The 142,496-nt window shown below is 41.6% G+C and overlaps 6 protein-coding genes across 12 annotated transcripts in view; 4 read left to right on the top strand and 2 right to left on the bottom strand.

Moving 5' to 3' along the window:
* PRDM13 (PR/SET domain 13) overlaps positions 1–3,187 on the bottom strand; it is a 7,636-nt gene extending 4,449 nt beyond the window's left edge. The window contains exons 1-3 of the mRNA XM_061369731.1: positions 2,610–3,187; positions 806–937; positions 587–707 (exon numbers count right to left, since the gene is read on the bottom strand). Of these exons, the coding sequence (XP_061225715.1) occupies positions 587–707; positions 806–937; positions 2,610–2,750 (394 nt within the window). The 5' untranslated portion in view covers positions 2,751–3,187. The remainder of the gene's footprint in view (positions 1–586; positions 708–805; positions 938–2,609) is intronic.
* A 17,036-nt stretch (positions 3,188–20,223) lies between these two features.
* CCNC (cyclin C) lies at positions 20,224–37,215 on the top strand. The gene is made up of 12 exons (XM_061369887.1): positions 20,224–20,372; positions 21,038–21,144; positions 24,678–24,762; positions 25,005–25,074; positions 26,546–26,597; positions 28,199–28,254; positions 29,503–29,538; positions 31,022–31,113; positions 31,838–31,905; positions 32,040–32,119; positions 34,711–34,829; positions 35,490–37,215. Exons 1-12 carry the CDS (start codon positions 20,341–20,343, stop codon positions 35,542–35,544), a joined length of 852 nt encoding a protein of 283 aa, XP_061225871.1. The 5' UTR covers positions 20,224–20,340; the 3' UTR covers positions 35,545–37,215.
* Positions 37,216–39,837: 2,622 nt separating this feature from the next.
* Positions 39,838–43,368, bottom strand: TSTD3 (thiosulfate sulfurtransferase like domain containing 3). Its single transcript, XM_061369859.1, is given in 5 exon segments — positions 39,838–41,246; positions 42,524–42,683; positions 42,944–43,114; positions 43,213–43,249; positions 43,252–43,368. Coding segments are annotated over 5 exon segments (534 nt in total). The 5' UTR covers positions 43,354–43,368; the 3' UTR covers positions 39,838–41,182.
* A 4,578-nt stretch (positions 43,369–47,946) lies between these two features.
* Positions 47,947–98,163, top strand: USP45 (ubiquitin specific peptidase 45). Of its 4 annotated transcripts, none has more exons than XM_061369863.1 (18): positions 47,947–48,060; positions 57,070–57,179; positions 59,296–59,465; positions 60,581–60,684; positions 61,188–61,288; positions 69,038–69,183; positions 70,451–70,546; positions 72,599–72,729; positions 82,469–82,556; positions 85,921–86,002; positions 86,865–86,956; positions 89,025–89,081; positions 90,742–90,885; positions 92,505–93,174; positions 94,861–94,958; positions 95,335–95,421; positions 95,882–96,035; positions 97,015–98,163. In XM_061369863.1, exons 2-18 carry the CDS (start codon positions 57,080–57,082, stop codon positions 97,146–97,148), a joined length of 2,454 nt encoding a protein of 817 aa, XP_061225847.1. In that variant the 5' UTR covers positions 47,947–48,060; positions 57,070–57,079; the 3' UTR covers positions 97,149–98,163. The 4 variants fall into 4 exon arrangements, with proteins under 4 accessions (XP_061225847.1, XP_061225850.1, XP_061225848.1 ...); XM_061369864.1 differs by lacking the exon at positions 47,947–48,060 and adding an exon at positions 48,284–48,302; XM_061369866.1 differs by lacking the exons at positions 86,865–86,956; positions 92,505–93,174; positions 94,861–94,958; ... (1 more) ...; positions 95,882–96,035; positions 97,015–98,163.
* Positions 98,164–104,208: 6,045 nt separating this feature from the next.
* On the top strand, positions 104,209–131,780 carry PNISR (PNN interacting serine and arginine rich protein). Of its 3 annotated transcripts, XM_061369861.1 has the most exons (12): positions 104,209–104,338; positions 116,032–116,150; positions 117,369–117,554; positions 120,327–120,550; positions 122,210–122,396; positions 122,658–122,848; positions 123,435–123,572; positions 124,572–124,671; positions 125,383–125,436; positions 126,715–126,885; positions 130,096–131,191; positions 131,437–131,780. In XM_061369861.1, the coding sequence occupies exons 2-12, from the start codon at positions 116,063–116,065 to the stop codon at positions 131,465–131,467; spliced, it is 2,466 nt and encodes an 821-aa protein (XP_061225845.1). In that variant the 5' UTR covers positions 104,209–104,338; positions 116,032–116,062; the 3' UTR covers positions 131,468–131,780. The 3 variants fall into 3 exon arrangements, with proteins under 3 accessions (XP_061225845.1, XP_061225846.1, XP_061225844.1); XM_061369862.1 differs by lacking the exon at positions 104,209–104,338 and having other exon boundaries at positions 114,946–116,150; positions 130,099–131,191; XM_061369860.1 differs by lacking the exon at positions 104,209–104,338 and having other exon boundaries at positions 114,946–116,150.
* Positions 131,781–136,290: 4,510 nt separating this feature from the next.
* Positions 136,291–142,496, top strand: part of COQ3 (coenzyme Q3, methyltransferase) — a 6,896-nt gene continuing 690 nt past the window's right edge. Inside the window, exons 1-6 of one of the 2 annotated variants that reach the window (XM_061369868.1) lie at positions 136,291–136,373; positions 137,476–137,599; positions 137,950–138,102; positions 138,250–138,349; positions 139,861–140,103; positions 141,261–141,420. In XM_061369868.1, the coding sequence (XP_061225852.1) occupies positions 136,307–136,373; positions 137,476–137,599; positions 137,950–138,102; positions 138,250–138,349; positions 139,861–140,103; positions 141,261–141,420 (847 nt within the window). In that variant the 5' untranslated portion in view covers positions 136,291–136,306. The remainder of the gene's footprint in view (positions 136,374–137,475; positions 137,600–137,949; positions 138,103–138,249; positions 138,350–139,860; positions 140,104–141,260; positions 141,421–142,496) is intronic. The other variant, XM_061369869.1, reaches the window with a different exon arrangement.

The following is a 142,496-nucleotide window of genomic DNA, read 5'->3' as shown; positions in this document are numbered from 1 at the left end:
ATCAGCTCACAGCCCGGTGTCTTCCCCTTCCCGGTATCTTCGGATTTCCCTATCTGAACCCGATTTGACGCCGACTTAATTTTTTACCTCATACATCCTAATTTACAGGGATCGTCCAATACCCGTTTGGATTTGACTATATGAACCTACCGACAAGATAACCTGAAAATAGGCTCTGAAGCTCTGACCGAGGAACATGGGAGATGCAAGAGGTATTTTTAAAGACCGTGAAGCCAAATTGCTGTCTCGCACCATAACACTAGCCTTGTTTCACAGAAATCCCATTTGCCTATCAAAAGATCATTAAATTGTACCGAAGTCGGAACGACTCGAGGCACGGGGCCCTTTCCATACGCTACTGAGTTAATAGATCACCCTTCAAACATAAGCAGATGGAGTCTCAGTTTAAAGGATGGCAGGTTAAAAGTCACTGCAGCTGTGCTGGCATTAATGTTTTCTAAGGGAGCAATTTGAAGGACCCACTATTGCCTACCGCAGTTTGAGTTCCCGCCAAAGGTGATAATTAAGAGGGTCTGGTTTGATTAATTTAATTTGTTTGCTCTGAAACGAATGGCCGCATCTGTACCTTTCTCGTCGTGCGTTGGGGTGGCCGTGACAGGGATGTCAAACCACTGTGCTAGTGGGTTGGAGTACCAAACGGTGAGTTCCTCTCCCGGCTGGACATCTCGCAGCGCCCGGTAGAAAATCTGGGAAGGGGAAAAAGCAAACTTCTTCAGGAGTCTTGTGAGGGGAGGCAGGTGACGGAGAGCAGTACCAGGCCGGCCCGGAGCCGCGAGTGGGGTACCTGTCCTCCTGGCAGATCCGCAACAGCCTCCAGTGTCTGCTCTTGGGAGTTTCGGGCAGCTCGGATTAACCCTATCCACTCCAGAGCTGAGCTCCCGGCTTCATCCACTAATTCCCCTCTCACCATCCGCACCTGGAAGACAGGCGGCACCGCTGTCACTTCCACGCGAGACGAAACAGAAAACAAGCAAACAGCTTACCCGTCCCCCTGCCTCCTTGCCTGCCCGCTCTGCCGTGCCCTGCGAGCCTGCTCTCCTACACCAGGCAGGTGCCTGGGCATCGCAGCTCGGAAGCAGCGGCCAGAGCATCTCGTTTTGCCGGCCTCACATCCTCAGCCTCCTTTGGGCAGGAACTTTCCCGCATCGCAGGTGCATTGGGAATGCTGCGGACGGCTTAGGAGGGAGTGGGTGGGGGGTGCTGCTCTGCAGGAGTCAGGATAGAAGATCCCCGTCCCCAGCACTGCGAAGGGAAATGGGATTTTACCCTCAGATCCCACTGGTCCAAATGCACCTCGTTCAGTCGCAGCTGCTACAATTAGCTTAGCGCTGTATTAAATGACCAGGTAAGATGTTATTTTTTTTTTTTTTTTTGTAAGGGTTTATGCAGTCTCTGAGTCGGTGCAACACAATCGCGACACACACGACTTGTCGGAAGATGTGGAGGGGGAAAGGGGAGAAGGATTCTGCTTAGCTACAAAGTCTCTGTAGCCCCATACTTCATAATCTGCTTGCCCATACAAAGAGAAAATGAAGTGCCAGTTCCCTGAATGACCATGCAATAAAAGTCACCGGAACAAAGCGGTCTAAAGCGAGAAACCAAGGGAGCCAGATGAGAAATAAATTTGAGTGGGCTGGCAGAGCGTTTAAAAACAATTAAAGGCCATTAAAAATCCGAGCGGAACGCGTGAGCCGCGGCTCTCCGGGGTGTCGAGGAAGGGCTACCACCCGCAGTACCCTGAGGAGCCCGATGGACGGGGCGAGCACCCTTCACAGCCTCGTCTGAGTCCCGCCACTGCTCGGACACGCGCTGACCCCGGTGTTGGCAGCCGGGAGGCAATCACCCCCTCCCGCTCCGGCTGTGCGAGTGGTTTGTGGGTTCGAGGCTTTTCGAGAAGGCCGAGTGGCTCCGGGCTGCCCCGGACCCCACCACCAGCACACCCTGCCCTGGAGGACCCCCGGCCCGCTGCCCCGCTCTCCCCTGCGGCCCCAGTCAAAGGGCTCGCGGCTGGGGAGAGGGATGGAGGGACGCGGGGCACAAACCCGAGCCAGAAATGAATCCGTGTATCTGCTGCTCCCTCGAGCAAAACCCGGGGGCTGAGAAAGCCGCATTTCCCCGTCTCACCGGGGCTGGAGATCACGAAGTCAACCCTGTCGGGAAGGGGTAATGCCCGAGTGAACGGAGACCAGCGGGACGGGGGCCGAGAGGAGGGACCAGCACCCTCGGGCACCAGGCACAGGGCTGCGGCGACGTTTTCAGCACGTCTGTGTTCAAGGCGGGAGCGCGTCCGCTCCTCCAGGAGAGCCGCTTGGTCCGCTGGCCTCGTCGCGGAGGCGAGCCGGGCTAGCTGACCCCCGGCGCTGGCGTTGGGGGGAGAGGGCATGGGCGGGTTCTCCTGGCAATGCCACAAGGAGACATCTCGGGACGCTCTGGACATGCTTCCCTTTCCTTTCCTGTCTTGCTCTAAGAAGGGAAGATTGAAGGCGGGGAGGGGAGAGCTAGAAGAGCAGCCTTTTCTCCTAAGCCGGCTTCCCCCGAAAGAAGGAAAAGCAAGGTCCAGCGGTGCAGCAGAGACCGTCGGAAAATACCTTTTTTTTGGGTCCTGGCTCCCTGCGGTCTGACAGGTACTTGCCCAGTTTGAAGGAGCCCGGCACAGGGCCCAGCCGCAGCCCCGCAGGGATGCAGCTCTCGGCGCTGACGCTGCCGGCCGGGGCCCTGCTGCTTTGCATCGCTGCCTCCGGGTGCCAGCGCTCGGGAACCCCAAGTACTTAAGGGGGCCGGAGTGACAGGGGCAGGCGGGGAGGACGAGCCGCGGCGTATCCCCGCCCGCAGAGTGACGCGGCGGTGTTGTGGGCGCCGGCTTTTCAACGGGAGCAGGAGGGGTACCCCTTGGCAGGGGGATGCTCCAGGGCGCGGAGTTTGGTGAGAGAGTTTGGCTCCTCGAGCAGCTGCGGAGTCCCATCCGAGAGGGTCACATGGAGCCTTTCCCTAACCCTCCTGCATAATCAGGCGGAGTGAATGGCTGGCAAACAATGGGCCAGGCGACCTTCCCATTCCTAAAAATCCAATTTGTCAAGGGCAAAGAAAAGGCGCTGGTGAATCAAAGGTCTGGAGGGACCATTAATCCTCAGCATGGGGTATTGTCCCCGAGACAGTTACGATATTTTAAGTGACAAATCCACTGTATAATTTCTCCATAAATTTTACTTCCTTTTATTGTTCCTCGACAAACCAGTTTTGGAAAATAAGTGACTATTTTAAGTCTACTTGGCTGAGCCTTTTGAGGTTTAATATACTTCAAAGATTTTTAATTCTCTTCCCTTGGCTTTATTGTAAAGGAGATTAAACAAAGAGATGGGGAATGTTTTGAGGACTTGTTAACTTCTATTGATTCCCGGCGTGTGCCATACAGAAATTGGGCAGGTACTTGATGGGAAAACACCAGAAAATACCTACACTTTCTCTTTTTTAAAAAGAACGACCATATTACCAATTCAGTGGGTTGGTTGCAGGCCAGTAATCTGTTCAGTACAGCTTTGATCCTTAAGGAGGATGAATAGCTCAAAATATGAGCCGTCGTAGCCCCTGTAAAACACAACCCGTTGCACCTGTGAGCGCTGGGAAGCTGTGGTTGTAGTTCCAACGATGAAGAAATAGGGACAAGAGCAAATAGAGACATACAGGCAAGGGGAAACGAAGGGGCACGACCAGCTGATAACACAGACGTCTAGCAAGCAGCGTGTGGCTGCATTCCTAGTTTAATACACCCACAGGTTCCTCTCCCACAAGCAAAATCGCTTGCATCGAGGCTGCTTTCAGAGGAGGAACCTGCAAAAAGTGGCTGTAAATAAAGCCAGAAGGACGCGGTTCGAACAGAGTGTGTCTCTGTCCCTCCTCCTCGCATAAATATTTTAATTAAGATACAACGAGGTGCTAGAATTAAGTCATCTTGTAACTCAAGCTGGAAAAATCTCCCAAGATTTTTCCAGGAGGAGAAGAGGAAAGGTCTGCGGCATTTTTCTCAGGCACATGCAACAGCCCAGCTGTGCCTGTCAGACCAAAGTGTACAGTAACAAATTCAGTGTTCCATTTTCGCTTTTCTAGCTGGGTCTAGTCCCCACTAGCAGGTTTTCTCCTCTCCGTACCTCGTAACTCTCAAAAAAGGAAGATTTTTGAACCTTTCTCTTGCGGAGAAGTTGCACATGCAGATTTTATTCACTGCTTCCCCCCCTCCCCCCTGGCCCCCCCGCCGCCCCCGGCGTTTTCCTAACAGTCAGACCTAATACATTTCAAAAGAACCCCCCAAAGGCTACGCTTAGAGGCGCATCTGCCGATAGGTGCCAGGTATCCGAGGGGCTCTTCTGAAGTAATCCCGCTTTCTGCAAGATGAACCTTGGCACATCACTTCCGACATGATCCTTACTGTGTGCTTTACCCTGGATCCGCTTGCCGCCGTCACGCGTGGCACCCACCGTGAGAGCACGGGCCACGGGGATGCGCACGGGCGACGAAAGCTATTTTGAACGGGCACGCCTTACGTGTTGGCGGATGCAAAGATGCACTTCCCTCTCATTGCGCAGGGAGAGCGATGGAGTCTCAGCCCGGCAAGTTACCGCCGCTGCTGTCGTGACATGTGCCCACACCGAGCGCTGTTCGCTCCGGCCCCGCAAGGCATCGGCCTCTGGTGCCCTGAAATGTCAGCGTCAATGCTGGGACCAGCGGGGAGAGGAGGGCTGACCGCTTCCCCCGTCCCGCCCGCAGCGCTGGGCTCCTCCGGCCGGGCGACAGGTTGGGGCGTTCTCTCCGCCTGCCCCGGGGGATGCTGGCCGGCACTGGGCTGTGAATCTGGTTTTTATTAATGATACGTATTGGCAAGCACAGGAGATAAATGTCTCGCCTGCCCCCCCGTAGCATCAATGATCATCGATCGCATCTCTCCGGGGTGCAATGGCAGGGACAGTCCCGGGACAGCGGAGGCCGGGGGCGGGGGGGTAGTGGGGGGGTGGAATTGTGTCTTTTTCACTTCGGCAGGGACGGGAGAGGGGAAAGAGGGGATGCGGGGAACTGAAGATGACCCCTTTGATCAGTGGCCTGAATGGGGAAAAATGGATAAACAAGAAGTTGAGGGCAATAAATTTAAGCCATGAACATGTCCCTGTAACCTCTGGCCTGGCCACTTGAGGATGAGACCGGGATGAAATTCCGGGAACCGCAGAGGTAGAGAGAGAGAGAGGGCTTTTAAGGCGACTAAGGTACCCTACTGCTCCGCCTAGGGAGCAGCTCCCTCCCAGGCCTTAATGAGTCAAAAAGCGTGAACGACACGCGAACAATTTTATCAATAGGACCATGTAAAAGCCGACTGTGAGGAAAGTTATTTATTAATATAGCCGATTGTGGCTGGTTCCCATCCACTCAGAAAAGAAAAGCCCTTGCTCTGGAAGCATTCACACCAGTTCTCCAATTTTTATTCTGTCCTGTGGCTCAAAGTTGAAGTTCCCCAAGTGAAATAAATTGTCCACAAAAGAGGAAAGGAACCACATTTTCTTTTATTTTTCCTTCCCTAAAAAGGAAGGGTGAAACCGATCTAATGTGCCCACTGGAGCAAGATGCAGCATGAAAGGCCGGGTGTTAAAAGTAAAAGCAGCCTTTGGAGCAAATGGGATGGAAAATTAAATGAAATTAAATAGCTTGAACGACCGTATTGTCCCTTATTAAAAAGACACATTAATTACATGGTTTCAGCTTTATTCAAAGACAATGTTTAGACTCAATCAAAACATTCCACTATCGCTCTTTATAGACTTAAACCGGGCTACTAGAGGCACCATTAAAGCGAGATCACTTTTGCCCAGAGATGCTATGAAAGTTATTTTCCTCAGCGGCCCTTATTTATGCCCACCGCTGAACTGCCGGTGCCCCTGACTAACACTTTGGCACACTGTTCTCCCTGATTTAACAGGTTGCCCCGTAATGAGGCATGAATGTTAAGAAACAACAGTCATCCAAAGAAGCACAGTTGCAGAGAGCAATGTCCCACCAGGGAGCTCCATTCAAACCATCAAGCCGCTCCGGCACAGAGAAGGTTCAACACCACATTCAGACCAGCATGAATGCCTGTATACAGGGCCCGACTCATTATGCCGCCGAGCACCGCAGCGGAGGCTCCAACAAAATGCTGCAAGTTCATTCAGCAGGCCGGGCTCTGCTGGGCGGCCCCGCCGTCGGCTCCCGGAGAGACCTCGTTCCCAAATGGCTTGGCCCCGACGGGGCGGCCCGGCCCCGGGCTGCGAGACTGAGCAGGGCAGGGCGGGGAGCCGGCCCCGGGGCTCTACCGCCATGGCCCCGCTACAAAGGGGTGGGAATGCAAGGGACTGGGCGGAGGGCAGGGGCCGTCTTGTGAGACCCTGAAATTCGGAAATCACCTTTAAACTGAAGAGACCAATGAGGTCTGAACGTCTTTTTTTTTTTTTCCTTTCTTTAAAAAGAAAAAAAATCTCCTCTCCTTTTTCCTTGCCTTCCCTCTTTCCCTGCCTTCCCCTCTCACTCGCAATTGCTGTACACCTCTTCCTCCACTTCGCTCACCTTCTCTCTTTCAGCCACTCTCCATCCAACCTCCTTCCCTTTTCTACCCTTTCTTCCTTTCTGTCCCTTCCCACAGTAACAATTCCTCCCCTGCACTCAGCAGCAGCAGCGGCGGCACAGGCAGCGGCAGGAGCAGCAGGGGCAACAGCCGCCTCCCGCCGCGGCGCTGCCGGTGCCGGTGCCCGGTACTGCGGTCGGGCGGGGCCGATCGGCGGCTGCTGCCCGGGCCGAGCCGGGTCGGGCCGGCGGCCCCCAACCAGCTGTGCGGTGCAGACGAGATGCGGGTGGGATATTAAAGCAGCTTTTGAATAGTAATTCAGGTTCTATGGGAACCCGGACAGATGACAGGAGCCCGATTTGGTAGTCGTATTGTTAATCGCGAGCGTCACCCCAGATCGGATTCAAACACGTTCTGTGCTCGTTAAAAATTCCAGTGTAGGGGCTGAGATTTTTTTCTCTCTTTCTCTCTTTTAGCCCAGCTTCAATTGGAGGTGAAACTTGCCGCATAAAGTATTCAAAGTCTGTCTAAAGTTGCCTTTTAACCGGATTCTCCCCCTCCCGCAGCCCCCAGCGTATCTCTTGGTTCTTTCGGTTGACATGGTGCAAATAAAAGTCAGTAAACTTGTTGCTGAATTGCAATGTTTCGGTGTACCTTATAAATTCATACCTTTTCTCCCTCGACCGCCTCAGAATGAGCCCCTGCCTCAATTCGATTTTCCTTGCTGTTGGGCACATTTAGGAGAGAGTCTATTTGTGAAGTTCATTTCTAGGCAAATGTATTCAAGAGCTGATTGGGATGAATAGGACCGTGTGTCAGCCGCCCCTAATTGGGATTAAAGCACTTCGGACCATATGCAGAGAGTGACAGAAATTCTCAGGTTTCATTGTGCTCAGACTTCCACCCGCCTGGACACTCCCCCTGGAAAGGGGGGATTTAGAAAGATTTCAAGGAGAAACTGAGGAAATAAAGGAGAGGCAGAAAATGACCGGGCTAATGTCCTTCGGCGGGGCTGCCAGCGTGGCATCTGCCGGGGGCAACGACGGGCACTGGTGGGACGCGGCGGGCCGGCGGGGTTGGGGCTACGGGCAGCCAGGAGCGACCCGGCGCAGGCTTTCACTTCAAGGGGATGAAAGGGAAAGGAAGGGCAAGGAAAAGAAGGGAAGGGAAGGGAAGGGAAGGGAAGGGAAGGGAGAGGAAGGGAAAGGAAAAGAAAAGAAGGGAAGGGAGAGGAAGGGAAAGGAAAAGAAGGAAAGGGAGAGGAAGGGAAGGAATACAAGCTTTCTCAGCCCCAAGGTAGTAAGCTTGTATTTTGGCTTAGAAACACTGGGGACTGCATGGGATGGGAATGAAAAAACCCACGAGGAAACCTCTCCCGGTGTTTCTAGCCTAAGGAACAAGATCCCACAGGAGAAGGGAGGCAGGAAGGAAGAGAAAGGGAGATGTGAGACACAGGCAGACACCGCTCCCTGCCCAGCCTAGTACTGGTACCGGGTAAATGCGGGGTTTGGAAATGTGGCCCTGCTGTGTCAGGAGCAGGGCGAGAGCTGCGCTCCGTAAGCCGGGAGTGCCTGATCTAGGGGAAGATGCCCACGGCTAGCGGGTTGGACTAAATGATCTTTAAAGGTCCCTTCCAACCCAAACCACCCCGAGCCTATGGGCGGTTTTGTAACCCAAAGCTGCTCAACGTGAGTACACATCCACCGCGCTGCCTGCCCATCTGTCCACCCGCATGCCCGCGGTGCACGAATGGCCGTGCCGGGTGGAGGTCTCTGTTCCTGAGGGCCCTGCACTTGTGGAGCCACAGGGAGAGGCGACATGCAGAGCCAAGGCCTGGCCTTCACGCTGTGACTAATCCGGGTGTGGGGTCGTCTGCATGTGGCTGCCCAAAACGCAGTGAGGAAAACATTATTTAGGTTAATGTTTTTTTAAGCTCTGTGGTCGCTTATCAAAACCACGACATTTAATCCCCTCAGCAAGACGGAGGAGAGCCGGCACCGCTACCAGGGTCTTTGTTTGCAGAGGCTACTTTGTCACAGAGAGGTGACCAAGACCTGGTGTCTCTCTTCTGCTCTCGTCCTCTATACGCTCCTCTGCAAAGTACCCGTGGCCCCGACGGGGCGGATGTGTGCCGGAGTCCCCGGCAAGCCCGTGTGACGCTGGGGTGATAGGAACACAGCTTTCCTCGACGACAGTGAGCTGGGTGTCCCCTTTGTACTGTCTGTGGGCAGATCTGTAGCGGTGGGAAAGGTCCTGCCCGCACCCCATTGTTAGCTAATAACGCTGTTCACTTCTGCGCGCACCTTCCCATGTGTCGTGGCTCTGCCTGGGTGGGGAGAGAAGATGGGTCTGACCTCAGCCCCGAGTCTCGGACACGCTGCTCCATTCCCAGCACTGAACAGGGCTCAGGATGTGACATGCGGAGTCCGGCTGGCCTGGAAAGAAGAAGCGTGACTCTTTGCAGCGTTATGTCAATGAACATCTGAAATCTGTTCCCCGGGGTGGGTTTGCCCCTGCAAGTGGAAGGTCTGGTTTAGAGGAGGCTGACAGGGCTAACCGAAGCCCCCCGCGTTTCCTCCCGCACCCCAAGGCAAAGAGCGGGCAGGAGTGGCTGCGGGAGGAGCGATGGTGCGGCACGGTGGTGCGTGGCGAGGTGCGGGGATCGGGGCACAGTCAGGGCCACCGCTGAGCCCGGGAGAAGTCTCTGACATCAGCCCCAGCTTTCCGGGATGGGGGAACGGGTTTGCAACCCCAGCCGGGGCGACCCGTATCTGTTCCTACCCCTCTCTACCCCCCCCCCCCCCCCCGATCCAAATCTCTGCCCCCGGGACAGCCCTAGGAGAAAAGCTCGGCCCCATCGGAGAGCCCCCGAAAGTGATGCCCGGGAGGTCCTGCCGTCTGGAGGTGGCTCCTCGGGTTAGAGGCAGAGCTGCAGTCTACAGCTACAGCATCCATAGGTTTCACCCGTGTATTCACAGGCGCCTAGGGAGCAGGAGGGATGAGGGCTTGCTTGTGTGTCTGTGCATATGCACCCGGAGATGTCTGTGTGTATACGCACGCACACAAATATATTTAGAAGTCGGTATGCTGGAGTCACTGTAATTCCTTTTTCCCGTGGGTTTCGTGACAGGAGCGCAGGGGCGAAGGCCCTTCCTCTCCTTTCTGGCTGCCTTTGAGAGACAGGACTTATGGAGAAGCATACAGAACCATAGGTTACCAAACATAGAGAGGACCGATGCGCTGGAAAGCATCTGTAAAGATCTGTACGGCTCTGAGGAACCGAGCTGTTCCTGTGCTCCAGACAGTACAAGGGTAAAGAAGCAGAAGGTACTGCCATCCCTTCTTGTTTTCCAGCATCACAAATATCCCTGGGAATCCAATTCATGAAGCTGTATTCTTTCTGAGTCGGGCTTTGTAAAGACAGTGGTTGTACCATTTAAATCACACGGTCCTTTCACCTCTAGGCAGGCAACTAGCAATGACTTTATTTCAGCCTGAGCTTTAACCGTTTGGGTGCTTTAAATACAGTGGGAGTCCCCTTATCCGAGCATTTCCACAGACTGTCTATATCCGTCCTGACAGCTTGATAGAGCCGAGCCCGACCCTGAATCTCTTCCAGGGATGAAATTGTGCAGCGACAGAGGAAGCCAAAGCACGCAGACAGAGCACACATACCTCAGATCACCCCCACTACCACATCGCTTCTCCTCTTCCTTCCTCCTCCTCAGAGCACCCCACCACCCTGCTCAGGTCTGCTATAGGCGAAAACTAATTCTTTATACACAGAGTAAATTTGTTGCGTTTTCCACAGGAGCTTACAGGGGAGCTCATCTCTTAAAATCCGCACTGTTTATTACAGGAGGGTTACAGCTGCAAAATGAGGCAAACAATTTCTGTAAATCCTCTCCCCGAGGGGCAGCGTTATAGTACAGCGATGTGGCTGGAGCTTATGGAAGGGTGCTTCCTGTCGAGGGGTGCTTCAGATGGAGGGAGGGGTGCTTCAGATGGCTCATAGGAGGAGGCCAAAGACCTCGGAAGAAGTAGGTGCCACCGATACTGGGATGGGAGTGAAGGCTGGGGCATGGCGGAAGAAAGGCAGGGACCCACTCCCTCTGCTTTGGGTTCAGGAGTCGGCAGGTGAAAAGGACTGAGATTTCCCCTGTTGGGATCCCACTGAATCCATCACTTGATGTGAAGGAGAGGCAGGGAAATAAATCATTGGCACGGAAGAGATAAAAGGATAAAAAACATGGTAGCTGCTGGAAGGAGCAGCCCACTGTTCCTGCAGTGGCACCAGAGAGTAGGGCAGAGCTTGCTGCCTGGCTGGTAATGCTGTAAGTGGAGAGAGAGAGATGGGCTTTGCCAGCAAATGGGAGAAAGGGCTGTAAGAGAGCTGACTTCCTAATGAGCGACTATAATGCTGTAAAGGGTTTCAGCATTTCATGCTTTTCAAGATACGACTATCAGCAAGAAGGGGAAAAAAAAAATTTAGCAAAAATGGAGCCATCAGAAATTGTTCGTTACACTCCGGTAAACATCCCCTCATGGTGAAATCGTTGGTGGGGGCAGCAGGCAGGGCAAGAAAACGCAGCTTCTTCTAGTATGTGCAGCTTTCTAATTAATGAACCTGACAAACTGAAAGGTCTTCTCTGGTTCCTGTGGTTTGGCTTGTTTTATTTCTTTTTTTTTTTTCCTTTTTTTCTATGCATATCAGAAACAAGAAAGTATTTAGGTATTTAAAGAATAGAAATGTTTAAATTTTTCTAAATTTAGTATTTAAAGAAAGGTTTAGATATGCAGAATAACGGAGGATAAACCCACGTTATCTAGGACTTCTCTAAAGTATGCCACGAAGTACAGCCCTTTTCCTTTTCTATTTCGGCATTGCATATTTTGATGCTGAAATATGCATAATTTTTGACAGCTTCGGAGTTACAAAACCAAAGGAACTTGTAGGTGTCATCTGTCGGAAATAATTTTTCGTTTACAGCCTGTAGATTTAACGTTGTTCTTTCTATTCTTTGTTTGTGCTATTAAAATAAAATCTAAATAAAATTATTCATCCTTTTTGTCCGATCGCCTGTGGACTGCTGCCCTCAGCTCCCACGGTGCCATCATCTTTCAGTCTAAATATTCAAATATACGTTTTACAAGAAGACAGATTAACCTCAAAGTTTCTGTCTCTGTGTCTCTCACACGTAAAAATAAGGGTACACCTGGGGCACACACATACAGAAGGGTTAGCTCTTCCAAAACTAGGAAGGAAAATCCTATTTATCTTTGAATTTTTCCAGCACGGCATGGTATTGGGCAGGGACGTCTTTTTAATAAACTGAGCTCCTTAATTTTTTTGTAGAACAAACCCTTCTTAAAATCGGATTTGAGTTAAGCTGAGCTCAAAATATCAGGGCCAAGCGAGCCCCTGTTTTTGAGTCACTGGTTTTAAAACTAAATTTTGATGCCTACAGTACAGGCATTTCTGCCTTGGGAAGGTGACTTACTACCGTTGTGTTTACACATAATGTGTTCCGAGGTCTTTGAAGAAAAAAATCGAGTGTGCACATTCAGCTACCGCTTAGGAGAGGTTTTCAACAGCCCCCGGGGCTTCAGGGCTCATCCCCAGGTACAGAAACTGCTCTCAGATGGTTGCGGGTTTGGACCCTCCACCACAAACATAACCCTTTACGGAGGAATATTTGATTCCCATTCACCCCTTATGAGCCTTTCAGACAGCTTTTTCTCTGGAATTTGAGACCCAGGCCAGTCCCCGAGATGCCCACATCCCTCTGTACTGGTCTGGTCCAAGATGCCAGCACCCTTTCTCCTCCCCATCCTGGTTTGCGGGCTGAGGGCTGCTGCACTGCCCGCCCCGTGGGAAGACCCCACAACTTTGGGCAGTTTTTAAGAAAGGGCAGCCCCGTCCTACAGCAGGGCGTCTCTTTTCCACCAGTGCTTTACCTTGGGGAGGGGGAAGAAGATTAAAAAAAAGAAAAAAGAAAAAAAAAGAAATAAAGAAATAAATAAAAAAAAACACACAAAAAAAAGAAAAATAAGTAAAAATAAAAAAAAAAAACAAAGAAAAAGGAGAAAGGAAAAATATAAAAAAGAAAATGAAAAATAGAATAAGAAATAAAGGGGGAGGGGAAAGAAATAAAGAAAAAAGTAAAAGAAAAAAAAAAGAACGAAAAGGAAAAAAACCCCAAACCTATTTGTTTTTTTTAATTCCGAGAGAGCAAAAGTACGCCTGTCCCCCGGGATGATTCCCCAGGAGGGGAAATACTCGGATATTCGTCACAGCGCACCTGAGGCTGTCACCCGGCCCCTTGTGCCCGTGGTAACAGCGAGCCTGGCTCTCCCAGTCCCTCAGTCCCGGCCAATACCCGCCTCCCGGCGCTCCGCCCGCAACCTGTCCGCGGGAGAAGCTGGCCCGCAGGCTTGCGCGGAGCGGCTGGGGACTGCTGTCAGGCACCCCGGTCCCGCTGCCCAACCGGCCCTGCCCAGGGGCTGGTTGTGTCGGAGGCGATTGAAACCCGGGGCGAGAAGACGGTAGTTTCTCAAACTCCCTTAGGGAGCTGGCAAAGCTGGGTAGAAAAGATGTGCATACAGATGTGCGTATGCATGAAACCTGTCCGGGGGAATATAGATACGGAAATACACAATAAGGCAGTGATTTATTTTCTCTCCTCGGTTATATAGTTTTTGCCTCGCTTAGCTAGTTTCGGACACAAACACCTCCTCAGCTTACGGGTTGGGGAGAAACAGTTTGCTGCCAGATAGAGCGAGGCAGCAAAACCTCCCGTCGGAAAAGCCTCTCAAGCGTGATCCGCCAAAGATGCAACTAATTAACCCGCTTCTCCGTTTTCCGCTCATTTTTTCTCCGGTAGTATCAGGGCTTGCGGAGAAGCGGGGTTTCTCCTCGGGCCAGGAGCATCAACCTCCCGGCTTGCTTCAAGGTTACCCGGTACCTTCGTGAAGCAGAGCAGAACCCCCGGCTCCCGAGGTTCCACGCTACCGAGTCAAACAAGAAAATACGTGTTCCTCATTTTATTTGAGCTAGGAAAAGCAGCACAACAGGTTTGCACACGCGGGCGGCTCGGGCTAGAAGCGGAAGAGCTCCTCTCCCGGGGGGCAAACGCAGATCTCTGAATGAAAACCTGGGGGGGGGGGATAGCAAGAAAGGAAGAAGCCCCGGGCAGGTGGGGAAAGCCCTCCTGCAAGCCTGGGGTGGTACCGAGACACCCCCGTGGTGCTGCGGGGGTCTGCAAGCCGGGTCCGTTTTACTGCAGCATTCTTTCCGTTGTTTCGGAAGGGCCAAGAGCTCAGTGCAAACCCCGACACCCTCGGGACAGACTCGCTTTCTCCAGAAGGCGTTTAGGGTGCGGAGGGGTTCCCCGAGGCACCCGGAGGTAAGGGGCAGGCAGCCCTGTGCTGGGAAGCAGCCTTGGTCAGCCTCCTAACTTCTCAGGACTCCTTTCACCGCCCACAACGGCTTAATGTTTGTTTAACTGAAGGTTTGAGGGAGGTAGACTCCCTGCGAGGTGCAGGCTACCTTAGAGACCTCCGATCTCCTCCTCCTTGTGCCCAGAGCAGCCACCCCGCCCTTTGCAGCACCAACACAGAGGAAGGAGAAGCCGGGACCCTGCTCAGCGCTGGGCTGTGGAGAGGGAAAGGGGGTAATCCCCAAATACCTTTTCGGGGGCCTGCATTTCATCCTGTGAACATGGTCTTTCCAGAAAGGAAAGCCCTCCCTCATGTGCCACTTGCCAAAGAAGCGCCACCCGATGTCTGAGCTGCAGGTTGGTCTACATGGCTTGAAGGATACTTTAATCCCCATCTCAGTCTGAGTATGCTGCTCAGGATCCAGCCTTACCCCGGGCCACCCCCTGAAAAGGCACGGAACCCCTGAGCCTTGGGGAAGGAGGATGCACCAACAACTGACCAGACAAGAAAATATAATAAAAAAATTAATACAACACAACACTGATTTGATACTATCCTGCATATGTTCCTGTTGTTTTACTGAGAGGAGGTGCGGTTAAATGCCAGAGTGCCTGCGACCCAGAAAGGAAACCCTCTGAGATAGCATCCTACTGTGTGGGAATGCTGGCGATTTTTAGAATTGTGCAGGTTGGTAGGAGGTGGCTGAGAGCATCTTTCTGGACCAGCTACCTTCACCAAGGAGTTCTCACAACAGAGCTGATGCTTTTAATAACACCTCATTCTCTTCTCATTTATCCTCATATCATAAACTCGACTCTCATTATTTGAAAGTCGTTCCCTTATCTAATGAAATTACCCTGAATATCTTCTACATAGAATATTAAATGGTTGCCTTTGCAAGAGTCTTTTGTTTGTGCATTGGGGGAGGGTGCTTCAAATAAAAAATTCTCCAGTATAAATCCTTTACCCCTGAAATTGTCACTCAAAAACAACAGGATCCTTATGTTCAGATATGTGCATGACTGAGCAGCTGAATTTTTATTTCATATGTACAAACATTATTTGTGGATACTCCCTACTGGTTTGACATGCAGTCACATCCAGAGTCACCACTCCTCCAATCCACCTCCCTCGTTGCAAAATATAGCCTAAAAGACCACCATTATTGGGAAAAATATCAGACAACTGTCACATTACCTAACATAGTGAAATCATAACAAAGGCTTCCATTAGAAGTGACATAACATAAGCTGGAAGGGGTTTTCAATTCCACTCAGATTTCTTTTCCCTGTTCCTTCCCTGAAACGTCTCACATTCTTGGCATGTTTTGTGAAAGCTTGATTAAAGTCAGGAAATCTGGTTTTGTACCACTCATTCATTTCCTGAGGGGATATTAAACAGAAGAGGGCAAACAGGAATGCCTATTGTCAGGTCTGTGAGAAGATATGTACTGTTTTCAGTTATTAGATGAATATGTAAACACGCAAAAAACCTGAGAGTATTAGCAGAGACTCATTTTTTGTGTGCAGCTAAGGGAAGGGGCTAAAGGAAATATTGTATTTGAAACAGTGGTGGAGGACTCATGAGGAGGAATACGCATCACCCTTCCATAATTTTAAATGCTATTTATGACATGCAGATTGGAAGAAGCATTTATTTTGTAAGAAAAAAAGAATCTATCAAACTATCCTGTGTAAGTTTATATGTAGCGATGCACTACTAGGTATATTCAATATGTTTGTGACAGGTTTTATCAGGGGGCGTAGTGGGGGAAGAGATCAGTGAGAGCTGACAGATAATTTCATCTCACAAATACAACAAAGTATAATTTTACCTGCAGGTTCTTGGCTGCGATTTTTTCATCCCATATCTGGATGTCCCTCAGAGCAGCAGCCAGGTCCAACGCTGAGCAGGAGACATCGGCACACACAGCAGCACTGCACATCTGCTTCGTGAAATCTTTGTTTGCCTGTTTTGACAAAAGCACACAGAGAGGACATGGTAAATAAAGCAATCCTCAGCACTGCTTCTGGAAAAGAAAGATGTAAAGCAATGTCAAAGGGAAAAAGCTCTGCCAGTCTGCCCCCCGCCATGCCCTTGCCCAGGAAACCACCTTCCAGCTGGGCCTTCAGGGAGATGGAGCCACAGCAGTACCCACATTCTCCAAGAAACATGGGAAAATGCACATGGTCCCACAGCTCCACACCATTCGCAGGAATTCTAACCTGGCAATGGGCATCCCCAGCATGCTGCAGTCAAGACGAGACTTTGCCCTTTTGCTCAAGGGATGCTGCTGGGCTGGAAGGACCCCTCAAAGCACTGGGATCCTCCTGGGTGCTGTGGCACAGGAAGGATCTCCAGGATGTCCCTTTGTAGGCTGAGCAGGGCAATGTATATCCCAGAGGCTTTTTCTTCTCTGTGTGTGTGTGGGGCAGGGAGTGTTTCTTCCTCCATAACTCTGGTACTAGTGTGATCTGCTGCAGTGCTGTGAAATTGGTTCATGCAACGCTAGGCCTGTCCTGTTGGGAAAAGAATAGTCTGGGAGCAGGGCTGGCAAGACCCTCTGATGCCAAGTCCTCCTATTCCAGTATCATTAGACAGCCCCTACGTTGCAAGGTGCAGGGCAAGCAGAGCTGTCCCTGTGCCCAGTGTGCAGTGGAGCAGTGGTATTTACCATAGTCCTGTCAAGTCTCCTGCTCGGTCCCTACTAGTTATTTCATGCCACAATGTAACACAGCATCTCAGAATTGTTTTGGTTGGAAAACACCTCTAAGATCATTGAGTCCAACCATTAACCCATCACTGCCAAGTCCACCACTAAACCATGTCACTAAGCTACACATCTACACATCTTTTAAATACCTCTAGGGATGGTGAGTCCAGAAGCCTCTTCCAAGGCTTGACAACCCTTTTGGTGAAGATATTTTTCCAAATATCCAGTCTAAACCTTCTGATGCAACCTGAAGCCACTTCCTCTTGTTCTATCACTTGCTACCTGGGAGAAGAGACCAATCCCACCTAACTACAACCTCCTTTCAGGTAGCTGTAGTCTCTCTTGAGCTTGTGTGAGAGCATGGACATTGAGCTTGTCTCAAACACCACTTACATTCCATAGTGAGAGTCAGAGACAGGAAACTGAGCTTATTTCAGGCATCATTTGTATTTGACCATGGGAGGCCTTGAGCTTAAAGAAGCAAATAACAAGGATGTTGGCTCTCCATACTGAGTAGATAGGACTGTTCAGATCCCTTTATTCAAAGCTGATGAGCCTCTACAGGAATGTGAAAAATGCTTAACCTAAAGGACAACTCAAGTGGAGGGAGTCAAATAGCTGACACCACCATATGAGGGACACTGTATGTGTTCACTAATCTACACCCATCATTATCATATTAACACCTCTCCATGCTTTGTATGCAAATGATGGATAACACCTCAAAGAACATGAACATAAAAGGGCAGGTCTCCGGTCAGAGGGAGAGCTCCCTCTGATGATATCGATGATACCCTGGGTGAAGAGGATCAATGAGACATCACTGGATCCATGGGTAGTAATACTTTTCTTCCCTCTCTTCTCCTCTTTCGTCTCTTTAAGTACGTAGAAAGTTCCTATGTTAAATTTTGCTGAATGAAGCCATTTCCCTGCTTATCGGTGATGTTGGGGTTGGCTGCCTTACAGGATATTTACTTCTGGCTCTGTGGACAGCCCCTTAGTTCAGACTGATGAAGCTGAGAGAGACATTTGAAGTGATGGATAGCAATGGAGGGAGTTTGCCCACTGTGAGGGGAACCTTTAGGAAGCAAGCAGGCTGCTTTTTGCACAATATGATGTTTTCAGATGGGTGAGGCATACTTAAATTCCAGAACAAATAGGTTTTGTCAGACCATGCAAAAAATAGTCCTCATATGCTTACAGGTCTTGATATCCATTAGCACCAAGTACAACCTTCCCAGCAGGATATACCAGGAGTTATTTCACCTTGCCAAGGTTATACCCTGTGTGAGTGCTTCTTGCTACCACCATGATTGCTGACAGGAATTCTGCTGACTTGTGTGGGTGCAGGAGTGGGTCTGAGGCCCAGCCTGAGTTCATGGTGGAATGGGAAGGCCACGAGGGTTCCAGCTTTCCATAGCTGCTGCCAGCTGTTGCCTGTCAATCTGTCTTCCTGTCTTGTGTCCAGGCAGCCTTCCTTTTCCTGCCCACATTCAGCCCTGAAAACTGGGCTTGCGGGAGGGATGTGCATACACTCATCTGGGTGAGACCACACATGTATGTCTCTGGGTGTGAAAGGAAATAACCCCCCCCAGTCTTGGTTATGCCACAGTATGGTCCTCGTTAGGGGTAAACAGCTCAGCCTGTTGATTTTGCAGTAGAAGGTGTGGAAATGGGAAAAATACCCAGTGGACTGACTTACTCAATCCACTAATTTCATATACGGTGCATGCAGAGGACAGGGGAGAGGAATGGATGAGTGTAACTTCTGGCTCCAGTACGCGTAGGTCAAGCTTGCCTTCAAGATCCCAAGAGTTTCACTTTTTTAATATTCTTGGTTAATTAGCAAATTAACGGTTAATTAATCCAATTTAACGGTTGGACGTGATGATCTTAAGGATCTTTTCCAACCTAGTTGATTCTCTGATTGATTCTAAACTAGGAAACTATTCTGGAAAGCTGAGGCAATAAAGTGCAAAACAGCGATTTAGAGAGAAGCTTTAATGCAAACACGCTTGGGTGAAATATTACATCTCATGAAACAAAGACGTCCCTTTTACTGCATCCATGCTGGCACACCACACACCAGCACCACGTGCCAGGGTTTCAAGGACACCTATAGCCATCCCTGTCCACCCCCTGGGGCTCACCTTACCCTTTCCATGGCCCAGGACCCCATCTCAGCTCCCCAAGGCTGTCAGACACTGCTACATGCTGCCAAACTGCATTAATGAGCCCTCTCCCCAAATACGGAGTGGTGTTTAGTCAGCATGTGATAGCAGTGTGGATACTTGGCCTCTAATCACATCAGTCCCAGCAACCTTGCTCAGGGTCCCTTGGTGGCTGAGCACTCCCAGCTCTGCCAAATACCAGGCAGACCTGCTGACCTGGGGGGTGATGGATAGTGTTCAGCAGGACTCCTTCAGACTTTTAAAACATATCCTTATTTACTGATCTTGCTGCAAAGCTGGGGTGTACTTCCCCTAGCAACAGTTCTGCATGAAGAAATGAAGGCACCATGCATCTCCTCCTCCTTCCATGCTCATCCTGCTGGGAGCACTGCATCCTGGCGGCAGCGCAGGTACCAGACCCACGGCTCCTTCCCTGACGCACTCTTCCTGGCAATACATGTATCTCAGATCCCATCAGAAGTTTACAGCTGTGTTCTGTGTGCTGCCACAAAGAAGAGCATGAAAAGAAAGTTGCAAAGGGTTCAGGCCTGGGTTCTTCCTGTTAGATGTTAAATAAAATTACCTCCAGAGACTATCTCCATAGAAAATTCCAGCATGGAGCAAGCTGAGCCCTGGAACCTTGGGGATGGGTAAGACCAATTTAAGTGAGGTAGATACAGTGGAAGACAAGTAAGCGGCCTTGTCTGCAGTCCCAATTGGGACCTTGGTGGGAGTGAACTGGTACTGAATTTAGACTGTAGTGGTTTTCCACTGGAAGAGGGCAGTTTGAGACTGGACATAAGAAAGCAGTTCTTCACTATGAGGGTGGTGAGACACTGGCACAGGTTGCCCAAAGAAGCTGTGGTTGCCCCATCCCTGGCAGTGGTCAAGGCCAGGTCAGACGAGGCTTTGAGCAACCTGGTGTAGTGGAAGGTGTCCCAGCCCGTGGCAGGGGGTTGGAACAGGATGGTCCCTAAACGGCTCGAGGCTGTATGCAGCGGGCATGGCGCGGGAAAGCCCTGGCAGGACGCGCGGCAGTCCGGTGTGTGCTCCGTTTGACAACCCCCCTGTACATTTTGACAACCCCCCTGTACATTTTGACAACCCCCTTGTACACAATAGGCCACATCAGTTTCACCGTGTGTGCGTGGTGCCCTCGCTCCCACTACCGCAGCAGGCGGCTGCGCTCCGGGGGCCCGACTGCCTCAGCGGGGCCTGCCGGGGCGGCGGAACCCGCGCGCAGGGGAACGGTTCCCTGTGCCGCGTGTTGCCGGCCGGCGGCGGCGGGCGCGGGGCGGTGGCGGCGGCCGCCTCCTTCCTGCTGCCGGCGTGGGGGCGGCGGCGCTGGCGCGGCGGGGCCGGGGCATCGCGGGCCCGGGCGCCTCCTCCCGCTCCTGAGCTCCGCTCCGCTCCCCATGGCCGGGAACTTCTGGCAGAGCTCGCACTAGTGGGTGCCGCGGCCGCGGGGGGCGGGCGGGGGGACCTGCGAGCCGCCGCCACGCTTTGTCCATTCATTGCTGGGCCGGGGGCGCGGGGCAGGACGCTGCCGGAGGCCCAGCAGGGGCGAGGGGCGCGGCGCGGCAGTGGGCCGCGGGTCCCGGCGGCGGCGGGGCCTGCTCGGTGCGGAGTCCTGCCGGGAGCCCGGGTGCAGTGGCCGCGGCTTCAAAGTGTCGGGGCTCTCCCGGGCTGTGCCCGGGTGTCGGGCGGCCGAAGCAGGCAGCCGCGGCCCCTGCGGTGGGGTGTATTTTCTCTCGGCGGCGGGACACCCAGCCCGGGCTGCGTTAAACCGCCTACGTGGTGAGCGCGTTGAGGTTTAAATGGGTTCCTGTGAAGTGCTAAGTATAACGTAAAGCTTGCTGGTGTCAGTGTTTAAGGTCTTTAATGCCAGTTTAGCTTGCTGTAGGTAAAGGCTAATAATTCTGGTCCTTTATAGACAGTGCTTTTTCTTGTCTCTTGAAAACCTGTAGAGAGAACGGTGGCGTGAGAGGCTTGTATGTGGTTTGGTTAAAGGTCACTAGCCCTTCAGACCTGAGCCTCAGTCTGTAGGCTGTTTATACAGTAACCGGTGTAATCTTGACAAAGAGTTGCTGACATTATTTTACCTCCCTTTAGTTTACAATGGATTTTGGATAAACAAGATCTATTGAAGGAACGCCAGAAAGACTTGAAATTTCTGACTGAAGAAGAATATTGGAAGCTACAGATATTTTTTACTAATGGTAAAACTGTTTTATTTTTATTTCTGCCATAAAATGCGTTGTCTGCCACATCTAAATGAAAGTTTGAATTGCCTAGAGAATGTTTGATTGTGATACTACATACGCTTTCACAACCTGTTTTGACAAAGAACTAGAATATCAATAACATTGGCATTTGTTTGTGGTATTAACACAATTCAGGAAAACCTACAGGCAAGCTAGCTGCACATACAATGTTTTAATGTGTCACAGGACAAATCACGTTTGTACATTTAGTACATTTTCTTATTTTCAGATGTTCTTAACCAAAAAGGAGAAGCAAGGAGAACCTGCTAAGCTAGCATAGGAAGGGCTTAATGTAAACAATAATACTCAGACCGGGCTTTTGGTGGGCCGTTAAGCTGTGGTGTTTTGTCCCATCTGCGCAGTCCTGTTGAAGAGCAAAGCTTTGAAACTTGTTGCTAGTGCTCAGTTACGTTCTTTGAAACCTGCACCACAGCCTGTGTCTTGCCTTGTGACTCATTCCCTAGCACCGAGTGGCTCTCACGTTGTCTATAAGTTTCCAAGAGCTGTTGGCAGGCAGCCTGTTCTCCCACAGTGTCTGGAGCTTGCCTATGAAGTTATCTAAGTCTTACTTGGTCCTGCAAAGTATTTAACCATATGAGCCATATGAGCATTTTGGATTATGCAGGCACTTAAACTCTTTTCTGTCCAATAGTTCAGCATTAAAAAAACCCCAAACAAACCACTCCCTAAACAAGGATATTGCAAAGGAGCAGTTTGTTTGCAGACAGCTGTTTAAATGTTTTTTCACAGCAGTCTTAAAGTAGAGAATGCTGTCTAGCTGGACTGGAGACAGAGAAGTGACTTTCCCAGTGCTGCTGAAAGATGTTATGTCAGTGCTGGAATGGTATCTCTGAAATATACTTGTCCCAGCTTCTCTCTTAGCATAGCTATTTTTGTAATAATTGTGTATGCTGCAGATCTGATTCCTGTGGATACATCTGTGTTACCACACAGCACCAGGAAATCAAGCTAGTAATGATTTACCTATTCGATCAGTTCCTGAAATGCCTTGAGTTTAAAACAAAGTGTCATAGCTTCATAATGCAAAAAGAGAAGATGGAGTACAGGTATTTCTAAAACTATATTTCTATGCTAATTTTCACTAGCATTAATTTGAATTACAAAATAGGCTTTTAAAAATGTTTCAGTATCGAGTAAGCAGAAGTTTATAAGGTAGACAAGTTGGTTTCAGTTTGTGGTTCTCAGGCTTCTTTTTCTTGGCACTCCTTGCCTCCCCTGAAGGTACAGTGTGCGACCTGCGGCAGCTGGAGAACAGCTCTGCCAGCATCTTCTTTGTGTATGTATGAACACAGCCTGCCATGGAGGAGAGTGGTGCTGGGCTTTCACCCCTTTGGTAGCAAAGTGAGCCACTGTCACAGGGAGGATGGACGTGTTGCTGTGCACTGGTGACACCTCAGCCAGAGCTTGCCTTCTTCATGCCCTTGATATTATCAACACCTGCCTCTGAATAGGACCCTGCTTTGGGTTCATAGAGCCTCCCCCTCTTCTCTCGTACTTTTTGCACTACCTAAGTAGGGATATAAGTCTTGGGCATGGGTTGTCACATTCAGAGTGTGTCTGCCCAAGACATGATTGTTCCCTAAACCAACCAAAAAATTGCATAGAGAGAGAGGCAGTTTCCTGCTGCCTTCTCTTTGGAAAACAAGTACAATAGATCACCAACTGATTGGGTGGCCATGCACAACTTTTCAGAATGTTAATACTCTAAAGAAGGAAAACTATCATGTAAAATAGTTCAAAACGGGAAACTGATGTTGATGTCTTTCTTTAGATCACCAAGTCTTAGTAGAGTTTTTAGTTGAAAAGCACATTAATTGATTTCCCTTTCTGGTTCAGAGCAGAAGCTGTAATGGTTGTGTTACAGGCTACTCAAGATACTCAGAATTTAAATAATTTTTATTACCCCCCCCACTGAAACCACTTATATTGTAAACAGAAGGGTATAAGTAATACAGTAGTTTCTTTTAAAATAATTTAAAAATTAATTACAAGTATTGGACTTTTTCCCAGCATATACAAGCTTCCATTTCATTAAGTCTCTCTAGGCTCTTGTCCATTTTTTTCCCTAAACCAGACTTGATTTTTCTCTGACAGCAGATGGCCTAACCGTTCCTGAAAATCCCATGGGAGTAAGAAACATATTTGGAGAATTCTGTTTATCTGCATATTTGATTTTTTCCTGATGCTCTAGTAGCAGGGCAGCTTTGTAGCCCCATGGTTTAATCAAAGGAAAAAATCCTTTCAAATCTCCCAAGGTATGCAGATAAATATTTTAATATTTGTAGAGACACTGCATACCAGGCTTAACCTCCTTTCTGGCAGTATTGCTTGTCCTACTGTCACTGGCAAGCTAGGCTCAATTTGGCATTCTTCTATTTAGGAAAGGAGTGATGTGACACGGACAGGGACTTAATGTTGCTTTGGGTAGTCGTAGTGGTGTCAAATGAATTACCTTTTCCTGTGGGGGAAGAAAAGTTGCCAGTCATCCATGCTGATCAGGGTGGTTTTCTCCTTCATCTCCTACCTTCCACCCTTTCTAGCCTACAATGCCCTTGATATTTGCATGTTTTAAAATGCTGTGATGCTCATTAGAAGTGAGAATAGGGTATAGCCTGAGTGTTCCCAAGGGATAGGGGATAAGAGCATAAGGAAAAGAAATCTGGACTTGGGTGCTTAAGTAGTGACTGAGAAACATAGCCAAGCCTTGCACAGAATAATGGCCACAAAAAAAGTATGGGAAAAATAACAAGTAATAACCTTATGTTTCACTGTGCCATTCTTTATATCCAACCACTGCACTTAATCTCAGCTTGACGCATCTGATTTGCTTGGCACCTTTCCTTTGCCTGGGAGGCCAAACAAGAGCTACCTGCACAGATGACACCAGGGTTGTTCCTCGGCCAACTGGCAGAGGACCACTGTGATGGAGCAGCTGACTGCTTCCTCTGGTCTCCCACCCCCTTCTCCCTGGACTAAATATGTCATTTTTTTAACACCTGCTGTCTCTGCCAAATTTAATGACCATGTTTGTGTTGGCAGCTTTAGTTGTTTGAAAAAAAGCCCAAAACAGAACCCAAAACATCATTTTGCACAGCACTGAAAAGCTATAGACTTAGATTTTAAGTGTTTGATTTTGTTTTGCTCTAAAATGGAATACTCAAGCGTTACCCCTCTGAGATTTGTGTTGTCATCTTCTTAAAGATCATACCCACTTTGTACACAATGAAGTTACTTTTCCCTTTTCAAAGGTGTCCACAAGCTTCAGGATGCAGTGCTGCTTCTTCAGCTGCAGGTCTGTAGGTTTACAGGAACGCGTTATTTCACCAGAACGGCGTATCTGAACTGGGGCAGAAGACTGCAGCTGCTCCTTAGCATCCCCAGAACTAGTCATATGTTGGATCCTGTGCTATTTGGTGTCAAGTTGTTGTAAAAACTCAACTCAAGCTTCTGTTCATTTTTTTTTTAAGTTATCCAGGCTTTAGGTGAACATCTTAAATTAAGACAACAAGTTATTGCCACTGCTACAGTCTACTTCAAGAGATTCTATGCCAGGTAGGACTGTTTACTATGATGGTACAAGAATAAAACATTTGCTAGGCACATTTTGGTAGACCTTTTAAAATGCAGTTCTGTATTAAAACCAGTGCCACTTTTGTTTTCTGGATGGTATAAACTTTTATGCTAATAAAGTTAACTTAAGCTTTGCTTTTTCAAAAGGAAGTGTGGTGCTCTTAATAGATTAATCGTTCTACGTGTATGAAACAACATATTATAATTTTGTTATAACATTTCAGATATTCCCTAAAAAGTATAGATCCAGTATTAATGGCTCCTACGTGTGTGTTTTTGGCATCCAAAGTAGAGGTATGAAGTATTACGATTTTTTAATGTAAATTATGTTATGTATGAGAGAGAGAAAACGTTTAGAACTTGTAAATTTTTTGTCATTCTTCATGCTTTGGGGTTTGAAACCTTATCTCTTTTTTTTGTATAGATTTCTATAGCATTTGAGAAAAGGAGATGGAGAAGGCCTTCAAACATGTTATTTAATATTTGATCTTTCAGTTTTGTTTGAACTACTAACCCTGAAGGACCTCTGAAAATTGGAAGGAGTATTTTAAATGGCTGTTTCACTGTGATACAGTGTTTACATATTTACATACTCAGATATCTCAAATTGTGAAGTGTCTCCTTTCTGGTGTGTTTTTCCTTATTTATGTTTACTCAGACTTTAAACCCTAATTTGAAATTTTTTCCTAATTACCCTTTTCCCTTTCATATATTTTCCCTACATATAGTCAGGGATTCTCAGAGTTTACCACACTTTCATTACTTGAATTAAAAGTATATTGTAGCTCATACGTCATCTTTGAGAAACTATTGTAAGGAACTGATCCATTAGTGTTGAGAAGGCTCCATGCCTCTACCATTAGAAGTCCACTTTGAATGTGGCCAAGAGTTAGCATCAGCTGGGCACTGCTCTTAATCCTCTGTAATGCAGGAAATTTTTCAGCTGTTTGAGAAGTGTCTACTTAATGGGAAAAAAGAATAAAAATCACAGTGGCCAATCTGTGATATGTCAATGCAAATGAATTTTACAGGAGGAACTCAAATACCTAGTGATGGTAGAAGCAGTCCTGCTAAACCAGTGTCTGCATATGGTGCTGTTGTCTGTGCAAATACTGTGATACCTTTCAGTGTTTGGAAGAGAAAGAGTATTGGAGAGAGTATTTTAAGCCTTTAAGAAGGTACAGACATAGAGTGTATACATATACATGTACCTTATATTTTAGAACAAACACTAGAAGTCTGTGCAGCCCTCCCTATGCTAAAGTTTCTGCAGCTTTAGCAGTAATGTTTCAGCTATACACTTCTCTGGAAGAACAGCATATACAAAAAATTTTCAGCTTGCTGACTGTCTCAGCAGAGGAGCTAAGTCTTTCTGGAAACATAGTAAGAAAGGTAGTTAAAGATAGGTTCCTAAAGGCAGTTTTTTCTCCCAGGTGGGGTAAGGAAAACCAGTATACTTTCTTGAAGCCCTCTTGTCTATTTTATATGTGGAGTGTTATCAACCTGAGCTTTTGTGGCTTTAGTTCCTTTCATAAATATTTACTATTCCTCACAACTCAAACAACAAAGTAACTAACTGACGAAAAAACCTCTTTACCTAAGAGTTTACCCTCTTCACCTTAAAAAGAAAGAAAAAGGGGTGTGTGGGGGGAAATACTGCATAATAGAAGCCCAGTTTAACAAGAAGCTATTGTTTTAATTTGATAACAGTGTGAGTATATAGTGTTTCAGGTGGTTCACATCATTTATCATTCTTTTTCTTCAGGAATTTGGTGTTGTTTCAAATACAAGGTTGATTTCTGCTGCTACTTCTGTATGTAAGTATCAGTGATTTACATTACACTGTGGTTAGGTACCTCTATAGGGAGATCTGACATTTTCTTTGTGGGTTTTTATGTTTGCTTGCTGTTAAAAGGTATCTTATGTCATGGTGGGGCTTGTGTGTTGACTTCCAGAAGCCAGTTAAAGCCATTTAGAAGAACTTCTGTTTCTAAATATAAATCAGACAGGTCCTTTCTGTATTAGTTTGATTCTGATTGGAACTTATGCCAAGCATAAATAAAGCCAAAGTAATAAACTATTGAGGTTTATAAACAGTCTCAAATAGTAAATTGAATTCTGAACTACTGAAAAGGTAGAATTGGAAACTTAGGGCTTTATTTGTCTGTTTTATTATGGCTTCATGGAAGTACCTGTTTTCAGAATTATTGGAAGGCTGTATACCTCCTTGGGTTTTTTAAATCCTTTTTCCCAGCACCCCCCATCATAAAGTTAGCCTTTGCACATGATATTTATAAAAGTACATTTTACAACCTATATATTTTTCACAAATAAATGCAATAAAATCACACTGTAGTTACTTAATTCTCTATCTTTCCCACTTGCCTTGTATTTCGTAGTTCCTGTAACTTGCATCTTATCCATCAAGGTCTTAAAAGCGATGGCTTCCTTAACTGAATATTATAATTTGACCCAGAAGGTCCAGCTGCTCTCAGTAGACAGTTCCTGGCTGTGCTCTTCAAAATGTAGGTCAGTGCCTTTGAAATCCCTCTTAGCCATTGAGGGGACAGGTGACTGGCTGTATCTGTAGCCTCCACATGTAGTAAGTATATCAGTCCATGGGGCTGGCCATATGACAGTTCCACCACCAGGGACTGAAACGCATCTTTAGTGCCAGCATAACCAAGACCAGTACTGGATTTAGCAGTAAGAGTTGCTGTTTTTTACATCAGTAGGAACTCAAAGCACAGATGTATGTGGCAGTTTTGATGAATCAATGAGAAAGACAGATTTTGGTAAATATGCAGTATCTGATTTTACTTGGACATCTGGTCCTGAGCTGTGCTGTTTCTAAAAATCCTAAGTGTCAGAATCCCATAGCAGATTTTCCCCCCAGTTATTCCTTCAGACCTAGAAGCTCTGCCTGCCCTGAAATACTCTGCATTTAATGGAAGTGGAGACCATGATGTCATTTGAAATCTTGCATGCTGGAGGATCAAGCCTGTGTAAAAAATCACCACGTGAAAATCTCATTTGGATTTAGTGTTGGAACTGAGCTACTGAAGGGATCACCAGATTCGGAGTTACATCAGTAGGTCAATAGTTCTGTGAATGATAACTCATGGAAAGTTATGTGTCCATAAGCTAGTTGTTGTTAGTTAACCAGAACATTTAATAATGCCCGAAGCGTGGCTGAGTACCTGTGCAAATCTAGGCTTCAGGTGTATTTCTCTTTCCCTTTGAGGATCTTGAATCTTATAACTTAACTTTTCTTCTTCAAATAAAAACCTTTTGTGTTGCAAGTGGTTGTGCTGCCAGATGGATGTGAAGGGCTATATACACATGAATTAACAGAAAGGAAAACAAATAAAAGTGTTAATTACATAATATTTAACATACTGATTTTTCTTTACTATAGTGAAAACTAGGTTTTCATACGCCTTTCCGAAGGAGTTTCCTTATAGGATGAACCATGTAAGTATTTTGTTCAAAATACAGATTGATCAAATAAATTAAAAGGCAAATAATTGCAGCAGGAAATCCTATCTTTTAAATTCCAAGAAAGAAATATTTTCGTACTCATATGTCAAGTTGCTCATAATGAGTTTCTGATAGACTTTTGCCAAAGTTGCCTTTAAAAGTAATAAATCTTATATAACCTTTCCTTAAATTGTTGACAGGAATGCTATAATACATATATATTACTGAAATAGTAATGTAGTATAATGATAAGAGAGATTTTTTGAGCTTTTTTTTGAATGTTCTTGTTTCCAAATACATTGCTGCAGGGAAAGTAAATAGCCCTTGCACCTGGGATGCTTCCAAGCTTGCACAAAGGAGCAGTTGGCTTATAGAAAACGGTTTTGGTTTTGCCTGTAAAATGCAATGGCGTTTGAAAAATAAGTTTATTTATGACTTACAGTTTAGGTTTATCAGTGGTTTTCAAGGCATTCTTGACCACAGTGTTAAGAATTTTTGTTATTTTTCTTGAAGCCAGTTTTGACCTGTCCTGGAGTATCGTGAAGGCTAAACCAGACCTAATTATGTTTATATCAACTGTGACAAATACTGCTTTTCTGTTGGTTGGCTTTTCACTCAGTCTAGAAAGCCAAATGATACATCAAGAATGTAAACTATCTTAAGTCTTAAGTAAAACTGCACTGTTACTTTAGGGATAAAGGCAAATGGAAATATATTTGTGAGTATCGCTTTCCTATAGCCAAATCAATCTTTTCTTTGGTAGGGCTAGTATGTCACTGTCTCTATGGAAAATAAGAGCTGATTTAATTACTACAATTGGACAGAACATTTAATGTGAAATTAAATCTGAAAATACTTTAAAAGGCCATTTGGCATGTTAGTGGTCTGGTGAAGAGGCTTTAATTCTACAAAAGGATTTTTCTATTGCTGTTAATTGTTAATACACTGGGAACAATTTGTTGCTGCCAAGTGTTGGAACAAATCAGACAAGTACTGCGAATTAGGTAGCTTCTCCTAGTAAAGTCGATCCAAAATGCTTAAATGCATTGTTATTACGACTGGAGTTAAGTTACAATGGTGGTAAGGAAGTTGCTAATGGTAATTTGATTTTTATTTGGTATTGTAGCTTCAGATGAAATGCATTTAGAACTGTTGGAAATGTGCTGAAATTCTGGATGGTGGTTAATTCTTTCTGCTGTCTGAAATGTGCTGCTGTTTAACTGTGATTTTACTTCTTTGCAGATACTAGAATGTGAATTCTATCTCTTAGAATTAATGGTAAGTGGTGGTTTTTTGTTGTTTTTTTTTTTTTTTTTACTGTTGCCTCAGTTTACTTTTTACTGATGAATATTTTGAATTCTGTGTTGCTATGAAATATGCATTACGCTGTCTCCCCCCTCCCCTGCAATTTTAGAATTATGCCCATGCAGGTCTAGCATTTACATTTCCAGCAGAATACCATAATTACTGTGCTGTCATCTAACCTGAGTGAGGGCATTCTCACTTCCTTATGTTAAAGCTAGACTTAACAGAAAGAGGGCATACTGCAGGAGCAGTGGGGCCAGGAGGATCACCTTTGGCTTTGCATCCCAGTGGTTAGGGCACTGTTGTGAAGGGTAAAATCAAAGTTCTGTTTCCAGAACTGTTTCTGTTTCTAAAAGAAAGGTAATTGTATATAAGTCCTGCTGCAGAGACAAGGATGTCAGCATCCTTATTTCCCCAGATGAATGGACTGTCAAGAGCATGAAGAATTGTATTCTTTCTGTGCCTTTTTCTTCTTGCCTGGAAGAACCTGGAGCTATGTTTTCTGCATTTTCTAGGGCAGCTGAAAGGATTCAGCCCAGGCTTCTTAGGGGGCTTAGATAAAGTGGTGCTCAGTTTCTGCCTATAGGCACCAAGCTTGCTCTACTAGAGTAGTTCTGCTCAAGTGCAAGTGCAGAGAAGAGGAGAGAGAAGCCAGGGAGGAGTCTAGCAAGAAAGGCAGCAACCAGAAAAGGGTGTGTTTTGAGAACAGGACACAGAGGAAGCTGTATCAAAAGTTTTTGTTTGTGCCTAGAGTTCTTATAACCCCTTTATAGATAACCTGTTTAGATTTAGTGCTAGATACCTCTGCTGAGTTTTGAATACATGAGTTTTATACAAATAACTGTGTTTACAAGAAGTTAGATTTTGGGAATTAACTTAGTTTTTCAGTATGCTATGTAATATATAGTATGTGTAATAACTGTCTCACTTCAGTGTTCAGCACATGTAACTTAATGTGGCTTTTCCCTATAGTATTCCTTCAGTATATAGTTGTCTGCTTTCTGCAAGAGGGTTACTCTTTCTTGTTTACATCAACCTGGACCTGAAAAGAAGGGATGTGAGAGCAGTGGATTTTTTTTTTTCTTTCTTTCTTTCCAAACCAGTGTCAGTTATTTTGGCATGCTTTCCATGTATGGTATTTAGTGACAGACTGTTTTCTGGCAGTGTTTTGTATTTCCAAGTGGGAATTACGGGTTTGTAAGCAAATGAGGTTTCAGTGTGCTGCAGATGTGGCTTTCTGTGTCTCTTAGGGGAAAGATGTTGACGGACTGGCAACCATGCTATGTAATGGTATTCTAGAGAGAGCTCTGCCCTCATTAGAGCAGGGTTAGGTGTCAGAATGCTACTTAAAAAAAAATAATCAGTAATTGACTCGTAAACCAGATGGTTTTAATATGAACTGACAACATGTTCTGCATTGTGACCTAAGTTTTCATCCCGTTGACATTTTTCCTAGGACTGCTGTTTGATAGTATATCATCCTTATAGACCTTTGCTCCAATATGTACAAGATATGGGCCAAGAAGACATGCTGCTACCTCTCGCATGGTAATGAAGACAGTGATTAACAATAGTGCTTCCTTGCAGCAAGAAAGCAAGTATTTAACAGTTATATTTCAAAGGTGGTTAAGCAAAAGCAGGCTTAGCCGTATTTGAATATGAAGGGTGCCCTAGTTGACCTGTGCAGGATATGTCCCTGACTTAGCTTATTCTGTCTTTAGCTCTGAAACGATTTTACATCACTGTGGTCTAATTTTTATTTTTAGACTAGATCTAATAGCACAGTTTTTTACGCTACAGAATGGTGACTATGAGTAGAGGTAATCTTTTTCTGTCAAAGTGGGCTTTCTGCTGTATCTTGTAATAGAAGGTAGAGGCAGTATATAGGGGTTTTCAGCTGTGTTAGCAGAACTCTTAATCTTGAACTATTTCTCAAGTACAGAAAGAAAGTACTACTTTTACTCTTGCTCTTATTTATTTGTGAAACATGGATAATTATTTTACGGTGTATGTCAGCACCCTCTGCAGAAAGACATTTATGGTACTATAATAGTGCTTCCGAATAGACTTCTGCTGTGAGTACAAGGAAAAAAGTGAAAGGCTTTAGATTTTTTACAGGGGAAGAGATCTCTTCCCTTGCTGTTTTGCCCTTCAGTCTCACAGCTTCTACCATCTGAGGAACTGGCAAAATATGTATAAACTGACAGCCATTTTTGAAATCATATAGTCTAAAGGTGAATAGGACAATACTTACAAGTTCTTTCTTGCACAGGAGGATAGTGAATGACACATATAGAACTGATCTTTGTCTGCTGTACCCTCCTTTCATGATAGCTCTAGGTAAGTAACAGAAGTAATGTCTCTTGCCATGTTTAAATGGGTGTATTCCATGTGCTGTTTATAAAACATAGAATGTTTCTAACTGTATAAAGAGTGGATCTTTATTCAGTATCTGTGTCACCTGATCTTTGCAGCTTGCCTACATGTGGCCTGTGTTGTCCAGCAGAAGGATGCAAGGCAATGGTTTGCTGAGCTGTCTGTTGATATGGAAAAGGTAATTCCTGCCACCTGTTGTGGACTGACCAGGAATGATAGTCACGGTTATAAAACTACTGTCTTACATGTCTGCGGCACTGATTTGAACTTCATTCAATGATCATATGTTAGGTGCTGTTGAAATTAGGCATATCTCTCAGGGAGAGAGACAATGTCAGATTATTTGGTTATCGGCCTGCTCTGAAAGTCAGGACAGAACTGTTGTAAGTGTTGCCAGTTTTCAGATGGAAATATAAACCCCATATCCTTTGCATATTTTTTTCCAGAAAATGAATTCCCTGTGTTTTTCATCATCCAAGATTGCCAGCATGAGTTTGACATTTAAATTCTAGTGCATGTGATTTTCTGATTCACCTTTCAGCATTGTGTCTGCATACTGTTCTGGTTTTCTCCCTATAACTGTGCGTAGAATAGCAGAGCGTAAAACATGCTTGATGCTTTCAGGATGACCAGGACCATGACGTCAGTCAATGTTAAATAGAGAAACACCAAAATTATTCAGTTGAGTTCTATTGAGTTTGCTATTGCAAAATCTGTGTCAAATAATCCCCTTCTTAAATTTATTTATATAAGTAGAAATAAATATAAATAAATTAAGTATTGTTCATCTTCACTAGTTCCTTTCAGTTTTTAGGTTGATTTATTTAATCTTTGTTTAGCTCCAGCAAGCAAGCTGGAGCTTGCTCAGCACTCATGCCTCATATCACGCTGTTTCACTCAGCATGTATTTTTCAGTCTTCCTTTTTTGAAACTGTCTGGAATTAAATAGGGCATTACGGCTGAAACACACGATTGCTCTCTGTGCCCTCAGTATTGCCCTTTAGCCCACTGATGGTATCCTGGTATTGTATTTTTATTCCAGGATTTGTCTTCAAATTAAAGCACAGTGTGGATGCTGAGCTGCATCAGGCACTCTGTGAATTATGCTGTCATGCATGTAAAAGCAGGGTGACAATAAATTGGCAGCAAAGGAGAACCAGCCTACATTTGACAGATAAGGTTACCATAAGCTTGGTACTGAACATGTTTGAATGTTTACATGTTATGGTTGCCAGTGATACAATCTAAGCATGATTTTTTCAACGTTAACACCATGGACCTTTTAGCTAACTGTGACTTTTGTTTCAAGGATATATAATTAAAGTCCATGTATTAAAAAGAAGATTTTTTGATGAGAAACTTAACATGAGCCAGCAGTGTGCACTTGCAGCTCAGAAAGCCAACCATATCCTGGGCTGCATCAAAAGGAGTGTGACCAGCAGGTTGAATGAGGTGATCCTGCCCCTGTACTCTGCTCTCATGAGACCTCACTTGGAGTATTGTGTACAGTTCTGGTGCCCTCAACATAAAAAGGACATGGAACTGTTGGAACAAGTCCAGAGGAGGGCCATGAGAATGATCAGGGGACTGGAGCACCTCCCATATGAAGATAGGATGAGAAAGTTGGGGCTGTTCAGCCTGGAGGAGAGAAGGCTGCGTGGAGACCTCATAGCAGCCTTCCAGTATCTGAAGGGGGCCTGTAGGGATGCTGGGGAGGGACTCTTCATTAGGGATTGTAGTGACAGGACAAGGGGTAACAGGTTCGGATTTAAACAGGGAAAGTTTAGATTGGATATAAGGAGGAAGTTCTTTACTGTAAGGGTGGTGAGGCACTGGAATGGGTTGCCAAGGGAAGTTGTGAATGCTCCATCCCCGGCGGTGTTCAAGGCCAGGTTGGACAGAGCCTTGGGTGACATGGTTTAGTGTGAGGTGTCCCTGCCCATGGCAGTGGGGTTGGAACTAAATATCTTAAGGTCCTTTCCAACCCTAACTATTCTATGATTCTATGAAAGGAATCAACTTTATTGAATTAGAGAATAATTCATCAAATTACGAACTGAACATTGTCCACCTTTTATATAGAATATTGCATTAGAAATTTAATAGGAAATAAAGGTAATTGAGGTTCAGTAGATAGAAAATGTCCAAACTGGTAGAGAATGCTTACAGTTCCAGAAATGGAATATGAAAATTCAACTATTCTTATTATATGTATATAAATGTGAAATAATAAAAATATTCTAAGAATAAGAAGGATTCAGACACTCCTGGACTCTTTATTTCTTGGAAGGACAGAATTAAGACCAGTGTCTTGTATTTTGGGGCTTTTTGTTTTTCCTGTGCTGTTCCTGTGATGTGTATAGAACATTTCTAGCCATCAATTATTGTACTAGTAATCCATTGTCATCTAGCTGCAGTCATGCTGCCAGGTGTCTCCATTTTCCCTGTAGCACAGTTGTAAGCTGTGGCAGTAGTTGCAAATAAATAAATAAAAAGCTGTTCAGCTTGCAGGGGAGAAGTGGTATATACAGTTGAATGGGAGGGGAAGTATTGTGTTCAGGCTTCCTTTCAAAATTAAATCAAAACCTAATTATAAAAATCGTTGATTGCGAGCCCAGATTAAATGAGACATCTCTGTTTATAATATGAAAATTGTGCTGCTTAATTTCAGTTCAGGGCATGTTTAATTAATTGCACACTTAAATTGACTATGGGAAAGATGAAATCATTATTGTGTCTGACCTTAGGATCTCTTTTCTTTCTAATCAGATTTTAGAAATAATCAGGGTTATTCTGAAGCTGTATGAGCAGTGGAAGAACTTTGATGAGAGGAAAGAGATGGCTACTATTCTTAGTAAAATGCCTAAACCAAAACCACCTCCAAACAGGTACTGTACTTCCTTAATACGCCTTTCACATGGAAAAACTGGAATATCCAGAATGAGTTGATATTTGAGGTATAGTGTTATGTTTTTATGGTGCAGACCTTTATATTACAAACTGCCATTCTAATTGTTCAGGAACTAGTGAGAAGCAGAATACATTGTTTTATGGAGGGCATTAATGTGATTAGAATATAATCAATACAGCTTAGAAATATAAAGAATGGCAGTGTGAGGCTCCATGCTGGGCAGGATCTGTTGGAACTAGGCCTGCTTGATGTCATATTTAATTACTGTGATTAAATATCACTGCTTAAATATCCATACATGCCAATTCCTGTGCACATGCTTACGTAATGTGAACTTTGACATGCTGACTTCAGAACTGGATTCAGCAGGCAGCTGCGTGGGGATTTATTGATGTTATTCTTCAAATAAATAGACTGAAGTTATTTATGCACGTGGAGAATAACCTTTGCGGTTTTAATGAAACAGAGCCGAATATCTTAACCTATTTGTGTATATGTTGGAAGTATTTTCCTTCAAAAGTTTTTTACTACTTTCAAATTACTGTATTTTTAATTATTTAAAAAAACAAAACAAACCAAAAATGTAATATGATGCTTCTTTTTGAAGACATGTTTTTGTTTTTTTTCTTCCAAACAGTGAAGGAGAACAGGGTCCAAATGGTAGCCAGAACTCTAGCTATAGCCAATCTTAAGACATTCCAAAGAATTTCTTTATGGACCACTTTGACTCAAGACACCCTGGGATCTTTCCTGTGTTCATGAAATGGACAGAAGGTTTTAGTAACATCTTTGACAAAGAACTTGAAGAATAAATAGCTTGTTTGTGTCAAGCATTTGGAAAGCTTTTTTCTCTAGAACTGCATCATTTTCTCTGACGCTGGAGCGGATGTACTAAGATTTTTCAGTGTAAGGAATCAAACATTAAACCAAGCTGCAAAAGGTTAACACCATCCACTCAAAACAAGTAGGTCATTATTTGGTTTGTTTGCTTTGAGGAAATTTAACTTGCCATGGAAGTGAACTATTTTTAAAGTGACAGTAACCTGAAGCCTAAGTGTAACTGTGTTAATGACTTGTGTTGTCTTCATTTTGTTTGTGACTGAAGGAAGATAGTGCCCTGTGTGTTAAATTTATTCATCACCCTGAGTTCTGTTGATTTTTTCAAACAATAAATGTAGGTTCAGTAACAAGTAACACAGCAATCCTTCAGAAACAAAGCCAGCAAAGAATATTGTTACAGTTTTAATGAAAGCTGCAGGAAAAATTCAGTTCCTTTTTTTTTTTTTATTAGAAGAAAGCTGTTTTACTCAGTAGATGTACTTGGAGGGTGTTTTTGCCATGAAGCCCAGCTGACCAGAGAAGTGCAATATGTATAGTGATTCTGCAGTTTTCTTAAACATTTCAAGTGTTACAAATTAAAAATCGCGACATACTATGACTTTTTTTCTGCAAGTAAGCGTTCTGTGTAGTACAATTGGAATAGTTCACAATCAAGTACTAATCTGGGTATGATTGCTATTTTTTATGGATTTTGTTTCGTACAAGAGACAAACACTGTTAGTCTGCCTTCACTGTTAGTGTGAATTTGTGTGGTTCATTAGAGTTTATTTAAGAGGTTCAAGCTTTTGGTGAGCTTCATACTGGCTAATTTTAATTGTGATGTTAGGAGCAACTTTTTAGAATAACTGAACTGGGATTCCTTGGTTAACTATGTGCTGGAGAAAATAAGATTCCTTCAAGCAGAAGGCCGTATCCTGTGTTCCTTACTCAGGCAGATACCCACCGAAGTCAGGAATTGGCCTAAATGAAATTTATTGATTTTTAGGTAACTTTGTTTCTAATTAAGTTCTGTACAACTTCATTTTGAGTAATAATACCAAAAATATTAAAACTGAATGATAAGAGTGCAGTCACGTGGTTCTCTTTTTTTTATTTATTTTTTCTTTTTCCCCTGAAACAACATATGTCAATGGTCTGAAATCCTGGAGGGAAATTCTTAAAATCTCTTGCTCTCTGGTGCACCTTGGTTCCACAAACCATCCCCTTAAAAAAACCTCAACAGTTTTTGTGAGTAACTGTCTTTGTAATTGGCTGGTCATTCAGCAAAATATAACTGAAGTGTGGTTGTATGTAGCTCCTTTGGCTACTAGCGTTCATTTCTATTCAGGTCATTTTTGTAAAACATGAGGCAAACAAGCCCAAACATCTTGGTCTTTGCTACTTTTGTTGTCATTTCATCCGTATCTTTTATAGACACTTGATTGATGAAGTGGAATTTGGCTATTTGCCTCTGTTTCTTGAAGTCTAAAATGTGCTATTTGTAATGTGGACTGGGGGAGTAGAAATAAATCAATGCAACTTGACCGCTGTGTGGAGTTTTTTTAACGGGAACTGTTCTTTAGGTAAACATCAGTCTTCTCAGTCTTCTCACAGTACCACATAATCTGCTGAGAGCAAATGTTTTGAAATCAGGGATTTCACACCATTAATTAATTAAGAATTGTGTCTGGAGTGACTAAAAGTTTTCTTGTGAGACAAGGGGGCACAAAATCACAAAATGGAATATATAAAAACCTTTAGAATCACTTTCAAGTAATACTAAGTTTGATGGCTTTGTAACAGTAGCAATGGAAAATTATTGAGGTGGATGATACATAGAAAAAAAAATAGTACAGCTAGAGAACATACTGAGAATTCTCACAAGATACATCGTTACAGTTGGCCTAGTTTTAAGAAGAACAGTCTAGAAGAACAGGACACAGGGATAAGGAGTATCTGGGAACCGCAGGTGTCCAGGATGGGCTACAGTTAAACTAACTGATAAGTAGGAGGATAGGAGGATTATTATGTCTCTGGTGATAACGAACCAATTAAACTGGTATGAGCATCTACTGCGCGTGCTTCAAAGGCTGCCAGAAGTGATGAAGATTGTTGGAAGAAGCAACCGACCCTCAGAGACCACCACCACAATTCTGTGCGCATGCGGAGAACTCTCTGGAAAATGACGTAATCCATAGGTAGCCTCATGAATATGTATGTATGCCCAGGGACTATATAAGGATGGCTTGTATAGCAATACGGGGACACACGTTAGGAGGAGCTGTCTCCCGGCGCCACAATAAAGAATACCTGCTTGTCAGCTTGAAAACTTTGTTGGCAAGTTTGTTCCTGGAGTTTTCTCTGAATCACTTGCTGCTCAGGAACCTTTGCGGACATAACTTCACGCCTTAATTAGCTGTGTGACCTAAACCTCAGAGCTAAAAGTTCAGCCACTTCATGATGGTAAATAGAAGTAATTTATCTACTGGGGAGGTTAGGATAGTTTTACTAGGTGTGATTCCAGTGTAAACAGTGAAAGGATATAAAGCGCAGTCAAAAGAACTACCAGTGATGATGGATAGTTATAAAAAGAAATACATAAATTGGAACAGGAAATGGGAGATGATGTGAATTCAGTAGCTTTGCTACCAACCAGACAGAAAAAAAAACTACCGTTACCATGCTTCATTCAAAGGAGAGAAATGTGTAAAAATGAGGTGTATCTTTAAAAAGAGAGGCAGCTGAAAATATTCAGAGATACATGGTTACAGGTGACAGTGGAGTCTCAAAGCAAACACAGGCCATCTATGCCAAAGACCTGAGGAAAAATCTAAATGGAAGCAAACTGAACTGGATCAGACAACTCAAAAACCATAGTTTGAAAAGCAAGTTAAATATATCTTTGTATCTTCCTTATGTGGATATATAGTAAGACACAAAGGATCACTGACTTCAACAAGATGCAAGTAATTTGAGAAACACGTTGCAAAAACCTACCAAGATTAATAAAAACTAAACCTACCAAGACTAATACAAATTATGAAAATAAGTGATACAAAGTGGCTTTCCTATTAAAAAATCCACAAGTCTTCAGCTCAGAAGGGATAGCTGAGGTCTACAAAAATCTTAAGTAGTGTGAAGACTGATGACAACTGTTCATCACTTGTGACAGAAGAAAGGGGAGCATGCCATGAAAACAGTATGTGACAAGCTGAGAAGCAACAAAGGGAAAGACTTTTCACAGCACCCTGTTACACCCAGTGCCACCTGCTGTGAATGCTAGGAGTTTGTATTGGTAATTTACAAATACCCAAATGTACCAGGACATGCAAAGCCTGAGGGAAGTATCAGAGCACTCAAAGTAGTAAATGAGAATAATCTGGGGATTGTATCACTGCACACTTACCCTGTTTTATGTTTTCCTCAGATACTTAGCACTGGTTGCTGCCAAACAGAAAATAATGGGCTATACAGATCTTGGTGTGACCCAATATAACTGTTGTTCATTCTTTGAGGTTATGTAGTTCTAAGTATTCCCAACGAATTTTAACATAAACTACAAAAAGCAGTATTGGCCACTTAGATTAAATTCTGACCACGTGTAGTTGATGAGATTGCCTTGCTTTGTTCATTTGCACACTGAAGTCAGGTGTCTCAATCAGTATAGCTAGGCATGCTTAATTACACATTTAGATAAACATTTTCAGTGTGACCTTAATGATCTAGAGCAAAACACATCATTAGTCCTGGAGAGTCCTAGCACAACACAGCCAACAGTGAGCTTTGGTTGTCCCTTTGACTATGTGCCCACAGTGCTGGTGGAACTGACAGTTCAAGTCATGGTAAACAGGCAAAATCATAGGATTTAGCTAAATCCAAAAAAACTGTTGGCATCTGTTACTCCTCCAGATGCAGTCTGAAAAAGACCTTTCCAGAGTAAGATAGTGCAGAGTAATTGACCACAAAGTAACACCCTTAATCATCCTGGCATTTTAATTTCATCTTACTCCTATTCATCAGTTAAACTAAAGCATTTATTTTGGAACTAGGTCTAAATTCTGGTTCTTGTTTGGGTTTTTTTTAATGGATTGAAAATAAAGTGTAGCAATATGACCACTAAAAAGACAGTAATACTTTGAAAAACATGCACTCATTATTACGACAGCTACATTACATGGTCTTTAATTATTACTGGAGAGAACAGAAATCCCTGTAAGATACGCTGTCCAGCAGCACAGCTAACACAGCTGGCTGGGCCAGCTAGTTGTCTGGAAACAAATTACTGCAGAGACTGCTGGATCTACTACAAATAAAATTCTATTAAGATTAGTTACTTTTTCTTCTCTGTTCTCTAAACTTGAGAAGGTTTATTTTTTAGGTCCTCTCCTCACCATACAGACTGCACTGTCAGAATGGAAGAGCCATAGGGTAAGTGTACCGTGCCTGCAATACTGGTTAGAGCAGGACCAGAAATTTTAATTCCTTCTTCCAGACATCCTGCAGAGTCCCGAATTTCTGTGCTAGGACTTCAATTTTCTACAGGGCAAAGCAGTTCACCTTTGCTAGTTCCCCTGAAATGCTAACAGCATTGAAAATAACAACCAAGCAAACAAAAAAAGCCTTACAACGATGACTATGCATATTTACAGGTGGGGATGGGATAGGTTGGTTTGTTTTTCAAAGTTTAAGACATGCAAATTAATGTACATAAAAGAAGAACAGGGGTTTAGTAACTTCCTTGGATTCCTTAAATTTTCCAGCCTAAAATTATTACCTCTCTTTAATAACTTCAAATACAGTCAAGTTCTCACTTGATACTGAGCTGCTGAGAGAAGTTGTTGACTGAACGCTACAGCATTTTGTGCTCAGAAACAGATCTGCATATAAAAATTAAACACACTTCTAAATAAGGAATCAACATTTTGAACAACAAATATTCTAGCATCAGGTCAGTTTCCGTTTGTGTTTTCTGATCAGTAGTGCTGTTTTGGCCTTACAGTTGTGTAAATACAAACCTAAACATTTGTACTCTACATGTACTCCTTGATAACAATTTTAGAACTCCAGCTACACATGAAGTATAATAAATCCATGCTTAGGGAAGTTACCCCAGTTCCATTAGAATATCTGCAGTTCAGCTACTCTAAACAAACCACCAAACAGAGTTATGTGGGGAAGGCTAAGCTTATTTATTCTATCATCATTAGTTTAAACAGCCATAAACTACATCATACAAAAATCTTAGTAAACATAATAGCTCTTTTCTTGACATACTTTTACCAAAAAACATAGCTCAAAGTAAAGGTTGAACAAATTCAATGTTCTTTATTCATGTCACAGTCTTTAAATATAATTTAAACTAAGCAACTAACGTGCATGGCTATTTGAAGTTGAGTGTCCATTTACACAAGAAAAGAAGAGTGGGCTGTATTCTGGGAGTGGAATACATGTAGCTTGAATGCCAAAACCTACAAACCATCCTGAAGCCTTGATGAAGTAAGGGAGTTATCTTCATTTTGTCTCTGGAGGTTCATGTTTTATCCAGTCCTCAAAGCCACCTGCATATTGCTGAACTCTGACAATATACAAAAGATACAATGTTAAGAAGGAATCTTCTTGAGAAAAGTATTTAAGAGGACATGGAAAAAAAAATCCAACCCCAAACCAAAACTAATCAGAGAAAAAAACAAAACAAAGCCAAACCTTGCAGAAATTCTCTGCAATCAAGTACACCTGCACCTAGCTCCAATGAGACACATCAACATTCCTTATACTCTAATGCTGCCTGCTGCCATGCAGTGTGCTCTCTAACACTTTTTTTCCCAATTGGCACAATGCTAGACATCAAACATCAAGCAAGCAGCAGCAGACGGGTCAACGGAACAGCTTGCCGCTTCATTTTTTAAAAAGAACAGGCTCAATGCAGTGGGAGATTTGCACGCTGCTATGCTGAATACTTCAGATGTCATCAAACAAACCCAGCACACTGATCTTTAGTTCCTTGCAAACCTACATGCTCTACAGATCCAATGGAAGTCTGCACAAAACCAATTCTTTCAATTAGGCAGCATGAAAAACAGGTAATGGAGGATGTCTGCACTTATTAAAACAACGAACAACGTATCTACAAAATAAGAACACGATTACGTATTTTTTACTAGCATTAGCAAGGATATTCCAGTTCATAGACTGCAGCACAGTGAAAACATGAGCAAACAAACAGTTTTCTAAATTTTATCTGCAGTCTTCAGCGAGCCACCTTCTGGCACGGGCTTAACAGTTCTGCCAACCAAACATTGTTTTTGCTTTCACTCCCTGTCAATCTCATTCTCTTTTTAGCCATTGCCTTCATGGCATTACTCCTGGCAAACAATCCCATGCTTTACTGAAAATGAACATGTACTCTTTGTCAACAGTGAACCATACAAGTAAAACTGCAATTTACCACACCGTGTGGTTTCATAAATTAGGATCATACTTCTACCAAAGCGAGCAATTCTCCACCTTTCCAATCATCCTGCATCTCAGGGCTAGTGCTTATGAAGCTGTGTAATGGATCACCATCTTAGTGAGAGAGTCGTCACTGGCAGCATGGTCTTGCAGGAGACTGCACCACCCATGGCACATGCCAAGGGTTTTTTTTCGCAAGGTGACACACTTCACTTTCCTGGAATGCCCAATGGTGTCTTTCAAGCAGAAGCAAGAGGCAGTGTCTAACTCAAACACTAGTAGTTCTGTTTATACTCCACATTTAAGGTTTTACCCTTGCCCACAGGAAGCTGAGCGGGCAAGGGTAAACATTCCGCTTCATGGGGGAAGGCCGCATTAATGTCATCCTTACAGAAGCCATACCTGCTGAAACCCAGAGACATGGCAAACCCAAGTGCTTGTTTACTTCTGGTTCCTGCCAAACAGGAGAAAACCACAGGGTCCGACTTGGATGGCATCTTTTGATTGTACCGCTCCTTGAACTCCGTTGGGTCCATTTGTAGAGCTTCCACTAATTCACCCACTGGGAAACATAGGAAAGAAAAGCTTCCTTTATTCTCCATCCACAGGCAAGCTTACACTGTAAGGTTCTAATTCCTCTGGAGGAAAAGTTTAGCATCACAACATACTAGCAACTGTCTAGCATAGCTCCCCTTTGCTCAGTCACCACCACCTTGATCAACAAGCAAAGGGGAACACCCAACATCCCCATAGCAATGTTAATAACTTATACAGTATGTTGACAACACCCAATGTCTCCGTGTAGCAGTGCTAGTAACTCACGCGGTATGTTGATAGACGCCGGGATTTTCCCAGATCTATCGATCTCCCATCTCTCCCGCACGTCTATGTGGAGAACGCTGGTCTTCTTCAAGTCCTTGAGCTGTTGGTAAGACAGGCTCGGCGCTCCTCCGGCGCACAGCCTGCGGCTGGTGGCACCCGCCGCTCCGGGACCTGCTGGAGAAGCGCAGCCCGTCAGACCACCGCAGGCGCCCGCTCCCCCGGCCTCTCGAGGAAGGAAGCCCATCGCCCCGTGTGTTTAACATCTTTACAAGGGGCTCCCCAGCCGGCCGCCTCCGGAGAGGCCCAGCCGCCGCTCCGCTCCCCGCCTCACCGGGCGCTGCCGCCGGCCACCAGCCGCCGCTTGCCACCCGCAAGCCCCACGCTGCCCCCCACCAGCCCCTCAGCCCCATCTGCCCGCCTCCCAAAATGGCGCCCGCCCGGCCGCCCCGCCGGCGGCGAGGAGACGACTCCCCAGGCGGCACCGCCTTCCCCTCAGAGGCGGGGACTCGGAGACTTTCTTCCGACGCTGGGACATTTTGGGGCTGAAAACAACTCGTTTGGCGTTTGCGGTTTTTTTCTGTTTTGTTTTTTTCCCCCCTTTCTTCCTTTTTTCCTTCCTCCTTCTTCTTCTTGTGAGTCTCTCAGATTTATGACAATTTATGACTTGCAGTTGATAAAATATTTCCACGCTTGCATCTGATAACTTTACACCTTGGCATACAATCGCCAGTCGTGCTGGGCTGCATCCAAAGCAGCGTGGCCAGCAGGTCAAAGGAGGTGATCCTGCCCCGAAGAGGGCAGATCTGCTCTGGTGGTTCCCCACCTAGAGTACTGCATGCAGCTCTAAAGTCCTCACTACAGGAAAGACATGGACCTGTTGGTCCACAGAAGGGTCACAGAAATGGTGAGAGGAATGGAGCACCTCACCTATGAGGAATAGTTTAGAGAGCTGGGCTTGTTTAGCCTGGAAGAGACTGCATCTTTCAGTACTTAAAGAGGCCTGTGAAAGAAGATGGGGAGAGACTTTTGCAGGGCCAGTTGAGATAGGATGAGGGTGTGGAAGACAACTTCCTTTTGCAAGTAGAAGAGGAGCCGACAAGGAGAGGTGCCATGCTTGACCTTGTGCTTACCAACAGGGAAGGGCTAGAGAGGATCTGGTTTGAGACCATCTTAAGAACCTAAACGTGCACAAGTCCATGGGACCTTATGAAATCCACCCGCGGGTCCTGAAGGAGCTGGCAAATGAAGTTGCTAAGCCACTGGCCATCATATTTGAAAACTCGTGGCAGTCAGGTAAAGTTCCCGACAACTGGAAAAGGGAAATATAACACCCATTTTCAAGAAGGGGAAAATGGATGACCCAGGGAATTACAGACCAGTCAGTCTCACCTCTGTGCCTGGCAAAATCTTGGAGCAGATTCTCCTGGAAGGCAGGCTAAGGCACATGAAAAACAACAAGGTGCTTGGTGACAGCCAGCATGGCTTCACTCAGGGGAAATCCTGCCTGACCAATTTGGTGGCCTTCTATGATGGGGCTACAGAACTGATGCACAGGGGTAGAGCAGTTGATGTCATCTACCTGGACTTGTGTAAAGCGTTCAACACTGTCCCACACGACATCCTTGTCTCTAAATTGGAGAGACATCAATTTGATGAGTGGACCACTCGGTGGATAAAGAACTGGCTGGATGGCCGCACACAGAGAGTTGTGGTCAATGGCTCAGTGTCCAGCTGGAGACCAGTAACAAGTGGTGTCCCTCAGGGATCGGTGTTGGGACCGGTCTTGTTTAACATCTTTGTCGCTGACATGGACAGTGGGATTGAGTGCGCCCTCAGCAAGTTTGCCGATGACACCAAGCTGTGTGGTTCTGTTGATACGCTGGAGGGAAGGAATGCCATCCAGAGGGACCTTGAGACGCTTGTGAGCTGGGCTGATGCCAACCTCATGAAGTTTAACCATGACAAGTGCAAGGTCCTACACCTGGGTTGGAGCAATCCCAGACACAGCTACAGGCTGGGCGGAGAAGAGATTCAGAGCAGCCCTGTGGAGAAGGACTTGGGGGTGCTGGTCGATGAGAAAATGAACATGAGCCAGCAGTGTGTGCTTGCAGCCCAGAAAGCCAACCGTATCCTGAGCTGCATCAAAAGGAGTGTGACCAGCAGGTGGAAGGAGGTGATCCTGCCCCTCTACTCTGCTCTCATGAGACCTCACTTGGAGTATTGTGTGCAGTTCTGGTGTCCTCAACATAAAAAGGACATGGAACTGTTGGAACAAGTCCAGAGGAGGGCCACGAGGATGATCAGGGGACTGGAGCACCTCCCATATGAAGATAGGCTGAGAAAGTTGGAGCTGTTCAGCCTGGAGAAGGCTGCGTGGAGACCTCATAGCAGCCTTCCAGTATCTGAAGGGGGCCTGTAAGGATGCTGGGGATGGACTCCTCATTAGGGACTGTAGTGATAGGACAAGGGGTAATGGGTTAAAACTTAAACAGGGGAAGTTTAGATTGGATATAGAAGTTCTTTACTGTAAGGGTGGTGAGGCACTGGAATGGGTTGCCCAGGGAAGCTGTGAATGCTCCCTCCCTGAGGGTGTTTAAGGCCAGGTTGGACAGAGCCTTGGGTGACATGGTTTACTGTGACGTGTCCCTGCCCATGGTGGGGGGTGGTGGAATGAGATGATCTTAAGGTCCTTTCCAACCCTAACTATTCTGTGATTCTGTATTGGTTTAATCTAAAAGAGGGGATATTCAGGCTGGATGTGTGGAAGAAATTCTTTACAGTGAGGGTGGTAAAACACTGGTACAGGTTGCCCAGAGGTGGTGGATGCACCATTCCTGGAGACACTCAAGGCCAGACTAGATGTGGTTCTGGGCAGTTTGGTCTAGTTGAAGATGTCCCTGCTCATTGCTTGGGAGTTGGACTAGATGATCTTTGAATTTCCCTTTCTACCCAAAGCATTCTAGGAGTCTATGATTACGTGTGGCCAGCAGGGCATCCCCCTGGTTCAGGGAAGGCCTGGATTTCACCAGAGCTATGAAAAGCTGATCTTTGCCTGGGCAGGGTGACTTCCACAACCAAGTCAGGCTGCTGAGAAGCCTTGAAGTCCCAAAGGCTTGGCGACTGAACAGGGACAAGGAATTTTGATGCCAAACTCACTCAAAGTAATCAAAAAAACCCCTCAGAGTTACACCTGGGGAGAAGAGGTGATACCAGCACTTGCCTGCACCACTGTCACACTTGCCAGTGCCCCTTGCAGACACAGGGGCTGTGGCCCAAGGGTAGTAAGTTCACCCCTAGTTTCAATATGCCTTTGCATTGAAAGCTCTTAGTCGTTCAGCCCCAAGGACTGATGGCCAAGACATTTTTAAAGTTTAAATGAGGGTCCCTCTGTTCAGCATTTATTTATATCAGTACTCTGTATTTACTACATATCCTTGTAGATACATTATACACCAGCTGTATATATATAAGGGCAGACACGCTGGATATTTTCTTTATAAAATATGAATTTTGAGGAGAATATTGTTGAATCTGTACTAATGAGAGTTTTCCTTCTCAAAACGAGAACAAAATATTTCTCAGTACTGTAAAGTGTGACAAATTGAACTTGGCACATATAACTGGTTCACTAGCTGCCCTTCTGCCAGCCTCTCCATATGGCTGCCTTGACAGGCATTTGCAAATTGTCTCTTTGAGGCAGTATATCTATATATGAGTTGAAGATTTATGCATTTTCCATTTTTAACAAGGTATGGATAGCATACATTACCTCTACAAATTTTCAAGTATAACTTACTGTGTATTTTATGTAGTAAACAACAACCACCTTCTTTCTCTTTAACCTTTTAATCTAGTTATTGTTCTTGCAGTACAATAATTCTCTAATCTCTCCCATCTGGAGAAGGAAGGACCCACTTATTGATCCAATTTGTTTCAGATTATTGTCCCACATTCTTTCTCTTTCATATACGGATTCCATGAACTCAAGTGTGGGGCTCCTTGTTACATGGTCTGCAGTGTGCTTGCAGATCTTTGTGCTCGGCTGTCACCACTGTTATTGAAGTGCCTGAAGAATTCCTCCTACCTAAATCAAACCCCGCTTAATCTGTCAGCCACTTTCAACAGTACACTTCTTGACATCCTGTTTTTGCTTGGTTCAATGACTTCTACATGTTTCCCTTCCCATTCTTTCATCTTATTTATCAGCAGACACACTAGAGGTTCTCCATCCTTGATTTTTGAGGGGTGCCACTGCAACTTCACCCTTTCCCCATTTCTTCCCTATTTCTTATCACTGGTTAATCTTATTCCAATAAAACTACTATTTTTTTAGTCCTTAATTCAGATTTGATTTCTTCCAAATAGCCCTCCTTGCTGTCTAGCCAACATGCTGAGTTTAATCTGAATACCAGTTTCTTCTAGCTTCTCCCTTGTGCACTGGACACCTTTTACTCTGCCTGCCCCTCAGCTAGGATTTGCACCTTTGATTCCAATCACCCTCCTGTCCCTCCCACAGTGGCTGTCTTGAAAACCTACTGTCACTCCCACAGTGGCTGTCTTGAAAACCTACGCAGAGCCTAGACCCTTCTGTATAACCTCTGGATGACTATCCACACCCTTGCAAACATGCAAACCTGTTAGCTTGCTCCCCACATACACAAATGCAGTGCAGCGTGTCCAGATCTTTCAGCAAGATCTCACCAAATTCCAGTGCTAAGGTAACCCCTCTACACCCCTTCCCTTCTTTCCATTGATCTTCTAAGGTGCCCCGCAGCCAGACCTGCCGCGACCTGTTGCCTCTCGGTGGGCTCAGATACGCTCCGACCCGACCGGCAGCTCCACTTCCCCACCGCCCTTCCTACCCGGGAGACCCATTCTGCTCTCAAACCGGCACCACTCCCCGAGCCAGGCCACCCTCTCCGCGACAGCTCCGGGGCCCGCGGGGAGCCGGGAGCTGGGGCCCGGGCAACAGCTCGGGCTGGGGAGGGGAGAGGCGCGGCAAGGCCGGGGGCGGGCCGCGCCGGGCGGAGCGGAGCGGCGCGGCCCTGGCTGCGGCCCAGCTTCCTCCGTCGCTTCCTGCCGCCGCGCTCGCCTGCCTGCAGCCCGCCCGCCACTGCGTGAGTGCGGGGCCCTTGGGGCGGGGAAGGGGAAGGGCGCGGGCGCCAGCCCAGCTCGGGGGAAGCCGTGTCCGCCGCGGGCTCCTCCTTGCGGAGCCGGGGTCGCGGAGCCTCGGCGCTAACCCGCGGCTGCTGCGGTTTGGAGAGCCGGGCCGCGGCGGGCCGGGCCGCTCCGCGCCGCCTCACCATGGCGGTGGCCAGGCTGACGGCCTGCGGATCTGAGTCCCGAGGGCGCCGCGCAGGTGCAGCCGGACGGGGCGCGGCAAGGGGAGAGGATGGGGCACGACGCTGGTGCCTGGCTGCGGGAGGGCGGGCAGGGTCATTGCCTCGCCGTGGTCCCGGGCCGGGCAGGTCACCCTTCCCGGTACCGAGCAGCGCGTCTCTCTGCGTGTTCCGGTCTGATGGCCAACTACGGCTCGCGTGGGCTCGTTTTAGGTAGCTGGCTGCGGGCTGCTGGTGCTGACCGTTCGCTGTCGGTCTGAACTAGGCTAAACCCTACTGTGACATGAAAATAGCAGCACCGGGCTGGCTCCGTGACCTGCAATAAGCATCTCGGCCTGTTCAGTTAGAGTTGGTAGCATCGGGCTTAAACATATGCTCTGTTCACTTTGCATTAGGAAAGTTAGAAAGTGAATGCAATTAAAAAATGGTCTTGTGGTTCCGTGTTATGAGGCTGGCGTGATCATTTCTGCCCTGCTCTGACAGCGTGGCATATGCCAGCCTGGTGATGCCACTGCCCAGCCTGCTGCCACTGCTGCGTGGAGCTCTCCACACCAAGTGTTTTCGCAGGCATTGCGTGTGGCCACAGAGCCCATGCTCCACTACCTGAAGTCTGGTTATCAGCAAATGCGGACTGGTACGTGCCTGGTGGTTAAATGACAGTGTGGTGACAGTCCTCTTGATCAACCAGAGAGATGGTATTTTAGATCTATAACTGCAACTCTGTATGTTGTATTTGTGTTAATGTTTTGATTCTATGGATTTTGAGTTTAGGACTTCATTCTGCTGTTTGCTGTTCATGTCCCTTACTTTAGAACTCCATTGTGCTGTAGAATGTTGCATCTCACATAGGTAAACAGGATATGCACAACAGCATATTGAACGCAGATGCAGAAGAATAAAGTAAGATACCAAGAATGCAGAAGCAGATGGTAATAAATCCAGGTGTAGCACTGTGTTCTTATTGCGTATTGTCTTTAGCTACAAGTGTTTCCCAATTCCATTAAATAATCCTCTTACACAAGCACGTAAAGCAGAGTTGTGTTCAGAGGATTCTTTCTGCTCTCATTTTCTTTTCTCGTTAGCTTTTTAAGTGGAAGTATAGTAGTGGCAGATTGGTAGCAGAATATGCCTTTGTGAAACTGCACTGCAGTTTACTACGGTTGTAAATGTTCTGTCAGATTTCTTCATGAAATACTGAAGAACTGGTGCTCTGTAGTTTTGTTTCTGCGAGATTCACAGAAATGCAGCTGGCATCTTACGGGTTCTGCTGTGAGCATCAATCGTGGATCAAGGACAAGTTGTTCCACTTTACACATGTCATCAAAGGAAACTGGGGCAGTTTGTGTGGAGGAAGAAATTGCAATGAAATTTTTTGCTCTCAGTGACAAGACTTTGACTTTCAAAGAGCCCAAACCAGTTTTCCATAGTCCTTTACCATTTTATGTTTTACTTCCATTGCTCAGCTCACTCCCACAACACCCTTCCAGAGTAAATGGGAAGTTAGGTGGAGCTGTTGTCTTCCTTCATCTGCTCTGACTCAGCCTTTTAGGCATGGGTACAAAGTGAGTCTCAGTTTAACGTATTGTTTTGTGTGGGCTTCAGCCTGCTATCTCACACTTTGTGTTGCATCCCCAGTTCCACTGGTTTTTTTTTCAGGCTTCACAGAATTAGCATTTCTCTGAAGTTCATCCTTTGCTGATGTTGCCCTTCATGTTCTCTTAGTGACATCTCAGATCACTTTTTTCTCTAGTTTTTGTCCACATAGTTATCCTGCCAAGATTTCAGTGGTACTTTCCAGCTGTTTCAGTTGTTATGCCCTCCAATTTTCTGTGGTGATGGCACTGTTACATTGGTGTTCATGTCATGTGAGTGCATGGTCTGTCAGCTTGGTTAGTACTTGGATGGGAGACTGCCTGGGAATGCTGGGTGCTGTAGGCTTTATACTGGGCATGACATGCTGGGGTATGGAATACCCCTTTGGCTAGTTTGGGTCAGGTGTTCTGTCTGTGCTTCCTCCCGGCTTCTTGTGCCCCTCCTCACTGGCAGAGCATGAGAGACTGAAAAGTCCATGATCAGGGTAAGCATTACTTGGCGACAAAAACATCTGTGTGTTATCAGCATTGTCCTCAGACTAAAGCTGAAAACACAGCACTGCACCAGCTATTAAAAATGAGAAAAATGACCGTTACAGCTGTAACACAGAGTGTCATCTGCCTACCTTTCCACATAACAAAGTTTTCACTTGTGGGCTAATATCCTTAGTTAAAAGCTATGGCTCTTTTTATGGAACTTTAACAGTGTTCAGCTTTTTAAAGTGTGAATTTGTGGAAAATCCATGTTAGACCACAAATGCATCTATCAAATGTTTTTCACCTCTTGGTATGTTCATATTTATTTATTTTTTAATACATTTAAGGTGGGATAGAGAACATAACAGAAGTTTCAGTTTGCTTTATGAGGTTGGGTATTGACAGATATCCCTGAAATTTTTCTGTCAGACTTGTGCTGTAAGATGCTAGCAAAAATACGTCATCAAAATACGAATCCTTTTACCCACTCAATCCTTCAGTTAGTCATAAACCCAGCTACAGGGTTTCTCCATCCTTGTTTCTGGACACATCTGGTTTCTATTCATCTTTAGAAGTAGTTTTCTATGGCCAGTGGGTTTTAGGAGGAAATGTGAAGGGGATTGTTCAGGATGCAAACATGGATGTCATCAGACCATGTTTAGCATGGTCAGCTGGATAAAAAAGATTAATAAAAGTGAGAAATGCTGCAGGATTTTTACTGTCACTTAGAAAGTTGTATCTAGTGGTCTGATGGCTATATCTCATTCCTTGTGCAAAAAGCGCATCAGTGTCTCACCCTTTTAGGACTGTAATATAATGTCAGGGTTAGCGTTTGAGCTCCAGTGACGGTGTAGGATGTGTGATGTGCCTTTGGGGTAGGAAATCTTGGAGAAGACACTTCCAGAATCTCAGATGACATTTTCCAGGGGAAGGAGTGTTGCTGCCACTACCAGTCAGCGGTTCTGGTCCTTTTACTGCTCCAGCAGGCAACGGGGGCTTGTTTGCCGCAAAGGTTTTGGTGGCTGTCAGAGCGCTGAGCCTCCTGGTCCACTGATGGGTGACACTGCCCAGTTGCTAACGGTGATGGACACGGTTCTTGCTCTGATTGGGTGACATTTGATCTAGCAGCAAGCAAGCCAAAATGCCACAGGTAACGCTTGGAACAGATGTCCAAAATAGATCAACTTGCAGCTTACATCAAAACATGTAGCAGTTCTGCTGAGAATCTGTCATTACTGACCTGTACAAGGCTCTTCTTCCTATAGTCTGACAGTTATGTGGAAGTTCATAAAGGCCCTTCACAGATGCACTACGGAGCATCTTGGCATTTGGATTTAAACTGCATATCTGTGCTGTTCCTCAGCCCCTTTGGCCAGGATGCTGTTGACAAATGGACAGTTCTGTTGAGTTAAGTGAAATGGCTGATTTTTCACTCCATGTCTTTCAATATGATGCAGTTGCTTTTCTTTTTTTTTTTTTTTTTTTTTTTTTGCATTAGCAACCTAAAATGGTATAATTTTAACATGAAAGTTTCACTACAAGTGGTGAGGCAGCTGGAATTTCAGGTGTTTCAGATGAGTTGAGGGACTGAGGTAAATGTCTTTGTCCCAGCTTCTTTGAATTTGGGTGCTTACTGATGAAATAATTAACAACACTGGTTCCACAGTTAGCTGGCAGTCCTCCTGTAAAATCTTAGCCCTGTCCAAAATAGTACCTGGAGACTATCTGTAGACAAACTTTGCTGTATTTCATAGGGTAAGTTGCTTAGATGAGTTGGTGGTTGTTGCACCATTTTTATCTTGTTTGTATTCTAGTAATGAAATGGTAATCCTCCTAGTTAATCAAGGATCAGGAAAAATGTTGTGATAGGTATTAAACACATAATAAGAATAAAAATGTGGCACTGGCCTGAAATAGCTGGCACCACCATAAGGGGAGAGAACATGATCTTGGCAGATGGAACCAGTGATATGGTAGCAGTCAGCATGGCAGGTTATTTCTTTAACATACTGATGATCTGATTCAAGTTTCTTCTATATATCATAGTGAAGGTACAACACTGGAAAACTCAACTAAGGTGGCACATTTGAAAATTTATCAAGGGAGCTGTAGACATTGTAGGAGGAGGGGCTCACGCTCTAAGTCAGGAGTGCAAGGTGGTAAAATGGGAATAGGTTTTGGGGAGTCTAGACAGTGAAGATGTAGTTTGCTTGTACATCTGTCCTCAAACAGGAAAGTGAATTGTAGTTCACACTAACTTTATGTCCTTTACTGGTCCTAGCTCGACTGAGTTGCAGCAAAAATAAAGTTGTAAAAAAATAACAAGTACTTATTTTAGGAACTGCATCCAGCTCTTTTTAGTTTCTGAATATATATTTTATGAAGACGGTGCATTTCTAAATATAAACATATTAACATTGTTAAATATAGCCTATTTTAGGTATAGTTAACATTTAAAACAGTCTAGGCATACCTTAGATTTAACTTACTGAATTTAGCATGTTTTTTTTTGGCATTTTGTCAGATTCGAAGCTTTTTAAATTCTGTAGGCATATCATTCTGTTTCTTTTGAAGTGGTATGTTCTTTCTACAAAGGTGGAAATGAGCAGTTGTAGTGAGGAGCTTTTGATCTTAATCAGCTATTTGTAGGCAGACTGGCATTAGGAGTCTTTTAAGAAGTAAAAAGCAAAGGGAGAACTTCAGGTGACGATGATTACCCTTCAAACTGAGCTGAAAGAATCTGAATGAGTTTGGCAAGAACTTGTTCTTAGTTTTGTATGAAGTGATTGTTTAAAAGGAAGAGATCTAGCTCTATTTTTAACTTTTCCCCATGAAACTGCATAATTTCTAGTTAAGATTTTTACTGTGTGCAAAAAAAGATCAGGATGGAGCTAACATACCCTCTAAACTCAGCTTTTTCTACCCCCAAAATCAGGGTTTTCCTGTTTGTTAGATTCATTAGTCAAGTGTCATTTGCACTAGGACTTATTTTTTTGTATACAAAATAAAAACATTCCTATATTTGTTTTTCCAACACAAAAAGAAACTTCCAGGCAAGGAAGTAATGGAGACTTCTTTTCTTACAGGGGAAGAGGGAGAGTTGGTCTCCTAGGACACTCCACAGTTGACAGCTGTAGCCACGAATTCATCATTGAATATATTAAAAAAATAGGAGAATGGGTTGGAAAGAGGCAAATCATGGGGTTATTCCCACAGTTTTGAATCTTCAGTGTATCAAGTTAATTTTGTGTAAATAGTTAATTTTTCCTCTGCCTGCCTATCGTGAATGGCTTGTACCTATGTCAACAGAAACCTACAGAATTTTTCTCTTGCTTTTTTCTTAGCTGTATTTTATGCTTTATTTGGTTTATGCTTGTTCAAGGGTTTAATGCCAATAAAATCTTTTATTTCCCGTAAACGGAAATATTTCTGAGAAGTAGTTTCTGTAGCACCTTAGGTTTCTTCCTTATTTATTTCAATTAAGTGTTATGATCAAATTCCTAGTGTAAACGTCTTGATTTTGAAACGTTGATCATGTTTTTAATTGTTAAATGAGATTTTTTTCTTTGTAATGTTTTCCATCCCAAAATACATTGGAAAAGGGCAGATAGCACTGCATATGTACTGTGCTGCTTGCATTGTAGATGTATGCTGAGCAGCTAGTTGCTCTTACCCTTCCATCCCACTTACATGGTTTTCAGAATTGGGCACAGACCCTGGCTGGCTAGGCCCTTGACATGCTGTGGCTTTTCCAAGTGCCCACAGGTCAGTAAACATTGTCTGATGGATGCCTGTCTATATGTGTGTTCAGGAAAACTGATTTATCTAATGGTCCATGTTATCATTTGTTGTGCCTGCTCTTGCTGAAAGAAGGCTGAAGGTTGCTCGGTGGGTTCCCAAACCTGCAGTGTGAGTGCTGGCTTATGGCAGTGTTCATTTCTAATTCCATGTTCATTATATTGGGCTAGAAATGCCACATTTTCAGTTGTTGTGGGTACCTGCTGACACTGTCCTTTCCATGTGTCCTAAAGGACCCTGTAAAGTGAGTTTAGTGGTGGGTTGTGTGTGCCCAGATCCAGATTGTATCACCTGGTCTATGTGCCACAGGATTTCACAGGTGGAAAAACTTGCTTGTATTTCAGCTAATTTAGTCCATAATCATTCTTTCATTAAGTTATCTGAGCTCTCAATGTGACTTCCGTTGGGTGAAGTCTGTGGTTTGGACAGTCTTATGTAATCTGTCCAAAGAGATAAAAATTGTTATGCTGAAATTAACTTGTAGATCCTTTATGTCAGTGTTGAGTAAGCTAAATACAACTGCGTTCCTTTAGGGAAGACATTTTTGCTGCCTTTGCTATTGACTCTACATAATTTAGTGTAAAATCATGGCTTTTCTGACAGCAGATGTGTATCTGCCTTAGTGTTTAGTGAATGTCTCCATGACAGGTGGTGATGGGTGCTTTCACATAAAGCTTGTATATCTGTGATAAGGTGTCAATACAGAAACACACAGTTGAAGTTTTTTGGGTCAGAAGCACTTTTTTGTGTTCTAAGAAGGCTGTTGATGTACATTAGACATGCTAACATTTGTTGAATATAAATAGTCAAGAGCTGGAATATTGAAATTTTCTTTACTATATGGACATGAATTGCAAACCTACAAAAAGAGCAAAGCTGAATTCAGTGTCATTGTTTACTTGCATGTCTAAATGATGGAAGTTTTATACCCTTAAGTACAGGAAATCCTGAAATCTGTAATTTAAGAGGACTATGCTATTTAATATAGTATAAACTGACTGCTATGTAAATGTAGCATTTGGCAAAAAAAATTGAGTGCGTTTTGAAAGGTTGAGGAGACATGAAGCCATTAAGAAAAGAGTAAAGGTTTATTTCATACTCTACAGAAATTTGACTTGTCCAGAATAAATCTCTGTTAGTGCAAAAAACCTCTAGCACTAACAGTATGTGTGACAGATGCAGAGATGTCTGTCCAGATCTCTAGGAACCTGGAACAGGAGCATTGAGGTATGATTGCCTGCTTTGCTTCAGTGAAGGCTGTTCAAATACCAGCAATGATGGTGCTCTAATATACATATTGACAACTGTTCTGCCGATTGGCTTAATGGATAAGAAAGGAGAGGGAACACTGAGTTCAATATACAGGTCAATTCCCCTGTCTCTCAAAGCTTCAGTAGTACAAAGGTCTAAATGCATATACAGAGATTTAAAACCTTAGATTGACAAACTTTCTAAACTTTGGCAATCATCTGCTTGATCTGTAGCAAGAACATATCGTTTGCTATTCTGAAATGTAGAGCTGGGGTTGTTCAGCCTGGAGAAGAGAAGGCTCTGGGGAGAGTTCATAGCAGCATTCCAGTACCTGAACGAGGCCTGTGAGAAAGCTGGAGAGGGATTTTTTACAAGGGTATGTACTGATAGAACAAGGGGGGAATGGCTTTAAACTGAAAGAGGGTACATTTAGATTGGACATGAGGAAGAAGTTCTTTACTGTGAGAGTGGTGAGACAGTGGCACAGGGTGCCCAGAGAAACTGTGGTTGCCTCATTTCTGGCAGTGTTCTAAGTTGGATGGGGCTTGGAGCAACCTGGTCTAGTGGAAGATGTCCCTGCCAATGGCAGGGGGGTTGGAGCTGGAAGAGCTTTACGGTCCCTTCCAGCCCAAACCGTTTTGTGGTTCTATGATTCATTCTATGATTTTATGAATTTAGAGGTTTCCAATATGTAAATTTATTAGCAGAGATGAAAATGCTTGGTAGTGGTGGCTCAGGTGACATTAATCTGTTTAGGGTATATAAAAAGACATAGGGTTTTTTTTCATAACAGAATGGTCCACAGGTTTGCAATGTATGCATATTTGGCTATCTTTGATCCATATGCTTTGTATATGAAAACATACATTTGTTTATGAATCATATTAAAAGCCTGTAAGCTAAGCCTCAGGAGCTGTTTCTGTGCCACACAGCTACATTCCTTTGGTAAATTCATATTTGGATTTTGATTAAGTGAACAGTGTGCTGAAATCTCTGAAGGCTGTTTTTTAAAATTTGATGGCAAATACTTATCCTTTAATTCTGTTTCTCGTAGGACTCCTTAATTAATGACCCTCATTTCCTTTGAGAGACTTCAATTATATGTATTCTCTGCTATTAAATGGGGGGGGGGTGTCGGTCAGCTTGCACTCCAGTCTGTCCTCACTCATGGGATAGGCCACTTTCATGAGATTTGGAAGACTTTTGTATTATATTAAATTGTTTGAAATTGCTCAAAAGGTTTTAGGTAATGTGGAAGGATAAATGGTGACTGAAGCCTTTCCAAAGAGAGGTACGATAAGGAAGAGAAGCTTTTCTTTTGATGAAGTTTTTCTGGTAGGGTATGGTTGGAGCTCTGTAGCATGGTACAGTAACAAACATGAAGAAGATCTCAACATCTCAAGTATTTAATGCCATTGCCTGGAGGTGTGTCCCCTGTAGCTAAAGACACAATTTATAATGTCATGTAGTGTAACTAACTGATCTTCCAGCATTCCTAAGAATTCATTCCTGGCACGTTCATACTCCTTGTTACACAACAGCGAACATTAGTCAAAGCCTAAAACTGTGTTCATAAGGTTTGAATGTGTGATTTGATTTCATGCCTTTAAACTCACTACATTTGATGAAGTGTTCAGACAGTGAAACAACCTCTGTTTCTATTTCCTAGTAAGTAACAGATGCGGGTAAAAGATCCATCAAGAGCCAACCCTGAGAAACCAAAGAGAAGCAAAAGGCCTAACAGGCCACAGGATGAAGACTCTTCAGATGATATTTCAGGTAAATACACTATGTGATGTTTGGTCTTGAAGGCTTGAGGGCTACTAACTTACGTGTTGACTGATGAAACCCAGAAATCAGTGGTACCATGAGACACTTCTTTTTTGAATTTGTAACAGAAATATCCCCAGTCAAGTATTTATGACATGATCTGTTGTTACACAGCATGACTGCCCTGAAGGGGCAACTCTGGAAAATTGGTTGATCTCTGATGACAACCTCTTCAAAGCAGGAGAATGGTCCTTTCCTGTGTAGGGAAGGTCAAGCACATGTGGCAGGAGGCTGGTTGGCTGAATGGAAAGCTTCTAGCTGAGCTCAGCGGCAAAAAGGAGGGGCAGAGAAGGTGAAATCAGGTTTGGGCTGCCCTTGCAGGGGCCCCAGGTGTGCAGGGATGGGATTAGTTAAGCCAGCCTCTGTTAGAGTTGAATCTGATGAGGGTGAAGAGTAAGGTGGGCTTGTATGGATACTGTGACAGTAAAATGAAGGCTAAGGCAAGTGCAAACATGCTGCTTCAAGGGGCAGGGGACATAGGGACAGGGGGCATAGGCAAAGGCTGAAGAATAAAATCCTGCCTTTGTCTTCACATGTGAGCTCTGCACTCAGTGCTGCCTGGTCCCTGAGTCTAGTGGCAGACTCTGGGATTTAAGCATTTCCCAGATTACAAGAAGATTGAGATCTGTTAAGTGAACTGGTCCATGGGAGCAGATGGGATGCATCTGATGGTGCTAAGGGAGATGGGTGGTGTCACTGTGAGTCTACTCTGTCATCTTCATAACAACAAATTGAGAAGAGCAGGTGATAACACTGGAGGGTAGGTCTGCCATTCAGAGCAATCTAGACGGGCAGGAGAAATGAGTGGCAGAAACTTCTTGGAGTTCAACAGAGGCAAGTGGAGAGTTTGGCACTGGGGCCAAAATAACCACATGCAATTACAGGGTGTGAATCAGTGGCTTGAAAGTAGCTTTCCAGAAAAGGGCCTGGGGTTCCCAGTGCACGTGCTGAATAAAAGCAAGCAGTGTATTTTGTGCCTGCTATATGCTGGACTAAATTAACTGGAATGCAGGGTGAGGTACGTGACTCTGTCTTCCCATCACTTGCGAGACTTCATCTGAAGTACTGTGTCCAGCTGTGGGCTCTCTGTTACAAGAAAGATACTGACTTGTCACAGTGAGTCCAGCAGTGGTTCACCCCCTGCATGTGGTTAAGGAGACTGAGTGTGTGAAGAGAGGCTGAAGGAAATGGCTTTGTTGAGCCAAAGGTGTGAAAGTATAGTATCCTTCTTAGACTGCCTAATGGGCAGTTATAGAAAAGGCACATCTGGACTCTTCCAGAAGGTCCACAATGAAAGCACTAAATGTAACAGACAGAAGTTAGGGCGAGGAAAATTTGGGTAGGTATGAGAAAATTTATTTTCTTTTCACCCTGAGGATGTTCAGACAGAAAACTGGTTTTCTAGTGAGTTGGTGAAACCTCTGTCCTTGAAGATGCTAAACTCACAGCTGAACAAAACCATCAGCAACCAGATCTAAAATTGTATTTGGTCTTGCTTTAAATGAGGGTTTAAACAAGATGGCCTTCAGAGGTTCCATCAAACCTGTGTTATTGTGTAATATGTTACAGTGGAATTTGTGCAAAAATATGACAGAGAAGGATGGTGGTTTATATGAATGTTCAGAATGGACAGTTGTAGTAGGGATGCACAGGTATTTGAAAATCTTTCTTTATAGATTGAAAAGGAGGTCAGCTGCCTGTGTTGTTACATGCAAAAATAGATTTATGCAGTATTTTACTGCTCACAAAAATAAAGCCAACAAAAAAAAAGGGAAATGAATTTTGTACAGAAGTAATCCTTGTACTTTTGTACAAAGTAGTTTATCTCTTTTTAAGAAGTAGCTTTTATTGACTTAAAAAAGATTTTCATTATCGAAAGACTGAAATAGATTCTTTATAAAATTCAGTATATGGGGAGCAGCTGGATGATTTTTCCCCTTTTAGTTCTTTGCTATTTTTTTCCAAATGCTAAATCCATTGAAGATTCTGCTCTTCTAGTGTACACGTGGTCCCCTTCATAGCTATTATTTTTAGGATGAAAGCAAGTATGTGTTGTTTTCTCTAGGCTTAACCTGCCAGCACGTGAGCCAAGCAGTAGATGTGCATCATGTTAAGAGGGCGGTAGCTCAGAGCGTCTGGTCGATATGTGCAGAATGTTTAAAGGAGAGACGGATGAGTGATGGTGAGCCCGTGGCACCTTCAGACATATGGCTGTGTCTCAAATGTGGCTCTCAGGTAAGCGTATGCTGTAAATTTGTGGAGGTGGATCGGCCCTTATTTCCTAAAGGATATGACTGGTGTGGATCCTTGTCTCTTGGGCATCTCATTACCTTCAGTGAAACAGTGTGACATAAATGCTTTCTTCAGCTTCTTCAGTGGAGTGGAATGTAGCCTTAGGTTGATCTTGTCTTGTTTGCAGCAGTGTTTTTGTTTACCTTTGGATCCCACAAATACAAATGAATGAAAAACCATGTAAATATGTATATCGCTGAATCAACTTACATTGTGGACACTCAGTTGCTAGACTTGACTGCAACTAGGGAGAAAGGACTGTGCTGAAGTGACAGTTCTGCTTTTTGAGGGAGCTAGCCATTAGACTGGATCAGTTATAGTGTCAAATCGTGGCCTCAAGAGTTTATAATGGCAGATCCTGACCCCAAAGGCTTGCACAGGTTTCTGCCTTCTGAGTGAAGTAAAAATACAGAAAAAAATCAATTTACAAGAAGTATCATGCTTTGTTTAGCTAACAGTTGCCTGAATGAAGCATTTCACAATTTTCTTAAACTTTCAGTAGGTCTTGCCATAGTAAGGACAGAAGCCAGCTCCCGGTATTATCTGAACAGATTTAATTTTGCAAAGAACTGTTCTATATGCAGGCTTCAGAAGATAGCTAATTGGATCTGAGGAGAACCCATATATTTTGTCTCTGAAAACTCGTAGTTAAGGAGGGCTTTGAAAAGGAATTAACTCTATGCATTTTCATGTTTATGCTGTTAGTACTCTCCAAAAATCATGCCTTATTCAGAGACCAGTCCTGACTCTGATAAATCCCATTGTGTAGATAATTGAAAAATTGCAAATGTTTTCTTTTGGAGGTGCTGTATATAAATGGTGTGTTGTGAGTAGCTTTTTAGTGCAAACAAAACAAAGTTAATTGATATCTTTATAATACTGGATTATAAAGAATGTTAAACCCTTTCAATCTGTGGGAATGCTGAATGAGTATTTAGGGCAGTACAGTTTTCTGCTTCATTTTGAAAAGCAAAGTTTTGGTAGTTTATTTAGTAATAATACAGTCTTTTCCTACTTCCCTTTTTTAATCCTTACTGTGCTGATGTTTCCATTTTTAGGGATGTAGTAAGAACTCTGAAGGCCAGCATTCTCTGAAACACTTCCAAACAGCACGCACAGAACCTCATTGCATTGTTATCAACCTCAGCACATGGATCATATGGTAAGAATGAGTACACAGATGTTCGTATATGCTTATATATCAGGACTAAAAAGCATAAGTTAAAGCAGCGTCTTCTCATGATAAAGAATGATTCTGACAGATAAAATGAATATAGAGAAAAGGCATGCTTTCTGGGGAGAAAATTAGTGTCCTTAGGACTTTCAGATGGGGCACAACTCAATACTAAGATAGAAGTTTGTGTCCATTATGTTCTGTAGTGAGTTGGCTAGTTATAGCAGTTTGTCCTTCCTGCTTGTTCCTATATGCTTATTTGCAAGACTATAAACTCAGATTATTTAAATCTGTAAGTGCCACACTGAATTGGGACTGATCTGTAGAAGAGCCTATAGGAGATGAGAGAATTCAGTTTGACTCCTCTTTTTAGTATGAAAAATTGAAACCTAGAGCTTAAGTAATTTATGTGAAGTTGTTTGTGAGGTTTGTTAGAGGTGGGAGGTGTATCCAGTTATCCTAAATTTCAGTTTGTTTCTTCTCTGATTTAGGTGTTACGAATGTGATGAAGAGCTGTCAACACATTGCAACAAAAAGGTTTTGGCTCAGATAGTTGACTTTCTTCAAAAACATGGTTCCAGGGCTGAACCAAGTAAGTTTACATGGATAGTTTTATGTGGAGAGATCTGTAAGTTACTGCCTCTAAAAATCAGTATTTCAGATTTTTAGTCATGTTAAACTTAGAACTGAAAAATTGCGTATGGTGCGAGTATAATGCAGTTGGTAGCTGCACAATTACTTGCGCAAGTAATGCCTGTCAAAACATGCCATTTTTTTTCCTGCAATGTGGCTACATTTAAAAAATACTTTGGGACACTGTAGGACAGTTTTTCCAAGTTTTGTCTTTAATGAAGAAAGTTTATTGTAAAGAAGTTATCTTAAATAAGATGCCATATAAATTAGTGCACAAAAACTATATAGAAGCATAAAATAATTGTATTTTCCTAGTGTGTGTGTGTCACATCTTAAAATTTTTCTTATTTAAATCTGTTTTCCACAGTTAATTAAATTTGTTTAAGTGGATTTTCTCGTACTTTACTGATGGATGTAATGCTTTGTGTTCACTTATGTTACTGGGCTTTAATTGCTAAAACAAGCAATTGCCAAGGGAGATAAATTTGTCAACTGAAAGAGTAGTCAGGCATTGGAACAGGCTTCCCAGGGAAGTGGTGAAATTACTGTCCTTGGAAGTGTTCAAAAACCATGTAGCCCTCAGTGACATGGTTTAGTGGTAGACTTGGCAGTCCTGGGGTAATGCTTGGATCTGATGATCTGAAAGGTCCTTTCCAATCTAGTTGAGTCTATGATTCTGTGACATTCTGCACATGGCAGAGTATGGCTGTGCTGAGCAGTCTGAGTCCCGTTCTTGAGAGCTCTAGGAACATTGGCCCAAATGATTTGTTGGGTTTTAAGTGGCAAGGAAAAGGGGAAAAAGCTGTTTACCTGGCTTGGTCTGTTGCTCTGGGCCAGGCTCCTTGCTGGAAGAGGCTGGGAGACAGCTGTGTATTGATAAATATGGTATGTGTGGGTTGGGAATTCCCAGCCAGAGTTGGCATTCTGGTTTCACTTTGATAAATATAACAGCAATGCATTTGCTGTTTTGTCAAATACTTGGGCTGACACAGTTGGTACTTCCTCTAAATAAATGTAACTTAAGTAAGATTTTTTTTCCTTTTCTTTAAATTACACTGCATTTACAGATTTTTTAAAAATTAAATCTGAAATTGAAATGTAATTCATGTCATTGTCCAAAACACAAAGAACACAAAGTATAACAGTGAAAATTAACTTTTCTATTCATAATCTATCATTTGGCTTTTTTTTAGTGTAGCATTTTAATTCATGTTACAATGATATTTGCAGTGTAACTGCCGCCCTTTAAATTATCAGATGACTTAGATTTTTAAATTTATTTTGTACATTTGGCCATTCAGAACATAAGCTAATTTTAAATAAATGTAAAATAACTTGTGAGTAATGTAAGACTGGTGGTGAATAGTTCATATTTCTCACTTAAAGATCAGTCTTGTGCTTTGTTCCACTGCTTTTCCATTTCTTCCGAAGAAAGCAGCCCAAGTAAAGACACTTAATTTTCGTATAAGAATGTGACACTGTAGCAACAATTCATCTTCTGTCTGATTTTCTTGCTGTTGTAACAACTGGTTGGCATGGTGCGTCATTAAAATTCAAATAGCACACTGTAGAAATTTCTGCAGAAATGCAGGATGAACATGGATCTAAGTAACGGGTGAGGACTGCTAGGGTTTTTTTGCTTCTCGAAAGTGCATGAGTCATTGAAAGATAAAATAATCAGCTTAAACATGTAAGGGAGGGTTATATAGATTTCCTAATTAATGCATCTTGGAAAATAAACAAAAGCAAAATGCTTGTCATTTGGTACTAATTTGGTGGAATAGTGTGGCAGCAGGATCCCTGCTTTTCACTCGGCCTCTCATAAAGATTCAACTTCACTTCAGCTGTAAAAATGTGCAAATTACATTACTACTACATGACTGACTTTTGTAATTACATTAAGCGATTGAGATAAATCCCAGTGCTGGGTTCCCAAAAGAATGCTTGCAGCTGTGTGATTTTCGCATCTGATCCTATGGTTTGTTGTACCCAGCAATGCCTGCTTCTTTTTTTTTTTTGTTTTCCTTTTTCTTGGCTTTGTTTTAGAGGAGTCTGTTTGGTTAAGAGGTCATGTTGGGCACAAGATGGAAGAATAAAGCAAGATTGCTTTCTAGGGTGTACCACCCAGAAATCTGTTTTGTGGAAAAGGTTAGCAGGCCATGATGATTTTCACAGAAAGGCAGGTGCAGTATTGTCCATGTGGCACACTTGTGAGCTTCTCATGGACATAATGCACATGTAGTACATAGAAACCATGCTGAGACATTGCTGTCTGCATGCCTGCTCTTTTGCTGGAGAAAATAAATTGGTTTTCAGTCTTAAAAGTTAATATTACGCATATTTTCCTTTACAAAGGCCAAATTAGACATCGGTGGAGACATGAGATTGCACACTCTGTTTTTTTTATAGAGTGGTTAATTAAATTGGTTTCTGTGGCAATAGAATAAGAAGGAAGAATATTTATCCTCAAATTTTGTAGTTAAATTTATTGTTGGGAAGGTCAAGCAGAGGAATGAGATTTTGCCCGTAAGTTCAGCTGCTCAGATTTGCCAGTAGGTGAAAGTCAGAAACTTGATCTCTGTTTTAATGGTTATAACTGGTGTAAAACAAAGATTAAAACATATATAATTTCACAGTACAAGTAATAGGTGTTAACTTGTAAGGAAAGACAAAAAGTATGATGAATAACTTTTCAGATTTCTATTAATCTGTGGATATTAGCATTTGACAAAGAATCACACTGACAAAAATGGTGATTTGAAACTTGAAGTCATGTTAGTCTGTTCTATCTACTTAAAAGAAAATTATCTAGCAAAGTAAAGTATTTTGATTCTCCAAAGATGAAATACGCTTCAGCAAAAAGGCATTTCTATTGCTGGTCATAAGTTTTCTTTCAAGTTTACTTCCATGTTAGGGGATGCTGTTAACGATGCACATTGCAAAGAAATGAAAACCTAATTAATTGCCAAAAAAATTTTTAAACGTTCTGTCATTTTTGTCCACAGAGTCTTCCCTTTCCTGTGCACATAGTTACTTACTTGTGAGGTGTAGCACAAGTCATGTGAGTGCAGGGATCAAAACTGGTACTTGAGTAGGTTGCTCTTTCACACTCTTCCAGTTTTAACATTCCAGCAGAATCAGGGAAATAGAATTGCAATTTTGAATCTTTAATTTGGCAGGATTGTAACATTGCCAGGAAGGTTGGGCTTTTCAAATGTAAAGCTAGTGACCATTTCAGAAGAGAACCGTGCTGTTTTGCTAACAGTTAGATCCTGTTATTGTACAGTGTTGAAAAAAAATCAATTTTTTAAATGAAAACGGAGTGCCAGATAATTTAGTAGCATTTTATAATACAGCATGATGAGAACTTGGTAAAAGAAAGGCAGTTTATTAACCTTGCTTTTACTGTGAAGACCTTCAGCTGATGTACCACAGTTGTATTCAGGAGAAAAGGCTTGACCTTGGAATAAAAGTGCATAAACCTGGAACTCTCATTTTTCATTAAAAGTTGCATTGAAAAGATGAGCAAAACTGCTTACTCCCCTGGCTGAAAGAAACATTGTATATCATTTGTCTTTTTGCTTGCATACCATCTGCACTCCCAAGCACAACTCAGTTTCAGCAAGAGCGGTACAGAAGCCCATGTGCCTGCAAACATTTGAAATACTGGCAAAACAAATTGATACGGAACCTGTGATAAGTTTTCTGAACCTCTTTTGCAAGTGGATGTGTGAGCACTATGTGCTTTTGTGCACCTGGACTTGCTTTGCTTCATGGACTGAATCATTGTCTATGTTAACGTTGGGCTTAGGAATCTCAGTCGCATATCCATGAGGCTGGTGCTGTGCAGCTGTGGGACAAAATGTTCCCTGCATTCAGAAAGCTTGCTAGACAATATGGCAGGTGAGCAGGAAAAAAAGGCTGAAGAAGAGTAGCAAGAAAAGGCAAGAGCTGTAGCAGAGGAGCAGTCTCTGCTGTCCTCTTTCCTGCGGGTCTGGTGGGAAGTGAGTTTGCTAGCATGGGGGAGAGCAGGTTGATGTCAGGAAGTTTTGCCAAGCATGAAGGCTGTGCCTATGCACAAATGCGGCTGTGTGAGAGCCAGAGTTAGTGCTGGAGGTAGGCATCAATGGCCAGATTGTATGGGGCTTTGGGCAGTCTGGTCTAGTGGAAGGTATCCCTGCCCATGGTAGGGGGTTTGGAACTAGATGATCTTTAAGGTGCCTTCCAACCCAAATCATTCTAGGACTCTGTAATTCTGTGGTGGGACTGTACGCAGTCACTAACCTGGTGCCTAGGAAGAGGTGATCAGTAGGGTGTGATAAGTAGAATGGAGAGCTAGGCAATGAGTCTTGGCAGAGTGTTCCAGCAGGGCATCTCAGTAGCTGGGTACCTTTTGTCTAGGGAAAAGGAGGTTTTGGTGATCTAGGCACAACTTGGGTGAGAATTTTCCCAATGTGACTGGATTAAAAAGGCCACCTCTACAACAAAACTGCAGAAGTAGTCTGACAGAGAGGTGCAGTCTGAATGTGTGAGCTCCAAAACAGTCACAGTTACATGTGCTGTCCCCACTGCAGAGATGGACAGAGGGGTTGAAGGTCACCATGTCAACTCTAAAAGATGTAATAGTGAGCTGCAGACAGAAATCAGTCTATGAATTTAATTACTCTGTGCCTTTCACCCACCTTGCTCTCATTAATGTTAACAAAGTCTTTTATAATAGGTATTGCACACGGATGGTTTGGAGTACTTCATTTCTCCTGTTTGGCTAGGAGCTGAAGGCCCTTGTGGGCAGCAGCAGACGACAGCCATTTTGATGGAATCCTTCTGCTGGGCTCCTTGTGTCTATACTGGCTTAAAAGTGATTTTTCATATCCAGAAGCATGCCTGTTAAAACATTACAGGGTAGCGAGATTGAGTCGGCAAGAGTCCATGAAACAGTTCAGTGCAAATTCACTTTAAAAAATTACATCTTAGCCTTTTGATTAATAGCATGCTTGTAGCCTTGGGTTAATCTTGCAGAAGGACCCTCCAGCCCCAATCTGTAGAAGTATTTAGCTATCATAGTCATTACCAGCATCTTCTATTAAGACTGACCAACTCTTCACATGTCAACTAAACATTCAGCTTCAGGCCTGTCTGTCATGTATCACTGAGCTGGGGACACTGAGCAGAGTTAAAAACTGCTGTCCTTCCTCTGTCTTTGTATATGTCCTTAAAAATATCTGCACGGAATAGAGAAGCAGCAGCTAATGTTTGTGTAGTGGCAAAGCAACATTTTTCTGGCAAGACTGTTTCACAGATAAAAAAACCCATTAAAATGTCACATGGATCGTGTTTGTAAAATCCTTAAAAAATCAAGAGACAGTAATTAAAACTTTCTACAGGAAAGGAGTTTTATAGACTTCAGTAACAACATCTTAATTTACTGTTAGATTTCTTAATTTACTACTAGTTCTCCTATCCCTGTACTAATTATCCAGCTTTGTGCCAGTCGGATGTCTGGTTCTCATTTATTGTCCTTTATAATTGCATATTCATCCAGCTCTTATCGCAAAGCTGGATGCCTCAGCTTTGTTTTCCCTCCCTTAAATAATTTATATGTAAGGTTCAGCAAATGGAACCTTGCTACTTGTGTGAAGCTGCCATTTAACCATGAAGTGAAATGCTTTTATCGAGTTTGCCCTGCAGATATGGTCCGCTGTGGCAGTGCTGTCCATATTTGGTGGCTGTGCAAGGAGAGCCAGGTGGTGCTGCAAAGCATAGCACAGTGAAGCGTGGACAGATCTAGGTTTGACATTTGTCATCCTGTACTGCTAAAGGGAAGAGAAAAATCTGCTTTTCCATATGCTTATGGTTTAATTTTTGCCTGCAGTTTTGTCCAGATGGCCTTGTGAACATTGTTTACTTTAAGATGCTGTCCCAGATGTTTTTGAATGCCGATGGATAAATGCAGCAACTGTGGTATACTAATACACAAATTATTTACACAATTTTGGCTTTTTTTTTTTTTTTTTTTTTTTTTTTTTTCCTTTTTAACTCTCTCTTCTCCCCAGCCCTGCTCTGTATGGCACTCTTCCGTGGGGAAGAAGTCTCGTCTTACATTGTGGAATTTCTGGGAGTGAGCAGTGCCTTCTTGTTGCAGACACTTGGAGCTCCCATTCTGCTGCTATGATTCTTTTGGAGCTCTCTGTGGGTGGACAAGTCTCAGACATTGTAGCGTGCCCCTTGTGAATGTGTCAGTTAAAAGGTGTTACTGCACGTAGCCCATAAAGCAGTGACTGAGGGTGTGAGCAGCTCCCAAGATGTTTGTCACTCATTGTGCTTCTTCCATGGCGAACTTGGTCTCTTAGTTTGGTCTTGTACTGTCTTAATTTTTTACACACGAGTGGAAAGGAGCGTATTTTAAAGCTGTGTAAGCAGTATTACTGAGAACATTTAAAAATGTTCCTAAGCAGCAAAGCACCTTTAACTGCATTTTGACAAACTTGGGTACAATTTGAAAAGATAATTATGCCATTGTGGCATTGTAGGGTGCAGAGGGACTGCACGAGAAGCTTGTTGCCAGATACAGTAGATATTTTAATGACTTCTTTATTTAATTATTTTTTCGTCTTGTAAGCATGAAGCTACCTAGGAATGTACATAAAAAAACCTTTTGGCATGAGCATTTCATTAACGTAAATAGGTCTGTTAGTTATTTCTCAAGAATACTGTAATGAGATTTCAATGTGAAACTCATTAAAACAAATATATGAATTCATATGTCAAGACAGAGATCGCAGCATCACAGTTCTTGGCATTTATTAAGTCCATAACTCGTTTACATTGACATGCATTTGTTAATCAATATTTAAGACACTGCATATGTCAGTAATGTTCACATTTAGTTTTGCAACCATGAAGATATGAAAGTTGCTAGTAGAATTCAAGGCTAAATACGGTTATCTCAATCTTTGCATTACCTCTAGGCTACAAGTTAATGACTGTCTAACTTTGCTGCCCTTCATCTATTTAAATAATAAGGGAAATAGGGAAATGTGGATGTTATACTGGTAGCTTATTCCACTACAAATGTATGAAATTTTTGTTGTTTGAAATTAAAACCCTAGCACTATATGTATTTTGGGTTGTGTTAGCAGTTGATGAGGTTGTGACAAAGGGAGGTGGGTCGAGGAGCAAATGTAGCTTTTGTGGAAACTGATAACAACTCCAGTTTGGCTGTTCACTGAGTTGTATGAGGGAATTCAAACAGAGTGGGATAATTGATAAAGGCTTGCAGCATTCAGGTGGCAACTTTTGGTTACCTCTCTTCAAAGGTGTTTGATGTCTCCAGTGTGTCTAATGAATGTACATCTTAACTGCCTATTGTTAATAAGTTAATAGAGTTAATAGAAATGCTTCATTGCTTGGCTAATTGAAGATGTTAGAGTTTCACAATGTTAAAGTTTTTGTAGGATATATGTAGTTGTTGGGGGGATTTTTTTTCCCCCAGAAGTTTAACTGCTGATGGTGGGTTTTTTTTTTATTTTTTTCAGATTTCATAAAGCAGTTTAGAGTACCATCGAGATATGTTTCTGCATATGTTAAAAATGATAAACATAATCCATGGAAGAGCCAATGTGATTAAACTATGCAATTAGTGTTAAAATTATTAAAAGTAATTCTAATAGTACAATGATAGTAATATTAACATATAGTTTAATTATAGGTTCATCAAAAATCATACGACTCCGTGAAGAGAACAGTGAAACTAGTGAAATACTGAAAGGAAAAGGTTCTGGAAATGGGGCATCGGTTCCAGTTAAAGGAATAAATAATTTGGGAAATACATGCTTTTTTAATGCTGTCATGCAGGTAAGATGGAAAGATCATACAGCTTTCTCTTAATAAATTTCAGAAATACTTAACATGTATAAACTGTGGGCTTCAGAAAAAGTTCTGACTGTTACCAGTATTTGTTCTGCTTTCTGAAGGTCCTTTTCAAATTCTTTTTATTCCTTGCTGTCCAGGATATATTTCCTACTATAACAAAAAACGTTTCCTCGATCAGTAGCATTTTTCGCAGTAATGAGGCAAATGGAAATGTCAAAGTGTTTTACACACTTCATAGTGTGTAGGTTGTACTCTAGCATATGGTTTATTTGTAGTTCAGCATTAGTCGTCATGAGTAATGCACAGTATTTACCATACTGGTGGGTGTGAAAAGTGGTACTTTATGCATAATGTAAATGTCTGCACAGAGCGTTGTGATAATTTTAAGCCCCTACAAGGGATGCAGTTATAAAAGTACTTTTATTGATTGTGGTTGTTTTTTTTTCTGACCAGAATAAGAGGAATGAGCTATACTAATACATTTTTAGTGTACAACTGACTCAACATCCTCAAAAAAAAGCAGCAGTCTTAGTGGGTTTTATATTGGACCATCCTATTGCTTGTCAGATACATCTGTATGCCTGCAGGCAGGAGTGAACAAATCATAGACGAGAGAGAACAGCTACAAAAGTGTTCTGAACTGGCACACTTTACCTTGTGTTTATGGTGGTGATTACAAAACTCAGCAAACAAATAGTGCATGTGTATTGAGTAGAATTACTGCAAATTGTTCTCTGTCCATACTTAGGGCACTGTAGAAACTTCAGTGATCTACAGTCAAAGTTAACCAAAAATAAAGAAACAAAGCTGAAATATGTTGGTTTCTGTTAAATTCGGAGAGGTAATGCTTTTCAGTGTTCCTAAACCTTTGTGCTTCTTGGCGCATGATGGAGGGGATCTAGAGAAATAAATGATTTCTGATACTAACATCCTCATTATAAATAACATTAAAAGTATAATAAAATACCTTGTTGTTCAATAAAAATAACAAAGTTATTACTAGGAAACTATTTTGGAATTACAGAAAAAGAATAGGTACAATTTTAGAATCAGTCTGAGATCAATGATCTCAGCTCATATAAGGGTGATACCTGCTTTTTATAGTAGTCTGATTTAAACCTCAGTTTTACATGTATATTATGAAATACATATGGTTTTGGCTATCCCTGAAGCTAGAATTTATATCTAACACAAATGTACAGTTGAAAGATTAGCTTGTGTTTCTTGGGTTTGTTTCTTTGTCTTTAAGAACTTGGCACAGACTCACGTACTAAATGAACTGATGTATGAGATGAAGGAGAAAGGAACAAAGTTAAAAATCTGTCATACTTCAGACTCCCAACTGGTGAGTATGCAGTAAGAAATACAAATTTGGGGAGATGTGGGAGGAAGCTGAAGGGTGGGAAATCACACTCTTCTTCTTTTGCTTTTTAATTGTTTTAGCTGGTTTATGGTGTCTGTGAATTCGCTACTTTTACAATACTAATTATTCAGTTGTGGAGGAGGAATAATTGTTTCCTTTCACATTTTGTGACACTGAAGTAGCAAATAATGCCTGACCTTAAGAAAGAGTGATTGGCTCATTTTGTTTCCCATTTCATTTCTTCAGTGTGAATGTATGATAGAGGAATTAGTATATATGGCTCTAGAAAGTGTTCATGAAATATTTTATTCCAGTCTGTCCAGCCCTTCATTGGTAAGGCTTTTAAAGATGTATTGTGGCTTTCACAGGCCAGAGGATTAAACTGGGAGAAGTAAAATTTTGGTGAGGACCAAATTTCTTGTCCTCAACTTCCATTCAGACAAATGGGGAAGAGACTCCTGTGGTTATTATCAAAGGATATATACTGCTGTTCCAGGTTGTATCTAAAGGAAATTGCTAAAGAAAGCAATTTGCAGAGGATTTTTTAATTATTTTTCCTTTTTTTTCCCTTTTTTTTGCTCTTTCCCGTGAGCTTCCTGGTGGCAGTGAGGGTTGAGGGGTAGGATTCTGTTTCAGCTACCTCTGAGATGATGAAGATTTCTGTATGTTGCTGTCGGTGATGTTCATAGCTTCTCCAGGCAAGGACAGTGTGGAATTAACTGTGTTGTTGCCTGTATTTCCTCCAGTATTTCCTCTGAGCAGCCGCATGTTTCAGTAAGTTACCCTGAGCCGCAACAAAGGTCTGGAGCTTGTTTGTGCCTAGACACTTAGAAAGCCAGTGGTACGTTGGCTTATTTGCTTGATGCAAAATTTGCACAGCTGTAAGGCTGAAAGATTTTTTTTTTGTTTTGTTTAATGAGAATGTTTACAGTATAAATGAGATCTTTGGAGAAAAGACCGTGTTTTCTGGTCTTTTTATGTCACACAATTAGAGTGCATCAGCAGTCTAACGCTAATGGAGAAATCTCAGCTTCCTGCTTGATAGAGGGCATTTTTCTACCTTTAGATAGTTCATGTAATGCGAATACCTTATATCTGCGTGTATCCCTAGTGCTTATGTTTTGTGCGGATCTCCTTTCTGGATGAGGCAGCCTCTCTAATTGTTTGTCTGGCAGTTGTAATCTGTTTTTGTGAGAGTCAGGCCAGGTAGTAGGAAGTCCTGTGGTCATGTATGAACCTGGGAGCATGTTAGGGAGAGCTGGTGATCTGTGGCTGCTGAGACACACATAGCATGTAAGCAATGCAGGAGTGTCTCCTGCTCTGAGACTGCCTGGGTTAGCTGCTGACCAGCTTCTTCCAGCCCCTGGGCCCGCTGGCTGGGGCAAATCCCACACCAGGATGGGCTGTGCGGAATGCAGCCTGTGCCTGTTCCTCGCTGCCATGGCGGACCTGCAGGGTCTGCTGCCGGCTCCTGCTGTGAACCACTGATGGTGCTTACCTGGCACCTCTTGTCTGAAGGAACAGGGTATGTTTCTGTGGCTGTCGGATGTGTGGAAATCTCAGTGTGGGGCTCACAGGTCAGAGGCCACCCCTAACCCCTAAGGTTGAGCAGACAAAGTGCCACTGGGCCCCAACTCATGCTGGCCCATTGAACAGGCCACCTGTGTTGTCTCTTCAACTGAATTTCAGTGCACATGGGAGTGAGAGTAAAATGGGTAATACAGGAGGTAATTTGTTTCTGTGAGAATCAGACTGGCTCATTGACATGCTTTGTTTCTAAAACTAGCAGTTACCAACCAGTTTACTTGACAAGTATTGTTCGGCTTTACTACTGTTACTGCTTAAGTAATAAGCTTTCTCTTCAACTATTTCAATCATCTAGGAGACATCAACATTTAAAAAACAGAAAAAAAACCCCAGAACACTCTAAGTCTGAAAGTTGTATTTTTCTTTATCATAAATCTACTAACTTGAAATAATTCTTTTATATCATTAACTTTGAAGTCTGATGTACAATTTACCTTTGCTTTGAAGGATCCTCTGGTGGTAAACCTCTCAAGCCCAGGACCTTTGACTTCAGCGATGTTCTTGTTCCTTCACAGCATGAGGGAGGCTGGAAAAGGTCCTCTTTCTCCCAAAGTGCTGTTCAGCCAGCTTTGTCAAAAGTACGTATTGTCAGTATCTTTTACTTGTTATTTAGTTTCAGTTTCCAGTGATATGTTTCTAAATGTGCCGTGTCTGTTGTCCTTTCTAAGATGCCATTAGATTTTTCCCAGGTAGTCCAGAAAGTCTTCATGTTTTGAAGTTGCAGGGCTCCTTGTTGCGCACCAGGGTTGTACCTACTTGCTCTTCAGATGTATGGCCCAGTCCAGAACCAGTAACTTTCAGTGGGCTTTGAACCAAGTGAGGGGGCAGAAGAAGGCATGGTAAAACTGAAGAAAATAGAATTACCTTTCAGGTTTTGTTGTATATTAGCATAAAGCTGTGCTACTACTGCAAAGTGTATGTAGGTGTTTTATAAAAAAAAAAAGGTAAGCTTTAAATGGGAAACTTCTGTTATGATGTCTGACCTTGGCATCAGTTCAAAATTAAAAAGGGTCTAACAAGTAAGGACTTCAAGCAGTACTGAAATGGCATATGGCTCCAGATTGCAAAGAGCTTACAAGCCCTAAAGAAACTCCTGTTTCTTGGCGTGGAAAATGTTTACAGTGGTGCTTTGTAGGTGCCTTCAATTATGATGCAAGCAGTCTTGCCTTTTAAAACACCTGTAGAAGACCTACTCAAAAGTTGATACATCTACTTAAATATTGACGTTAAAAGTTATTCCAGGGTAACCTCACTCTGTAAACAGGGGTTTATGATCTGGTGTAAAGAAATAAAAGTTTTTAGACTAGAGAAGGGACAATGTAATTCTGCTAAATCAGTTATTGTTTTTTCTTCAAAATTCAACTTCAGAAACATAATATTATATTTTTCTGTTGTACTTGACTCCTGTTGACTTTTTGAGCTGTAAAAGGAAATGCGTATAAATTGTCCTTACAGTGATTTTGAGTCTAACAGCAGTGTTCCCTGTTTGGCATTACCTAGCTGGAAGAAAAATAAGTTGTTTCTTCACGCCTTCTCCTGTTTCAGGGGTGACTCAAAAAATGTGATTATAAGAACAAAATTTGGCCAGGAAATGAAAGGGAAATGGTTAAATAGGAATAGTATTCTTTTCTCTTTAAGTATTGAGGACAGAAGGGCAAAGATGATGTAAAACATGTTTTGAAGCCCACCTTAGCAAACTCATTGTAAAATAATCATGATGCAGTACACTTCAGATGGCACTGTATTTTTTAAATTATAGCTGTTTTGTATCTGCTCTTCTTTCTGTGTATGTGTGTTTGTGTTGTCATCAAATGATGTCTACACAATGTATTGGTATTAAATCTCAGATACCTAGTTCTTTTTTTTGTTGTTGTTTACCATGGGCATATACCATTTTACCAGCTAAAATTGAAACATATGTTAATGTGGGCAGCAGACTTGCTGTTTAGACATCTATCCGTCGGCTTCTGCCATTTCTTGCCTTCATTCCCACTTCCTTCTTTTGTTAGCCTTGCAGAACACAACTTGGATATAAATGCTTTCTAGCTCTAGTATCACTAACAAAAGTGTCATTCACATCCTATTGGCAAGAAGTGTTCATGGGCAGTAAGTGGCTGCACAGGCATGACAGAAGGCTTTGGTCTTTTGATTATTTTGTTGCTGATGGTGATGTAAGAAAGAGAAGAAAGGGAGAATGTCAACAAAACAGCAGTCTGCAGTGGTGGAAGTACGATGTATTAACTTAAACATTATAAGTGAAGTTTTCTGTCATGCCATTTTTATGAAGCATTTTTAAATCTTTTAAAGATGGCTTTCTGCTCTGTAGCAAAGCTGAAATGAAGGAGAGGTCATGGCAAGATTGCATGAGTCCCAGTTAGAAAGAAGTTTCTGTTGCTGCAGCATTCTCCATAAACTGCTTTTTGAATCCTGCCAAGAAGTCATGTTAATCATAGAATCATAGAACAGTTAGGGTTGGAAAGGACCTTAAGATCATCTAGTTCCAACCCCCCTGCCATGGGCAGGAACACTTCACACTAGACCAGGTCACACAAGGCTTTGTCCAGCTTGGCCTTGAACACTGCCAGGGATGGAGCATTCACAGCTTCTCTGGGCAACCCATTCCAGTGCCTCACCACCCTAACAGTAAAAAACTTTCTTATATCTAACCTGAACTGCCTGTTTAAGTTTTAACCCATTACCCCTTGTCCTATTGCTAAAGTCCCTAATGAAGGGTCCCTCTCCAGCATCCTTGTAGGCCTTCTTTCAGATACTGGAAGGCTGCTGTGAGGTCTCCACACAGTCTTCTCCAGGCTGAACAGCCCCAACTTTCTCAGCCTGTCTTCATATGGACTCAGTGACCCAGGAATTGTCTTCCCAGTCTTTACCATAACAATGTTTTGAAAGTTGCTTAGAGTTTGCAAAGCAGGGACATGCACACTGAGTGGTTCTTCAGAGTACAGGTGTTTTACTTAATAATTAGTATAGTTGCTTCCCAATCCTGCTAGGCTACTTGCAAACATGAATGGTTGAAATGCTGAAGCTGTCAGCTGGTATGCTGCTGTTCTTTATATACTTAGATTTATCTACTTGACAGGGATGTTATAGTATGCTATCTAGCCAAGAAGTAACACAGCAATTTAAAACAGTTTCCTAATAACATTTTTCTCATGTGTAGCAGCAGGCTGACCCTTTACAAATGTTTGCTTTTCCCCGATGACATAAGTGGATTATATATATTATACAAATTTGTATTAAATTGATATCAATGAGTTTGGGGGGGGTGTTGTTTTTTTTTTGTGTGTTTTTTTTTTAAACTAGGTGAATGGTGACATGTTTTGATGTTGGATCAGTTGATGCAAGGTATAGTAAAGGCAGCTGTATAACTGAACACCTGACACTCGCCCTCATTTCCAGCTCAGTGCTGGACTAATGCTTCTGAATTTAGTATCTGGAGTTGCTCTTTTTGATGCCATTGTAGGACTTCAGGACAGCACCTGCTTCAGATATTGCAGTATGTGAGAGTTTGAATGCTCACATTTGAACTGGGTATCCTCACTCAAAAATTGAAAAGTGCTAAGTGAAAGAAGGCCCAAGAAAGCAGGTAAGGAAGGGAATGCTAAAAAGGAGTGGCAAAGGCATGTAGGAAAGCGGTTAGGTGTGGGCAGAGAGCCTGTAAAGAAAGGGAGCAGGTGCTGCCTTGTTCAGCTGCTGCTCTGTCAAGGCACTGGGTAGGATCCCAAAACCTCCAAGTGAGAAACTCTGGAAGTGGATGCATATTTGCTGCTCAAAAGCGGTAAGAGAACTGGGACATTGTCCTTTCAACTGCAGACCACTTCTTTAAGAGTTTGTGGAGTTCATTGTCTTGTGTACAAAAGGGTATTTGTGGTGTCTTTTTTTATTAAATAACAAAAGAAAAAAATGATACCGAGTGTTAATTTTATCAAGTGGTGGGGTAGCCAGGTTGAAGAAGGGGAGAAGACGAAAAGAAATGGATGAGTCTTTCTGTAGCAACTGTTTAGCGTCTGGTACTAATTCATCCACTGTTAATTTTGTTAGTGTTGCAGCTGTCAGATGTTTTGTGAGGACAGATTGTGAGCATAGCTACGGGGCCCTTCTGTTAGTTTTCCACTATGCTGAATATCAGGACTGCAGACTTCTGACTTATCTGGAGACTTAGTGACTAATGCAACACTGATGTATTAAGAGGACATGAATTTTCTGTTATTTGGTATGATGGAATAATTTTATTGGTGGAGGGATAGGTGGAGGTATAGGTTTGTGTAGCAAGTAAATGTTGTAGCATATAAGTGGTGAGTCCAGAAAGCACTTAGAGAATTTAGCTGCTTTGAACCTCGACGAAGTAATTATTTATAGGAGTATTATATTGCTACATTATCACGCAGGAAAAACTACTTGCCTGACGAAGATTTTACTGGTCATAGGTTTCTCCTCCCCAAGGAGCATTCATCCTTCCTTCTCAGGTGAAGAAAGAAGAACTTGAGACAGAGGGGGGACTGACAAAATGGAGGTCATGCCAGTTAACACTGTTAATTAGTTTAGGAGGGAAACCTAAACAATGCTTGGAGCATTTATCCCCCTGAGAGGAAATGCCAAGGGAAACTGAGGTAATGTTGTAGAAGATTTGAAGGGTGAAAGAAACAGTATTTTTCATATTAATTAGGAGCCTTTTTGAGCCTTTTCTTTTAAAATAATATTGGTAGAGAGAAGAACATCTTTTTAGAAAGGATTTCCAAATTGCTTATTTTTCTCTTTTATCATCTAAAGTTAATAGCAGTAGAACACACGTGGTACTTCCTTGGCCAGTTGTGCCTCCACATGCCTTGCTGACAGTGCTGTGTCATGTTTAGGACCTCACTGACAGAGGAGATTTGAGTCTTCTCTGTGCAGCTGAGAGATCGCAGATCTTTATTTCAATTGGCTGTGTCAGAGTTTCCTTAATTTAGGTACAAGTTAACAAAGTTGGATGTTTATGAGTGCAAAGCAGATGAATGGCATATGTAAGTAGTGTGCAGTGGCAGGAATCATCTGCACTTGTTCCTGAGTTTTGTGTTCACTCCTTCTACTCCAGAGGAAGACCTGTGCCACATTTTGGACAAAACAAGTATTTGCAATGCGTGTGGTATTGGTGAGCTGTGTAAGCTATGCTTGTAGATACAGTGAAGGAGAAAAGCTGTAATTTTATGAGGTATATTGAAGATGTATCCTCAGTAGCAATGTTCATGTTAACTAGAATAGAGCATTGTAAGTTAAAGCCAGTTTGGAGCTTTAGGGAGATGTAACAAAAAAAGGAAGCCTTCATGTAAAGAGGGACTTCAATTATGGGAGTTCAGGCTGGTGAGGACACGAAAAAGAGGCATGACAGCAAGAGAAGACAGTAAATGATAGAAGATGAATTAGCTTTCTTATTTAACTGCTGTCTTAAGAGTTCAAGGAGCTGTCTGTGAAACTGAAAGGCAATGGATTTAGAGCCAGGGGAAAAGGGATTCTTGTAGACGTTTTATAGAGCTAACCTGGGTTCAGCAGTAGCAGTCATTTTTCTCTTTCTTGGTAGCTGGTGCAGTGCTGTATTTTGACTTTCAGCTGGGAACAGAGCTGAAAAACAATGATGTTTTGGTTTGGCCAAGGACTTTGTGGGCCTCATGCTCTGCCAGGGAGGAGGGAAGCCGGGAGGAAGCAGAAACAGGACACCTGACCCAAACTGACCAAAGAGGTATTCCATACCACAGCACATCATGCCCTGGAGGTAACTGGCAGTTACCCAGAAGGGCTAGAGAGTGGACTGCAGGGTTGGAGGAGGTATCAGTCGGTGCTTGATCGGGCTGGGGGTCTAGTTATCCGTCGGCTGGTGATGAGGTGTTGTATTCTCTTCCCTTGTTATTTCCTTTATCACTGCTATTATTGGTGGTAGCAGCAGTGATTTGTGTTATACCTTAGTTACTAAACTGTTCTTACCTCAACCCGTGGGAGTTGCATTCTTTTTGATTCTCCTCTCCGTCCCTCCGAGAGAAGGGGGAGGGCAAGAAGGGGGGGGAGTGAGTTAACAAGCTGTTTGGTTGGGTTAAACCACGACAACTTGCTATCACAGAGCTCTGCTGAAAAATCTTAGCAAGACTTAAAGAAGAGTTAGACATACATATAAAGAGAAACCATTTTTTATAGGGATGCAAGGCCTCATGCATAAAGTTCTTCACTTGTCTAACAGCTGGTAGGAAGAAATTTCCCCAGACAGGTATTTTCATTACTTGGTATGAAAGAGTTGTATTTTCCCTCTGATTGTTATGTGGGAAATGGTTCTGTTGTAGCATCACGTCAGCTATTATATCCATTCAGAGCTATGTTTAACAAGTGCTTTTTGCACAGGTACCAGAGATCTGGTGCATTGCAAGAAAGAGATACTCCCTCATTTTCTTTTTTGAGGGGAAGGTGAGACAAAAAAAGATAGAACTCAGCCAGCACATCCAAAGGAGAGCTAAGTGTTGTCTGTCCATACATGTAGCGGCAAGCTCGTGTTTGGTTGGGCTTTTTCTTACCAGGTGCTTCATGGTAGCCAAGCTCTTACGTCTGCGGGGCAGGTTTGAGATGAGATTAATCATGATGTGGGGTTTCAGTCTCTTTTCTGTCACAGTGCTGCATATAACTTGGGGTCACTAACAAGAACCATTGCTTTAGGAAGAACAAAACTTTTCATTCTCTTCTAGCTATTCTATGATGTCAGTGAATAAGTATTTGATACTGTAACTGGGAACGATAAGTCTTGTGAATTGTGCTAACTTTTATAAACTGCTCCCTTGCATCTTTTTTTTTTTGTAACTTTCATTGGTAACTGCTCAGTCTTGAGGGATTAATGTCTTCATCTGCAGATGAGCAAAATTTATTCCTTCAGGCTAATGTTAGGTAAACGTTTTCTTTGCTTCTCTATAGTGTATTGCAGTATTAAAGGGGTTCCTCTGTATTTTGCAGAGAAAATCAACTAGTATGATCTGTTTTCTCTTCCAAGCACTTATTGTTTCTGAAGTTTTCCAAGGTATTAGGCTATCTTATTATCAAAGACAGTCATTATTGAAAGGATTTTTGAAAGGATTTTTATTAGAGACAGTAAATGTATGGGAGTTCTGTGCAGTATGATTGAACGACAGTAATTGTAGCCCAGTTTTGCTTTTGAAGCATAGCTTAGTTTCCCTCGAATGTAAGATCAGAATTAAAAGTATTAATGCTTAGAAGACTTTTTTTGGTTTTTTTTATCCTTTAAAAAATTATGTTGTTACATTGTTATTAAAACACTCTAGGAAGTAGATGAACATGAGTAGTATTTCTTTAACTGACAGTCAAGCAGTTATAACTGGTCTCCAGCTGAGTAAGGAGAGGCTAGATAAGTAGCATGCGTGTAGATGTCACAGTTGTCCTTCACCACTTATGGCCATTAGCAGGGGTTCAACCTGTTCTGTCATTATCCTGCTGACACTGTACAACAGGTTGTATTGCATTGGCACTGGCTTCCATATGTCAGCACATCTGTGAGCGGTCAACTCAACCAACCATCTTCAAGTCCCTCACTTTTGCCAAGGATCTTGCTTGAAGCATATTTTCAAGGAGACGAGAGTGCACATCTTTTAGTTGTCAGATTTCTGTGTATCAGCATGGATTAATTCCTTTTTTTTTTTTTTTCCTTCCCTCATACTGGTTTATAAGGTGTAGGAAATTTCCAATAAACGCATTGTGTGGTGTGAAATTCCCTCCCTCCTTTTTCTTTATTGTGGGTTTTTGGTTTTCATTTGTGGTTTCCCCAGAAAACAAATGCACTAATCTCAAATGGTTTTATACAGAACATGAGATAATTAGAATTATATTCACTACATAGCATGCTGTGTACATGAGTGACTGGTTACATATACATTAAGCAATGTTAACAATTACATCATTTGTCTAATTAAATGACTCAAACCTTACATAGCATCTTTACAAGTCACTTATCCTGCCACTTCACTTTTTAAGTGATAGCTGTTACATTCCCACCATACTTATTGCCATAAAAATTCAAGCATGTAGATTGGTATGAGGCTGGAAGAGGATTTAGTACAAGTACAGAGAAGCTTAAATAATCTTGTCCTTGTAGACATGCTGTGTGTTAGTAAAAGAAAAGACTAAGAAAACTGCCATGGCTGAGTTCTTCCCCTCCCTGCCCCCTCTTTCATTTAAATGAAATAAACTGTATGAAATGTACAGGCAAACTATTTTCCCTTGAAATATTATTTATTAAATCAGTTTTCATCTGAAATGACTACTATGTGTTCATCAGTGGGAGGTTACATTGCAAACCATAAACAGTAGCGAAAGGTACGTGTGGGGCTTTTATCTGATTTACATTGAAGATGTAGCTCTGTGAGGTGTGCCTACAATGAGAAAGACCTCCTGTAACACCGGTGCACTTTTTGCTTGCTTCTTTGTCAAGTAGTTACTATTATTATTTCCTTTTTACTGTAATGTCTCTTGGCCTGCTTTGTGGCCAAAAAAAAACCAAACAAAAAAAATCCCTATTAGTACAAGGATCCAGGTCGTGTAAATGCAACATTTTGTTTTCTCACTGTACACTGGAGCTATTAATGTGCATATATTGGAGGAGAGAGCTGAATATACTCACTGATCTCACTGTCTCGGGAAAACAAGGCATTTCTCATAAATAAAACTAATGATAACTAACACTGTGGCTAACTAACTGGGTTTCTCAGAAGTGAACTGATACTGGCATCCAGGTAAAAAAAAGAAAAAAGGTATTCTTTCAGATTCCTGGCCATTCAGTGAAACAATCAATGAGAAAACTGTTTTAGCAAATTGAAAAGCAAAACTGCATGCAGGTGCATGTATTTTTTTTAATGGATATTAAGTGTATTATTGGATCCAAAATAGAGTCAGTGTTTTTCAAAATGTATTTGGGGTTTTATAATCAAATTAATTGGAAATAAAACATTTGATTTTAATAGAAGAAAAAATCATTTATCATAAAAACCCCTAAAATGCTTCATTTTTAGGAGCAGTCCCTCAAGTTTAATTTTTTTAAATTAATTTGAAAATAATTGTTTAGGTTGACCTGCACATGCAAAAAAAAAAAAAATATATAAATTGACTTTAAAGAGAATGCTTAAAAAAATCAACCACTCTGCTGACTGCAGATTTTACAGTAAGCCTCGTATGTAGAGCAGCATCATTGAATCATTGTAAACTAGGGATACTGTCAACTTTATGTCAAAAAGTAGATACAAAGTACAAGTGTGAGAGTGTTGTATTTGTAAATGTGAACACGTTGTTTTGCATATGCAGGTCCAGATTGATTCAACTTAATTTTAGGCACTGACCTTAGGTGCCTTGTCACCTTAGATCCTTCTCCAGTTACATTCCACGCTGCCTTCAGGGAGCAGTTCGGAACTGAAACCCTTGTATCACTTGCCTGCCTGTAGCTGTCACTCTGCCCAACTTTGCATCTTGACATCTTGCCCAGCTTGAAGTTTTACTGTCATAGGCACATTGCACATTTGATGCGTCCTCTGATTGCCATTAGTATCTCCTATCCACGAGCACAAGCTTCCAAGGCAAGCCTGAGCAGTTTTTGTGTGTGAGTGGGAGGAAACCTACAGGAGGTGAAGAGGGTGTCTGGTAGGCAAGTAAGATCATTGTGCCCAGAGGAAATAGTGATGCGCATTTACAGCTGGATGTACTGGTCATCCAGAGCATGCAGTGTGAGGCTGGAAATGAAAACTGGCTCATTATGTGTTTAATAAAATTGAGTAACCGAGTTGGTGGTTGGTTTCTCTGGGTGCTCTTTGATAAAATTCCTCCCTTGGAGTCGCAAGAAGGTGGAGATGTAGGAGCCTTCTAGCCATGGTTATCTTAGTAAAGATAACACTTTGAGGATCTATCCATGTAATTATAAGTGTATTTTGTAATTTCTGTGTAATCTATGCTGCAATGAGTGGTAAAAAAGGGAATCTACAGTTTCTGAACAGCGATGATGGCTGTCTACTGATGTAGACTGTCAGGAAGGTTCTGCGAGCATGCATGAAACTCTACTGACAAAGCTGTGTTTTAGTCAAGGTATACCCAACAGGGTCAAAATGTTACTTAGATTGAAGTGCAGTCTTCTTGGTGTAATTGCTGCCACAGCAGGAACTTCCAAAAGCCCCATGAGTTCCAGCAGGGATTTTACCTATTTGTACCCCTGGACTCCAAAAGAGTCTGGTGTAGACATTGTCTCATTAAGAATGTCCCAAGGTCAGTGTAAATTCTTTCCTGCTTCTTTTGTAGGGCTCCTCGATTTAAGGGGTTCCAGCAGCAGGACAGCCAGGAGCTTCTGCACTATCTGTTGGATGCAATGAGGATTGAAGAAACAAAGGTAACATCTTTGTGTTTTTAAAGAACTTACTTGACTGTACAGTGAACTAGTAGTCATTGCTTCAATGTTCTTCATATGTTCCCAGTGTTTTAAAGATGTACTTAATGAAGTAAGAGTGGCTGGTTTTGTTGGTTTGAGAAAAATAATGACTTTATTTGAAAGATGTTGATAGATATTGAAGTTTCAGTCAGCATTAGAAAGAGTGTGGTAAGTAGATCATGATTACTTTAGGAATCTCAATTGTGTTTAAAAAAAATGAATCAAAAAAGACTTTGGGGGTATCCTCCTGAAAGTGTGAAGAACTACTTGTTTTATAAATACAGTGATGCTTTTCATTACTTAAAATCTGCTTTTAAGTATGCTGAGTATATAAAGCAGTTAATTATATGAAAAATTACTTCATTATTTCTGCCTCTTGCACTGTTGAATGCAAGAAAGTGTGTTTGCTTGCTTGAACTATTTTGACCATGTCACATTTCACCTGCCTTAGTCTTGGACCCTCCTTTTCAGATGATATTTTGGTAAATATTCTTTGCCAAGTCTCAAGAGGAGGGCCTTAAATCTTGTATTGACCAGTGTACTTCCTCTTTCCTCCACTTAGTAATGTGACAAATGTCATGATCAGGATCAGGACTAGGACTCAGCAGCTGAGTTATCTTGCAGATAAGATACGAAGCTGTGTCTGAGCCCAGTTCCTGGCACTAGAGCTGAACAAATTGCCATCCTTACAGAATATTAATATACCTTGATCTTGTCAGCAGTATACTTGATCACAAACGAGAACTACAGGGAGAAACAGCTGAACTTTGACATTGTCACATTTACAAGACTATGTATTGAACTGGGCACACAACAGAAGCAGGTGACTTCAGGTAGAAAGTGGTTGTCATGTTTTTGTAGTAATCTTCATTTTTTTTCTTTGTTGATTTTCATGTAATAAAAGGTTGAAAATGTATTTGCTTCACAAATGAGGATTCACTGAAAGCAGAATTATTACAGTGACTAAGCTTCTCCAGTAGGCAATTGTGCTTTTCCTTCAAGTCAGTTTCATGAGTGAATGTGCTATCATTATGATAACCTGCATTTGTGTTTGCCTTTTGAATCTTTTATTATTAGAGAGCAGTGACAGCTACAGAGCTGCCACAAAGGAATGATAGAAGCCAATGAGAATTTTAAGTGACATTTGGGGCAGTATTTCTGCCACCCCATCACCAGGCAGAGAAAGGTTGGTCCCTGCAATTACATCCCTCTGCTGCTCTAATAGTGCATCACTGCAAACAGTCTTTTATCACCTTGGGCTGCTCCGTGGTGGACAGTACAAAAGCACTCTATTAATTGTAATTGTCCCGTGTTTCAGGTCTGTAGATGGTGTGACAAACACCAAACGTCAGGCCTATGCTGGCTGGACACAGGCAGGAGCAGCTCTGCTGGCCACAGGAGCCAGGCAGCTGCCCACATGGCCTCCCCACCACGCAGGCTCTGGCAGGGGACAGCCTGCAGCAATGTGTCTGCCACCAGAGCCCTATAGCAGGGGTTACAGCCACTAACCTTTCTCTTTCACACCACTTTTAAACTTCTTCTCAGAAGAAGGAATGTCCCACTGAAAGGACAGCTGGCTGCTTTGCTATCCACCTGAGAGAGAGCTGAACCTGTACAGTTGTCCCTGCTTCCCTATCCTTATCAGATTCATTGTTTTTAAACCGTAAGAGTTTTGATGAGAAATAAATATAATGCATAACACGGCACTAGTAATAGGAACTAACAGAAATCACATTACACTTTTGCCTCTCCTCTGGTATTGTATCTTGAATCTGACACCAGCATTGAACATTTTCCTGTCTCCATTAAAAAAAGTTAGCAAGTGCATATGCACACCAGTGGACTTTTAAGATAAAAGCTTGTCGATACTACAATAAAGATGACATAGCGTCTGCTGTTTCCAGCAGTGTGGGCTGGAGATGGTTTCACACCGGGGCCTGAAGTGGCTGAACCCTGCTGCTAATTGATTAATGTCTGCTGCCATTGTCCACAGCACCCTGCCCATTCAAAGACTGTGTCTTTCTTTGACCTAAATAAATGGTTCATCGCGCTAATCCCAACAAAAGGGTTGCTTATGGCCCTAAACCCATTTATGGTGCTCAACTTCATGAATTACCTATTGATTAGTCCTTTTAGTATATTGTTGGCTTTAAGATGAACAAAGCTGAGCTTGGGGCAGCGGGAGTTAATTCACAAGCCAGGTCACATACTCGTAAGGTCGGAGTTTGACTTGGTCTGATGGGCGCCTGAACTGGAAACCAAACCTCCAACGCTGCCTGTCATCCTAATGCTTTTGTGATATATGGCTTGAAAGTGTACTTTGCTGCCTGCAAACAAGAGCTATTTATTATTCTTTTCCTGTTAGGACACAGGACATACTTGGAGAACGTTTGGTATCACCATTTGTCTCTAGATGGTACTTTGCTCCAAGTGTGACTTCAGTGACACATTTAATTATAAACATAATTTGCACACCAGCATGGGAGACTTGTACATATTACTAGAGTTTGTGGATTAGACAGCCAGTACTTTTGCTAGGAAAAGGGAAGTACGGGTCATGCATGCTGCAGTTTCCTGTCAGGGCACCCAGTTCATCCTCCTGCTTCCCTTTCCATGGCACACTGGAGGTTGGGCTGAGCTGCCTTTTGTACTACTGCTAGGGTACACCTCTTAGGAACACAGCATCTCCTTGTGTCAGGGCAACTGAGCAGTGGGGAAGGGAGCACTCCCTGTCTTAAGCTACCTGTATGAATTTGCTTCTCTGATTCTTCCAAAACTGTAGGGCTTAGGATTTTTTGAGCAAATGCTGATGACATCTGTGTGGATTCATAAAAAGTTTTCTATCTCTCCTAAGGTCTTCTAACATAACTCCGAAATGTGCAGTGTTAGAAAATAAACAGAAGTAATAAAAGTACTGTCCAAACACAGTCATTGGAGTCTGGCTGTTGAAAGATACTTAGCTGTCTTCAAGTATTCTGTGTCCTAGTCCATCAGTAATAGTCCATTCTTTAGTATATTTTTTCCCTAACAGTAGAAGAAATGGATACTATTTATTCACTGAAAAACTTATAGTTTCTTGATAACCTATTGAGTGCTTTACAATGGCTCCCTTTTTAAGGGGAGGAAATTTTTGTATCTTTACTTACTAAAGTTAAGTTTATGTAATTTTGACACTATTAGTGAATAACAACAGTAGTTAAAAAATACTGAATTACAATTATTGTATGGAAATAAGATAAAACCTAATAATATAGTAGTAGTTTTTAGAATGTTTAAACTTACAATACTTGCTAAATGTTCTGGGTTTTTTTTCTTTTAATTGTAGCGTATACAAACTGGTATCTTAAAAGCATTTAATAATCCAACTACTAAGACAGCAGATGAAGAAACCAGAAGAAAAGTCAAAGGTATGCAACTCTTTATTGAAAACTTCTAAAAATACACAAGTTTCTAAATGCCATTTTCTTCAAAACTGACTACTGCCAACAGCAGTCCTGAAGTACTGTAGTTACAAGACTTTTATTATGTATTATTCTAGTGCCACCCAGTGTGTATCTAAAGTATAGAGCTTTGTATGGGCTGACTTACATCTTTGTGTCCAGTATAAAGGCTTTCACTGTATTAATAATGCCTCTTTTAATGATAGATAGGATTTGATTTTGTTTCCTAAAGCAGCCTGCTGCATCTTCAGGTTTGTTACAAAGCCACAATTACTGTATCACTCAGAGACGCCACTGATACAAATAACTGATTCCTGTCACAGATACTGCGACACTACATCTGATTACAAAACCAAGATAAGAAGCTGTTTCAAAAGCAGGCATGTTCTCTTAAAATTAGTTTTTCGATTAATTTTTTTGTATTCATGCAAAAGTTCTAATTTGGGGACTTATTTTTTTTTAAATTAAAGTCTTAATAATGATTAAGCTATTTTGAAAGTCACCCTTCCCATAGTATGTTTATCAAAATAATACATTTAAAAGAAAACTGAAATTTCATTTTAAAGGCTTCTTCTTGAGTGATACAGTAGTATTAATTGTGTTACAGTAGGTGGGGAAGGGAAGGATAAAAGGGAACCATCTCACTAAAATAGTTTTAAATGTTGAGATAATACAGTATATGATGTATTAGTTATTGTATTGTACTCGAAACATTTTGAGTTTGTTTAAAAATTGTGCTTTCATAATATATCTTGGAAAGAATTTTGTTGTACTTATAGTACATTGGATCTGTTATTTTTCACATTTAAAAAAGGCAATGTTTTTTCAGCATATGGAAGAGAGGGTGTGAAGATGAACTTCATAGATAGGATCTTTGTTGGTGAATTGACTAGCACTGTCATGTGTGAGGAATGTGAAAATGTAGGTATTCTGGAATTTGGTTTGATGTGGAATAGATCACATACTGGTTTGATTACATTGTCTTGAAAGTATAAAATTGTACTGCCAATTTTATACTTGTTTGTTTGTTTGTAAAAAACAAGACTTTATTGAAAGTTTCTCATTTAAAATGATTTATTCCTTCTATAAAGCATTATCCTCCCAAACCTAAGAAGAGGGGTCCTTTGAATTCAAAAAGGATCCAAGAACTGGGCTTGATTTTACATCTAACTTGAGGCTGGAGGTTCCAAATTCTATAATCATGTGTGTTACACCACGATTTTATTTGATATTTCTAAAACACATGCCTATCTTAAAACATAAATCCTCCTGCCTGGTGTTCTGGGATATATCTGAAAATTGGGAATTACTTTGAATTAGTCTGAGTGGGGAAATGCTAAAATTACCTTTTATTTTCTTGAAGTATTTTTGATAATTAACATAATAACCTAATGAACAGCATATTCCTTTCATAATTAATATTACTGACATTTCATCATAAATACTTTCCATGATCCTTATAATTTTCTTTAACTATGGAAGAGAAAAATCTTATTTGCATGACTTTTCTAATTGAATGTTACATTTGTGTTTGGTTTAAAACATTATATTTCATATTATAGAGATTAAGCAAATCAATCTGTCTGAATAATTAAGCACAGTCCTGCAGTGCCAGGTAAACTTCCCTGTGTGTGATGTGTAGATTACACTTCACTGTGCTACTAGTATCAGTGAAGAACTTTGACAGTGTAAAAAATAGAGGTTGTATGTATTTTGCATGTCTCATTTATTTTTATTGGATTCCTATATTCTGTCTGCACAGGACTCAGGAATTTGCTAGCTGTAACCCTCTGAGGAAGAGTTTAGCATTCGCTTTCCTTTGCCTGCATTGGCAAAGGTATTTTTGACTAATGTTTGTTCATGCACACTTGCTCTTTAGAGGAACCCCTGCTTGAACATCTCTCATCAGGCAGCCAGCCATCATAGTTACAGTAGTTTTGAACTCATTTATTGCTTCACTGGAACTAAACCATGCTGAGTTGCACAACAAGTGAAAATAAGCCTACAGTCTGTATCAAATGTCACTGGTGGAAGATAGGGTCACAAATACAAGACAAGGACAATGATGACAGTAATTGAGGGCGTGATTGTATTCAGTAACTTACATCTACATGATCCTTTTTTTCTTTTTAAGGCCTTGTTTTTCAGAATCTTTCCAGAGATAAAATAAGTCAGTTCTGGAAGAAATTTGAGAACAGCAAGGGAGAGAGTTTAAGGAACAGGCTTGGATGGTATGTTCTAGTCATAAAGGCAGATGGAAAGTGCTGAGAGAAAATCTCCTTAGGTACGCTTTGCCAGGTTATTTCCAGTTTCAGCTTAGATTGCATATGGCTTCTATAAGCCATGACAAAACTTAGGTACAGAAAAGAAAGAAGGGTTTTTGTTTGGTTGGTTTTTTTCATTCCCTTTTCCCCCACTAATTGGATTTATTTTAACAATTACTAGAGTATATTATGGTATGAAAAAATTTAATAAATCTTTTGGCTGTAACCAGTAAGCCTGACTTAATCTTTTCTGAGAGGATCAGATTGGAACCTGTCGTTAACTGTCATTAACCAGTCCCTGCTGCTTAACAGTGTATGAGGTCAAATGCCTGTGCAGAAGCATCCAGGATCAGGAAGCTCTAAAAGTTAGCTTTCAGCAGAATTGTACCATGTAAAAGGCCCACATGACTTGAAAATCTGCCTGGAGCTCAGAGAAACTGAGCACTACCCTGCTTCTAGGTGCAGTTCATGCCCAGATGAATGGCCTTGCCCCTTTTTGCCTGTATGCTGTAATTTTGTGCAATCTTAAGAGAGAAAATCAGAGCTAATTTGAAATAAATAAATAAATAAAGTTTGTGGGAAGTTCTTCATTGTAGTTTGATACAGCTTGTAACTGTTTAGCTTTTTTAAAATAGTTTCTGATAAGTTCGTTTTAAAAAGGGAGCTATGTGCTAAACCCATGCAACGTTCTCTGCATTTAATATGCATTTTCTCTTTTCTTCAAGATTTCAACAGTAAAAGAACCTTTCATTGATCTTTCACTACCTATAATAGAGGAGAGGGTAAGAAACAGAATCAGTAACTGTTGCTTCAGTGGATTGTGTTTACATACCTTTATGAAGATGTTTATGTATATATACAGTTTTGATTTCAAGCCTAAAAATGTATGCTTTACTGTCATACGTCTGTTCATGATTTTAAATAGATACATAGACATACAGTGTCTTAAGTGCATAAATTTTTAAATTAGTCCAACTTTGCAGCAAATGACCATAGTAATGTACATTACATGTAGGCCTGAGATGAGCTTAATTTAGCAGTAGTTTTACTATGTACTTATATGAGTAGAATGATTATAAACTTTTTTCTTTTTTTGATGGTTCAGAAAGTTAGATTCTAGCATGTGGTTTTGCATCTAGAGAACATGAATCCCTTGGGCTGAAGTGTACCTATGGGATGAGACAGTGTAAAAATGGATAGGCTTTGAATATATTCTGGGTTTTTTTTGGCATTTCACAAAATGCCTCCATTAGCTGCAGAGGAACTATGTTCTTTTGAAGGCATATATATATATATATATACACACACACACACATTCTGGTTTTGCGAGACTTGGTGTTTTCATTTGAGAGTAGGAGGGGTGGGTTGAGAGTGGTTCTTCCCCCATCCTGCATATGTTCATGTATATTTAAGGAAGAGTAATGTAATATTCAATCCTGTATAAAATGTACTCTAAACACCAGTTTTGCTCATAAGAAATTCTTCGTCTTTGTTGCTGCATTGAGTGCAGATGTCTGTGGGAGTTAAAGCTTTAAGAGTATTTTGAGTATGTGGGCCCCTGTGCTTTCTGGCTCACACATGTAAGCATGGGATCGTCATGGGTTCTGTTTGAGAGAGAGACTTGCTGGCTTTTAAAATATATTAATTATATATGATAGTTCAAGTATAATGTTTAGCTGTATGTTTCTATGTGCAAGAAATTAATTTTAGAAGCAGACAAGTACTTCACAGGTAATTCCTCACATGTTAGAGATAAGACACTGGAACAGGTTGCCCAGAGAAGTTTGTGAATGCTCCATCCTTGGCAGTGTTCAAGATCAAGTCGGATGGGGCTTTGAGCAACCTGGTCTAGTGGAAGGTGTCCCTGCCTGTGGCTGAGGGGTTGGAACCAGATGAGCTTTAAGGTCCCTTCCAACACAAACTAGTCTATTATTCTATGTTTTGGGTTTTTTTTTTAGCAATTGCTGCACTTACCTGAGGACATGCATTATTTTATAGTCATTTCTTTCTGTTATAGTCTAGATATGCTGTTGTCATTAATGTGATGGGGGGACATGCAGCAGTTCCTTCATCATGTCATATGCTAGTAGGCTGCTCCAGAGATTATCTGATGGGGAGCTATGTCCTCTTTGATAAATTCATAACTTATGTGCTTATACAGTACTAAAATAGATTGTTTGGCATCTGTTCTGTACAGGAATTTGTATCATTCCTGTTTTTGTGGCTCAGTTAATCCTTCAAAGATGTTGACAGTGAGTTTATGATAAATAAAATGAGAAAGTAGTTCTGTACCACAATTCGGGGGCCAGTTAGTTGGAATTATGATGGTTACTGTTTTCTACAGTAAAGGAAAAAAACACACCTACATTATCTTTTCTGTAGGTCGAAAAGGAATACAAAATTGGCATGTTTCCTTCCCTAATTTCCTGTCTAATTTCTTAGGTTGCAAAACCTGTGCCTTTGGGAAGAACAGGTAAAGGTAAAAGTGTACAAGAGGCAGATCTTGGTCAGTATAACTGTTCTTCTGTCACTACACTGAATAATCAACCCAAAATTGTCAAGAAACATGCTTTAACGAAAGATAAGGTAAGAACTTAAATACACTAAATCTTGAGTTCATTCTGAAGTTTCTATGGCTCAAGGGTGGGAATTTTGACACATATCAATGTTTTGTTTTTTTTTTTTGTATACGTATAGGGTCTTATTATTAACCCTTTTTTTTTAGTAAGCCTTCTCATCCATACCGGGTTATGTAGCCATTTAGAATCTATACTGAATAATAGTGTTAATACTTATAAATGCAAACACACTTACTGAAATGTTTTAAAAAATAAGAAAATGTAGTATCATTCAATAAACTAGACTAGATGGACTAACACAGAAGAAGCGACAACTCTGCTTTCAGTAAGAACAGATAAACTGACCTATGAAGTATGTCTGTCTAATTGGTGAGGTTTTGTGATTCTCTGCTCTCTTTTCAGATATGTATTTATCATTATTTTAGTCTGTTATTACTATTATTTTCAGTGTAATAGATCTGTTTTGCACCAAACTTATAATCCAAAACGGCTGTTGAATTCAGTCAGTGTTTGCTCATATTCTGTGACTTCAGTTTATTGGTTTGTAAGTTTGCTTGTGAAACTTGGGGTGTGTCCTATTGGCGGTTTTGTAAACTAACTGAATACCTGAACATTCCTTGTAAGGCTTTTCTCCTGAAATGAGGAGCAAGTTCCTCTCCCCCTTTGCTAAGGCAAAGGGGAAAAAAAGTTGCTAATTTATTTTGATTCTTTCTTTTGGAAAGCAGCCAAATGAAAGAAAGAAAAGAACCATGAATGATTATAAATCACCTAAATTATGGCAGCATTGAGTTTTTTTAATCTATAGTACTAGTTTTCTGTGGCAGCAAAGGTAGTGGTTTGTGGGGGTTGGAATGTATTGAAACTGTCATAGACCATGGGAAGGAGGAACTACAGCAGGCTGCAACTGGCAAGGAACAAGGACGTCGGAACTGGGGAGAGGATGTCGATAAGAAAATCAGATAGACCTTTCACCTGATATAACCACAAGGCAAACACAGATGTGCTTGGCTAATTGCTTGGAAGCATATAAATATCGTGTAATCTTTGCAGTAAAAAATCCAGCTTGCACTCTACCTCTGGATCCGTGCCTCCATCCTCACAGTGGTTTGGGTTTTTTCCTTCTTGCAATCTTGATAAAATAAAATAAGCAATTTCAGATGATACACAGAGTAGCAAACATACTGCCAGGGATGCTTTATTTAATTCTAAGACTAATGCCTACAACGTAAGTTGGATTTTCTTCTGGAGCTGCCCATCAGCTAAGGCTTCAGAAGGGAGGTTAGGGGACTAGCTTAAACTTAAAGAACCTTTTAGAAGCTTAAGTTAGATTAAGCTTCAGACCACTTCAAACATGCCATCACAGCTGTCAAAGTGAATGTAATTAGCTGGGGGGAAGTATTGATCTTGCAGTAAGTGTAATGCTCTTAGCTGGCTGGGGTGTAGGTTACTAATCCTAAATTGGTTTAAAAAGATCTTAAGGAAATCAACTAGCTTAAACATGTGAGAGATGGAGAATATAAAGTAATAGGTTGAATTTGCTTTGAATTGGTCACATTTCAAAAGCTATGTTAGATCACAGATCTGTTTTACTCTATATTACTGAAACAATAATGCCATAATTTACAGAATCAATTGAACCAGGAAAGACGGCTTGCCAGAAAAGCTTCCTCAAATGAAGAAGAAAGAAGTCCTGTTATAATACAGGAAAAAAACAAAAAGCTTGAGCTGGAAGGTGGCTCTGGTGTTCTGTATTCCAAAGACGCAACTGCTGACTCTGCTGTAAATGGAAGTCAGACGGATGGCAGTGAGAAAGAAGCCAGCCGCTCTGAAAGCAGCTTTGATGCAGACAGTGAAGCCTCAGAAAGCGAAAGTGCTTCTAAGCAAACAGCTTTCAGTCCATCCAGCAACATGTCTGGTTTGCATGTCAACCACATGAATGTTAAAATGCCCCACAACAAACCAAGTGACAGTAACGAAGGGAAGATTTCTAGTGCCATATCCAAACTCAGCTTATGTGATACTATGCATGAAGATAAAAAATCGAGCCGTGGAGATCCAGCAACAGGTTTATCAAATAATTCCATGTTCTCAGGAGACAAATCACCTCTGTCGCAAAACCCTCAAAATGCTTTCCAGACACTTTCCCAAAGCTACATAACTAGCTCAAAGGAATGTTCTGTTCAGTCCTGCCTCTACCAGTTCACCTCTGTGGAGCTCCTAATGGGGAACAACAAGCTCTTATGTGAGAGCTGCACAGAAAAGAAACAGAAGTATCAGAAGAAAACCAGCTCCACAGGTAAAGTGCTTGTACCTGTCTGGACACTTCACAAAATTACCTGTCAAAACCTGTGCTGCTGTGTTGTTGCTCCAGCATGGGCCTCCCCCTTGTGGCTAAATAGGAAATGTCTCCCCAGGCACAACTTTTAACTTAAAACTTCATCCTGACAAGGATAAGACAAAATTCTGTATTAGAACAAAACTGCAGATATAACTTAGAATTAATTTTGCAGATTTTCTTTATTTTATACTAGATAAGTAATGTAAAGATGACCATAAACTGAGTAGACGCATCATTCAGTATTAATCTTCACTGCTGTTCCTGTTCCTTACAATACTAGAAGCTTTGAAATAAATGCTGTACATAATATTCAGCTGTAGCAACTTACATCCTCAGGGAAGTAATGTAGTTAAGTATGTAAGAGGGAAAAAAATACACTTGTGATGAAGGAGGGGGGGGAACACAAAGATTTGTAAGGATGGAGATGAGAACTACCTTCTTGTGACAATGGTTTCCTTGACGTTTGTGTAGCCCAAGTAGACCATTAGGGTTCCCTGAGTGAGAAAAACAAATTTAAAATAATGAAAAATAACCTGTTAAACAGGACTGGAGGATTTGTTTTGGTGTATAGTAATTCAGAAGGATAAAAAATTAAGCTCTTCAGATAATTTGTAAATAAAATATAAAGGGAGGTACAGTAACAAAAAATTGCCCATATGCTGTGCATTTATAGCTATTCAAAGAGATACAATTTAAGCATGAGTAAATTCAGAAAAAATAATTAAGCATAGTATTTTATAATCATTCATTACTGGACTGAGAGTAAGTGCTATAAAATAATGTCTTGGTTCCATAGGCACAATGAAAAATGGAAGAGGAAAATCTGTTCACGACTAAGCCTTATTCTTTTCTTGATAAAACAAAAGGTGTAAGAAGTCACCTGCGTTTACATGAAATGCTCCATTCTGCCTCAGATGAAATATTTTCCTTCGGACATGTGTAAAACCAGTAAATAAATTATTTTTTGTCAGCAAAAAAAAAAAGCTGGTGCCATATTCCCTTTTACTGTATAGCTAATCACTGAGCTACTTTTGGCAAGAGCCCCAGGTTCAGTTTCCTCTGCACCAGAGGAGATTGGAGTCCACATATCCCAGTCCTGTGTGCTTAAGTCAGCAGGTTATGAGGCCTGAAGTAGACACCCTTCCTCAGACCTTTCTTTTAAATAAACATAAATGACTACAAAGTGTGTAGTCATTCAGAAAGAACTGAAGAATGGAAAATTAACCTCTATCTTAGTGGTTGGGACATTAGCTTAGGTAAAAGAGACGTGTGCCTTCCAATTCTTGTTCCAGTGATTGTCCATTAATTTCAAATGAAATGGTTTTAACGGGAAAGTTGGGTGCTATAGTAACAGACGATGTTGGTATCTCAGTGTGCAAGCTAACGTGGATAGTGTACATGCTTTCAACTTTTGATCTGATCTGCACAGGAAGAGCTAAAATAATGCTCAGATTTGACAGATTGTTTATTTAAAACTAGAAAAAAGAGGAAATATTTTTGTTACTCTTAAAATTTTCTTTTGCATTTTATATAACATGCACACAATCATTGCAACATAGAATATTCTGTCAGATGTTTAAAAAATACCAGAATTCTGTGTGACTGCCTTCACTTTACAAATTCTTTTGATATTCATAAATACAGAAAAGAAAATGGAAGGTGTCTACACAAATGCTCGGAAACAGCTGCTGATTTCTTCAGTTCCTGCTATTCTTATTCTCCATCTGAAAAGATTCCACCAGGTAAAAGGCCAAAACCCTCCTGTATATTCCTCTGCCCCACCAGTGGACGAGCAGTTCTTTCAGTGTTGTCGTGTATACTGATATTTGCTTTTTATATGGAGAACCACTATCTGAAACATGCCTGTGTTGTTTTTTTTATTTTATTGTCTCATACCTTCGGAGTCCATTTAGCCATTGAGACGTATCCAGGGAAACCCCTTACATGTCTATCATGTTTATGTGTAGCAGGCATTGTATTGAAAGCAGAACAAAGAATGTTTAAGTCAATCTTACTGTTGGTTTTGGTTTATTTTAATAGTATAATAATACACCTTAGCTTTAAAAAGCTTCCTAGTAAAAATATTAACAGTCTTTTTTTTTTCCTTTTGTTTTGAAGGCTGGTTTGAGTCTACGGAAAGTGAATAGGCATGTGGATTTCCCACTGATTTTAGACTTAGCACCATTTTGTGCTGCATCTTGCAAGGTACCCATTTCAAATCTTTATTGTTATGGTACTTCAAGCTGTTGTTCTGAGTACAAATTAAACTGGATTGATGATAATGATGATGATAATGTTTATTATTCCTTCCTTTCCTAGAGAAATTACAGGGTGAATTTTTCAAATAGTATCCTCAGGTCAGAACTGTGAATTGAAATTCCATTCCTATCAAGAATATCACAGAAATTAACTAGTATTAATTAAGCTATGGTGCCCTGATGGTGTTAGTGTATCTAACAGAGTTTAAGCAAGTATTGCTGCTTCCATGGTAACCAAATTCAATTAATAGACTATAGAGTATTTTTAATAGATGTATTTCACCACTGGAAAGCTGTAGATGTCTGTCTGCTTCTTTTAAAGTGATACTGTTGATACTAGTGAAGATACTTATAAAATACATCTTGAAATAATTTACTTTTTATTTTCTGTGTTTCTGGGAATGCAGAATGTTACGGATGGTGCAAGAGTGCTGTACAGTCTTTATGGAATAGTGGAGCACAGTGGGTCAATGAGAGGTGGTCATTATGCGGCTTATGTAAAAGTCAGGACACCCTCCAAGAAATTACTGGAGCATATTTCTACCACTAAAAATGTTCTGGGTATGTACAGAGCCTCTTTTCTCTGTGAGTAAACCCAAAAGCAACCACTGGCTACAGCTCCTTATCCTTAAGGGTCTCATAGCAAATAACTGTTTTAGCTCAGAATATTGTTATTTCTGTACCACATAAGTAAATTCTTCTTTTTCTGTTACACCCACTACATGACCTACTTCTGTATTAATCCCACATACAGCTGAGTGAATAATGGAATTTTGGTTCAGTTGTTAAAGAGAGAATTGATGGAAAACTCTCTTTTTCCTAGCCAAACTAGTATGTCCAGATGAAGAGTTGTGTGAGATCTGCTGTAGGGTTTCTGCTTGAATTTTGAGGACAGCACACTAGTTCTCATTAATATGTTTTGGATGTACAGAATGAAGTCAGATTCTAGGATAGAATCTGTTACTGAGTGACTTGTGGAGGCAAGAATGTTGAGCTGTCAGAGCAAGGTGAATATATTTATTCTTTCCCTTCATGGGGCAAGTGAGAACCAAGCAGTATCCTGTCTATCCTATGATGTGTCACTTTGCATTTGAATCTCATTTCCCAGAAGTAAAATTTTTAATATGATTTTTGAAACTGAAGTCTCTCTCAGTCTTATGCTTCCCATGCAGTGTTTATTAGAATAGGTTAGATCTTTCTGTGTTCTTAATTTCACACCGGTCAGCTTTTCAAATAGGATTTTTTTCTATCTCAGAACTGGTTGTATGCTAGTATAACTTATTGTTAGAACTCAGCAAGCTCTACTTGAAATGTCTTAGGCTTTTTAAACAAAATAGGAAAAAAGAAATGGAAGTGTACATTTGTAAGCTTTGTCTTCCACCAGTTTCTCTTACAGTACTTTCTGGCATGTAAATTTCAAACTGAAAATACTGGATTGCATCTAAGTCATGAGTTCTTGGGGCTTTTTGAAATATCCACTGTACTTGTTTGATAATGACGTGAAAGACAAGAAACAACTTACTTTGCTTTTGCATTTCAGGTTTAAAAGAAGCCATGGGAGCGTCAGGAGGACAGTGGGTGTATGTCAGTGATGCACATGTTCAGATGGTTCCAGAATCGAGAGTACTAAATGCACAAGCATATCTACTTTTTTATGAAAGATTATTACTATAAGTCTCAATGATTTAATTTAAAGATGGTAGTGGTTATTTAGTTAATCTTATTTAAAGCTGCAGTGGTAAGAGTACCTGTAAATATTGTGCCTTTATCTTGTAGAGAATTTATCATATGTTGACTCTGAAGTTCAGTCAAGCTATTATAAATATCTGAATTGTTCTCTTGAAGTATGCACTTTTCTAAACATTAAAAATTCCTGGATTAATTAAAATACAGTACCGTTAGAATGTAAGATGATGTCCTATCCTACTGAGGTCTATAGAAAGTTTGTTTTTGATAAAGATAAGCTTTCACCCATAGTACTAGAACAGTTGAGAATAAAAATACTGATAGTGTTAAGTGCCTGGATTTGGTGGTGTACAGTAACTATATAAAGCATTTCAACTTCTGTGATCTAGTCCACATCCTTCCCATCTCTGGGTCGGTTGTCAGCTGTTAAGAATCCTGCAGACAAGAACCTGTCAAATCGTGTTGCTTCCGCATGTAGTAATTGGAAAGCACAGTGCTTCCAGAATGGAGTAACAACAGCTGCCTCTGGATAAGGCTGCAGTGCACTTTCCCAAGAGCTGGGAATAGATTGGGAAAATATGGCTTCCTCAAAGTAACAGTGAATCCTCAGATACCCAGTACCCTTTCAGCTGTCTCCAGCTGGCACTGGTATAGCAATGTATTCCTGTTTAAATATACACTTGGTGTGCATATGTATATCCTTCTATATATATATATTTATATACACACAGGTGTGTGTATATATATGCACACCATAAATACATCAATATATATTGTCATTTTACCTGCTAGGAAAGACAATTGCAAATACTTCTGTATTTAGTAAATTTTCAACTTCATATTTATGACAATGTACAGCATATAAGCTTGTGTATGAATATGTATGGAATTTAAGTGTAACTGGGTAATTCTGTTACTTTTGGTTCTAAACATAAATTTGTTTATCTGTTCCTGAATACTTTTCTCACAGGAGTAATAAACTATAAATTATTTTTGCACTGTGTCTGAGTTGGACAGTAAATGATAACTTTTGCCCTCCAATATGTGTCTGGACTTCTCTTTGTCATCACTGGAGGACAGGTGTCCTGGTGGCAGAACTTGTTTCCATATCATGTTTGACTGCCCTGTATGGAGTTGTTACTTCTTTTGGCAATTTCTCATTTCCATCTCAGAGAGCAATAGATACATAATAAGATCAAAATCTGATTACTACTTTGAAGCTATATGGCAATTAGTTTATTTAATAAGCAGTTACTTCAATACAAATTACTTCTGTAACAGTTCCATTCTGTCCAACTTGCTCTTTGGTAGGGAAAAAACTATGTTTATTTCTGTTTACTATTTTCACTTATGGAAATACGTTTTGGTGGAAAAAAGCCAAACCCCAAACAAAAACCAGCAACCCATGTTGTCCCTATTACTATCTGTACCATGCCATCATACCTATTTGGACAGCTTTTCTATTCTTTAGTTCTGTTTCAGGGCTTCATCTCACTGTATTTACTCTTCTGTAGAAAGAAAACAGCAAAACGTGCCATAGCAGCATTTGCTCAAACTGCTGAGATACATTTTATAGCCACGTTACCTGTACATACTTGTGCAAGGTACTAAGGATTATTAGGCCATACAGCTGATGGTCATACCAGAATGAGCCCCTGCTTGCACAAAATTTTATTTTCCAAAGGAAGACTCCTCTGTTTAGGTCAAAATTAGGCTATACATTTTGGCCAATGCAATAATTTTTTCTTCCACTGATCCCTAAGCTCTTTCTCCTTTTACACTCTTTCCCCCACCCTTTTTCTTTCTTTCAGGCTGAGTCCTGGAAAGACCTTCCATTTTCTTACGGACTCACTGACTTTTCCTGGCCCAAATCCCTCTGCAAGACCTTGCAGAAATGACATTTCTTTAAAATCATCATTTTGAGGCCACATTTTTCTCCTGCCCATTGATGTTCTCTCCGTTTGAATTGCAGGGTTTAGTTTTGACTGTGAGGCAAAGTTGGCAGGTTCTCGACTAACCCAGGGAGGTTATGAATGCTCTGTCCCTGGGGGTGTTCAAGGCCAGGTGGGACAGAGCCTTGGGTGGCATGGTTTACTGTGAGGTGTCCCTGCCCATGGCAGGGGGGTTGGAACTAGATAATCTTAAGGTCCTTTCCAACCCTAACTATTCTATGATTCCATGATTAAAACAGAAACCAAGCAGTCAACTTTAGCCATCTGTATTCAAACTAAACACTTCTTAACCTGAGTCTACACTAAGAAAGAAAAGATAATGTTTATACTGGAGTTAGTTAAAATACATTAATTTGCTTTAACCTCCTTATCTTCCCATACCCTTCATCCACCTACACGCACCTTCCCCCTCTTTGTGTATTGCTGATCAAAACTCACCAGTTAGTTCTGGGCAAGAGTCACAGCACATACCAACCGAGTTTCACTTCTGTGACACAGTCTTGCTAGGAGACCACACATGGAGTGTATTTCATCCACCCTAAAGCAGACAGACTTGACTAGATGAGCCCTGGTCCTAGCTTTGCTGACTTCTCTAAAACTACTAAACTTAAGGACCTATATTAATCTTCTTTTCAGTCTTTTCAGTAATCTTCTGTTACCAGACCAAAGATCCTTTCAGGCTTATAGCATCTTCTTTTCATAGAGCTGCACTGTACCTTTGTGGCTCTCTCCCAAGCCCTGAGAAAGTGTAGTACCCTGCATCTTCACATGGAATAACTTATAAATGGCTCTCTCTTTGTTCCACCCTTCTCACAAGGGCACCACTGTTTTCTTCATCAGCCTCATCTGTTCATTTCCTGGATCTCCGTAAGCCTGTTTCAATGTCTTATTTCACTGATCCTTAACCATAACGCTTCCCAGTCCCAGCACTTGCATTCTTTGTACTAGACACACTGCTATTGGAAGAGCTACTGAAACTGCAGTCTTGCCTCTTCCTACAGGCTGCAGTATAGGTATCTTGAGAAAAGCTGTGACTGCCAAGCAGCTCTCTGCCAACCAGTCACAAGACAGTGCCTTCAAAACAATGAGGAAGGAAGCAAAGTAAACAGTTGCTCACTCTTCAGTAAGTAAATCTAATTTAAAGAAGTATTTGATTCACATATGGACAACTGGAACGCCCCACAAAGCTTCCCTGGAGCAGAGGCATCGATAAAGATGGCTGTAACAGTTAAGGAATTAGTCCAGATTATAAAGCCTTTCTCCTCAGAAGGAACCTTTTTACCTTTGGATTTAGGTACAATTTATACTAAACATGGCAACAGGTCATGGTGAGATTTATTATACTAACCTGCCTACACCAATACATGTACAAACACCATGTTTGTGTAAGTCTCTTCTCCTAAGAGAAGGCTACAAATAACTCAGTGGTGAAGAAAAAAACCAAACAAACCAACCCTCAACTTCTTTGCCCAAAATGTATGCACTGTGACTGTCTTTGTTCAGAAAATGAAATTATACAGTATGCCAAACCCTGCTCCCCTGTTCCCATCTGTGCGCTCTGTGTGTATCAATGAAGTGCTCTTGCTTATGGACTTCAAGTGGTAGCAGGTGAGAGTGGTTTATAAATTCATTAAAAGGCTGAAATGTCTTAACTTCACCAGTTGCTTCTCTTCGGAATTCTTTTTTTTACCTTAACACCAACTGAATCATAAAGGAAGATATGAAATTAACACATCTGCATTCTCAACCCATTATAAAAAGCTTATTTGAACACACTAGTAAAAACCCTAAGATTTGGAAAGGAATAATTTCTTGAGAAGAAACTTGAAGATGTATTAAAATGGGAACAAAGTATTTGAATACAACGCTTCTGTTAGCAAAAACCTGGCAAATCCACTTTTGAAGTGGCAGCATGCTTCACGAAACAATTTCACAGTAGTCCTGGTTAAACAAAGATTTGATATTTCTCAGTTCTTATCAGCTGGAAGCTCTCTTGCTGTGCCCTGTACATATTTAAGCATTTGTACAAAGATTTATGTGTGAAATCATATGGAATCATAAAGAGATGCCACTAATGTTTAGCAGAACCATTTCAGTCTTAATTACTTTAGAATGGATTATTTTTGCTTCTGTATCTATTTACTCTGTCCTAGGATTTCATTTTGCCAGCTGTTTTAGCTGGGCTTGGTGTATAAATAAACTGCAGAAACAGTGGGTAAGTGATTATTCAGTATGATTTAAAATCTGTTTTTTTTCTTGTTAACTGAGATTATGTGATTACAAAATACATTTTCAGACAGCAGTCTGTTAGTGTAAGTCAAAACACTTACTTTGCACAACCTTATATAAAAAGCCTAAGTGAATTTATTTGTTAAAACAATTCCAATGCATTGTAACTACTTCAAGAATACTTGACATAAATTCCATTGACATAAAATTATAAATACTCCTGTCTTCATTGATATTCATAGAAAAACTATTTTGCAAGTGTCAAAAATGTTTCTTGCATCTACTTCAGCTTCCGATATTTTTTCAAGTATAAAATAAAAATGTGCAGTACTGCTTTTAAAAGAAAACAAAAGTATTTATTTTGAGGAGTTTTATGATTTCTTAACACTTACACCATTGCTTTGCTAGGTTAGTGTTTTGGTTCTGAGCTGTGTAACATGGGGACCATTACAGCAAACTCTGTAAGGCAACCACCGTGTCAGTGGCAGCCATTTCACAAAGTTGAATTCCGATTCTACTGTTACTGTTATTCATTCAGATAATCCCTGGTACGTTCATACGTTCTTGCACTTAAACAAAGGACAATCGAAGTAATCAAAAAAGCCTGTTTCTAAGTCCAAAATACTTGTGAGCAATAAATCAAGCATATTAGAAATTTCACCTTCTTTTCATTAATTTTATTTTTAATCTGTTTGAATTAGTAGTCTAATTTTATTCTGCAGGTATTTAAATAACAGTATTTTCAGAATTTCTAGCATTCTGATACACTTCATTTGTAGATTTGTAATTCCAAATACTACTAAGTAAACAGAGCCTTAAACACAGACTGTATTTAAAAAACAATCTGATCAGTTTTCCAGCCTGTCCTAGGTGCTTTAACAAGTTTCTCAGAATAAAGCTGCCATTTGTCTTCTGTTCATTTTGTCTTTTATCTATGTTACATATTATTTGACAAATGTATAAATAGAACATCCAACCATTTGAAAACTATATTGTTTAAATATAAGCTGTATGTTGTACAATTTGTGTTCATAAAGCTTCAATTTTTTTTCCCAACTTAAAATGACAGTATTTTTTCCTTTCACCTTGTGTCACAACTTCACCGCACTTGGAGGAGCTACCCAGAGATGAGTCCATATCCTTAACCTACACCATTTGTTTCCCCTGCCTTACCATCTGTGGCATAGGTTACAGATTAAGACAGTTTCTTCCCTTTGCACAAACCAAGCTCTCTAGTTCTGTGATAAGAGCAAGACAAAGAGTGGGTCCCCCTCAGGTCCCCACCTTCAGTAGCAGCTTGAAGCTCATCCATTCATAAGCATCACTCCAGGGTTCCAGCTGTGTGTCAGTCAATGCTGCACAGATTTAGAACTTCCAGAATACTTAAATCCATGGAAACCATTCTCTGTCTAGCCATTCTTTGTGACACAAAGAGAAAATTCTAGAACACTTCAGTGAACAGTAATATGTAGCGTAAGTGGCACCAACAAATCTCACACTGAAATTATTACATGAAGTAAAACACAAGTTTCTCAACACTTTCCTACAGATTTATAAAGTTATTTTGCTACTGCATGTATTAATATTAATTTATCCAGTGATGAAAGATGGATGTTTTAGGCATTTACATCAGATGACACTGAAGGGAACGTCAGGCACTGACCATGATAATGAGTACTGTGCCAGCTAATGACAATGTCTGTTCCACAAAAAGCAATGCGAAGTCCTCCGAAAAAGCAAACGAAGTCCTTGCCTACGGAAACAACCCTAATGTCGATGCAAGAACTGTATACCAATTTTGGCTTATCTTCATACATTAAAATGCAATTATAACTTTAAAGTTAATTTGGATATTCAACAGACTTAAAGAACTGTCCTCCTCCACATATGCACACACTGACCCTACTTACTCAGGACGCCGACACCTTGTAGCCATGCAGCATCTATGTTACGGATTTCAGTGCAATATCGCTACCCAGAGTTACACTTAACGGAACAACTTTATATACTTCTTCATGCCGACTCCGCCCTCCTCTACCCTGGGACACGCTCACTAGCAATCACCTGTGGAGACCGCAGGGCTGAGGACTTTTCCCGGCTCCCCTCACACTAACGCATACAGGCGGCATGCGGAATCCCGCGCCGCGCCCTCAAGAGGCCGGCTCCGCTTTGGGAGGGCAGACCGCCAGGAGCACGGCCCCACCTTTCCCCCCCGCCGCGGCTGCCATGGAGAGCGCCGACAGACAGGAACTGGTGTGGCTGCCCATAGTCAAGATGGCGGCACCGGGCACTGCCCGCTGCCCTTCGCTTCCTGCCGCTGGGGGGAGCAAGGGATGCACCACCCGACTCCCCCCGCGCCCTTAGCAAAGATGGTGGCGAGAGGCGCTCGCGTGTTCCAGGCAAAGGTCAACGCCGTGACGCATTTTACTTCCGGGTGAGAGCCACTAGGCGCCATATTGTCTTGTTCGTGAAGACGAGGAGTGAAAGAGAGGAGGCGACGGTGGAGCGGTAGTAGCGGCAGCGCCTGCGGCGGGAGGCGGGGGAGTGTAAGTAACGGGGCAGGCTGCGCTCGCCAGCGCTCCCGGGGGCCGGCGGGTGCCGAGCTGACCCGAGCTTCTCTTTCGCTCCTCCTTCTCCTCCTCCCCCAGCCGAGCCAAGCCGGGCCGGCAGTCGTTGGAGGGCGTGCAGCTGCGAACGGAAGCCGGTGGCCTGCACGAGAAGGGCAGACTAGAGCTCCTCGACCGCCCCCGCCGTCCGGTGGCCCGTGGCGCATGCGCGGTGGGGGGACGAGGGGCGGCCGGCGCCGGGGAGTCCTCGGGACCCCGGTCCCGCCTAGCGCGCATGCGCCGCTTTCTCTGCGGTGTCTCCGGTGTCCGCGGAGGCCTGGTCCGTTACCTGCCCGTGCGCATGCCCCGGGGCCGCCCGTGCCGGGAGTGAAGCCGCCGCGGGTGCTGATGGCCCAGCGCTGTGACCGGGATCGGCCCGTGAGGAGCGCACGTAAGCGGGCTCGCGGGGGGAGTGCGCAGCCGGCCCGGGCGCGCCGAGGGACCGGTGCTGCTTGGTGCCGGTGCAGCAACGCCCCCGGATGTGTAGGGGAGAACGTCTGCTGGTGCAGTCAGTAGCCTAGCTAGGGAGCACCAGTAAGGGGTAGCTGACAGTGTCAGCAGCCTGGCTCCTGCAGATAAAATGTCTCCGCGGAATATTTGTGCTGTTTCATGGGTTTCGTGTCGGTTCTCGTGAGCTTATTCCGCTGGAGGGCTCCAGAGAACTAACATTAACAGTTTAATCACACGCAGCAACATTTTTAAGATACCTGAACCTGGTTCAGTAGTTTGGTAAACGCAGGATGTTTCTACATTGATCCTAAACAGACCACGGGTTTGCAAGCCCTTTTGCACGGATCACTTTATACACAGACTCTCTGACAATCCCACAAAGTTAAACACTGAACTAAACTTGGATGGGATGTGCTAGGCTTTACAGTTAAGGATGAGGCCACAAAAATGGTAAGAGGGGTGGAACGGCTCTGCTGTGAAGACAGGCTGAAAGACTGGGGTTGTTCAGCCTGGAGAAGAGAAGGCTTAGGGGAGACGTTATTGTGGCCTTTCACTATATAAAGGGTGCTTTTAAGAAGGGTGGGGAAAGATTTGTTACTAAGGTATGCAGTAACAGGACAAGCGGCAATGTTTTTAAACTGAAAGGAAAGCTTTAGAGTGGACATAAGGAAGACATTTTTTATGATAGGGGTGGTGAGGCACTGCACAGGTTGCCTAGAGAAGTTGTGGCTGCCTCATCTCTGGCAGTGCTCAAGGCCAGGCTGGACAGGGCTTTGAGTAACTTGGCTTAGTGGAAGGTGTCCCTGCCCATGGCAGGGGGTTGGAGCTGGATGAGCTTTGAAGGTCCCTTCTAACCCAGACCATTGAATGATTTTATTATGTGCTACTCCAGCTGAAATTTACCAAGTCTCTGAAACAAATTAGTATACAGACTATTCAGCCACCTTGGTTATTGTTTATTTCTTCTCTTACAGCCATGCTTGTAAATGTTTGTATGCAAAAAATATTGAAAGGTGTGGGATACAGGGAGCTAGGTATGCCCTGAAGGATTTGTGTTAAGACAGAGTGTCAGCCACCTTTTAAAGATGAGGAATTGTAGTCTTCAAAGCAGAAGTCCTGTCTACCAGCAGACAGTATTTAAGCATCATTTTACAAAGGCAGAGTTACAAATAACAGTTCAGTCCAGTTGAATAGCTGTATCACATGTAGAAGTAAGAAACCCCTTTCAAATTCAAAAGTCAGGCCATGCTGAGATAGTGCCGCTTCTGAAGGTGACAGAATCTGTGCCTCCCCCTGATTGTAAAACTGGGGAACTGAGAACCTCACCTTTGTCCAGGGACAAGGCACTGGCATTACTGACAATTCAGTGACCAATCAGAAGACAAGCTACTGATTTCTAATTTGTCTGGGGCAGCAGCAAACCTGGTGTCATCTCTGCTATTATGTCATTACAAGAATTCCTTATTGTCTTTGTCAGAGTGACATGCAAACTCCTGCTCTCAAAAAGTGGTTTCTCCACTTCTGGGCTTGGAGGTATTGCAGGGCTTAAGTCCATGAATTTAGCATAGTTCCACAGTGTTTTAGTGGACAGCTTGCCGTACGTAATCTATTGTGGTAGAGAGGAGTCTTAACAATGTTTGATTTTGAGTTAGGTGCAGGATTATGCAAAAATACTATGGAGACAGGGGTGTCCTGTCTCCGTTCTTTTCATGACTGAGGTACCTGCCTTTGGCAACAAGTGACACTATGAGTAGGTTTTATTAGACCTGCTTTCATCACTACCTGAGCTCTCTTCCTTAAGTGATAATGTTTATCATTGAGGGTAATATCTGCTCCTGACCAGCAAGGAGTAGTTGGTTGGTTGTTTAGTTATTGGTAGTACTCTTTTTGCAGTGCATATTCATCAAGGAGGAAGTTGCAGATGGACAGTTCACTGCAGAAAAAACATAATGCTAATTGCAAATCTAGCATCAGGTCTTCTATTGGAATGATATGTGCAAAAAATAAGCAGATCAGACTTCCCCCAAAATTCATTTTGTTCTTTTGAAAGGGTTGGCTTCAGCTGAGTGGATATGTAGATTTAAGTTTAAAATAGACTGTGGAAGCTGCACTGCTTGAATGACTCACTGAAGAAGTTTTCATAGTACTTTTTTTTGTTGTTGTTTTTTCTTTTTTTTAATTTGGCCTTTGCTCAGCCTACTTCATCTTGGTAGCACTATAAATATTAGCCAGACATGCTGATGTGTGAACCCGGTTCTGGAAAACTTTGTCCCAGAACAAGCTGTTTTCTTCAGTTCTTTTTCTGGTTCTGTATTTTGGATTTTGGTTACACATTTGGAAGTCCTTCGTTCTTCAATCTGAGAAAGAATAGTTCTGATATGGCAGAATGGGTGTAACTGAAGTTACACTGAGGCAGTGGGGTAAGTGAAGTTGACTTCCAGCATTCTAGTAATGCACAGATATAAACAGGCTGGAAGATTTTTGCACGTTTTTTGGCTGGACACAGCAGACACATCAATGTAGCTACTAGCTCTTAAGAAGAGAAAGATGCATAGTATCTGGGCGTTAAACACATGCAACAGCTTAGGGTAATGCCCTAAGGGATGTATACAAGCTTTTGGTCAACTTAAAGTGTGATAGGTGAAACAGAGTAGCAGTCAGCATAGTTATTTTAATTTTTTTTCCTAATTTATTACAAACTTATCTCACCCCAGAAATGTTTCATTTGCTAATCAGCGGCTGAGTATAATACAGTACTAAATATTCATTTTCCCAAATGAAATGGAAGCTGGTGTGCTTTTGTCTGAAAGATAGTACTCATTTGTTCTGACTCTTGAGTGAATGTGTGTCTGCAGCCCTTCTGGAGTAATGCCTAGAATTGGTTCCTACACAGGTGCATAGGGTGCGTCATGCTCCCGTACTCCCAGATCTTTTCAGCTGCAGAGGTGTTCTGATTTATGTGGGTCCCCCCCATTAGGACCGCCAGCTGATGATTCTTGTGGTACCCTTTTGCATTAAATTTTTCATCTTGGTAGAAGGGCTCCTCTGGCTGTGTGAGGTGATTTTTTCCTTTGTACCTCTCTTTTCAGTCACCTGCTGTGTACATATTATTACAGTAAATTATTATTTATTCCAGTGGCAGTAGTGGAAGATGTGCTTAGTTTTAAGTTTCCTTCCAGTTTGGAGTACACTGAGATAGATATTCTTCAAATCTATACATTGTGTTCTTTATTGAGTTTGGGACTCCAGTTCACACGGATGAGCTGCTCTGTGTCATTCCTTGGGAGAAACATGTGAACTGTAGGGGTTGTATCTGTATTTATCCACTAGTCCTTCCAGCCTCATCAGCGATGCCTCTGCTGTCAGGATCCTGATGAAGCAATAGCATACTGGGAGGGGGCAGGGGGCAGGTGGGGGAGAAGCAGCTCTCAAGCTTGAACTCTTCATGTTGTTGGTCTGATTCCTGTCTTTCTGCTACCTGCTTTGTTCTGGGTGTTGTGAATGTATGGTTAGATTTATCCTGTGTGTAAATGAGCGGTTCCATAAAATTCATCATGGAAATTCACTGTAAACCTTCAGTCACTGTGCTAAAACTTCACAAAGTCAATTTTGACTACCTTGAATGAAAGGAAGATACCTTATGTTACAACAAGGTGCTTATACAAAAGGTCAAGAAATCGGGCTTTTGATTTCAAGGACCTCTGCTTCTGAGACATCTTCTGTTTCCTTTAGATCCATCTCCAGGCCTAAGCCTATAGGGGACAGAGAAACTCTATCCACACAGTATGTGGTGCTTTTGAGATCCTTCTCTGGATGCGAGATGGGTGACTCCCTGCATCTCAGGAGTTCCACGAAGAGCATCAGAGACTGCTGCTTGTGTTGTCTTGAACTCATTCCGAAAGCTAATGGCACTGATTATTTAATATTAATTCCTTTCAAGAACAGTATTTTCAGTTTATTACAAACCAGGACTACTACCTCTTGGGATCCTTTCCTTCAGCTACTCTGTAGATCAAAAGATAGCCAAAAGTCATGGCTGCAGTGACAGGTTGTCTTACAGGAGATGCAGGATCTTTAGGTTTGTTTTGTTGTTGTTTTTTTACCCTATGAATACAATATCAAAAAGTGTGTGTTGTGTTTAAACCCTGGGGTCCAAAGGCTAACTATGTAGGTGTTCTCAAAGCATGCATGATTGCCTGTGGTTTCAGCTTCTTTCTTTATTTAAATGGTGGATACTTTGCTAAAATGCAGTGACTATTTGGAAGGCCTTCAAGATGAGATCTTTAGTCACCGCAAGAACTTCTGCAGCTATGTGTTAGAGGCTCAGATTGCAAGTAAAACTTGTCAGGCCATCTTGCATCACTTGTGAACCAGCTGTTCAGGGATGATGAGTAACATCAGGAAGGTGATGCAATAGCCTCTCTTCTGCATCAGAAAGCACTTGATTATTGGCTTTGGTTCTGTACGCTCCAGAATCATATCATTAGTCTACCTGTCTACAGGCTTGAATAAACCAGACTGACAGATTTTGTGTCCTGGAGATCTACTCAAAGGATGTTGATGTCTAATGTAAGAGTTCCTGACTTTGATCTCTTCAGCTCATGACACAGCAGAAGGTGCCTGCTGTGTTCCTCCTAGGGACAGCTTGAGTCCTACGCCCTCTTCTTCTTTCTTAGAGTTGAGGTAATCTTCCTTCTAACAAATATCCTGCTAATTTCATTTTTCAGAGATTAATTGTATTTCATTGCCAAGATATTTCACTTCCATGAATTTCTTGGGACAACCCATTCAGAATCTCCAAATCTCTTCTTCTGCAGAACCAGTCAGTGTGCAAGGTGTTCTGCTGTGTAACATTCATAATGAGGAGAAACATAATGTCACAACAGGAGGTTGTTAGAGTGTCCTTGATGTACTCACCTGGCCAGCTAGGTATGGTTAGCTATTTTCCTGATGCTCACCTGCAGCTGAGCTAACTTTTTAAGTATCTGTGCTTCTATCTGCATCCATTGGAGCAATTGAGATTATCCATTAGCTCTCTTAAATTTTATGTAGGGGCAAGTCTTGCTTGCCTTTCCGGGTGAAACTTCCTGATATTTTTCAGTTCTGCTGCAGCCAGTGTCATAGGTGTGTAAGAAAGATAACATCTCCAGGATGATAAGTGGGCTTTGTCTCTTGAACTTCACAGGGCTGAGCCTTGCTCCCTAAGACTGTTCCTATGTATTGTTGAGAGGGCTGAGCATAGTTACCTCTGCACAAGTGCTGTTGAACTGGCTATCAGATTTGATAATCTTACACTACAAAGCTGCCAATGTAGAGTTGTCTGAGGAATCAGAGTGAACCTGGTAGAGCTCAAGTTCGGTTGGTGGCCTTGTCTAAAAAACAGGCCCATTTTTTACATGAGTGGGCAAATAACTGAAAGACTCCTTCACCAAGTACTGTGCCATTGGGAAATTGTCAGGAAACCATGCTCTATTTGACAGGGTGGCATCCCCATCTGTGTGAAAGTCAGATTATTTCAAGCTAACTGTGTTTTATGGGGGGTGCTGGGGAAAGTCTCCCAGACTTAAAGGTGAGCATGTGAACTATCAGTCAAAACTCTGGTTACTGGTAAGTAGCGTCTAATATTTTTCAGTATGTGTGATGTGTCTGGACACATCATATAACCATATCAGAAAATAACTTACTTTGCAGACAGATAAACATGTTGAAGGAGATGGCATTTTCCTAAAACAACAGGTTAACACAGGGTATAATCTATAGCTGAGATGCACATTGCAATTGAGAAGTGGAAAGTTGTCTTTTGAAGTACCTGTTCTTTCTCTGTCTTAACCTAGCTTTTTGTTGGGTAAAATAGTGTAGTAGAGATTTTGACACCAACTTTAAATTTTCGTGGGTGCTGTTGTCTCTCAGAGGTTGCTGTCTGCTGGGGATCAAGGTAAGTCCTATCTATGCTGCTGTTGTCAGCTTTTGTTGTCAACAGAGGAGCTTTCACCAGAAATCCTTTCAAAGGTGGTACATTTAGCACCAGTACTTCGCTGTAATAAAACTTCAGCAGATCCTGCCTTTGAATAGAGTTCCAGTAGGTCCCTCCTTTGAATTGGAATCTTTTTCTTGTAAACATACAACAGAACATATTTCAGAACATGGCTGCTCTTAAATACTCTAGCAAAATCTTAAGATCTCATGTTAACTTTTCATGATCTGTTAAGTACATGTAACTGAAATTAAATGCGGATCGATGGGGTGTTTTTCCCCTGTGATTGTGCCTCTGTATAAAACATAAAGAATCCTGAATTGGCTTCTGTTTCTTCATTGGTAAATGGGTTTTTAATAGATTCAGGTTCTTGTTCTGTGATCTAACATTAGGGAATGTCTCTTTAAGCACCAATAAGTGTTCTTTCGTTTGTGTCTGCTAGGGAAAGCAGAAACACTGTGTCCAAATGGAGGATAGAAGAGGTAAATAAAAAAAACACCATCATCATGAGAAGGGTAGTATCTGCATTTTCCTTTGCAAACAGGTACCTGTAAAATCGATCCATTCTTTGAACCTGTTTGCTTTTCAAAACCTGTTGTAAGCACTGGTGATGTTAGAACCGGTGAGTCTTAATGATTTCTCAGTTCTTGTACCTCTCTGTTAGCGTCTTGTTAAGGTTTGAATTTAGTAGATTATCGCCAGTATTCATCTGCCTCCTCCCCCCTTCAGTGAAAAATAAAACTTGTTTCACTGCAGTTTGGATGTTCTGATGTGTATTTGGCCTTGCGTTATTAGTGGGCCTAAGAGCCTTCCACTGTGATAGGTGAAGCCTCTTTCAGGTGATGCTGATTTTTTTATTTCTTTTTTTGTAAGAAATTAAAACTCATTTATAATTCATATGGCAGCACCCTAAGTTAGTTTTGGCAGTGCAGATTTTAATTAGGTGGGAGAAGACTTTGGTTCTCTTTTCTCCATTATTACTACTTTATGTGTCTCAGGAAAATGTTTGCTTCTTATCCACATACAATAGTGCAAGAGGTTTCAACTGTTTCAAGCTCTAAGTTACCTATTTGGTTGGTGGAGAGGCATTGTTTGTTGGTTTTGGGTTTGGTATTGTCTCTGCTTTCCCCAGGTTGGGTGTGAATCCCTTGCAGTAAAGTTGCTGGGAACAGGCTATGTTTTCTTTGCTGTGTTTTATGAGTTCTTTTAGAAACAGTTTGTGCCCTTTCCCTTTCAGTGTATGGCACTGAGGTTCAAAAGTGTTGTTTTGGTTTGCTTATTATCAGAAGACTTGCCTCAGACTGTTTTTATTTTTGACATCCTTAAATTAGCATCATTAGCAAAGGAAACTGTTAGAGATGTTTCCTGGGATGATATTGAGAGTTTTAGGTACACAGTAAAGTTTCCCAAACATCATATGAAGTTACATTACTTTTATGTAAAAAGGAGTAACTAAAGCCAGTTCGTTTGCCTCAGAAACTTAATAGGAGATGAAACCATTAAACAGTGCTTAGCAAAATATTTTGTGAAGGGAGTAAATTATCTTTGAATGCCTGTAGCCTCTCTGTAGTGAGAAGATTGTACATCAAGTACCTTTTTCATGTTTACCTTATACGAGTGAGTGAAAACTTTGAAAAGGTGCAGGAAACCAAGTGAGGAGCAAAAAATGGAGGAATTAGCAAAGGTGTCTCTCTCTTTCAGGTCACCATATAGATGGAGAGGCCATACAGCAAACCTGTTCTGTTCACTGTCTCTGAATGGAGCATATTAAAATACATCATTTAGTTTTCAGTATTAATATTTGAATACATGTGGTCTTTTAGCCAATATACCTTAAGGTTAGTTTTATAAACATTTTAAGATGATCATTATATTCCTTCATATCTAGTTCCTGTTTCTTTTCAAAGAATAGCATACTGAAGATCAAGTTGAAATAAAGGTAAGAATTAATAATAGTTTTGGCCAGTTTTCACATGATATTTGAAAAAGGGCTTTTGCCTGTACAGTTTCATAAAGAAAGTGATGCAATTGCTTAAGTATTTGTGTAGTATGTATTCCTCGTGAGTAAAGAAAGCTTTTATACTGAATTTGGTAATAAATCTGTGTGCTTGAAAGCCAGCTTTTTTTATAGTTGTCAACCTAAGAAAATCAACAGTGAAAGTACAAATGCAATACAGAAATCAAAAGCTTTCAAATACAGCACATGAACAAAATTTAGCAGTTTCAAATAGCAGTGATCTTAAATCAGTCTGTTCTGGATGGCATAAATTGAATTAACCAAATGTTGAAGTTTTTCAAGGTTTTACACAGCTGTTGCTGTCTTGTCATAGTGTTGTGCATCAAAATAGAAATGAACTCCCCCACCTGATTTCTCTGCCCAAAATAGCAATAATAAGGTGAGATAATCTCTTGAAGACTCTAGGCCATATTACGTTGCAGACTGATGAAGAAGCAGCTATATACACTAACAGCTAAAACCCGACAGGGTTATTCATTCTGGCCCTGGAGCCAGCTGGCCCTGGATGAGTGTCTGACCTTCCAGACCAAAATGAACATGTCTTAACTGCCTTCTGAGTCTCAGGTCTGTGCTGATACCTGAAATGTGTTTGGGAGCAGCCTGGATGAATGTTAGGTATCCTGGGTCAGTGCTGCTCTCTGATGGGGAGATGGTGGAGTCCTTCGGCACCACTTCCCTTTGGAGTGTGGATATGGCCTCAACGTCCTATGCTGAGAGGGAAGCCAGGAGGGGAATGAATATTGCTGCTGCCTAGAGTTGCTGCCTAAAGTCGCTGCCTGTCTTCTCTGTCTCATGGTCACCTTTTCAGATGCCAGTTGATATAGCTGCAGAATAATTTATCTCCCCATCACCAAAAAGTTGAATTAATTTCTTTGCACACTTTATAAAATGGTAAGATAGTTGCTGTTTCAGGGACAGGATATGCACAGGAGACCTGGAAGGATTTGTTACCTTAGGCCTTCTTACTCTCCAAACTGGTGCTTCAGCTTGCCCACAGTGAGGATCGAGGCCTGCAAATAAACAAGAAAAGGCTCAAATGCTAAACGTCCTTTTCAGTGCAGAATCCATGAGAAATCGATAACTGATAAGCATTTGATCAGATACAAAAGTTTATTACAATCTAATTCTGTTAGCTGGAACTTGTAAAAAAAAATTCTAAAATATCCAAGATTTTAGGACAGAGATACATAAATGGTCTGGTAAAATTAGGTCTTATCTGATCCTATCAAGTAAAAGCTGTATGTAGGAGCTTACACTTCAGTTGAATTTGTAGAGGTGCCCTTAATATTGTTACACTTCCATGAGAGAAATTGATATTTAACTGTTTCTTTTTTTTTTTTTTTAATTGAATTATATGTAAACCTGCGTCTTACATTATTGGTGAAACAATTTAATCTTCTGAATCTTTTGCTGAGTTTATTTTAGTAAATCTCACAAAGTTTTTCCAAGGTATTATGTATTCAGGTAAAAAAATGCTACTAGAATTACTGAAATTTTATTACTCTTAGTGTGATTTAACAGCTGGGAACAATGGGAGAGGCCGTGTAGGGCTTTGAGGCTGGTGGTTATCTTGAACCACAGTTGTTACAACTTTGGTTTAAGATGTTAACAAGCTTATTTTGACAATTGAAAGAATTTGGATTCTGGATGGAAAGATAAACTGAGGGGAAAAAGAAACTTACCTTTTTCTTCTTTAGGGTGGAAATAGTATATGAGGTTACTGCTTCATACTTAGTGTATGAAATACACACATAGGAGTATTTGGAGAGCTATGTATGTGAGGGCCTACTTAAATGTTGCATTAAGTGCATTATTAGCCAGCCTTGCACTCAACTTGTATAAGAAAGTTGATTTCCTAGGTACAGATAAAAATGTAAAAAAGGAAAAAAAGGACAAAGAAAATAAAAAACCCAACAAAAAACCCTACCACAAAAAAACAACTACCATACTGAATTTTGTAGGAAAAGATAGTGAAAATGGTAAAGTAGGTTTTGCCCAGTGCTCTTGCTGTTGTAAAGTTGATCTGGTCGTGTTTTAAGCCCCCCCCCTCCAGTCCTGTCGTGTCGTTCCCCCCCCCCAAAAAAAGGCATTTGCAACTGAATTTTTCTGAGCCATACATATATAATTTTTGTACTGGCTTGAATATAAGTGATTTCAGAACAAAGGTGTTCTCCAGTTTTTCAGCTTAAAAAGAAAATATGACAGAAGTATGCAAGAGACAAGCTTGCATTCACCTCTGCACGACCCAACACCCTGCGATATCTGTACAGCTCTTTTTGTTGTGCGTTTTTGCAATGTGATGCTCTCTTCCTGTGCAGTCATGTAATTATTTGTATGAATGTGTAATCACTAAGCATGAGATCCCTTTGCAAGTAGGATCTACTCTGATTGGTTTTCTGTGTCCTGAAAGCCAGCTCTGTCTGTGGGGCTGCTTGCGTCCTGCTCTGTAAGAGCAGTTATGGTTATGTTCCTGGCTGGCCACCTGAGTGGCACTGGCTGCTCTGAGCTACTTTCTTCTGAAGTTGACAGGCTGTACTCATCTATCCTGTATTGCACCTCCTGTGAATGAATGTTTCTGTTTCTTTTAAGTTTGGAGTATTTGAAATAGCCTACATGGGTGATGGTTTTACTGCGTGAAATCGAGGATTGTCTGGTGAACGGTATGAGGATGTGTTCTTTGAGAGTGAAGCCTGTTGAGAAGTGGGTAGGACAGAGGGAGTCTTAACCCACTGGTGTTTGGGAACAGCTTCTAGAATGAATCTCAAATCTGTGCCCAGGGTTTGTCTGCAGAAAAGCTGTTTGGAGTAGTGCATGTGGCCACTGGTCCTCCATGTGTAGTAGCAGGTTAGATGTACGCAGGCGGTGCAAATGACCAGAAAGAGCTGGCATTCCATTATAGGCATACTGACCTGGTAAGCTGCTCTGCCTTGTCAGACTCTTGCAGAGCTGGTGCTGGAGCTTCACTTAAAGCAGGTTATGGAGCCATCGGCTCCTAGAGCTGCTGCTGCCTGCTCAGGGCGTAGAGCACAGCACCAACAAATGTTTCTCATGATTTTAAGAGACCATGTGGTAAATGTGCAGCTAAGCAGAGGCTTTTTGTTTTTTTTTTTCTTCTTCCTCAGAAAGCATGTATTATTTAGAAATTACATTGAGCCTGTACAGCACATAAAATGCATGTGGACACCATGTTGTACCTGTGCAATCATTAATGATGTGTTTTACCATTCAGTGATTTTCCTTTGTCTCGCTTAACAGACTTGCATGACACTTGTATAGAAAAATGCACATCTTTTCCTTAAGAAACAGGCAAGAATATCACTTAATGTCTTTTACATTTTGACTTTAAATTGCATTTACTGTCAGATGAGTTCTTGTCTTATAAACTTGTCAGACCTCTCCTTGAACATCGTTTTGTAGTTAATTTCTTTGTGAAAATACAGAGAAAGCATACTGGGCTTCTGAAATCTGACGGTAATATTTGCAGATATTACTCTAAAGGATGAACCATTTCCTCCAGCTTAAAATATTAAGCCAGCATTGCTTCAGCTTGCTTTGCAAGGCTTAACTATATCTGCAGTTATGTAAGTTTCAGTTATGTGATATTTCATGGGCATCTATTTAAACATACAACTATTATTTTTAGTTGAAATATAGACTATATAAAGACTTAAAAGATGTGGGATCAAGGTGGACAACCTTGGCAGCAATGGCCTTTGAACCAACAGCAGTGGATGCAGTCATTTCAGCACCAGCAAGATCCAAGTAAGTATATGGAAAGCTTTGTGGATTCTTTTATTTTTCCTGTTGTCAGTTGAATTTTTGAATCTTTGTTCAGAGCATGACTGATAGTTGCTTTTTTTTTTGTAGCTGCTCCCAAGATAATACATTTATAATGTTTTTCTAAAGAACTAGAAAAATAGCGTCAGTTCCAAATGTTTTGACATAGTTACTATTTAATATGCAAAGTACAGACAAGCAACCTAAGTTATCCTGGACAAATTATCAGTGTTTTACCAATCGTACCAATTAACATTTAGACCTTACGTACTTTTACAGAATCTGTCCCTGTGAGTTACAGAATCTGTATTTCTGCCAGTTCTATAGCCAAGATGAATCATTTATTTGAGGAAATCTGCTTTTTATTCAGCGCTTGTGTGGCAGAAATACTAATGCAAGTTTATACACAGAAAAACTCTCACTGGAAGATTGGTATGGTATTTTAGGTTACAGCAGTGATGATCATGATCTCTTGTTTGGATTTCTTTCCCCCACCAAAAAAATAAACCCACCAAAGCAATAAACCTGAAACTGAGAGTGAGGTGACAGCAATTCAAAGCATCAAGAGAAATATAGGAATAGATAAAAGAAAGCGAAGGTGTGTATTTGGTAATCTGGGTGATTGGGCACACTGGTTTTACATTGCTTTCTGTCACTTCAGTTTCTTTAACTTCACTAGAGAGACTTCCTGATTTGATAATGAGCAGAATACACAGAGTAGTGTCCTCATCTGAGAGTGCCGCTTACTTACTGGAAGAAATGGTAGTAAAGAAAAAAAGGGGGAGAGAAATATGCATTCCAGAAATAGGGGATTATACAAAGACTATACCTTGCAAAATGTAGTTTTATAACTATGCATCTTTCTTAGACTTGAGTTTAGAAATTAAGGCTATATATATATTTCTGATACCAAATTAGATCACTTAGGTAAAAAATGTATTGCTACCACCCATACAGTGCTAATGTGAACCTAAAATAATCTCCCTTACGGCATTTTGAATATATGCAGGTAAACGCTACTTCAGCAAGTATGTACACTGACATTTGCTTTCAGTTTGTTTTACTCTACACTGTATGTTTTAATGGTGCTTATGGTACTTGCTGAAGGTAAACGTTGACCTCTTGAGCAGTGATACATGTAATTGAGAAACATTTAAACTTCAGACATGTGAATACTAACCTTTTATATTTCCTCTGTTTTAGGCCAGATTGACTGGGCTGCATTAGCTCAAGCATGGATTGCTCAGCGAGAAGCCTCAGGGCAACAGAGTGTAGTGGAACAACAAGGAATGATGCCAAACGGACAGGATATTTCAGGAATAGAATCTGGTCCAAACAACCATAATAATTTTCAGGGGGATCCCAACTTCAACAGAATGTGGCAGCCAGGTTTGTCTTCCTTCCCATGCATTCATTTTCATTTTTATTTAATATATAATGAAATTTTAGTTTTGTCAGACATTTTTGGGTGTGAATATGCCCTGTCCCTCAGGTTTCAAGATGCAAAACTACCAGTAGCATTGTAACTGAGTATCACAGCTGCTACTACCCAGTCAAGTGTTCCACAAAACGTGTAACAGTGCAGACACAAAGGTCTGATAACACAATTTAATAATCTCTATGTAAAATAAATCATGTTTGTAATATACATACGCAAAAGATTTGTTCTGTCCTGTTGTAGAAAGATAATGGCAATTCACACTATCTGTTTCCCTGGGTTCTTATTCTTACATCTTTTTTTGTTTTGCTTATCCCACTGCCCTAGGAACAGCAGCACTGAATGCAGCAGGGTGCCTCAGAATTAAAGAGCATATGCTGCCCTCTCCTGTAGTGTAATACCTGCTTCTTGTGTAATCTTGACGTGTAGAATGAGGTCAAAATATAGCTTGTAGATCCTGGGTTTGGGCGTCTTAAAACGCTGAAAAATGAGATGAGCAAAATTTCATCTGTAAAATACGTTTTCATGCATTGGAATGGGCTTCCCAGGGAAGTAGTGGAATCAGTGGAACCATGTAGATGAGGCACTTAGTGACATGGTTTAGTGGTGGACTTGGCAGTCATGGGGTAATGGTTGGTCTTGATGATCTTAAAAGGCCTTTTCTGACCTAGTTGTTTCTGTGATTCTCAGTTTCATATACTTAGTACATTTTTTGCTTATGTATCTGATTGTCATCTGCATAATTTTTTAGTTACAAGTTGATTGAACATTTCTGTTAATGTGAGTTATTTCAGTTCTTTATAAATTCCTCAAAACTTCAGTTTTGGCCAAAAAATCATTTTCTTTTTAAAACTTCATAAAGTAACACTGGCAATAAGCATGGGGTAGAGATTGGTATTTTCTGCTGAAATTTTTCTGAAGTTGTTTTCTGAAAGGTTTGTTACTTCACCATTCTCTAATGCAATTGGAAATGCATGAGCAAGGTGGTTAGTAAGCCTGTATGCATGCTTTCTGTCTTCTTGGTGAAAACTGCACTTCATGCCTGTTTCTGTTAATGATTGAAAGAGTAACACCTCCAGTTTTGACTGTGACTATTCACATTTGTTTTATTGCAGTGCTTCATAGAAGTAGGCTGAAAATGTCCTTGGCAGTTCTTAGGTATGCTTTGCAAAAGGGAGGTAGCCATCAGGTTTTGCATAAGTTTCACCTGCCTGCTCTGGGCTCTAAGTTATTGTAGCCATATGTAAGAATTTGAACTTCACTATGTGGCAGTACACAGAGTGTATTCTAGCAGTATTTCTATATAAGTAAGTAGAGGTTTTCACAGAAATACTGTGTCATTATTGGACAACTTTGTTTTTCATATGATCCTGTGGTGTGAGTATGCTCACATAAAGCATATTCATCCTATGCTTTGCCGTCTCTAAGGTGAAAGAGAATAACATCTTAAATGGTATCTTTTGCAAACAGTCACAGACCGGTAAAAGTGAGGAAGACATTTTTACTGATAATCATAAATGCTTGGTGCCCAAGCTCACACAGAAAATGCAAACAGGAAAACAGCCTAGGTCTAGGAGTGAGAAGAATGTAACATGTTTTATTGACAGGAAACAATGTGCCAATGCATTTTGTTATGATTGGATGTATCATTCAAAGGATATGCTGTTTTCCCAGGTTTTTGGGATGCTGATAAAAGACCATGCTGATGAAGATATGACCTAGCTTCCTTTAATTTAGCCAATGCTGTTCTCAGTGTGTAAAAGCAGACAAGCTGAATCGTAGCGTGCTACCCAAAGTTCTCTTCGCATATTTACTCTGTTTCTACAAAGCTTAATCTTTCTCCATATTCTTCCAGGTTTCTTTTTGGATCCAAAAGTCCTTTACATGCTATTAATAAAAAAAGCAAAATGGCACAAGTGAAAAGAGCACCTCTTGTATGCAACTTGCAAGCTTTCAAGTCAGTTGACTTGGTGTAAATTGAACATTTACATAGTGTCAAATGTTAACACATTTATTAACAATAATTCTTGTAAGATGTATTTAAAGGATAAAGGATTCTGTCTTTTAGAATACTCTAGGAGTATTTAGACTTATTTCCTAGGAAGACAAAGGTTATGGCCACATGACCTATTAATTCATTCCTTAGGCACATTTCGCTCTGTTAGCCAGCTGTAACTTATGTTTGAGGGCTTATGACTAGCTTATGCTAGGACCTCTGCTAGATGTTGGAGAATCCTGGGAATCACCCATTATCAAGACATAAGACTTTGGAAAACAGGTTTCAGTGGCTGTGCTCCTCAGAAAACCATTAGCTTTCCTTAATAGGTCTTCTAAGCCTGTTATGTGAAGGAATAAAATAGCTCATTACTTAGAAAGTTGAAGTAGAGAAGTAGGGTCACTTCTTCTACAGTTTATATGATTTATAAGTGCTATGGACTCAGTATCACTGGAAATATATAAAAAAGATGTACAGTGTGTCTGTGTACATCCAGTTCTGCCCCCAGCCCCTGGGTGTTAGTTCAGCTACAGCTATTTGTATTTCCTTCAGTTACTTGAAGAAATTGTTGAGACAGTATAGAACAGTCTGTAGATTAATGATTCTTCATAATTTCATCATCTGTGTTGCTTTGAGGAACCTTTTGAGAAGTACAAAAACATTGAGTGATTGGTGACTCATAAATTGTACTAACTTGGTATTGAATTACATTCTAAATCCTAAACAGAATGGGGAATGCCTCACCAGCCCCCTCACCCACCTCCAGATCAGCAGTGGATGACTCCAGCCCCAAGTCAAATGGAAATTGTTCCTCCGTCTGAAGACAGCAACAGTCAGGACAGTGGGGAGTTTGCTTCCGACAACAGGCATATGTTTAACCAGAACAATCACAACTTTGGGGGACCTCCCGATAACTTTTCAATGGGGCCAGTGAACCAGTTTGACTATCAGGTGAAACATATTTGTTGCTTTAATATTGTAGGCGCGCCGAGTCTCTTCCGTGGATGTGTTCCTCTAATATCATCTAGCGGCGACTTTCATTCTTCAGTTCTACAAACATCTGCAGAATCTGTTACCTGCTAAGATACATTTTTACCAAATACCTTGCAGAAGAGACTTCAGAGTTTTCAGTTCTGTTCTGAGGCGAAAGGGTTTTGGTTTTTTTCCTATACTAGTAATGAGAAATGGCTGTTGTCTGCAGTATTAAAACAAATCATCATGTTCCAGTATAGAAATTAACATTATGTAGTTTTGTGGTTAAAAAAAAAAAAAAAACAGTAAAAAAAACAGAGGAGGAAAAGGAAAAAAAAATCATCTCAGAAATATGTACTTAAAACCACTAGATAACTTACCATAGGGAACAGTCCTGTACTTGCAGGGAGATAGACTGAATGATCCATTGAGCTTCTTCATACCTATCTACTGTGATTCTTTGAATAAACAATGGTATTTCTAAAAAATCCACATACACTTTTTTTTCTTCATTCTGGCATATAAATTGCATAGCATAATAAATCTGTAGGTGGTTTTAGTGCTCATAATAGCAGAGGGCATTGCAAAAGTTTTTTGATCTTCTCCCTGTTTTCAGTATTTTTCTTCCAAAACTTTGATATAAAAGACCAGCGGTACCTGTTAGAACACCTACCTCCTGTTCATAAATAAACCCAAGTGAAGATGGGTAGAAATGAGTGTTTATCTTCTGGCCTACTTTATTATTAAATTCTCCTTTTCAGCAGTATTGTTAGGAAGTGAACCAGTAATTTTCAAGTACACTAGTTTATTATAATTTCCTTTGTTTACTATTATGAGATCAACTCTTAAAATTAATTTTTATAAATTCTACAGAAAACTTATTTTGCAGTGAATAACAGAAGGATGCTCGAACTGAAGTTGTAGTGGAAGAGTGTTTTTAGCACTAGTGACTTAAATATACAGTACAATGTAATAAAACCAGATTTGATGTTGTAACTCTCTTCCTAAATACTCTCTTCTTAAATAGTTTAATTAGGCATTTCTGGGCAGAAAATACTAAAGCAGTCCCATCCCCCCATCTTTGCTTCAAGACTTGTGACTTTTGTATTGTATACAGCTTCCTCGGTACCGAGGGTCTCTACTGTACTTGCATATTGATGCAGTTAATATGTTAATTGGCCATATTAGTAGCAGCCATGAAAGATTTCTGGAAAGTGCACAGTGCAAAACACTTTTGTAATAAAAGCTTGAACTTTCCATTTTTGTCCTCATATTGTAGTTACAGGGAAAGACTGCTCCCATAGCTAGACTTTTTAATTTTGTATACTCTTCATTTAACTGCATGCTCTGATGTTTAGCTGGTAAGGAACTGCTGGGATAGGTGGTGCTTGTTGGGCTTAATGTTTAGCACAGTATGAAAGGAGACTGGTTGAAGCCCTTTCAGCTTTGTTAGGATCCCTGCTTAAATCTAAGTTGACTCATTAAATATTTAAGGAAAACTTGTTTCTTGGGGACCACAGAAAGAGATTGAGAGCTCTTAGTAGCCTAGAAATCGTGGATTTCTACTTGCATGGATTTGCACACATGCTGTATTTAGTGTTACCATGTGAAGAAAAATAAACTGCATTACTCTTTCAGCATGGGGCTGCTTTTGGTCCACCTCAAGGTGGCTTTCATCCACCTTATTGGCAGCCAGGACCACCAGGGCCACCAGGTCCACCAGCACCTTCTGCACCTCCTCAAAATCGAAGGGAAAGACCCTCATTCAGAGATCGACAGCGTTCACCTATCGCGATGCCTGTGAAGCAGGAGCCTCCACAGATTGGTACATGTTAACCACTCCTTAATAGAAAAACATAAAATTTCGAAGACTTTTTTTTTTTTTACATATAAAGTACAAAGGAAGGGAAAGGCAAAGCTATTGTAAATGCTTTGTTTTTTTTTCTTTCCACAATCAGATGCGTGGCATTTTTGGATTGGGGTGAAGGGTTTATTTCTTTGGGTTTGTTTATTTTGTTTGGGTTTTTTTCTTCTTTTGTGGGAAGGGTTTGTTCATCTTACAGAACTGTAAACCTTGCTTATGCAGATGCTGTGAAACGTAGAACTCTGCCTGCCTGGATTCGTGAGGGCCTGGAAAAGATGGAACGAGAAAAACAGAAAAAGTTGGAAAAAGAGAGGATGGAACAGCAACGTTCACAGTTGTCTAAAAAAGAAAAAAAGGAAAGTGAGGAGGCTGGAGAAGGGGATGGCCCACGGTTACCTCAGAAAAGTAAATTTGTAAGTAGAAGTGTTTGCATTTTGCTCAGGTTTGTATTTCCTGAAAGGTATCAACTTCCTGGTCTCCTCAAAAAAGAGACTCTCTATTCCTGGTTCTCTTTGATTCTGTTGCTTGAAACTAAGGTTAGGCTGCTGCTTTGTCGATAGTTACTTGGTGTTTTGAAGTTGCTAATGTCTTAAAGATAAAAGTATATTATTTGATGTGTGTAGCAGAGAAGCAAGGATGAAATTGGGCTTTTTTCTTTTCTGTATTTTGGGAGCATGCGTGGTCTTTGAAGCAGCTGAACAAATTCAGATACCTGTATTTGTTAAACTGACCCCATTTAGGAAACCTGTTCACTTTAGCAGTTATCTCCGTTTTTAGCAGTTCTCAGTACCTCTCTGGCAGTGAACTGACAACTACGTGCTTTGTTACCTCCTGTGGGTAGAGAGGGAATTGCATGTTTACTGGGAGGGGAGAAGTAGAGTTTTATGATAACTGTAATACAGACTTCAGTACAAAGTAAATCAAGTTGACTATCGTCAATAGACACTAATGAGCTTGGCATCTAAGTTTTCCCTGAAATACATGATGCTGTTCTTGTAGGACAGTGATGAGGAAGATGAAGATGCTGAAAACACAGAAGCTGTAAGCGTTGGGAAAACCAGCAGGAGTCCATCCCCAGCTCCTCAAGAGGAGCAAAGCGAACCAGAAATGACAGAAGAGGAAAAGGAGTATCAAATGGTATTAATAATACAGTTCTCACTGAGTGTTTCTGTCTGTTTGCTTCTATTTTCCAGATATAGCAAAGTGAAAGACTTTTTCTCTCCCTGATGCTGTCAATAGAAGTATAGAGCACATACTGTAAAGCAGTTATACTTGCATGTCTGTATATTGCTGTCTTTTGCATATATACAAGGATATAGGTTACATAATTTATATTTAGCACAACAGTGAAATAATGTAATGACTGATCTTTACACACTGATCAGTATTAATTCTTTGGTTTTGCTTAATTTGCCAAATTTCTGAAAACTTTTTATAATCAGGTGGACGTGTCTGAAATCTATGCTTAAACCTCAGTTCCTGTGAAAGGGGGTTTAAAAAAATGTATTATTGAAAGAAAGTCCTAGATGAGCAACAATTTTTCTATGTCACCAGGAACTTAGAAACGTCATATTTTGAAATCAAAGTTGCATGCTAAGTGTACAACTGAAACCTTGTTAATTGAAAGCCCTGTATTTTTGCAAAGCACGTGGCCAGGCTGAGCAGCTTGGAGAGCTAGCTACCAACATTTTCAGTTTTTGTAGGAAATATGTCATAATGAAATCCTATATAAGTTGCCTCTGTGATTTTTGCAGGTTTGGGGTCAGCGAGACAGCATACCGTACTTAAATGTGCTCTTTATTCTTTTTTTGAAAGATAAATGGGATCAGTCCAAGTACATTTCTGATTTACATATTCATTTTATCATTTTTGACTTTAGGAATCAGTGGTGTATAATACACATGGATACAGTTCGCAGTCAAAATACAAACTGTTCTAAAATTTTTGAAGTCAGGTCAAATTTAAACAGTTTCAGACCTATGTTTTTAAATCGTATGTTCTGAGAAGTCATAAAATAACACAGGTAGGAGCGTATTTTAACAGCCATCAAAAGAAGGAAAGCTCTATGGACATAATTTGAACATTGTATTTATTCAAGGTGGTTTGGCCTTTAATTGTAAATACCATTTACTTCAGATGATGCTGACAAAAATGCTGCTGACAGAGATTCTCCTAGATGTCACAAATGAAGAAATCTATTATGTGGCCAAAGATGTTCACCGTAAAGCAACTAAAGGTATGCCAGCTCTTTTGGGTTTTTTGTTAGTTTCTTCAGTGAATATTCTATATTTGCATGTCTCTAGAACATTTAACCTCCATAGCTATTCCCCAAGAACAATTTTAGTATAATGCATCCAACTTGGTAGAGTTCAAATCCAGTAATCATGTACTGTCATCCTGTGCAGTGTATTGTGAGTTACTTCAGTTACTCCATTTCTTTCATACAGTTCATTTTAGATAAAATGGTACCTGTGTGTCAATGGCTCTTGAGTTGTAGCTGTTTCTTAATGCTATCATCTTTATCTCAAGTTCTTAGCTGTTCAGAAGGGAAAAGAGATAAGCGTTGAGTCCTCAATTAGTGATTAATTTCCTTTTCACTATTAACACATATTGTACTTGCGTAACATATTTCTTTAACATAACTGAGTAATCTAAACATGTAACTACTGAAACTTGAAAATGATGCGCAGATGCTGTAACTTGGAAAGTGGTTTATGAGTATATTTGTGTCTTTTTTTCTGTTCACTGTTAATTTGCAGTTAAATTCTAAACCTTCGTGGTCAGAAAATCTAGAAGTGGTTTTAAATGGATGATGCATTTTTAATGTTTCTTCTCTCCCTCCAAAGAACAGCAATAGTAGTAGATTTAACAATACCATAGACTCATGACTATGAAATCGTGGCTATTTGTGTTAACATGTTGTTCCTGTTGTTGATGTGATACAAAGCTCCTGCAAAACAGCTGGCACAGTCCAGTGCACTGGCTTCCCTCACTGGACTCGGTAAGTATGTTCCTTATTTTTGAGAGGGCTTAAAGGGGGAGTTTCACTCTTGCCTTGCATTTCTAGAATTGTGTTTTGAAACTAGATTTTCATTGCCCAGGAGTATGGGTCACTTTCTGATAACTTTATCAGCACTTTTGTTTGTTCCACAGGTAATCCTAATGATATAAGTGGGATGGTTTTTGGAGTAAAGGACTAGTCAGTGTGAGTTAGTGTGTGAGAATCTTGCCCTAATTTTGAAAATACATAAAAACTTCAGATAAATTTACTTCTCAAAGTATGATTGTTTCAGAAGCATACTGCAGTCTTTAGAGAGAGGAATACTGTTTGTATTTCTTTCCTATTTTGATCCATCCAAGCAGGAAGATAAAGCTGATAGATTAATATGAAAGTCTAGAAATAAAAATATTTTTTTTATTTTTGGTATTATTATTTCACTTAAAAACTACATAAGCACAGAGGCTCCCATATCATATATTACCAGAAACAACACAAGAAAAAGAGTTTGAAATCCCAGCTTGAGAAACAATAGCAAAAGATCTTTCCCAATATACTTTTTATCATCTAAGACTGTCAGTGTCAGTGACCAGTTATGTGTTCGTAACTTGGAATTCTGATTAATAGGGTTGAATGTTATCACAATTATTCACATGTTTTAAAACTAAGTCAATAAAGATTATAAGAACCTCAGCCTGAAAGAAAGTAAAATATCTCCATGTCAGCTGTTTAAATTGACTTTATCTTTCTTATCAGTCCAGTCATTATTAATATCTCTAGGGGAGAAGAAAGTCCATTTCTGTTCCATCTCCATACCTGTCAAAGTGCAGTGTTTTCTAAATCAATATAGGAAAATTGAAATGGCATTCAGAATTTCTGTAGCCTTGGACTGCGGAGGCGGCTGAAGTAATTTCAGAGGTGTCTTCTGGGAAAGGTCCCAGGCATTTTCTGTCCGGTTGCTGATACAGAGGCAGGCACTGTTACGATCTCCACAGAGAGCTTTTTTGCTCTTCCATGCAATGGAAAAAGTACCATGATCACAGTGGTTGCCTGCTGAAAATAAACATTCCAGAAGAAGTAGAACCAGACAGTGAGCATCAATGCAGATATGGGGGCCTTGATCACACCAGTCAAACACCATTGGCGCTTACCAGAATAAAGTGACTTCATCAGAGAAGAGGAAGTGAAGGAAGGGCAATGTTACTCTCCTCTTTGCCCCACAGAAATATTAGGAACAAAGCTTAATCTTTCCTCGTGATAGACTGGACTTTATGCACGCAGGTGGACTGGGTGGTTATGGATCAGGAGACAGTGAAGATGAGAGGAGTGACAGAGGCTCTGAATCATCTGATACTGATGATGAGGAATTACGACACAGAATCAGGCAAAAACAGGAAGCATTTTGGAGAAAAGAGAGAGAACAGCAACTACTACTAGAAAAACAGCTAGAAGGTAAATCATATCATGTCTTCTTACATATACTGCTTACATATACTGTTACTTACATACACAGATGCTACATATAGTGCTGTATGTGGAGTTTACTACTTTGAGAAAATACATTTTAAGCCAAAAAATATCAAAACAAATTTAGAAGTAATGTTCTTTAAAAGGTTTTCACAAAAAAAGATGGTTTGAGCTACTTGATCAAAATGGGGTTTGCTGCTTTTACTTGTAAGAAGAAAAAAAAATCCATGTAGTGTTTTCAATAAAATATTCTACTTCAGAGTTAAGGCATGGTGCATATCTATATGCTATAGATACTGTACTATAGTGTCGTGGTTTAACCCCAACCAGACAACTTGTTCACCCACTCCCCCCCTCTTCTTGCCCTCCCCCTACTCTCGGAGGGACGGAGAGGAGAATCAAAAAGAAATGCAACTCCCACGGGTTGAGATAAGAACAGTTTAGTAACTAAGGTATAACACAAATCACTACTGCTACCACCAATAATAGTAATAATAAAGGAAATAACAAGGGAAGAGAATACAACACCTCATCACCAGGCAACCAATAACGTGCCTTCCCAGCCCAACCAAGCAACGACCGATACCTCCTCCAACCCTGCAGTCCCCTAGCCCTTCCAGGTACCTCCCAGTTCCCCCCTGGGCATGACGTGCTGTGGTATGGAATACCTCTTTGGTCAGTTTGGGTCAGGTGTCCTGTCTCTGCTTCCTCCTGGCTTCCCCTCCTCCCTGGCAGAGCATGAGGCTCACAAAGTCCTTGGACAAACCAAAACATCATTTTTATCAGCTCTGTTCCCAGCCCGAAAGTCAAAACACAGCACTGCACCAGCTACCAAGAAAGAGAAAAATGACTGCTACTGCTAAAACCAGGACATATATAAATACTAGTATTGCTTTATAAAAATTAATGTGTGTATAATGTATTTAAAAAAAAATATTAGTATCTCAGTTGTGATTGGACTGCAAATTTCACCTTTATGCACCAGATTGCAGTTTGTATAAACTTCATTCCTCAAAGTTGTGTATACTTTTAAGTATATAAAGCATATTTTGCATCATCTGAAAAACATGCTTTTCTGCTACATAATGTAGTATTATTTACACCTATGGTGGTAGGCTGTAGCTTCTTCAAACTTGCTGTTCTCAGTTGTAGGAGAGGTTTGTTTCCACACGTTGGTTCTTCATAACTGGGGTTTTATACCTAATACTGGGGAAAGATAACCGAACCCTTTCAGTTCGCACTTAGCCTCTGGTAAGGTGGCAGGCTTGATTTTAAAATACAAGCCAAAACCAAACCTCTAATTTAATTCTTCTTCTCCATGCAAGGTAAGGTTTGTCCTTTTGTACCATTAATGTAGGTCAAAAGGGAATCACAGTCACCTTGCACTGCTGAAGAGCAGCGTAGATCAACACACAAATACAGTGGGCAGAAGTCATGAGCTAAGTTCATAAGCTGCAGAAGAAATAAAGTGCTATTACAATAGCATACTTATTTCAAGATGGATGACTTCCTCTTTTTATTTTAAAGGCCTAGAAATAAGACAAATGGATCTCTTAATAAAAGGTTGAACTAGCTAAACTTTTGGGTTCCTTAATATTTCTGTCTCTCTGAGTATTTTAAGATGTATGCATAACAGGATAGCTTTTTATGGAGAGTTTCTGAGCAGTGGCCTGTGACTGCTGTATTCCTAGTGCAGGAAGCCACATGTCACTCTGTGGACATCTCCGTTGGGCTATTTACAGAATTATAACTCTGGAGTAAGGAAGCTGACTCTATACATGCAGAATACCAAGGAACACTAAATTCAGGGTCTCACAGTAGTGGTGTTTAGGAAGGGCAGCCTATTTCTACTATATAATACAGCACAGCATCTTCTAACATAGCCTGGCTTCTGCCTTTATCACCTAATAACTCAGGGAGCAGGTGGAATTCTTTTTGTGGGTTAGATTTGACTCCCAGTTGCCACTAAGATCACTGGGTTTGCAGATGCAGTTTTATTCCATAAGTTAATTCAGCCCACATCAATGTGATAGCCCACATCAAAAGGCTGTGTTTGGGGTTTTTTTGGCTAAAAATGTATGTCAGTTATTTTTTTCTTGGGCTCAATTAAAAATGGGAAGAGGAGATAAACCCTGGCCAGTGATGCAAAGGATCCTAGGTTGAATAGAAATAAGTAAAACTATTTTTAAAGTTGGAAATCTCTGGAAAATGCTCTGAGGGTCTGAATTTCTTTACTTTTCTCTGTGAAGATCTTGGCTTGATATTTGTTATGTTACTTTCAAGAAATGTATTTGTAATTCTTCTGTCGTTTTCTTACCCTGTGTTGCTGACTACCAAGCTTACATATAATCCAAGCTGACTAATTTTTTGTTTTGTAAGAGCTTTGCCGTCTATTTGTATTAAATACCGTGGTCTTAACTTTTGAGCTTAATCTTAAGCAAAGAATTATCTATAAGTCTCTCTTCTATACTGTTCTTACCTTCCTTAGAATTCATTGGCTATAAAACCAATATAAACAAGGAAAAATTTGAATTGCTGGTACCTGTTAGCATTTAGGACTAATCTAAGTTATCTTACGCTCTAAACCCAGTGTTTTCTTTCAAAAACCAAACATGTTACTACAGCACAAGGTACTCCTCTAAGGCTTTTTGTGGTCCTACAGAACATGCAGGTACAGCTGCTGTTCTGAGGTTTAGAGCCTGCCTGTGCACTCTAAGGAAAATGCAGCTTCTTCAGACCAGCTGGTGATTACTTGAACCCAGATACGTGGGGCTGGAAGGAAGGCAGGAGGTATACGTACAGCTAGAGGAGTGTTGTAGGAAGGAGAAGGAAAGAATTAGTAAGTTGCAGGAGGAAAAATAGTGTTTGTGTAGATGAGTTTGAGAGTTTTGGTGTTCCAGGGTGTTTGTTAGAGAACTTTGTCTTCAGCCACTGAAACATGAAATGACATCAAGGACTTCTAAAAGTGGATTGCGCACTTTTTCTAAACCAGGACTGCAGCTGTTCTAGAGTTATAAAAAAGAAAACAAGTCTTTTGGTGGGTAGTCAGCATGATGGCAGACAGTGTATTTATTATAAGTATTATGAAAGATGCTTGGAAATCTGGTTTTGCCAAAAGTCATGGTATGGAAATTATTGTCATTTCACTCCAACTTAATTGCTTTTTTCTTTTGCATACTTTTTTTTTTCCCCCAGAAGAAAAGCTACAAAGTGAAAAAGTTTCAAAAGAGATGAATGAATTTATCAACAAAGAACAGAATAGTAACTCAGCATCACAGGAGGCAAAAGAAATTGAAGCAGATACGGTTCATGAAAAGAAAAGATCTCCAAATGCAATTGCTCCTGATACAGAGCTTAAAAAAGAGGGTAAAGAGAGGACAGGAAGGAGTGGGTCTGGAAGCTCTAGCAGTGGTAGCAGTAGCAGCAATAGCAGAAGCAGTAGCAGCAGCAGCACTGTATCTAGTTCATCCTATAGCTCTAGCTCAGGTAGTAGTCGCAGCTCTTCACGTTCTTCCTCTCCTAAAAGGAAGAAGAGGCACAGTCGCAGTAGGACACCTTCACATAAAGTTAGGCGCAGCAGAAGCAGGAGTTACACCCACAGAAACAGGAGAGAGAGAAGTAGGAGCAGGGAGAAACTAAGGGAAAGGAGAAGATCTAGTAGAAATCACAGTGCTGAAAGAGGGGAGAGGCGAAGAAATCGGACTCCTTCAAGAGAGAGAAGCTGGGATAGACGTAGTAGCCGTTCCAGAGACAGGCGAGCTAACCGTGCAAGCCGTAGCAGAAGCAGGGATAGGCGTAAAGCTGAAGACCAGCGTAGAAGCCCTCCTGGAAATAGACACAAACATAAAAGTGAGGGTAAAGACCAAGAAAGAAAGAAGGAGCAGGGTGGAGCTGTAGATAAGGACAGAAAAAAGAACAGAGAAAGGGAGAAAGAACAGGAAAAAAGAAAAGACAGGTCCAAAAAAGAGGAAAAAGAAAGTAAGGCTGGCAGTCTTGACGACAGTAGATTAAAGAGAAAAAGGGACAGCGAAAGAACTTTCACTCGCGGTGAGTCCATATGTGTGAAAATAATAAGACAGGATTCCAGGCAAGAATGCAAAAGAATTACTACCAAAGATAGCAAAAAACGGTCAGGCTCCGAATCTAGTGCGAGGAGTAGTTCTGAATCGCCAGGAAGCAGCAAAGAAAAGAAAGCTAAGAAATCAAAGCATATTCGGTCATGCTCCATGGAGAAATCTCAAAGGTCTGGTAAGAAGGCAAGCCGCAAACACAAGTCTAAGTCACGATCAAGGTAGTATACTTTTTAAGTATTTTGTCTGACTTTTTACTTTTATTTTTTGATATTCGTCTTCATGTGTACGGCATATGAACTTTTTTAATAAAGTATGGTATTTGTTAATTTTTTTGTCTTAGGCAAAAGTAACTTTGGAAAAATCTTTAAAAACTGTTAATAACTAAAGCCTAAAGTGTGTGTGGGTTTGGGGGTCTTTTATTTTTTCCAATTAACTTTCCCCCCCTTTCCCTTCTATTTTTCAGATCAACGACTCCTCTTCGTCGTAAACGCTGAGGAATTTATGGCACCAGTGCTATGATGTTTAAAAATTCCATGAGTTATAAAGGCTTGTCTCATTATAGAGGCACATTGTGGCTATGTAGGTGAAACCAGAATCCTTTTTTTATCTGTAAATAGGTGTATTTTTTCCAAATGCTGCTCAGAATTAAATACCTAATAGGATTTCTTTGCATTACCTTTTTTTTTTTTTCCTCCCCAAGAACGGTAGTGCTTATTAAGAATATAAACCAGGCCATTCTCTTTCAGCTGTAATGTTCTTAAAATTACTATTGAATGTACTGTGATGTCAATAAAGCTCTTTAGTTCATTTTTTTTTGTTTAAAATTCTTGCACCTGAATTTTGTGTTAAATTGTAGAAGGTACTTTTTTTTTTAAGGAAAAAATATAAGCAAAGAAAAAGGCAGCTTTTTTGGTATAACAGTTTTTAAAGTACTTGAAAAAGATTTTAACATAAACCACTTGTCAGAATATGTAATCCATGGACACGATGAAATTAATCTATTGGGGGGGGAAGAACAAAGCAAAGACATTTTTTCTTTAGACCTGTGTAATAGATTTTTAATAACCTTTTTATTTGAACTAGCAAGTAATATATGCTGTGTGTGTAAAATATGGGTCACTGTAATACAAGCTATACTGAAAGAGACTGAACCCCACTAGGAATATGTGCAACTAACTGATCTTGTGTGACATTGTTAAGCTCTGGAACTATATTCCTCACCCAGTTTTCAGAGAGGACTTTCTGGATGTCCAGGGATATTACAGGAACAAGACTCTATTTTAGATGTTTTTACGGAATATATTTATAAATGGCACTCAGTACACAGTAGAAAACTGACAGTAGGTTAACTTCACATTTTGGCACATGCATTAAATGTGTAGTAAACATTAAAGCTGCTTTTTTTTGTTAGTGTTACGAAAGAGAATTGTGATTCCTGTAAATCACAGTGATGAGACAGCAATGCAACTAAATTTTTCATTTTGACATCACCATAAAGTGAAAAAGGTCACTGATTTTACCTCCTTTTTAGGAAATTAACTGCTGCTGTTAGTAACAGGAGTGTGAAATAATACTAATTAACAAAAAAAGCCACACTGCATAACTCCAGGCCAGTGACTGTTAACAAGGAACATTAATGCAGGAAAAGATTGGGGATCTGTGCCTAGAAGGTCTGGTTATGATACCAACTGTGAAAAAGACAACAGGCTTAACAAAGTAAGATCTCTTTGATGGCTGTATCTTCTGAGAAAAAAAACCTAGTAGTATGGGCAACTTTCTTCATGCTTCAACAAGAAGCATGTCTTCATGAACAGTTTAATCCATTTAACTAAAACTAGAACTCAGTTATGCAGCATTTTTGCCAGTGTAATTTTTTCATAAGTTAGAAGTAAACTGCTTCAGTGCAAAGAATCACATTTTAAATACATGTTTATTAAGCAAGCTAATGGCTGGTGAATACATGATGCATGTTTATGAAAGCTGTTACAGATAAATAATAATAAGTTAATTGGTTATAAATAGCATACCTCCCCCACCCAATTAAGTCATTTTACATAGCATATGCGCTCATACCTGTTAGCAAAATAAGGCACAATTTGCAGCACACGCCTTTTAATTGCATTGGTGTGGATATAAGTAACGATGCATTAATCCATTTGCAGTACATGATTTACTCTTGGTAAAAGGGAGAGTTTTATGAGAACTAGGTAGCATAACAGATGCCTTGGAAGGATGTCTCTTGAGGGCAGGAATTAAGTTTAAGAAAAGCTATTGAGGAATACAGTTTCCATGGTGCATTGAATTTGATTTTCAGTTCAGATTTTATATTCTCTGTCTAATAATAAAAAAGATTGTGTATGGAAAGCTTTATATACTCTGCCAACAACTGGAATTCTGTCACTTCCTGTAAATATAAGAATTATTTTTTGACACTAATGCACTTATATGGGTAGTGAGTGTATGCCAATAAAAAGAGCATACGATCTCTGTATTTAACTGTTTCAGAAATCTTCCTGAACAGCATACTCAGCACACCAGTAATTAAAAATACATCAGTGCTATGTCAGTTTCACCTACATTAGAATTCTTTGTGGATTAGTAACTCCCTTCTGACTGTTTTTCAGTGGTAAAGCTAACATGACATCTGGTCTAATTCCACACATGTAAAGTGTTCCTACATTCAAACATGCAAATATTACACAATGGGAATGTATCATTTTGGAAAAATATGAATTCGGCTGCTGCTCTGTTCTTTTTCTTTTTGAAATAAACCCTGCAAAAACCATTTTGGTGTGCTGCAGGAGAGCAGGGCATACAAGTTTGTATGGCACACAGCAGCATGACAGTTGCAGGCACTTCCCTTGAAAAATTGTTTTAATAAGTAACGGATGGTGTGGAATTGAGTAAAAAATGGTTTCCATGCAAATTGTCCTGAAGATGAATACAGCAAACCCAATGTGAGCAAACCCCAAGGCACCCATTGCGCCATCTATGAACAGGAACCGGCTGTGGCCATGGACAGGCTATTCGGGTAAAATATTCCAGCTTTTAAAGATTGAGCAACTACATGCTTTTTGAAATACGGGATAATTGGGGGTTTGGGGGGGAAAATCTGTTGTCATTTGTGTCTTTGAGGAGAGACTGTGTCCTGTGGGAGAGATTGGTGCCCAGGCTCCTGCTCTTAATTACAGTTACCTTAGAAGTCTGTTTAGTAACAGAAAAATGGAATAGCTGTCCCCAGTTTAAAACCAGCTTATCCTATTAAGTAAAATACTTGCCATTGTGCATGCATTTAATTGCTTGTTACTAAATTTTTAGAAGACACAAATATAAAAGCAATGGCAACAGAAGGATTGGCTCTCTCTAGGTTTTACATTTGCTGTGCTAAATAAATGGCAAGTAATAAATTAATCTGCATAAATAATATGCAGAAGCACACTTGAAAGAAGGGTTAGTTTTGTGTCTTAAAGAGACTGTGTGTCTCAGCATAAAGGACTTCTTTGAGCTTTTTCCAGTAGCTCTGAGGTGTCATTCATGACTCCTAAGTCCACTGCAGTGTAAACTTTGCTGCATGGGAGGTAGGTGCATAGTGAAGCGATGCACACACATAGTGAGCAGCTTTGCCATGTATTTATTTGCTGCTGAGACCAGGTCTTTTGAGACCTTTCAGCAGTCCTTAATTAGCTTTAAAAAAAGTAAATCCGAACATTACCTAGTAGATGAATTGCCCTGTATTTGCAGGAGACCTGGCAGTGGGCAGATTGCAAGCAGCGAGGGTTGGTGCACTGAGCAAGGTCAGTTAATGAAACACCCAGGTTTTGGATAGAGGTTGTACCGTTCCAGACCTGCTGCTGGGTGGTTTGTGCAGGCCATGCTCCCGCCTGTGGCTGCCAACATCCATCCGCAAGGCTGGACAGGGAACCGGGCTACTGCAGTCATCTGCGTGGAAAGCATGGGAGCACTGCCAGCTCCTGCCTTCATGGCTGGTCCTTGCCTTTCTCCACACCCCTCCCTTCCTGACAGCTTGGATTTTCATGGGACTTCTTCATGAGACCTGTGACTGAATAAAGTGTCAGAAAACGATTCTTTTAAAAAACTGCCTGAATTCTTTACCATTTAAGCGTGTTAAACTAGCTCACCATGTGGATTGGAAAAGGCGAAAGCCTGCCAAGGGGAGGCAGGAGGAGAAGAAGGGCTCCTGTGTGTCAGCTCCGACAGCCACTCAAAGGGCCATGCAGATTCAAACCCTCAGCTGAACCTCTGTGCAGGGCCCTGGGCAGCCGTGCCAGGGCAAGGGATGGGGAGGGGAAGGCAGCCTTGTGCTTTGCCTTGTGCTTTGCCTGCACACTGTGACAGGGCAGCCTCTGCAACAGGCAGGAGCAACACGGTTCGGGAATTTCCCAGGCACCCAGGGGGCTGTCTCAAGCTTGGCCGTGTTGGAGGCTCAAGAGCTCTGCTTCCAGCCGTGGATACGGAGTGCAGGCTATTGAGGATCGCTCCTCCCCGTGTCTCCCCTCTCCCAGAAGTGAGGTGTCTTGTAATCCGGGCCTTCCCCTGCAAGTCCAGTGTGTTACCTGGTGGTACAAGAGACTGAAAGCTAATGGCTGTCTCATGGCAACATGGCTCTCCTAAAGAAGTGCTTCCTTGTCCCAGGACATGCAAGGATCAGGTCCACACGCAGGAGTAAGGGGACATACATAAAACGGCTGTGAATTTTGAGCGGGGTGCCCGGGTGAACCCCTGCTTATGCAAGCCATGGTGCACTGCAAGTTGGCATGGGCTGCGTAGGAAGCGCTCCCGGCTGCTCCATCAGCAGTGGTGCCACGCAACAGTGCTTCACTGTTGTGAAGGGAAAGGTAAAAACAGTGTTTTCACGTCTCTTGTACCACATCTTCAGCTGAAGTATATATATATATACACACACACATAAATACATACTAGCAAGCATGATTAAGTGCTTGTAATGGTCTGTCTAGCGTTTTGCTCTGCTTCCCTTGCATTTTATAAAATATTAATAAAAATACAGTAATAAATAATAATCTCTAAATAGATTTGTAACACATTCTGACCGCCTGCGGTACCTCACAACACCTAAGGCCGCAGCAGGCGCTGCCCGGGGCGGCGGCCGGACACTACCACGGACAAAGGCAGCACTGCCGGGCTGCGACGACTGACGGCAGGACCGGGCCCGGCCGGGCCGGGTTCCGCGCCGGGCGGAACCAACCTTCCCGGCGCCCGGCCCGGCAGGCAGCCGGCACCGTGTCGCCGCCGTACGCCCGGCGCCGGCAGGGGAGCGGGGCGGGGCGACCACGGCGGCGGCGGGGGCCTCGGCGATGTGGGGCGGCGGTGGGGCGGCCCGCGCCTTCACCCGCACCGTGGGGCGCCGGCGGGCAGTGGGCGGTGAGCAGGAGGGCGCAGAGGGCGCGGGTGGGAGGGCCCCGGCGCGGTGCCCGCGGGGCCTGGCTGGTCCCCGTACCCCGCCCCGCGGCCGAGGTGGCCTAGCGGGGAATCGCTTCTCCGGCTGCCTCACTGCAGGGCGCCGTAAGCCACCCATCGGCTTCCACCTGGCCTTTGCTTCTGGCAGTTCCCGGGGGGCGTACCCGTGGCCTAGGCTCGGCGTTGCGGCCGCGGCCTGCCCCCGCTCGGGTGCGCTGGGCTGGGGCATGGCTGATCCTTTGCGCGGCAGAGCCGGGAGCCCGCCCGGGCGCACCGCGTTCATGCCGGTGATGAGCCACTCGTGCTGGCAGTGCCACGCCAGGCTAACGCCGGCCTGTGGGGCCTGGTGCGGTAGGGACTGGTGGGCTCCACGCAGCCCTAACGGAGCTGTCCTAATGGAGGCGTTTTTCCCCTGCTGCCTCCTTTACATCCCGTCAGCCCAGAGATACCGGTAGTTTACCTAGCTCACCCCATCGCTCGCTGCTGCCTAAACCCATCTGCAGGGGCTGTTATTCCGGTATCGCTGTGGTTTGGTTGCTAGTGTCCTGGCCACAGCTGGATCGTGTTAGTGTGTGTTATGCTGGGAATGCCCAGTGCATGTTGGCAGGGCTGGTGTGAAGGACAGGTGCCCGTGGCCTGTCTGCACTGTGTGAGAGGTTTTATGTTTCATCACCAGTTCATAAGACACAAAATGAGCATGCAGTTGTGTATGCCTTACTCCAATAGGCAATGGAACAGGAATCATCCCAGCGTTGATTAACAGTAGGCATGTGTATGCACAACTTGTCAGAGGAAATGTTTTTGTGCAGTAATGGAAATACCTCAGCTGGGTGAAAAGTTCCTTCTCATCCAGGCTCTGAAAAATGCCACCGTACATAACTTGAGAAGTACAAGTGTTCTGAATTAGCATGTGCTCTTTTATTCAATCCTGTTCACTCACCAAGTACGATAGTGAACACTGTGTAAAGGTTTGTGTGGTTAGTGGTGGTGTTCTAGCACAGCATTGTCAAACGAGGTTCATAAAGCTGATGTTTTCCATTCGGTTGCCTTCCTTTTATTTCTGCAGAGAACCATGCTGATCTGTCCTTTCAGGCAGGCCTGAGAGGTGCCCTTCAGGACTGCAACTGGAAAACACAGCCGAAAGCCAGCAGTACTCTGCCTGCCTCTCTGTCCAAAATGAAAAGCAGCATGTAAGTGTGGTATCTAAAATTTCCTGTGTGACAAGGACCATCGTTTTCTGTAACAGTTCAATTTTACTTTGTGACAGTGTCCTGTGAAGTCATTTTTAAATCTCACAAATGTTTAAACCTTTAATGTGGCCTAGTTTTGTTTTGTTAATTAGTAGCTTAAAACGTACAGGTATCTGGCCATCTGTACACATAAAGTGTATAAAATCTGTTTGTTATTAATCAGGTGTAACTGGAGCCTCTAAAGGAGTGTGAGTTTTATCTCTTTTTCATGTTGTGACACAGAATTTCCCATATTTTACCTGACCTGAATACCGGTATGAGTTTCATGGCATTCAGCTTTCGTTATTCAGGCTCACTGTGAAGAGACTTTTCAGCACTTCACGGTCATCAGTGGATCCCAAAGAAATGAAAAAATTCCAGTTCCTTGCGCAGAAGTGGTGGGATGAAGAAGGAGAATATTCAGCCCTTCATTCTATGAATGATATTAGAGTGCCCTTTATTAGGTATGGGTTTGAAGACAGATTTTTAAATAATACATACTGTTTCTGCATAAGGTCAGTAAGAGAAAAGTAGTTACCAGCCCTTAAGCTGCATATTGAAGCTATGAAAGCACCCATGTGTTTGCCATTAATCCATCCCTTTTGTTCCAGAGATACTCTGTTGAACTTGAGAAGTAATTACCACCTGGGAAGTCCGCTTTCTGGAGTAAAGATTCTGGACGTTGGCTGTGGAGGTGGACTTCTCAGTGAGGTAAGAAATGGGGTTCTCTACTTTCTCTTGTTAAAAAGCAGACAGTGTTCGATTTGTTCTATTGTTACACTGCCTAGTTTCTAGTCCCCCGAGGAGGAGTTTTTCTTTTGCATGAGATATTAGTTACTGCCTGGTTTGGAGTGTGGAGTGTTCTACAAACCCCAAAGGAGCTGGTAATGAGAAGTTCTGAAATTCCAGGGTTCATCAGATAAGTAAGATTTCAAACACTGTGAAGGAAAGGAGAGGGGAAGAACAACGTCAAAGTCTTCGAGTACTCCTCTGGGCAGTCACAGTGTGACAGCTATTTCTTTTTTCAATTTACAAGCCTAGGCAAGAACACTTTAATCATGACAATCCTTGTTAGCAAAGACGTGTTTTCTGTTACAAACTTGTTCTTACACGTTCATTTCTTTGAAATGCTTACCTTCAATTTCTTATACTGGGGGTGGGGATTCTTGCCTTTGCTTTGATCTCATGGGAAAAGCAGGGAATAAAGTCAAATACCCAAGACATGCCTTCCCTCCATCAGGAGAGGTTCTCCTGGTACAGGGGCTGATGTTACAGCTGTTTTCACAGGAGTCTGCACAAACCTGGGAGTGAAAAGTCACTGTCTGTGGTGGAACCTTTTGGTTGCACCGCCTTGGAGCAGTGCTGTATCCTGACAATAGGGATTGTTTGTAAATTTACTATTACAGATCTGGGAACTTCTATCAGCATCTGAATCATGGTGTTAAAGAGGGACCTGAATCTCTCCCTGTGTTTTCTTCATTGTTTTGTTTCTCATTTATTCTGAGCAAAACCCTGTGGTCTTGTGAGAGCCCACTCTCTGACAAGGCTGGCAAAGCCAGAGTGCTGCATCAGGTTCTCAGACTGCACAAATGGTGAATTTCAGGTTGGAATAACATAGATGTGGTCATGTTCTGCAGCCTGTTTCAGTTTCAGAAGAGGTGATGGCTGAGGTGTTAACCTGTGAGTAAGAAGACACGGGAGAAACCTGAGTGACAGCCAAGCCTGATACTATCCTAGTAAACATCAGTGTTTAGTTCTCAGCAGTGAGAAAGTCCCAGAGATAATCATATATTAAGTAACCATTAAAAAGAGATGAGGATTTACCATTACAGGTAGATGTTGAAGAAAGTAATGACCGTAATTAAATACTGCATTGTTTTCCCCACTTTGAGGACTGTGTTGATTTCCCCCCTTTGTTTTTCCTCTGTTGGAAGGTAATAGTGGCAGGTTTGAAACAATTTATTCTAAAAGACAATTTCAGTATGTCTATTGCAATGCATAATTTTCTAAGAAAATTAACACCACCTCCTCCAGACCTAAGAATTTCCTTGCTTTAAGAAACATTTAATATAAAACTGCCATGTCAGAGCTCATGATTTTTTTTTTGTTTGCCTTGTGCTCTCATGGATGTTTTCTGCTTCATGTATGTACCTTGCAAAGCTGCAGACACCTTTAAGTAAATTGTTTTCATGCAGGGAATAAATTATACTCTGTATTATTAGCCTTTAGGTAGACTGGGAGCTTCAGTTACTGGAATTGATCCTCTGGAGGACAACATTAGAACAGCAGATCAGCACAAGTCATTTGATCCGGTCCTGGCCCAGAGAATACAGTACAAGTCCAGTTCACTGGAGGAGATTGTGGAAGAGTCTATGGAAACCTTTGATGTAATTGTAGCTTCTGAAGTAGTGGAGCATGTGGCTGACCTTGAAATGTTTATCAAGTGTTGCTCTCAGGTGTTAAAGGTAAGAGAGTTTTTGCTTTCATTATTGGGAACATTTATTCCCTTTTATTATTAAGGCTTGCATTTGAATGGGTGTGAAGGCACCTACATCTGCATTCATTTCTCCACCTTGAAGTCTGAACCATGCTCTAAAGGTACGTTCCATTCTCCTCCATCATGCAAGTACATCTTCCCAACTTCAGTAACTAAAGTTAGAGGAGATTCGTTTCCCCAGCCCTCTGTTAGAAAAGTGATATTGGCATTACCCAGAATTGCATTGTTGCTTTGAAGCAAGACCTTAAGAAATCTGGTTGCTTCTGATTTCACTCAGATGAGAGAAAACATGACATTGTTGCTATTGATTGATGGCTGTGGCTCAGACTGCACTGAAGCTGACTGTAATGATGTTTGGCTCCTAAGATTGCATTCCAGCTCTAGCATCACATCAGATGTGCTCTTGGATTGCTTATCAAGAGTCATAGTTATGCCTGGATGTAATCAGATGTTGTTTTATTCCTCTCTGATAAAGAAGGATGGTGGGCCCAGTACACAAGTAACAGCTTTCATTTAATCTCTTGATTTACCTTTCTGGTCATCAGAAGGAATATAGATGATTTGAATGAAACGCTGAACTAATTTTTAGCCTGCTATGGTAATGGAAATTATCTTTTATTTCTACCAAACAATCTCTGAAGTCCTTAGAACTAATTTCTGGCTTTGTTTTTTGACCCTGTAATCATTAAGACAAGCACAGCATTCGGCAGCTTTAAAAATTAGGCAGTACTGCACATTTTACTTTGGTTTTAAATTTACAAAGTGTTTATTTTTGCAACAGGTATTTTATGTACCTTAGTATCTTCTATTTATCCATTTCCTTGGCAATGGTGCATTATAAGTGACTTTGTTAGATATTTTTTGAGGAAGGAAGTGGTTTTCAGACTGCCCAAGACTTTGATTAGGTCGACTCTTGAAAGACTACTGAGTAATATGGTTAGAACACTATATTCTTTGTTGTATTTAATAGTATATTTGTAAATACTTATCCTGGGATGAAACTAATCCTTACTCTTGCAGCATGTAGACTTGTAGATAGACAAATTATGTGTTTTAATGCCATTAAATGTACATTTTAAAAATAATAAATATTTTTCTAATTTAATATTTTAATCTTTTAATTAGCCTGAAGGTTCTTTATTCATTACTACAGTCAATAGAACACAGTTGTCCTATGTCCTGGGAATTGTGGTTGCAGAAAAAATTCTGGGCATTGTACCAGAAGGAACACATGAATGGGAGAAGTTTGTCCCCCCTGAAGACCTGGAGCGCCTCCTGGAATCAAGTGAGTTCCAGGCTGGATGATGGGAATGCAGAGAGGTATTCACATGGTCCCTGTAGAAATGGCAAGGAGATAAGTTAGGTGGGGTGTGTGCTAGCAACAGTACACAGCTTTTCCTCTGTGAGTTACCATTGATTTCTGGCTTAAGGACACTACTGCTTACTGCATTTTGCATAAATGAAATAAACTAAGTGGAGCCCTGAGGATGCAGAGATCAGTCAAACAAAATCACTGGTACAGCTGCCCTCTATTTGATAGCCTAAATGAATATCCCAAGGTTTTCCATCCTGTTCAGATGACAGAATGTATGCACTGAAGTGGTTCCACATGCTCTAGGTCAGTTTTGAGAAAATAACTGTATTGGCATTCCAGAGCTGCGCCGCACTGTTTTTCATCTTTTCCTTGGGAAAAAGGTGTTTTTATTTTTGGTTGCTGCTCCGTGCTCTTTATTCATATTATATTCATATTATATTTCTTAAAAAATGTGAAGATTAAACCTACCACAAATTCATTAGTCAGTTCTTGAGAAACTGTATGATACCAATTTGAAGAAATAATTAAGTTGCCGTGGCTTGATTGCTTTTAAAATATACAAAACACTGAGCTGGGAAGAGTTCCACCCATTTCCCTGCTTCTCTGCAGATGTTTTAAAGCCCTCTCACTGAATATTTCACTTTGCTTTAGTTCACTGTAAGGAAGCTGTCCTGGGTTCAGCTATAACAGTTATTTTCCTCCTTCCTAATAGCTCATGCAGTGCTGAATTATGAATTGAGCTGTTCTCTTGGCAAGGTCTTTTTCTGGCGCTTTGCAGTACTGCTGTAAGGAACATGACTAATACCAGTTCACATATCGGTGTCTCTTTCTGTTCTCCCTTCAAAAGGAGAAGGAGGTGCAGTGCAGTGATTTGTTTCAATAGGATGTTTCTACTTCCATCATGTACCCTGATGGGACACAGCAGAGCCATGCAGTGAACTGAGAGCTGCTCAGCAGGGAGTGCTAAATCAATTTTCATTTGCACTGGGTCCTTGATGTCATTTTTCTGCCTCTTTCTTACATTTTTCTACTCCTAAGGGGAATCT

This window comes from Neopsephotus bourkii, unplaced genomic scaffold, assembly GCF_033783945.1.
Source record: "Neopsephotus bourkii isolate Nb327-2 ecotype Australia unplaced genomic scaffold, CSIRO-AGI_Nbou_v1 NB_1511, whole genome shotgun sequence".
NCBI classification, from domain to species: Eukaryota; Metazoa; Chordata; class Aves; order Psittaciformes; family Psittacidae; genus Neopsephotus; species Neopsephotus bourkii.
Note: the sequence above shows the minus strand (reverse complement) of the source record. Positions and strands in the feature narration are given on the sequence as shown.

Coding starts and splice junctions, on each gene's coding strand:
- PNISR (XM_061369861.1), top strand. CDS start 116,063: ATGTGGGATCAAGGTGGACAACCTTGGCAGCAATGGCCTTTGAACCAA. Junction 116,151..117,368: donor TCAGCACCAGCAAGATCCAA/GTAAGTATATGG, acceptor CCTCTGTTTTAG/GCCAGATTGACTGGGCTGCA. Junction 122,849..123,434: donor TACCTCAGAAAAGTAAATTT/GTAAGTAGAAGT, acceptor CTGTTCTTGTAG/GACAGTGATGAGGAAGATGA.
- USP45 (XM_061369863.1), top strand. CDS start 57,080: ATGCGGGTAAAAGATCCATCAAGAGCCAACCCTGAGAAACCAAAGAGA. Junction 57,180..59,295: donor CTCTTCAGATGATATTTCAG/GTAAATACACTA, acceptor TGTTTTCTCTAG/GCTTAACCTGCCAGCACGTG. Junction 94,959..95,334: donor ATCTGAAAAGATTCCACCAG/GTAAAAGGCCAA, acceptor TTTGTTTTGAAG/GCTGGTTTGAGTCTACGGAA.
- CCNC (XM_061369887.1), top strand. CDS start 20,341: ATGGCCGGGAACTTCTGGCAGAGCTCGCACTA. Junction 24,763..25,004: donor TTCAAGAGATTCTATGCCAG/GTAGGACTGTTT, acceptor ATAACATTTCAG/ATATTCCCTAAAAAGTATAG. Junction 31,906..32,039: donor TCCTTTCATGATAGCTCTAG/GTAAGTAACAGA, acceptor TGATCTTTGCAG/CTTGCCTACATGTGGCCTGT.